Below are 143,249 nucleotides of genomic sequence, written 5' to 3' on the forward strand. Positions count from 1 at the left end.
TTAAATGATTATATATAAGTTTAAAAAGATATGAATATTTTTATAATAATATTTATCATTATTTAAAAACGTTTTTAAATATTTGATCAATATATAATTAAAACAATTTCTTTTAGTTTTTACTATTTTAAGATTTTTTTAACTAAACTAATATTCTATAAGAATATTATTTTAGAGACCGTCAAGATGCCAGAGGAGTGGAGAGAGTCTACGGTGATACCAATCTATAAGAATAAAGGAGATCCCCAACGTTGTGGTAACTACAGAGGTATTAAACTACTCAGTCATACCATGAAGCTATAGGAAAGGGTGATAGAGGCTAGGTTGAGACTGATTACTAGGGTTTCGGAAAACCAATTTGGCTTTATGTCAGGCAGATCTACGGAGGCGATTCATCTACTTCGACGGCTTATGGAGAAATATAGGGAAAAAAATAGAGATCTTCACATGCGTTCATTGATCTTGAGAAGGCGTATGATAGCGTTCCCCGCGATACGATCTGGAAGACCTTGGAAACGAGACGGATCCCAACTGCTTATATCCGGGTGATTCGTGATATGTACTGTAGATCTTCTACATACGTCAGTACTACAGTTGGCGACACCGAGACTTTCCCGGTGGAAATCGGACTCCACCAGGGGTCGGCTCTTAGCCCTTACATCTTCGCCTTGATTATGGACGACGTCTGTTGTGCGACTCCAGACGGTGTTCCATGGTGTATGCTTTTCGCTGACGACATTGTCCTAGTTGCTGAAACAAAAACTGAGCTGAATGGTAGGCTGGCTACCTGGAAGACTGCCTTGGAAGAAAAATGTCTAAGGATCAATATTGAAAAGACAGAGTATTTATGTTCAAACTTCAGTGGGAACCAAAACGATGATGATGTAGAAGTATGCATCGAAGGACACGTTCTCCCCTCAAAGGATTGTTTCAAGTATCTAGGGTCTATGATACATAAAGATGGGGGTGTAGATGATGACGTTATACACCGTATAAAGGCGGGATGGCTAAAGTGGAGGGCTGCAACTGGAGTTTTGTGTGACAAGAAGATGCCTCTAAAACTTAAGGGAAAATTTTTATAGAATGGCAATAAGACCAGCGCTGCTGTATGGATCAGAATGTTGGGTAATCAAGAATGATTACTTAAGGAGGATGGAGGCCGCAGAAATGAGAATGCTTCGATGGGTATGTGGTAGGACTCTGTGGGACATGACACCAAGCTCTGCAATTAGGAGGTCTTTGGGGGTGGTGCCTGTATCCGAAAAATTGAGGGAGGGAAGACTACGGTGGTTTGGGCATGTTCTTAGGCGACAACCGTCGGATGCGGTCAGGAGGGTAGAGTCGATAACAATCGACGGTGCCAGAAGGAGAGGACGACCAAGGAGGAAGTGGGTAGACTGCTTGAGATCTGATTTGAAGGATTTAGCCCTTACCGAGGACATAACCACCGATAGGAACGTATGGAGACTTAAGACCAGGGTAGCTGAGTAGTGTGGGCATCTCAGCCTTCTTTTTTTAATGCCTTTGTAGTAATTTCCATGAATTCTACTTTTTATATGTTTCTGTCATTGGAATTTATGTAGGCTTAGAATTATGGTGGCGGAGTAGTGTTACCTTAGTTTAGGTTTTAACCATTTTAACTTTATTCCTTATCGCAGCTTGCTATCGCTGACTTGTGATTATCCTTCTCTTCATGTTTCCTCTTTTAAATTTAGCCGGGACTTACATTTCTGTCTATAAGCAGAGATTTTCACGCAGGGATTTATTTGCAGGGATTACTTCAAATTACAGACGCGCATATGAAGACAGCATATGAAAATTGTTCAACTATTTCAACTATGTATTTATTGACTTATTTATCCATGCATTGTATTTTATCTTTATTTTTAATTTTCTTACTACCGGAGGTCTTCCACGGAAGTTGCTCTCAACCTGACATTGGGTGCAGCCTACTACCCCACCTCCCCTTATCTCATTGCATATGTGAATAGGATTTTGTTGTTGTTGTAATATTCTATAATCCATTCCCAAAATCCAATTAACATTTTAACAGAGAAGCCAGAGAAAATATATGAGAGGTAACAGAAATATTAAACAAACAAAGGGCTCCACTGCAAATATGGTTGAAAGAGTTTGTCACGAATTGTTGGAGGCAATCATAACCGTCCATTTCCTGACAGATGGAGATTTTCGACAACCAACTAAAACTGTCCTATCAAGTATCAACAACTGCTGCTCTCAAACTTACCCAAGAAACTTGATGCATCACTTTATCTCATCTCCTCCTCATTTCCACCACCACATATCCCCGACCCTCACTACTAACTAAAACCTCTCCGGCGCCGGCCAAACCAACCTTTATTCCCTCTTCTATACTTTAAAATGATTTCACTTACTCCGTATCTTTCTCTTCCCACCACCACTACCTTCACTTCGAAAGCGAATAAGCTCTCAATCTCTCCCAAACCAGCGGCGCCGGTCTGTCGTTCTTATTCGAGAAATGGATTGAAGTTGAAGGGTTGTTTTGAAATTACCAATAGTAATGGAGGAGGGTTGTTTGTTTTTGCCTGTTCAACGACGTCGTATGTCCGGAGAGTGGGGTCGCGGAGGCTTTCATTTGGGAATAACGCTGGTAGCGGGGCAACTCAAGTAGCAAAGAAGGTTGATATATCGCAGCTTCTGTCAGCAATGCTTCCTTTTGTCGTCGCTATTACTGCTGTTTCTGCCCTTGCTCAACCTTCCACTTTCACCTGGTAAACCTTTTTTGTTTTACATTCTAATAAGTTCTTAATTAAATTAAATTAAATAATATTCTTAATTCTTTCTGGGTTTTCGTTGTTTAGTATAGGCATTTGACTCTTTTTTTTTACTTTGTATTTTATAGTCGTATTTTTTTTGATCTCTTAGTTGGATTTAAAAAAAATGGAAATTGATTCTTTGCGGAAAACTAATCTATATGTATACTCGATGGATTAGCTTTTTATGAGAAATTGTATTTGCTTTATTTATATACGGCGGAGTGATGGTTATTTGTTGCAGTTTCTGTTTTTTTGTGAGTTTTAAATGTTCGTTCTTGTTGGCTTTTAGTTGAATGGTTTATGCTTTCTTCAAGCTTTGCAGTTTTACAGATTTTAACTTCTTTTCCTCTCTTTTTTCTTCCATTTTTTATTCTATATATTCCTACTTTCAAAGCTTAGTTTTTCTTGAACCAGAAGTGTCAGTTTGGTATGAATACAACGGTTTTATCTTCTTTTCCATTAGTTTTATTCAAGGAAGAAAAAAAGATATGAAACACAAATTTTCATGTAGGGTATCTAAGGAATTGTATGCTCCTGCTCTTGGCGGGATTATGTTGTCCATTGGAATTAGACTTTCATTTGATGATTTCACACTTGCAGTCAAAAGGTAAAAAAAATCATTTATTCAGTAATAATAATAAAAGAAGAAGAATCATTTCTCTCTTTGTATCATGTGTAGTTTGATATAGTTGTTAACGATGTGATTTTATTTTTCAATCCGAAACGTGCTCCTCAATTTGTATAACTTTGTTTCCTTGCAGACCTTTACCGCTATCTATCGGATTAATTGCACAGTATATGCTCAAACCAGCTCTTGGGGTTTTAGTTGCAAAGGCCTTTGGTATGCCCCCGATATTCTATGCAGGCTTTGTCCTCACATCTTGTGTGGCAGGAGCTCAGCTCTCTAGCTATGCCAGCTTTTTGAGCAAAGGAGATGTGGCACTCAGTGTACTTCTCACCAGCGTTACCACCATTGCGTCGGTGATAGTCACACCTGTTTTAACAGGCCTTCTCATAGGGTCTGTCGTTCCGGTTGATGCTGTTGCTATGTCGAAGTCGATTTTACAGGTAATGTGGTGACTGAACGTGTGCCAGTATTCTCTAATGAGCATTCTTGCTTCTTGGTGAAAAGTAAATGTTTTGTTTGGTTTTTCTTTTTAGGTTGTTTTTGTTCCAATCACTATCGGGCTTGTGCTTAATACCTATGCAAAACCAGTGATCAAAATCCTTCGACCTGTGATGCCCTTTGTTGCTATGATCTGTACTTCCCTGTGCATTGGTAGCCCTCTTGCGTTGAATAGGAGTCAAATTTTATCTAAAGAGGGTCTTCAGCTGGTTTTGCCTGTTTTGACATTTCATGCTGTGGGATTTGCTGTGGGATATTGGATTTCCAAAATTCCTGCTTTCAGGTAATCTAAAACCCGTGTATTACATTACGCTTTAAACAACCATTTGACCTGGTTTGCTTATGGAAGAGTAGGGGGACAATGTACCAATCAAGCAGAGATTTGTCATTCCAAATCTTTCTTTAATGTTCCCTGGATTTTCTTGAAGTTTCCCCAAATTGTTTGCCGGCTGAATCTCGTTGTATTGTCAAGCATTTGTTATTTCTTTAACTGCTGAAAAATCAGTTTGTTGAAATATTCTAATATCCTGAGCCGGAGCATAGAGAAAGATTGTTGCACTAATAAGTAGTCTGTGGCGGAATGGTTAAACCGAAGAGCAGTTTGCCCAAGAATTTTATATACAGAATGCTTTGATTCTATTTCCAGAGTCTATTTTTACTTGTTGATTTCATTCGGACCATCTGACACCATGTGGTTAACGTGCAGGCAAAGAGAAGAAGTTTGTCGGACAGTTTCATTATGCACCGGAATGCAAAGCTCCACCATGGCAGGCCTTCTTGCAACCCAGTTCCTCGGGGGAAGCAGTCAAGCAGTTCCACCCGCATGCTCTGTCGTTGCCATGGCTATTATGGGTCTTTGTCTTGCCTCTTTCTGGGGCAATGGTTTCCGTGTTAGACACCTACCTTCTCTACTCATCCCACAAACTAGTTCTGCTGTCCAGACTCAATAATGCAACACTTGGAACATCTTTGAGGAACGAAACAAGTTATTTTCAATGTTCACACACACACACACACAAAGAGAGAGAGTCGTGTCTTTAACCGGTCCTCGAATGAACATGATCCTCCCCTCAATAAATCAACAGCAGTGGTCGAGCACAAGCTGATCAAAAAGGAATATTATACAGTACCGATATCGGAGGCTGTTGAGAGTTACTGCACTCATATGTATGCACCAGTCCCAGACGTGCTTCCATGCATGCTCATGCATGATATAGTTGAGATGGTTCTAGAATTAATAAGTCTAGAAGCTAGTTGGTTATAACAAAATATTGTTAAGCGGTTTTTCAAGCTTGTAAAAGCTGTTATATAAGCTGAAAGAATGTGAGAATGTAATCATCTTTTTTCTGATTGAGTAAAGAAATTTTCACAAATTTTTGAAGGTTTTTCTGATTACTCAACATGGTATCAGAATGTAATCATCACGTAACTCCAGACGCATCCAAGGTGATGAACTCCTCTGAGTTTACTGGACCAGGTAAACTTTTAGTAGGTGATGGTGTTTTTCTAAGGGTAAACTCAGTTGGTTCTTCTATTTTAAATGCTTCTCCTCAGGCATTAATTTTGAGCGATATTTTACATGTACCAAGAATAACGAAGCATTTACTTTCTGTGTCCAAGCTTGCTAAGGATAACAAAGTCTTCATAGAGTTTCATGCTCATGAGTGCTTGGTTCGAGATGAGATGACTGGTGTTGTGGTGCTTCGAGGACAGCGACGTGAAGGGCTTTATACGTTTGCTATAGAACCTGCAGTTATTCCATGTAATAAAGCTGAAGTTCATAATGTTATTGCTTATAGTATGTTTGATCTTTGGCATAAGAGATTAGGACACCCTTCGTTTCAAACACTAAAATATATGTGTACTTCGCTCAATATCAATATTTCAAATTCTCTTAACTCAACTTGTGTTGTTTGTTGCATGGGAAAGAGCCACAAGATGCCCTTTGATTCCTCTGCTATAGTTTATATCGTCCATTTTCAACTAGTTTATACTGATCTTTGGGGTGCTGCACATGTTCCCTCTTATGGCTATCGGCATTACGTATCATTTGTAGATGCATGCACACGCCATACATGGGTCTACATGCTCAAAAATAAATCTCAAGCTCTTGATGCATTTCGATTATTTCAGGCAATGGTTGGAACTCAGTTTTCTTTGAACATTAAATCAGTTCAAAGTGATTGGAGAGGTGAGTATAGGCAGCTGTCATGTGAGTTGACTCGTGCAGGTATCTCCCATCGAGTCATATGCCCTCACACCTCTTAACAAAATGGCATTGTAGAACGGAAGCATTGCCATTTAATCGAACTGGCCATTGTACTACTTGCTCAGGTAGCCCTTCCATTCAGATTTTGGTCTTATGTTGTGGCCAATACAACACATTTGATAAACCGATTACCTACAAGGGTGTTAGGTAACATCTCACCATTTGAAAAATTATTTGGATCCAAACCTGACTACAAGTCACTACACGTGTTTGGTTGTCGTTGTTTTCCTCATTTGAGGCCTTTTCAACAGCATAAGCTAATATTTCGGTGTGCCCCATGTGTGTTCTTGGGTTATAGCTCACAACATAGAGGATTTCAATGTCTTGCTCAGGATGGTAGAGTGTATATTTCGAGACATGTCAAATTTGATGAAGATGTGTTTCCATTTTTAGAAAAACAACAATCTGGTTGTGTATCTGATGTTCGTGCGTGGCAATCAGCACCTTTACCGATTGTGTTAAGACAAGTACACGCAAGGGCTGTGGCTGAACCTTCACTACATTCTCACACGTCTTCGCATATGCATGAAGATTCTAGTAGTCAAAATGATGCAGGTTCTAGTGTTCAAGGTGTTGCTGATAATTTAGCTGAACAAGACAGCACAACCGAGCCTAGAGATACAGAACCCACCCAGTTCTCTCATACAGCGTCTGAACATCTATCTAATGACCACATGCAGTCTGCTCCTGAGCAAAATATGACCTTGACAAATCAGCATCCCATGCTAACAATGAGCAAGTGTGCGATCTTTAAGCCCAAGGCATTTGTCAGTTACTTGAATGACTCTCTTCCCACATCCATTGATGAAGCGATGAAGTCTAAAGAGTGGAGCGTAGCAGTTCATGCAGAACTTACTGCACTTCAGAGTAATAACAAGTGGACACTTGTGAAACTACCCGAAGGGCGAACCACTATAGGTTGCAAGTGGCTTTTTAAGATAAAGCATAATTCTGATGGGTCTGTGCAACGATACAAGGCACTACTGGTGGCTAAAGGGTACTCTCAGGTGCCCGGGGAAGATTTCAAGGAGACATTCGGTCTTGTTGTTTGATTTTCCACGCTGAATGTCATTCTTGCTCTTGCCGTGTCTGGAGGATGGTCATTGAGACAGGTGGATGTCAACAATGCATTTCTTCACGGTGATTTGCATGAAGATGTATAAATGCAACAGCCACCTGGCTTCGAGCAATTTACTCCCGATGGTGGTAAGTTAGTTTGTAAGCTCCAAAAATCTTTGTACGGTCTGCGCCAAGTACCACGGAACTGGCATGCTAAATTGAAGAACAATCTGTTTCATCTTGATTTCAAGGAGTCTAGAGCCGATGCTTCGTTGTTTGTTATAACGGAGGGAGGAGTGTCAACTTATGTCTTAGTTTACGTGGATGATATAATAGTCACATGACAGTCGACTGATGGAATTGAGAAAGTGGTGATGTTATTGAAAAACCGTTTTGCCTTAAAAGATTTAAGTGAGTTACATTATTTCTTAGGTATTAAAGTGAAACGGTGTGATCAATTACTGTTTCTTAGTCAAAAACAATACATCTTGGAGTTGCTTGAGAAGGCACAAATAGTCAAAGCTACATCCACAGCCACCCCCATGGTCACTTCGTTCAAGATGAATAAAGATGAAGGACATTTTCTTGATGATTCTCATGAATTTCACAGTTTGGTAGGGGGACTACTCTACGTGTGTCACACAAGACCCGATATTGCCTTCAGTGTGAACAAGGTGGCCCAGTATATGCATGCTCCTCGAGAGCAACACTTACTTACTGCTAAACGCATTCTGCGTTACCTGGAAGGGACACTGAACTATGGCCTTGCTTTTGTACCAGGAAGATTGCAAGTTTCAGCCTTCTCGGATGCTGACTGGGGAGGTTATGCTGACGACAGGCGATCAATGTTTGGTCACTGCGTCTTCATTGGAAACAATCTAGTGTCATGGAGTGCAAAGAAACAAAAGGTAATATCACGATCTACCATGGAAGCTGAGTATAGGAGTCTTGCAGATGCTGCAGCAGAGGTAGTATGTATGGATGCTTTGCTTGCTGACTTGAAGGTGCCACGAGATAAGTAGTCCACTATATGGTGTGACAACACGAGTGCAATTGCTCTAAGTGCTAATCTAGTATATCATTCACAGTCCAAATATGTGGACTTATATGTTCATTTTGTTCGAGAAAAAATTACAGCAAATCAGCTCTATGTGAGCTATGTTCCAGCAGCACATCAAACTACAGATGGTTTGACCAAGCCATTGTTAAAGTCAGCATTCATCAGCTTTCGTGATAAGCTAAAAGTTTGGTTGATTGTTGAAGACGAGAATAAGCAAGGAGAATGTTGAGAGTTATTGCACTCATATGTATGCAGCAGTCCCAGACGTGCTTCCATGCATGCTCATGCATGATATAGTTGAGATGGTTCTAGAATTAATAAGAGTCTAGAAGCTAGTTGGTTATAACAGAATATTGTTAAGCGGGTTTTCAAGCTTGTAAAAGCTGTTATATAAGCTGAAAGAATGTGAGAATGTAATCATCTTTTTTCTGATTGAGTAAAGAAATTTTCACAAATTCTTGAAGGTTTTTCTGATTACTCAACAGAGGCAGACATAGAGAGCAGAAAGATGACTGTAGCTAGGAAGTTAATGTAGTTTGAAAAGCACTTTCTCGAGCTTCACCTGAATGCCTGCAAACATGTGTATCCTGTAGATATAGATTACCAATAATTACTAAATATAATTAAGTGTGCGTTCTTACAGAAAATGATGACGTCTTTTAGTTGTTTAAATTTGGCCTTGTTTTTTCACGATAAGAACATATACATGAAAGAAATTGCAAACAATTGCAGTCAAAAGACCAAATTGAGTAAAATGCAAGGTTAATTGACTAAATAAAAAAAAGTACACCTACAATAAGGTTCACGGGAGGCGGCGACACTAGCCCTTAAGGCTGGTTGTTGGTCGCCGATTCTTTTCCTTCTTTTGTTATTTTACCTTTTAATAAGCTGTTTATTAGCAACAAGGATGGTGATGGAGGCGGCCAACGCCTCGCGATTGAGCGGTTCATGTTTTATCGACGTTGTTTTCGTCACCGTTGTTTCTTTTCTTCGTCTCCTAGTTTGAATGGAGTGTGTGGGTTTGTTCGTAAGATGTTGTCCTCTGGCTGCTTATGTGTTTGTGTTTTTCATTGTGTGCTTTTTTATGGAACTCCGGATGGTGGTGGAGTAATGATTTCAGCAGTGTTGGTGTTGAGATGTGTTCTTAGTTGCTGGAGGGTCTGATGCAGATGCTGGGTTTGAATTCCTGTTGTGGTATGTGATGGCTATCGGTAATAATATATTTCGACGTTCCCGTAGTGTCAATTATAGGGCCATTTAGTTCTGGTCTAGTTTTGCTGGCAGCTTTTGTAACTTGGGAGTTTGCTTCTCATGGAAGTTCAGCGTTGTTGAGAGGTTCGTGCTTTCTTTTATGGATCTTTGGTTGAGGGTGGAGCGTGGCATTTAGTCGCTGTGGTAATGGCGGATGGTTCGGGTTTCGTGGTAGCATGTGCAGTAGATTCTGGTCCCGAAAAAGGTTGTATGAGGGATGTGTAGTTCAAGGTGTTGAGTCAGTGGTATTTTATTGATAGTGGAATGTTGGCAACATATCGGTGCATGCGGATGTCTTAGTGGAGTTTATAGCAGTTGGAGTTGAGGGGTTTTTTGGAAGTCTCGCTTTTTCTATAGTTGGGCTTTTTTCAAGACTATTGTGGAAAGTTATGGGCAAATGGAGTTTTTTTTAGAGTTTCAAATTAGTGGTGGGTGCCCATTCTATTTCTTTATTCCAGGATGCAGGATGCATTTTTTGGAAGAGATGGCTTCTTTCCAATCATGTGAGGAGTGCTTCCAAGATAATTAATTTTTCAAAAGGAAGAAGTTGAATACTTAGGCCGGAGTGGGTTGTGTTATCCTAGAGGTTCGATGATAGATAGAGAAAACCGTGGTGGGGATATTTCCGGGTGTCGTTTTGGGTTGTATGTTTGAAGCTGAAGCAACTTTAGCATTTGGTGATGCTCTAGGTGTGGATTTTTCAGCTTTAAGAGAGAAATGTGTTTGAGAGATTGTTTTCAATCATTTCAGCAGTCGGCGTTTGTCGTTAGACGCCTTTCCAGTCCAGTGTCTTCCTGTTATCCTAGGCATGGGTTCGTTTCTGTTAATTGTGTTAGTTGAGAGACTTCAAACTCCTTCCAGGCCAGTTGATATGGAAGAAAGGGTGTTCTCGAGTTGCTATTGTCGGTTCGTCCAATTGTTGTTTCTTTGTATTGGTGTAGGCATGTGCGCTCTTGTAATTTAACGGTGTTGTTATTTCGGCAGACTAGATTTTCTTAAAAGCTTTGCTTCAGATAGGGTTATGGGCGCATTACTTGTGGCCGATGTTGATTCCAGTGGTGCCAGCTTCAGTTTAAGGGGGTTCTCGATAGCTACTGACTCTGATTTTAGAATCTCTTTGTTTGCTGCTCGGTCATGAAGCTCTTCACAGACTAATCTAGTTCTATTGCAAATTTCAGCACTGTTTTTATTGTTGCAATGAGTTAGCTAAATTCTTGTTGGCTGGTATGGTGCTTGTTTTGTGATTTCTACCACTACAGCAAAAGTGTTATGTAGCGGCGTTTGGAGAGTAAACGCCACAATATTTTGAAATATAGCAGCGCTTATAATTAAAACGTCGCCAAATGATAATATAGCGGCGTTTCTTCAAAAAACGCCGTAATATATTGGTAATTTAGCAGCGTTTATGGCACAAACGTCGGTATAGATTTATTTATAGTGGTGTTTTATCAAAAAACGCCGCAAAAGAGTAGTCATTAAGTGGCGTTTGTATAAAAACGTTGCTATTGAGTATTAATGGTGCGGTATTTTTTGATAAATACCGCAATATGTTTCTTTTTAGTGGCGTTTTATGTACAAGCGCTGCAATATAGTGGACATATAATGGCGTTTTAACAAGAAACGCCGCAATAGAGAAGAAATTTTACGGCGTTTTAGGCCAAACGCCACAATATAGCGGTAATTTAGCGGCATTTATACCTCAAACACCGCAATAATTAATACTTTCGCGTCGTTTTTAGATAAACGCCACAATAGTATTAATCAATAGTGGCGTTTTTTATAAACGCCGCAAAAGTATGTGATATAGTGGCATTTTTTTAAAAATGTCGCAAAATGTTAAATATATGGTCCTCCTTTTCTCCTACCTGTAAAATCATTTCAACTCTTCTTCCCTCAAACCTTCTTCTCTGGTACAACAACAGACTGAGCACGATTCCAAGTGACGTCGTCTTTTAAATGTCCTGGTGACCAAATCTGCCCTCTGATTGCATAGTTGAAACAGTTATGGGAAGGGGTAATTTATTTTGTTGTTAGGTTTTATTTTGCATAACTTGTGGGTTAATTAAAATGTATATTTGTTCATTAGATAAAGCTACATATATCAGTCAGTTTAGCTGATGTAGAGTAGAAATTAAATATGTAAAATCTTTTTTATCTAAATAAAGGTAATTAGGGGCGTTTGTTTACAAATGCCACTAAATTTAAAAATATAGCAGCGTTTTTTAATAAACGCTGCAACAGATTAGTACTTTAACGGCGTTTTGAGAAAAATGTCGTAATAGGGTTAACATATAGAGGCGTTTTGGTATCAAACGCACCAAATGATTTGGACTTTAGTGGCGTTTTGATAGAAAATGCCGTAAATGTTTTTTATTTAAACGTCATTAACTTTAGACATATAGCGGCGTTTTTTAATAAACACCATAATAGATTAGTACTTTTGCGGCGTTTTGATAACAAACGCCGCAAATGATTCGTACATTAGTGGCGTTTAGACAAAAAACGCAGCAAATGTTTTTTATTTAAACGTCATTAACTTTAGACATATAGCGTTGTTTTTTAATAAACGTCGTAATAAATTAGTGCTTTAGTGGTGTTTTGACAAAAATGTCATAATAGGGTTCACATAAAGCGGCATTTTGGTAACAAACGCCGTAAATGATTCGTACATTAGTGGCGTTTAGACAAAAAATGCTGCAAATGTATTTTATTTAAACGTCATTAACTTTAGACATATAGCGGCGTTTTTTACCGCAATAAATTAGTACTTTAGCAGCGTTTTGATAAAAATGCCGCAATAGGTTGCACATATAGCGGCGTTGTAGTAACAAACGCCGTAAATTAACGATATATTTATGGCGTTTTGACAAAAAACGCCGCAAATGTTTTTAACATTAGTTGCGTTTATAATTAAAAACACCGCAATTGGTTACCCTTCAGTGGCGTTTGTATTGTTAAACACCGCAAAGTCCGTTTTAATTCACCATTCGCCCTAGCCATTTTTCCATCACGATTTTCCTTTCCATCTCCTTCACTGCGCCCAGCATCCTTCGCCTCCAACGTCGTTGCTTCCAACAATCTTAGGTCGAGAACTAAAATCCAACCCAACATTTCTTAACCCTTCTTCCCTTGTTTCCCTTCGATTTCTCTCTGATTTCAGACTGGGGGGAAAATTACGCGAAGAAAATGAGAAGCTTTTCGCGAGACCCAGGTTAGGCTTTTTTTCTCTTAGTAGTTGATTCAACAAGAATATTGGGTTTTAGTTTCTCTTGCTGGCTCGACTCTAGTGACTTGTAATAAGCAATTTCCTAATGTTTTCATCTCATTTATTTGTAGTGTCTTCATCAAACAATTTCAGGGCAAGCATATTCCGAGAAGGATGTTGATGATGCTGCCAATACCACTTACAAATGACTTGAGAAGTGTCTGCTGAAACATATTCTCAAAAATTCCCAAGGTCTGATCATCAATTTCACCTTCGTCTTGATGTTACTGTCAGGGATTGCTCGATTTTTATTAGCAATAGCTTTTCAAGCAATTCAGTCCAAGTTATCAAAAAGACTGAGTCAAGGAATTCAAGATTGAAAAATGCTAAGATGGGTTTTACTTGCAAATATTAAACCAGTACTTTGTTGTGACAAACATGTTTTACACTAATGTAATAGCATAACTCATAGGGGAAACTTAAGTTTTGTCGATAACAAAGTTCTCTTAGTCTTAAACAACTAACCCTAAAATTACTAATACTACCAAGACAGTTTAGATCTCTCTTAAATTGCTAGCAACTTAGATGTCTCTAACCTTGTTAAGTCAACTATCGTTGTACACTTGGCTAAGTTTATGGTGTTAACGATTCTAGTGAAACTCTTAAAGAAGACCTCGCTTCTTTCGATAGATATGATCCAGTAAAATCACTAGAAGTAAAGCAATTTTTATTTCTCTATGACTGTTGTGAGAACTTTCGTTGCAACGCATACTGCTAACCCTAAGAATGTTCAATTATGGTACGTTATGCTTAATGAAGTGCTTTATCATGTTTTAAATACTTCAATTGTTACGTGGATGGTATGTTAAGCATGTTAGAATAGGTATATGATCATAATTTCCTAAAGTGATAAAATGGTTGCCTAAAAATGACTATTAGGACCAAATATGTAATTTTTATTTCTAAAGTATGCTTGTTTGTTGATTGAATATTATGAAGAGTGAATTGGTTGTGATTTGACATATTTTTAATATTTCAAGTATGTTTATATTTGATCCTTTACTATAAAAACAATTAGGAGTTGAATTGGTAGTTTAATTATGCATGATCAATATCAATTTTGTAAATTTTCAGAGGATTGATCGATCCCTTAGATATTGGAATGGAAAAGGCCGATTTTTCCGCACGAGCGATCGATTTTCTAAAAGAATGGATCTCTCGAGAAAGATGATAGATCTCTCTGAAATGGGTTCATAATTTTCTAAAGTTGATGTTACTGTCGCAGATTGCTCGATTTTTATTAGCAATAATGCCCTTACTATAGCTTTTCAATATTAAGTACTTGTTGCAATGCCCTTTGATCATCAATTTTTTTGTAAATCTTTTATAAATGGTTCATGAAATTAGTTTTTCTCAAGGATTAAGTACTTGTTGAATTTAATTTGATTGACTCTCTTTCTTCCAACAGCCGAACGCGCATCAGAACTCCTATCAAAGGGCATGCATGTAATGCATAGGTTGGTTGCAGTGACTAGTGAAAATTGATCCATTTTCACATGTTAATCACACTTTGACTTTATTCTAACCAATTAAGGGTTGTGAGACTCGATTATAGTTTTTTGGTTGTTGTAATGGTTTGTTTTGTTATCATTACGACAAATATCCTAACAATGTTTGAATTCATAACTCTTCCCAGAAACTGTGTTTTATGTTGTCCGGTTTGAATAAATTCTTTTCTTTCCCTATTCTTTAGCAGTATTTTCTTAGAATTTATATCAGGTATATCCAAAAATATGTACTACAAGAAAGACCACATTATGTAGGCCAAGAATAAAATCAAAACTCAAGGTGAGGTATAATGTAGGGATGAATATATGCTTTCTTCCTGAGACGGAAGATGTGGTTTGAAAGTCATGAGTATCATGATATTTTAGAATATGACATGTTGAAACCTGGTTCTAGGTTTAGGTTTTTCTGTTTCTTTCTTACATCATAATATTGCTCATATTATCCATAATGATATTGTAAATGAAATACTAATCCACCTAAAATAGATGCAATATGTTGCTCATATTATCCATTGTTACATTTCTTTTGTGAGTCTTTCTTGAGTTATTTTTTTATTAATAAAGTTTTGGAACTTGAAGTTTTACAGCAGTTTGCCTGAGTTAATAGCTTACTACATCCTGAATTCCTTATGGCAAATTTTGATCCTCTTAAACCTTCATCACTGAATCTTGCTTTCATTTCGAAAAGCCTGACTAAAAATATATACTTCAGGTAACAGTTTCTTACTTGCCTAGTCGTGTTGCAATTCTCATGGTAATCTGGTTTCTCTTGTTCCTGATGTTTATAAAATTTCTTTGATTTGGTGTAGTGCTTTGATTTCAATAACTATGTTGACATAAACTCTAGAAGACCATCCTGGCGCTGCCCACATTGCACTCAACATGTTATATGTGACTTGTGCAATTTTATATTAAAACAAGCAGGGGAGAAAGTATACACTAACTAACTATATACCAACTCTTAGTTTCAGAATCAGTTTATATAAACCTTGCTTGTCAGTGATTTTTTATTGTGGATGAAAGTTACTTATATTGAACTGATTTTTAATTAAAGCTGAAATGATTATAGCTCTTATTGCTGGTTGTTTGTATATAACTTTGCAAATGTTACTGAGGATGAAGCTCAAGCACGATCAAGAAAGAAACCGATTAAGATTCTGCGATATTTTCCTCTCATACCTAGGCTACAAAGATTGTTTATGTCCTCAAAGACTGCTGAGTCTATGAGGTGGCATCATGATGGCAGAACCGATGATGGATTATTACGGCATCCAGCGGATTCTTTAGCTTGGAAGTCATTTGACAACAAGTATCCAAGTTTTGCGAGAGATCCTCAAAATGTCAGGCTCGGTCTTGCAACTGATAGGTTTAATCCATTCAAAATCATGAGTACTTCGTAAAGTACTTGGCCTATTGTTCTTGTTCCATAGAATTTTCCTCCCTGGATTTGAATGAAACAATCATCTTTCATCTTATCCATGATAATCCCCGACGAGAAAGGCCCCGGAAATGATATTGATATTTACATGCAGCCACTAATTGCAGAGTTGAAACAGTTATGGGAAAGGGTCGAAACATACGATGTATTGACGAATGAGAACTTTAATTTACGCCCGACTTTATTATGGACAATTAATGATTTTCTTGCGTATGCAAATTTATCGGGTTGGAGTACCAAAGGTCGTTACGCTTGTCCTTGTTGTGCTGTAGAAACATGTTCGAAGTGGTTGGTTAATGGAAAAAAATTCTCTTATATGGGACATCGTCGGTGGCTACCTGATAATCATAGATTTAGAAGTCAAAAGAATATATTTGATGGTGATGAAGAGTTTCGAAATGCTCCTGACCAAACAACCGACTCTCAAATATTCAGAATATTGAAAAATATCAATTTTACTTATGGAAAGATGAATCAACCAAGTAGTGCACGATCAAAGAAAAAGGCAAAGCAAGTCAATGAAGAGGTTGAAGTTGACGAACAAACTGATGATGAGTCTGGTGAAGAGGATGATCCAAACGAGGTAGACTTGTGGAAAAAGAGGAGTATATTTTTCGAGTTGCCTTATTGGAAAAAGTATATTTTGAGACATAATCTTGATGTAATGCATATTGAGAAGAATGTTTGTGAGAATATTATCAGGACCATTCTGAATGATGGCAGAAAATCTAAAGATAATCTTAAGAGTCGACTTGACTTAGTGGACATGGGAATTCGACATGATCTTCATCCGCGATTACGTCCAAATGAAAGAAATTTCTTGCCACCTTCTATTTTTTCTCTTTCGAAGAAAGAAAAAGAAGTGTTTTGCACGGTGTTGAAGGATATAAAAGTCCCAGATGGGTATGCATCAAATATTTCTCGATGTGTCAGTGTTAAAGATCGAAGACTTTATGGTTTAAAGTCACATGATTATCACATATTAATGCAAGATTTACTGCCAGTAGCTGTTCGCGGTTGCATGTCGAATAAGGTGACGTCTTGTATCATTGAACTTTCTAATTTAATGAAAATCATCTGTGGGAAAGTTCTAATGGTTGAAGAACTTGATAAACTACAAGATCGAGTCGTCTTGACTTTATGCAACTTGGAGAAGATATTTTCACCTTCATTTTTCACAATTGTGGTGCATCTGCTAATTCATCTTCCTCACGAAGCAAGAATTGGTGGTCCAGTTTTATATCGATGGATGTACCCTATAAAGAGGTATTATTTGAATTACACGTTTCAAATTACTACTGATTATACCTCTCACTCAAATGTATTTACGTAGTATGTTGTTTTGTGTATAGGTTCTTGGGCAAGTTGAAGTCTTATTGTAGTAATAAGAATTATCCGAAAAGATCAATTGCTGAAGGGTATTTGGCAGAGGAATGTATGACATTTTGCTCTAGATATTTGGAATATGTTGAAACAAGATGGAATAAACCAAATCGAAATTATGTGTTAAGTATTGATGACTTACCTCAACATTATTTCTTTGGAAGTTATGGTCAACCATTAGGGAAAATTGAAATTGCACACTTAGATGACACGTCTTGGGTACAAGCACACCGATATGTTCTTTTCCATCACGATTCAATATATCCCTTTCGTACTTAAGTCTTTCGGACCCAATCCTAATGAAATCTCTTTATCTTTTATATTTATCAATTTTTAACGACATAATATTCTTTATAGTGAGTTTAAAGAAGTATTGAGATCTTGAGCACGCTCCCGAAGATTAAATCAGCGAGAGCTACATAAGTTATTCACATAAACTTTTCATGAATGGTTAGGCCAGACGGTAAGCAAATAAATCTTACGGAACACTTATAAATTATATATGTCTTGTTTTTTATATCGACGTCAATGCAAATTAATTCACCATTCATGTGTAATAGGTTTGGAGTGGGAGAGAAGTTAGTGAAGAAGTTAAATGGCTTTCTCAAGGTCCGAATAGAATAGTTAAAAGATATAATGCCTTCATCATTAATGGGTTCAGGTTCCACACGAAATCTCGTGAAAGATTAAGAAGGACACAAAATTGTGGAGTCGTAGTTACTTCGTCAACTACAAGTTATGCTACTGTAAGGGACAATAATCCGCATGAGGGAGAGATCGATTATTATGGAAATCTTACAGACATTATTGAGTTAGATTATTATGGAAAATGAAAGGTTGTGCTGTTTCGGTGTGACTGGGTTGATGTAAACAGATGTATAAAAAGAGATAAATTCGGGTTTACAATGGTGAATTTCTCTCGATTAATTCACACAGGTCAATGTTTGATGGATGAACCATATGTATTTTCTTCTTAAGTGAAACAAGTATTTTATTGTCATGATCCAATGGATGATGGTTGGTATGTTGTGCTTCGAAATACTCCAAGAGACTTGATAGACATCGGGGATGGAAGTAGAGATGACATTGAAACAAGATCAGAAAGTTTACCTCTACTACCACAAAACTTAGATGAAACTATCAGTAATACAACACAATTCCAATGGGTTCGGGAGGACGTTGATGAAGATATTTATGACAACTGACATTATATAAGACTTTTGTACGATTTTATATCTTCATTTATTTATTTATAATGTTATAACCTTGAACATGTTGTCTTTCAATATATTCATTAATTTATTTATTTTTTATTACTCATGTTTGTTTATTATAGATATCATACCGAGGAGAAAAATAAATAATTTGCGGGTTGTTCGAGCTTCTGAAGAACATGAAGAAAGAAATAACGAGGAATCGAATGAACCTGAGTCTTCCAAAGTTCCGAAAACTGTTGAAGAAGACGTAGAAATTCAAAGTAATCTTCGAAACATTATTTACTACTTTGTTCATTTTCAAAACTAGCATTTAATAATTTATTATATAGTTGAAAATACTAGAACGCGCAAGACTCGATAACGTACAACTTTGAAGGAATTATACCAACTTCCTCCTGGGCATCGTGTCAAAGTTTCAAGAAACGATGTCGGTAAACCTATTGGCCCAGAATCACGTCTTCTAGCAGGTTACTTAGGCATAGTTGGACGTAATGCGAATCTGTTACCGATCAATTACGAGTCATGGCGCGAAATGCCTAATAGTATCAAAAATCAAGCGTTGGATTTTGTTAAGGTAATAATTCCATTATAATACATACTCTATAGAAATTCAATACTAATTTATACTTACGGTGCACACTTATATGCTGTATAGGAGAAATTTTCTTTAGAGGTCTCTGACGATTATGTGAAGCAAACGTTAGGGAAGAGATAGAGGGATCACAAGAGCTCCTTAAAGAAGAAATACTTCAAGAATGATCTCAGCCTTGAAGAGAAGTTACAAACAACCCTACCAGGAATACTCAAGTACAAATGGGAAGATGCAGTCAGATTTTGGAGTTCACAAAAAGGACAGGTATGATGTATTTTTCAGAAATAATATTAACGAATTGTAAATCATCATTAAAAGTGGTTGGTTGACATTGTAGGATCGAGAGCATATTGGTGTTGCTAGCAGACAACAACAAAAGTTTACGCACACGGCTGGATCAAAGAGTTTTGCTTGTATAGCTCATGAGGAGGTATTATAGATTATTGAAATAGTTTTTTGTATTCCATGTACATACTAACTCATAGTAATTATATTATGGTACATTGTAGGAAAATACATTCGGTTCTAAAGTTGGTCGAATCCAACTCTTCGACATGACACATACAAAAAAGGATGGCACTCCTATGACTGCTGACGCTACAGAAATTATGGTACATTTTTTGGGTAGATATTTTAAATTTACCTGACTTTATTTATATTTATACCATGACATTTTTTATTTTAATTAATTATTCACTTTATTAGGAAAAATTAAGGGAGAAAAGGCGGAGTATCATGTTACTGCTTCGAGTCAAGGTATTGTTAATGATGATGACATTGAAAACCAAGCTATTAATGACGTTTTAGGTCCTGAAAGATATGGCCGGGTGCGCTGTCAAGGATCATTCGTTACTCCCACCAAATATTTTGGATCCAGTTCATCACAGTGCATGTCATCACAGTCTCGATCTTCCCACCAAGAAGTTTGTTGTTTAAAAGAAAAGTTGGTTGAAATGGATCAACAAATGGCTAACTTGAAAGCGGAAAATGAAGCAAGTGAAGCAGATAGAGCATCAGCAGAAGAAGCCAGAGCAGCAGCGGAAGCAGAGAAAGAAGTTGCGGCAGCACAAAGAAAAGTAGCATATCAGCAGAGATGTGAAGAATTTGAAAAATGACTCAATGATATGATGCTGATGATTCAGAAAACGCAACCTCAGAATCCACCATCGTAGTCTCATTTATGTTATAAGCATTCTACTGAACCTTGTGTAACTGAACTTATATTACGTTAATGAAAACTTTTATTTATTATATTGGATTTGATGTTGTTTGTTATAGATATAGAGTTTGATGTTATTATTGTTTTGTTTGTTGGATAATGGAATAGGTTGAAAAAATAGTTTTGGAGTAATCAAGCATAATTTTTAGGACTGTTAAATTCTGTGTTATTTAGTGGCATTTTTATCCTAGAAACGTCGCTATATACAGACCTTTACCGGCGTTTTTAGCAAAAACGTCGCAAAACATCAACACTTACTGCGGCGTTTGTGAGAAAAACGCCGCTAAAAATCATAACCTATTGCAGCGTTTTTATGACAAACACCGCTAAATATCAACACCTATTGCGGCGTTTGTCACACAAATGCCGCTAAATATCAATACCTATTGCGACGTTTTTTGTTAAAAAATGCCGCGAACTTTAGCGGCGCTATTTTCAACGGCGTTTGTCTTAACGCCGCATGTGTTTTTAGCGGCGCTTATAAACGCCGCTAAAGGTAAAAAAAACGCCGCAAAAAGCCAGTTTTGTTGTAGTATGCATTATTTTAAATTGGTGCATAAAGTTAGTTGATTTCAAGTGGAATTCTAGTTTGGGTGCTATGGTGCTCGTCATGTTGGTTGTTTTTTCAGTTGGTGACTTCATCAAATAACCAAGCTGGGGATAAGCTTAGTGGTGCAGTATCCAACCCTATTTCCTTCTTGTGTTCATTCAACTGTGGAGCTTTGTGAAGCTTCCATCCATAGTCTTCGCTCATTGGTCTTGGGTTATGGGGTTGTTGTAGGGTCTTGTTTCTATTTTGGATGTGTGATGTTTCGTGTATTTCCTTCAGGGGTAGGTTTAGCTACATTTTTGTTAGCTTGTTCTGGGTTGTTACTCTGATGTATTTTTCGGTTGTTTGGGTGATTGTATTTGGTGATTTTCATCCCTCTTTCCACCTCAAGGAGCACTCTTTTTCCTCTATCTAGGCTTAGAGAGGTTTTTTAATGAGGTCATTGGGTGGTGTACTTTGTGAAGTTTAATACAAAATACTCATTTTTCAACAAAAAAAAACATATACAGCTTAGGAACAAAGTTCAGACCTAATTAAAAAATGTCAAGAACTAAAGGGACTACAATTTATTATCTACACCTCAACTCGGTGGCCGTTTATTTATTGTTAGAATTTTGTAATTCAATTTTCATTTTAAAAATTTAAGGTGAACAAGTATTTAGTTGCATGTGATTAATTTTTATTCGTCTAATGATTTTTCAATAGATATTACGTAAGAATTAATGTTGACAGTAGTGATTTAATTGAAATTATCTAGGAATTGAAGTTGTAAAGGAATTGCGACAATGTTTTAATAAATATGACTTACATAATAATTGAAGTTGTTGAAGACTAAATGGTCAAGTCTGAAGTTAATGGATACGAGAAAGACTGTTACATATCAATTCAAATTCTAATTAATAAGTTAAATTTTATTATAATTCTAGTAGATAAAAATTATTTGATGTTTAAATTTATTTAAGGATTTTTATGGAGTAAGTATTATTGGTTATAAAATTTTGTTCTACTTTTAGAATTATGAGAGAAAATTATTTGGAATAAGCATAATCTATTACATAGATGAATTTTGTTCCAATATTGAAAGAGTTTTAAGATACATCGAATCAGGTTTGGGACAAATATCAAGTTATGAGATACAATAAATTTAATATATTTGTATTATGTGTAACATCTACATTGATAGTGAATTATTTGTTTCCCTCGTCCGTGAAGTTAGACAATATCAAATCATATTAAATATAATTTATGATATGAATTTTATTTCATGTTAATTGTATGTATTATTCACATTTTTATTTACAAATTCTTAATATTAATTAATCATTTTACCTCTATCAAAATAATTAAAAAAATATTTTTGTCACGTTCAGCCTCCAATATTACATTTGAAAACATAGGTTGAATTTAGATATGAAATTAGATCTTTCGAGGAACTACTAACAACTTGTTAATTTAGAGATCAAAGGGATGATTGTTACCGTTAGAAGTTTTGGGTTTGAGTACTATGACTACAGGGTATTTGATCTTTTATTGTCAAATGGTTGAGTGTTTAAAACAAATACTACCATTTATAATCACGTTAAATTAATAAAAAAAACAACCTATTAACTTAATAACAAGATATTTATATGGAGTGACATAAGAATTAGGGTTCAGTCCCGGTACGCTTAAAAAGAAAGCTTTGGAGGAATTCACTAGTCAATGCAAAGGGGGGAATCAATGGTGGACCCTGGCCCGGAATCAAATCCCAATTTCGTAGCGCGATTACGGGTGTTTGAGCTTGAAGCATTGTTTTCATCTAAAAAGACGAGAGTTGATTTAGTCATGGACATGGTCTTTGAGCTTGACATTCATCCTTGTTTCGTTTAACTTTATACGCGCGTTGCATGGACATGATTGTTAACAGCCTGTTGAAATATACCCTCCCATTTCTTGATTCATAAACACCAACCCCATCTTCTCTTCTAATTCCCATTTGTTTAACTTTACATCCCTTCACTTTTACCAAATAACCTCGCTACAAGGCTAAAGAAAACATCGCTATAGACATGTTCTGTCGTAGTGAACCTGTTTAGATGATTAGATAGCATCCATCTTCTTCCTCGGTTTTCTACTTTTGTTGATGTTTTTATCATCACCACCGTATCTCATATCAGAAACTAAGTTACCAATCTTGTAGTCCGGTAAGTTCTTCTTTCGCATTGCTTAATTTAAGCATGTTGCTGGTTTGTTAATTTATTTATTAATTAAATGTATAATACTGGGAAACAAATGTGATTAACCAAATTATAAATGCATATGGATATTATCCCTCAAAATTTATTAATCATAAACCAGAGGGTATACAATTGTTACCATTTTATCATTTTCTTTTAACTAAAATGATTATAGTTATTTAGAAGTTTGAATATTTTTATCTTTAAAATTTAAAATTATTTCATACACTGAAGATAAACTGTATTTAAATTGTATTAAAATCTGTTTGTCAATGTGTCATATTGTTATATATCATTTTTATGATAATATTCTTTCACTGTCGATAATTGTAATTACTTGTATCTATCATTTTTTTGTAGTTCTTTATTTTGTTAGATTTTTCATCGTTTTTTGTATGGTCCTATATTACTCTTTCTTTTTAGTTTGTGGACTCTAATAGTCCTAAGATAAATGATTAGTTGGAATCCATTGAGTTAACTTAATGGTTAAACGGTGTGTTGTTCTCTCTTGTGGTCCTAGATAAGGGGTGTGCAAACGGTTAACTCAGCCACCGATCGAACTGGATTTTCATTAACTGAATTAATCGAACTTTTTATTTTAACCATTAACAGAAATGGTTTTTTAATATTAATTGAACCAAACACTGGGTTAACCAAATTAACTGAATTTTTTCATTAGATTAATTGAATATAATTTTTTTTATTTGAGTTAAAATTTAACTAGATATTTTAATTTTTTAATTAGATTAATTTGAATATAATATATGTATTTTTTTATTTGAGTTAAAATTTAACTAGATATTGATAATTTAATGATTCTAGTGTGGTTAAAAACCAATTGGGTATTAACTCTTAATAGATTTGAGCTTAAAATATGTATTTACTATATATAATATTTAATAATTTCAGTGAATTTGGTTAATTAAATGATTTTAAACCGAATTAACCGTTAACCGAATATTAAAAAAAATATTAACCGTTAACCGAATATTGAACAAATATTAACTGTTACCCGGCTGAACTAATTCGGTGGCCAACCGAATTAACTAAACTAATATGGTTCAGTCGGTTAATTCAGTTAAAACTGAAAAGTGAACGCCCTTAGATTCAAGCAATTGTATGTTTGTCTCTGCACATACCACCTTACAATCATCTCAGACTATTCAAAGAAAAAAAATATCAGTTGATAGTATATTTTAGTTTTTGTATACCCCTCTTATAATATTGTTGTATTTCCTTATTATTCCATAAAATTACCTACTATTATTAATTAAAAGGTTTTAAATTATTTCAGAAATTATTAAACTATTTTTAATTTAATTTCATATATACCTAATGGAGCTCCCTTATCATACAAGCATAAACAGCCTAACCACTTCCCCCCCCCCCAATACTTTTAAGAATGTTATGTTGCCATGTCAATGTTTTTAGTGTTGAAATAATTTCACCTATCATTGATGTGCTAGTTGTCAAATACCTTAGAGTAACCCTAAGGAAATATTCAATTAATGCTAATTAATTTTGGCATAAATTCCCACCGGTTTCAAAGTTTGGTATATGTCATCAATACTTTTCTCTTAAGATTAAGTGCGTCATTATTTTGACATTCTTAATGTATTTTTTTAAACTTTTTAAAATATGACACTAGAATTTTAGTTTTTTCGAATATATTTTTTTATTAATTTGAGGTAAGTATAAGTGAGCATCTGGTAAAAGAACACTCTTAATTATCTGACAATGAACGCTCAAATTTTTTGACATTTTAGATACTCAAACTCGGGGACCTCAACGAATAACAATAATTATTTTACCACCGAAATCGTTTGATTTATGATTTAGAGTCCATTCTTTAAAGAATGTCATTAGAGTCCATTCTTTAAAGAGTTGAGTTTAAATTATCATTATCTAAAAATCTAGAGTGATAAATCCAATGAAGAACTCAATTCTCATAGATCCCAAGTTCGTCTTCCAAAAAAATATAGTAGGAAATTATGTTTGGTTTAATATATTTTTATAATTAATCTCCTTTTTTTAATATTATGATAAGAAAAACGTGTGGGTACTTTGAATTGAGTAGGATTTGAACAAATTTTATTATAACTTTATTTAAAATTTTATTTATCAATTAAAAATATTTGTGCTTATAAATGTAGTTTATGAAAAGAAAATCTAAAGTCTTACCTTAACCTGACTCAAACTATGAAAAACATTAACTTGATCATCAATGGAGCTTGTTTGTCAACATAGATAGGTTGAGTATTGATCATTACTATATTTATGCATTTATTCTAGAGAAAAAAAAAGTAGGAAAAAAGCTTTGTATATACTCTAAACTAAAAAAAATAGGAGGAAAAACTACGATGGAATTACTGGTTTCAAACCAACCGCAAAAGCAAAAATTTATAACTTTTTCATTTTAAACTTTACTTTTGGAATCAAATTATAATTTTAGTTTTATTAATGCATGAACTCCATTTAATTATGTGTTTACATTTTATTTTGATAATTTAATATCAACATCCTTAAAAAATAATTTATTATTATTTAATTAGTTAAAGTTAAATAAAATTCATGGGTCGTATATTAAAATATTAATAAGGAGTTATTATAAAATATGCTTTTATTGTAGTTATTTTTTATATATTCATTATAATTTAAGATGATATATTTTATATATCATAGTATTAATAAGTGTAAATATGATTTAAATTCTATATTTTTAATTTATAACATAATGTCTATATTGGACATTTTATCTTTTCAAACTCATTTTTTAACAACAATCTCAAACAGTTAAATTTTAAAGTATACTTTTAACAATTATTTTCTAATGTACTTTTAAAAGTCATTTTTCAAAAGTATTGCCAAAGCGGTAAATGAAGAATGAAAAAAAAAATTTCCGTAAAACTATTTATTTTTGAATATTTTTTTATTTTTCACACAAAATATCAAATAGCTGATCTCAATATTACAAAAAGATAAAATAACTAACATTACCTTAACATATCTATACTTTTCATTTAAATATTAACAAACATATTACTATATAATAGTAAGGCTGTGTAAAACTCAACTCGATTCAAAAAATTGATGTTATAAATTTGACTCGACTCGAATTTTTTTAACTTGAGTCCAATTATGAAATAGAACTCGAATAACTTAAAAATTTTAATAATTAGTATATTGATTTTCAAGCTTGAGTCGAGTCTCTCAACTATATGATAAATGTATATCACATATGAAGAAATATTTATGTATTGTGTATAGTTATAGAAATTTGTTTAAATTGAAATCAAATAGCATCATAATATTATAAAGTAAATTTAAACAGGAACTCGGATAATTCAACTCGACTAGACTCGAATTTTATAAAATCGACTCGAAAAAATTTCAAGTAAATATTGAGTTATAAATAGGACTAGCCAACTTGAATAACTCAAAAAAATTTTACTTAACTCAATCGAATGCTCACCCTTATATATATATATTAGAGAGAGAGAGAGAGAGGCTACTGGTTTTTTATTTATATTTCACGGATCATGTGTTTAGCAGAATCACTGAACCTTCTGAATTTCCCACAAAGAAATGATACATGCAGAAGATCCTTTGTGAGTGTGTGTGTGAGGGAAGGGAAGAAAACCTACACCACCTCACAGTTCTTTAAAGCAATAAATCTTAATAAGTATATATATATATATACACACTGACACACACATACACATAGACTTTGAACAAGTTTTGGGTAATACTGCAGCTGGTAAACGAAGGATTCGACCATGGAAGCTTTTTCTATAAACGTATTACTTCATTTTTATATCTATATGGCTGATAATAATTAGGGTTTAGAGTATGATTTTAAAACACACATGCCAACTGAAATATTCTATATATATAATCTGCAATAATTAAGTCGGAAATGAGAGCCTGCTATTTCATAAATATACATGCTATATAGACGTTAAAGCCCCCCATCATCATACAAAATAATAATGTTATCTATATATTTATATGTTCCTTTTAAAAAAGCTTATAGGCTACTTAAGTATATATGCGAACTTAAGACAATTGATTATGATTGACTATTTTGGCATTATCATTGGAAAAAAACATCCTGCTTTATTTATCGAGTTTTGGTATGTGTTTTAATTTTGTGTGGTTGATAATCTATCTAAAGATAGAATTAAACCTCATTTGTCTCACCTTAACACAAATATCTTGACGTATACTTCATGTCAAACTAATATAATTAAAAATATTTATTACTATTAAGGATAATTTATTAACCAAAAAGTTTGGAAACCCAAGAACAAGAAATTAAAACAAATTATATGTAAAATAGATTTATGTATATGAGAATAGAAATTACCAACATAACTATACAAACACTACTGTGTATGTAAATCATGACACAGATTTTGCAAGTTTATTCACTCAGGACTCATCACTTTCTGTCTAGAAACTATTTCACCTGGCTATATATATATGCTTTCTACAGAAAAAGAAATATTTCCCTTTTTAAAATTATGTTCTTCGGATTTATTATATATATGATGATGGTGATAAGAATATATATATATATATTACTCAAAAGGCTCAGAGAGAGTAGAAATCGGCAATTTTTTTCATCACCTGTACCTGGGTGGTAAGGCACTTAATGTAATGTGCTGTCTCGTCCAACAAGTTGCATAAATCCATGGCTTCACCACCTGGAACAAGCTCTCTTAGTTCACTTGCTTCGACACCGAACCCAACCCCATCTTCCCCTGTTGTTGTTGTTGTTTTCGTGTTCTTCATGACGGATTGTCGGAACTTAGTCTTCACTGGTCTTCTGCGATGTGATCGGCTCCGAAGCTTCCAAAGCATTGCCCTACTCCAAGTTTTCCTCGACCTAACGGAGTAGGCCATGGACTTGTCTGCAGCCACCTTGATCTTTCGGTATCGTCGGAAGATCTCGGTGGGAGAAGACGAGGATATAGGTTTTTGAGCACGGATTTTGGTCAGAGCCCTGAGGAACCTTGTGGTGAACCTGGATTTTAGAGACCTAGGGTTCATATGGTGAGGGTTATTCATGGTTTATGAGACGAGAAGTTAAAATAATAATTAGGGTTTTTTGGGGTAAGGGATTGGCCTTTTTTCTGTATGGATCAAAGGTAGGAATGGTGAAAATGGGTTGCACAAAAGCAGAAGTGATGGAGAAGACAAAAGCTGACTAATTCTCTGACACAGTATCTAAACAGACCAACCAGACATGAAGGAATGAGGGAGATGTGGTTACTGGTTAGGGGAACTTTTCAAGAACAAAAACATGTGACGAGTATAAGTAAAGGAGAATGAACAAGGGATTGGAAATGGGAGGTGTAAAGAGGAAGGACACTTGGGGAATCAACCCTTGATTTTGATATATACCCCCATTATTATCATTCTTAATAACCACATTTTATTAAATGATTCAATATTTTTAATTATCTGTTTTATTATTCTGGTTTAAAATTTAAATATCATTTACGACAGTGTAAATTGGAATTAGAAATGAATAAAAGGCGTTTGCTTTCGTTTTCAGATAGGGGTTGTAGAGGAGAGAAAGGGAGTTCTGTGGGGACTGAAATGGCCAACCACCACATGAGCGCACATGGTTCCATTTTCCCACTTGGATCGTGGGACCTCTCTTGTCTTCTCTCTTTGTTTATCCATCGTATGTTTGTAGTGTTTTATTATTATTATTTTAAGTTTTTGGAATAAAACATCAAAATTCCCTCACTACATTCTCCACCTTAAAGTTGAGTGCTTAGTTGAATTCGTTTAACTCCAGTAATTGCACCTCGTTTTTACTTTATGTTGGTCAAATTGGAAGGTGGTGGCGACCGGTGATGTCGGCAGCGAGGCCCAAAATCACAAACACAACGAAGAGATGGCGATAATCATAATCAGTTTGTTCACTACAACACTCGATGATATGATGACCCAAACTTGTCCTGATTTACTACAATCCAAATTTCAACCCACTATCAAGTTTATTTTCCATAAAGTGGTTTGACCATTCAATCAAAAGTATTATTTTTCAAGAGACAAAACAGCGTTGTTTTTGCTGTTACATACACTTCTTATGGTGCTCTTGTTATTCTTGTTGCTTTTTGATTGGGGAAGTGCCCCATTCATTCAAAAGGGTATGATTCTGTTATCTTGAAAAATCATTTTGATTTTGACTTTTAACTTTTTATATTATTCCAGTATTGCAAACTTATTGATAATTCGGGACTGACTTGTCTCTTCATCAGTCATGGAACTAAAATACTAAAAGCTTCTTGAGAGAAGTTTTGCACTCAGTATTTTTTATCCAATAGTAATTTAGGATCTTATAAATTTAAATATTGAAAAAGCTTAATAATATATATATTATAAGGAAAAAATATCAATAATAGATGAGTGTGAAGACGAAATAAGTATGATAAAGGAAGAGGCAACTTGAAATTATATATCCTTAAAGTACACTACTTTTTAAAACAATTATTGAAGATTCTGAAGGGCTGGAGAGAATATGGAAATTCTAAGCTTAACTAATAGTGTATAGCCATAGGCCCCCTCCCACCTTCCTCCACTCTATGCCATGTGTTTTCCTTTCTCTTCTTCTCCTTCCATTCATTCAATATTCTTTTAACACCACTTTAATAAGATACACGTACAACACTTCTGCTGATGATCAAGTCTGTCATGAAAAAAGAAACAGTTTAATCCCTGAACACCATGGAAGAGGATGAAGAAGAAGAATGTCAACTTTGTACATCGGTTATAGCAAGAATGTTGTGACTTAATATATCTGAAATCTTACTTCCATTAAATAAGAGAGAAAGTAGGGGGGGTGGGGGTTTCTCTTTCTGATGACAGAGTCATCAGTATGTAAAGAAATATTACTATATATTATCCATTAATGGTGGTTTTGGGTGGACCACAATCAAGTGGGGTGCGAGCATGGTGTGAGGAAAGTGACAATTTGCAAGCTTCACGACAACTTGGAACTGAGCGTAACCTTCCAGTTTGATTTCATCAACTTCCTTTGCTTTTATTATATCACTGTCTTCCCCTTTAAATTTCATATATATCGTTAACCTTACTCCAACACTACATTTAAAGGTGTGTACGTGTGAGAGTGACACATAACTCGGTCTTCATTCACCGTCACTTATGACGGAGGAGGGCCAGTGGCCGGTAGCTGGGTGCTTTTCTTTTGCTCTTTTTAGGGTTTGGTTCACCCCTTTGGTCTGCGTAGGCAATTGCTGGCTAGGATTCAAGTCACGGGCAAGAGGAAAAAGGAAGCACATTAACGATTTGATTTGATTTGATTCTTTTGTATAAAAATATCAAGCTATATATAGGTGGAGATACCGATAGAGATGTTTCATGTTGGCACTTATTTAGCTATATCTCTCCGTGTGTGGATGTTTTTTTTTTTTTCTCAGCAACGTGAATTTATATTAATCACTCATCGTGGAGAAGAAAAAACGAGTCCCCAATTTTGAGTCTCATTAAAAACCCCTCTAACACTATTTAGGGGAAAAGAGTGCTCGAAAAAGGGAAACAAATAAATGGAAAAACCAAATCAAACATAACAAAGACACACCTAATATCGAAGAATCCCACCCTTAACCAAAAGCCCCGTTACATAAACCGGAGCAGGGACTCTGTATGACAATCTGAAAAGATTACCCCCAGTTCCTGCTAACTCTCACAAGCTAACCATTCTAACTATTCCATTGTAAAAATAATAAAAACATTACAGACCCATACCAACTGGCTTTGAACATTTCTCTTCTCCTCGACCCCAGCTTGGCCAAGTAATCTGCCATACTGTTTGCTAACCTTGGCGTGTGCTTAAACTTAACCTCCCTAATCTTTAATGCTAAGCCATCAATCTGTTGAAAAGTTGAGCCCCACCTCCATGGCCAAGTAATCTCTCCGTGTGTGGATGTTACTTAGGTATGCTTGGTACTGTTTTTGTTTTGGCTTTAGGTTTTATTTTCATTTTCTTTTGGAAACCCGAAAATAATTTTATTTGTAAAAAAAATCGAAGACATAAATATAAATTATATCGCGATGACCCGATTATGTGTAAATTTTGTACATTTAATTATAAAAATATATGTTCAACTATTTAATCGATTAAAGGGACACAGAATATAAAATTAATTAGAAATAAAGAAGAAAAAGTGAGAGGCATGCAAGCATTTGGAAATGCTTTGGAGGGGAGACTTGAGATGGGAAAAGAAGAACATGGTGGGGTAAGATTTGCTTAGAGATTGATAAACATCAAGGCATTGGAATTAGATTCTTTAACCACCTCATAATTATGCTTTGCTTGAGATAAGCAGCTTCCACATGCATTGTTTCATTCTTTTTAATTAGGACCACCTTATTTTGTTTATGATTAGGTATCATTTTAATATTCAAGCTCCTAAGTTACTCTTTCCTATTTCTACTTTTTTTTAAAAAAAAATTGAAGTGAATATAAGATAATATCTGTTAACACGTTAATATAGTCTCGTTCAATTATCTTTAACTCTTGAATGATAATTTTTTATAAAGAATTTACTATGATATTAGTGACCACGCCTACTACATATTCAAATTAATTTAAATATTTTTTATATATCTTGATCATTTATCTATTATGTTTAATTTTTTTAGTTATATTTTGATCTATTTGTTATTAAAAAGATCGATTCATTAAAATAATAAATTATGATATTATCTTCACGTAATTATAACTCAACAACGTTTCAAACTACTTCCTAATTAAAATTTACATAAATAATATTTTTTTGCAGAAATAATATCACAAAAAAAATATTTTAAGAAATATTCTAAGATAGTATTCTAAAAAATTCCTACAAGAACATAAGCATGTCGAATTAGCACCTCTGGTTTGTTATTCCACTAAGCCGAGGGCCCAATACAAACAGATTTTTATATATAACATCAGGAAATTTTAAGTTATGGGTCCTTATACACCCAGCTTATTCACCCATAAATCAGAGAGTACTAGAGCGGTTAGAAGGGCAACTAATTTAAAATATTTTCAAATAAACAATAGGATAAATTACGTATTAATCACTTTCGTTTAATTTCTAAGTTTTTTTAATTTAAAAAATTATATACTTTGGGGTAAATTAGATATAAAATTATTGTTCAATGAACTATTTGATGTTTTAGTGACTAATTTGTTACTTTTGTAACTTTAGTGGGGGAAATGAAAACTTACTTAAACATTAATGACCGTTTGTGCAATTTATCTTTTAATTTTATAAATTCATTGTGTCGCACCTAGGGATGGGCATGGACTAGAACCCGACGGGTTCCGACCCGACCCGGCCCGATCGGGTCAAGTTTTCTTAAAAAAATAAGGTTCGGGTCGATTGGGTTCGGGTTTAGGGTGAAAAATACCCGACCTGAACCGAAAAATATATAATTTTACCTTATATATTTAGGCATAATTACAATAATACCCCTCTATATATTATTTTTTCAATTAAGTCACAGTTTTTATTAAATAAAAAATAGTATTATTATTATTATTATTTCGAGTCGGTTTGGTTCGGATCGGGTGAAATTTTGTTTTGGTCAAGTCGGGTTGGATCTCGGGTGGAGGGTTCCTTATTCTCAAGTCGGTTCGGGTGGACCCAATCCGACTCATACCCATCCCTAGTCACATCAGTAAATACGTTAAAGATCTAACGACAATTAATCCAAAATGACCATATTTTAATTAAATAAAAATGAAAGTAATCAAATATTATATTATTTTAATTCAATGAAAAAAATGTACAAAACCTAAACTAAAATGATCAATCCTATAATTTTCTCTGAAAAATATGGATCCAAAAATTAAGTTTAGAAATTTTATTAAAAAATAGGAAAAATATATTGGTGCAAAGCTCTCACGACCTTACACATTTAACTAGTTAGTCAACGGTTCTATAAAATGCCCAATGGGTATCAATGATATCATGTTAACCCATTGATATGAGGGTTGGCCTTTTTTATTTATTTATTTATTAGTGGCAGATTATGTCAATATAGTATATAAGGAATAAATAGGAAATTCATCAGAGCTTGACTATCTGAATAGTTTCGTTGATATAATATAAAAATTGTATTTTTTATTTAAAAATAAAGGTCACCGGTTAAATATTTACCCTGCTAAGTATTATGGGTTCACAAATCACAGGTCATATCCAAATTATTAAATATTCAGTCTCTATTAATTGATTTATTCGATTAAAATATGGAAAATTGATAATCAAATTAAATTAATCACTTAAAAAATGTATAAACACGTAGATTACCCTTTCTTTTATTATCCGAAGAACCAAATACCTGTATCTTACGAGGGGTTTACTGGTAAGCTGCTCTGTTTTTGTTTGTTTGTTAGCGGCGTAAGAATAAGATATTGTAAAAATCCAATACGACTGACAAAGAGGAAAGAAGAACACACCTGATTTGGATAAAATAAATAAATAAAAATAGATACTCTCGAATCTAATGTATGCATCGTTTCGAGGTCTGTTCTGCTGCAACACAAACATGAAATAGGACCAAACATAGTCCCTTCGGGACCAAAAACAAAAACAAGGTTATTTCATGTCAAGTCATTATGATGTCATCATTGTTTAAATCATGAATTAAAAACAAGATAAATGAATTCTCTGTTCAAAATTTCTATCAAGAACCAAAGGGTCAAAGCTTCGTTGTCGATTCGTTGGATAGTTGAATTATTTGGCATTTACCAATGGTGAAAAACAATTTTACGGAATGAAAGATATCAAAAATTACCATTAAAGGATAATAAAAAGCAAAAAAAAGGGGGGGTTAAAAGGGCAGAGGTTGTGTACACAGTTGCACATGTCCTTATCAATTGAACTGCTTCCCTGCAAAATAAAAAAAAAAAAGATAAAAAATTTATTCTTTCTCCCTGCAGCTTTGTCTTCTGCAAGTTTTCAACTTTAAAACACTGTTATCCCTTTCAGATCCATTAAGCACCCAAAGTTAAACTGTTGAGTGTTGACCCCCTCTACTGACTTCGTCGTCCTCTCTCTTTCCCCGTACGCAATGGGGGGTTTAAACCCTAAATCCAAAGGCCAATCCATAGTCTTTGCAGGCTAATCACAGTAAAAAAGAACTCCCACAAAAACCAAAGTGAAAAACATTGGAATATACACTTGATCAAAAGCACGCTAGCCCTGTTTTACTAATCTGTCTTTCATCTTTTCATTATCTTACCTTTCCCTCTTTGTCCTGGTGTCTCCTGCTGTGAAACTTCGTCATCTGGTCAGGGTTAATCTTTCTTTTTACCCAGATAAAAAAAAAAATTATTGCTTTGGATCCCACCTCCATACCTCTACTTTTTTACCCTACCTTTCCTTTCACTTCACCCTTTAAATTGCTATACTTCCCATCCTCGCACGAAGAAAGAAACTAGTGAAAGACGACACACAAATTTTCGACTCTCCTTTGAAAGGGCTTCTTTGAATGGATGTAAGTGAAGTCTACCTTTTTTTTTCCTTCTTTGTTTTCAAATTGAGTTTCATGTGTGTTCCGTTTTTGGTTTTGTACATTGTACTTTGCATTGCTGTTGGTTAGCATAGTGGGATTCTGTTTGTGTGTTTAGGATTATTACAGAAGGAACCATGTTCCGGCCTTTGGAAGCTGGGATTGGAACAACGACCTTCCTATTACTCAGTGTTTCGAATCGGCTCGACAAACCGGGTTGCTTCGTTACAGCTACACCGAGGATCGTGATTTATATGTCGCCGGTGATCTGTATGAGAACGATGTTGTTACTCCCGCCATGATTGTCGTTCCTCGTAAAAGGGTATGTAAACCAAGAACTAAACAAATCAAAGCCATGGTAAATGGGTTATTTTTAGTCTTAATGAATGGAAATTTGCAGACAAAAGTACGACAGTCGCACGTTAAAGAAGACAAAACGCAAAGCTGGGAGGCCGGTGACGTGAAACAACCGGCAGCGGCGGGAACAAGCGCAATTCCCACGGCCAAGCCAACCCCAAAACCCGTCGATGAAGACCTTTACAAAATCTCACCTGACCTGCTTTACGCAAAACCCAAAAAGGTAGGCTCCACTACTCCATTAATTTTAAAACTTAAAAAGCTTTTACAATCTCCAGTCTCCGCCATTGTTCCCCATGTGTGTAATAACTATGTTTTACCTTTTATACAATCATTACATCACACATTAATGTTCCATTTTTTTTCAATCTGTTTAATTAGATGAAGAAGAAAGGCTTGTGCTTGTTCTCCTGCTGCTTGGTGCTAAGTTGATTATTTTGAAGCCTCCATTGCCGCGCGTTGCTTACTGCATTCTATATATATGTTAGTATTACGTAAATATAGTTTTTGTTTAAGATGTTGAGAAATATTAAATGGACAATGCCATGGGGTCTACCTTTTTATCTTTCCCTTTCCTTTGTATACTAAAGGGGTTTATTTGGGTTAAGATGATGATTATTGTAGTGGTTATGGTTATATTAATTAATTATCATGTGAGGTTATTAATTACGAGCATAATATAATTAAAATCCTCTTTTTCTTATTTAAGACAATCTCTTGATGATTTCCATTGGAAATATGTAAATCTTTGTTGGACTACAAGGAAGGACAATGGAATTGAACTTTGCAAGTAGTAAATAAAGAAGAAAATTACATTGAAGGTCACTTTTATTTCATTTATAAAAAAATATCACACTAACATTATCTCTTATTACATTAATGATATCATAAGTTAATAAGAATGAAAAAAAAATCACTTTTTTTAATAAAAAAGTTGATACAAATGATTAAATTTTAATGTTACTACTTGTGTATTTAAATTTTGTTAACATATTACACCATCAATATAACAGAGCTAACATTTGAGTTATCATTTTGTGATAAACTAATAATGTAAGTGTTCAAAATGTAACTTTTGAATGTTGAATGATCAAAATCAGAAAAAAATGAAATAAAAGTGACTCCTAGTGTAGTTTATCCTAATTAAATATAATTAATTGATAAATTTAAACACAAAAAAATTAAAAAATATATATATTAGAAAGTGACTAAGTAAATTGTCACGCCCCCAGAACTTCGACGCCTCACACCGTCGGAATATCAGAGTCAAGGTCTGACGGGTCGTGCGGCCTTAGACGCTTTAGACGCTCCTCGGTCTTCTCGGCGACTAAGTAAGCCTTACCCAAGCTAAGTGAGTGTGCAAACTCACAAAGGTTGGAACCAAGCCCTCAAGGCTTTGGATTGCGGAAGCTTTAGAATGCCGACAAGGTCGGACTATCGTGTGGAAGTGCTAACACGAAGGTGGCTACTCCTGGCCACCGAGATAGGCAACAAGAATAAAGAAACTAAAGAACTCAGAAAGATAGAGCAAATGCCTCAGAGCTTTATTACTCTCTCACAAAGAGAAGAATGGAATTGGGTTTCTTGTTCTTCACAGTGAGCTTGTTTAAAGCCCGGTAGTCGATACACATTCGAAGGGAGCCATCATGCTTCTTCTGGAATAGCACCGGTGCACCAAAGGGTGCCTTCGACGGTCGGATATGTCCCGCATCTAGGAGCTCTTTCAACTGTCTGCGAAGCTCCTCTAACTCCGGTGGGGCCATACGGTACGGTGCCTTGGCGGGAGGCTCCGCATTCGGCACGAGCTCGATCCTGTGGTCCACCTCTCTCTTCGGTGGCAAACACTTTGGCAACTCTGTTGGCATTACATCCCTAAACTCTGCCAATACTTGTCCCACTTCAGTCGGGACTTCCTCGGTCATTGTGGGCTCAGTTCCCACCAATGAAGCCACAAAGGTGGGTTCCTCCCTGCGCACCCCCTTTGAGAACTGGATCGCGGATAGCATCTTGGCATCGGTTCCAGACTCTCGACTTACCGGAACAATGCATTGGTGCTTCGGATCACAAATTACTAGGCAATCGGCAAATGGCAAGGGAAACGCATTAATCCGATCAAGGAAACTAATCCCAATAACAAAGTCGAAATCATCGAGTGGGATTACCTTTATGGACTCCTTCCCGGTCCATCCTCCAATGCTAAGCTTGATTCCTCTTGCTTCCCCAACAATCGGAACCTCCTTGGTATTGACGGTTTTAATGAAGCCACTTGTCTTCTCTATACGAAGATCAAGTTTCTTGGCAGCTTGTTCGGACAAGAACAACTCTGAGGCACCCGTGTCCACTAGTGCACTCATCTTTTGGCCCGCCACGGTGATGTCTACGTACATCAGTCCCTTCTTCTTGCGACCCTTCTTGATCTCCATGGAACTAATGATGGAACCAAGCTTCAAGGTCTCCTTCTCTTCCCCATCATTCTCCTTGATGGCAGCAACTTTCATAAGCTGAGGACAATCCCTCTTCATGTGATTTCCTCCACAATTGAAGCACGATAATTCTCCCTTCTTCTCCCAAGGATTGGAAAGCTTTTTGGGTCGATCATTCTGCTTCCCATTACCCCCTGCTGGCTTGTTGGAGATTCCTCTGGCCTTCTCTCCCCCACCATTACCTTTGGGTTTTGGCTTTGGTTTGTGAGAGTCGGTCTTCTTTATTTCAAATGGGGCAATGGCCTCGGCTTCATCCAATGCCTTGGAGAGAGTTTTCACTCCCCTCATCTGGATCTCCAAGTTGGCCCACCGTTGTAGTCCATCCATGAATGCAAAGAACCCTTCTGACTCACCTAAGTCGGGAATTTGCATCTTGATCTCAGTGAAGTTCTTGACATACTCCAAGATTGTACGGTCATGCTTCAACTGTTTCAGTTTTGCTCGAGCCTCGAGCACAGCATTCTTCGGGTAGAAATGCTCTTTGAGTTCGCCCACGAACTCCTCCCATGTCCCGACCGGATCCGTCCTCTCGGAACACCTGTGTCGCCACCATAACATAGCAGCATCAGCAAGATAATTTGAAGCAACATTTACCTTGGTGGCATCATCCCCGATGCCCATGCCTCGGAAGAATTGCTCCATGCCCCAGATGAAATTCTCCACATCTTGGGCAGTTCGACTCCCCTTGAACTCCTTCGGCTTAGGGACGTCGATCCTGGGTCTTGGTGCTTGCGCCTCCCCAGTCACTCCATTCAACACTGCAGCCTTGTAGACAAGCAGCTCACTCTTGAGCTCATTCATCTCCCGCATCAGTTCGGCCCTCATGGCCAAGTACATGCTCTCGAGACCTCGGGTACGCTCATCCACCGTCTCTGTCATGTCGTTGATGAGTGTTTGGGTTTCTTCGCGAAGCACATCCTCCACAGACTCCAGTTTCTCCAAGCGAGATTCAACCGAGTCTTGAGTCTCCTGAACTTCGTTATATCGATCTTCCAATCTGCCAACCCTTTGCTCAAATGATGCCACGACATCCTTCGAGCTTCCACGCTTCTTCGCCGCAACAGCACGAGTCTCCATCACTTCACTGGCTGCTGGGACCTCGTCATTGTTGTGTTGTGCCATTTCTCGCAAAACTAGCTCTGGTACCACTTGTCACGCCCTTGGAACTTAAACACCTCGAACGTGCGACCTTAGTCGCCTTCTCTGTGATTGCGGCTAAGTCAGCCTGAAAACAACCCAAGCAAATATGCTTAGATTCCCAACGGAAGCAAAAACAAGAGAACTTAGCACAATAAGCAAGACAAGAGAACTTTGAGAGAATGCTCTGTGATTGTCGTGGGGAACGTCAATCCTCCATCTGCTAAAACTTTCATAATACTTTAGACGTAATCGCTTTTATTTTTTAAAATGATAATATTTCATATTGCAACGTGATTCTATAACTTAATTTATTTAAATCTATCACGTTATTTAAATCTATCGAGTCCCATGATGGATATTTTATAATTCTGACTGCCGGAGGTCTTATACGGAAGTTACTCTCAACCTGACGTTGGGAACAGCCTACTACCTTACCTCCCCTCACCCCATTACATATGAGAATAAGATTAGCTAATTTTATTACGCTATTTAAAACATGTTCTGTTATTCAGTCTCATTTTAGTCTGGTTCCAAGTTAAAATATTGTAGGTCGTACTTTTAACCTGTAACCTTTTCTACCGGTCACGCGGTTAATTAACCTTATTTTAGACTCCGCAGAATATAACCCTTCAAATCAATAAATAGTTCAAGAAGAAAGTGATTTCTCTTTCACGTTGGGTAGTGATGATTCTTTTTCTTTATTCCCAGGCCCACTGTAATGAAGAGTTCACCGAATGAGGGAGACGAATTGATGAAGGCGAGAAAGCATGCAATGGAGATGAATTCCAACGAGCCACACCGGTTCATTCTGGCGACACGTTCACCGAGCCACCTGCTGGCCAACAAGTTGAATTCCTAACCACATGGTGGTGGTGGAGGTGGTGGTCAGGATTCAGGATCCTATTAATCTGTCCAGGTTATGTACGGATTCTTCGACATTAAAACTGAAACCCATTACAGAACGAAGGCTGCCAGGTTATTAAACAATGCCCCCCCCCCTCTTATCTTCTTCTCTCAGGTTATCATCATTCGTTTCCAGGTTGTAAATAGCAGAAAGAAAAAAAGAAGAGTATGGACGATTCTGTGGTTCATAAATGAACTAAAATAACTCTTTTTGACTTTCATCATCGATTTTCCTTTGAGATTGCGTATTAAAGAGGGGGCATAAACTGAGATTTCATTGAGAGTGTACAGCCTGGGTCTTTTAGTGCTCCACTGCAGAGCCTTTTGAGTACTTTGATCGTAATAGTAATTTAAAAAAAAAAAAGGAAGAAAAGGCAAATTACACGAGTCATTAAAATTTTATTATTATTGAAGTTATGAGAATTATATAAAAATTATTAAATTTACTAAATATTATAAAATGGTCATTACATTACGTGTTAGAAAATGATAAATAAGTTTTAATAAATTTAAAGATAATAGTAATTTGGGTAAAGTATAGTAATGGTCACTGAACATTTCTAAAGCTTGCATTTAGGTCTCTCAACTTTTAAAACTTGCAATACAGTCCCCCAACATTTATTCCGTTTGCAATATGGTCCCCAACTTAAACCACCGTTAGAAATTAGGGTAAATTATATAAAAGGTTATTGAACTTTTCAGACACTTGAATTTAGGTCCCCCAACTTTTAAAACTTACAAAACAGTCCTCAATTTCATTCTAAACCCCAATTTCCAAAGTAATTCAATTTCATTCTAAACTTTAAATTCCAAAATAATTCAATTATGTCAGATTTATTATTATTTAATTTCATCTTATTTCATGTGATACGTATTTTTTATATAAATATAATAGTATAATTCTTATCTGTTGAAGAAATTTTTTAATTAAAAAAAGTAGTTAGGATATAAAAGAGGTTGAAAATAATTCGAATTTTAAATTTATAAAATGTTATTTTGACGTATAAATAAAAGTGTAAACTACTAGGTTGACAACTTAACTATCTAGCCCTTTTTACTTTTGTCATCGATCTTTTAAATTTATCAATCATACAACATAATTATTTAACTGTTTCAACTAAGCCACTAGTCGTTACCAATTGATACAAATGATGAAGTGGCAGTTAAAAGGAATTGACATTATTATACATTCAGTCTTTATTATTTATATAATCAATTTAGTCCTAAATTAAATAGAATTTAATAAATTAATCATTTAATTAGGATCTGACATGTGTTAGCACATGATCATGACACGTGTCATTGGTGACACATGTCACCACCTAATTATTTATATATGCTATCAATTTGGTCCTAAATTAAATAAAATTTAATAAATTAATCATTTAACCAGGATCTGACATGTGTTAACACATGATCATGATATATGTTATTGGTGACACATGTCACCACCTAATTAGAAGAAAATTAAGTTACAAAGAAGTAAAATTTGGGTCTTGGGCAAACTCAAACCTGAGTCACGCAAATGAAAGATATAGGGTGGAGCCATTAAGCTAACACCATCGTTTGTGTTAAGAGATATACAATAATACATATACTAATAGTATGACCAATGCAGAAAAAAAAAAGAATATAATGGAAAATGGAAATAATAAGATTTGAACTTCGGCAAAAAATTTGAAAGCAATAAATGATGGGAAAATATTATATTTTTTTACAATAAAAAATATTATATTTGATAAATTGTTTGATAGATTTAATATATTTTTTAAATATTAGTTGATACAATATTTTAAAAGAATAAATTTAAGATTTATATATTTTTAAACTAAATTTAATAATTATATTTTTCATATTTATAATTCATGATTATATATATAATCTTAAGTTGAGTATTTCTAATATAATTAATAATTTTAATTTCTTATTAAAAATAAAATATTCAAAAAATATAAATGATTCATACATTAATATATGAATATATTTTTTATTTATACATCTAAATATAAATATACATTTATATAAATATATTTTTATTCGTATATTGAAATATTTTGATTAAAACATGAACATATTTTAAATACTAGTTTATACAAGAAAAATAAAATATATCAAAAATATAAATGATTCATACATTTAAATATAAATTGAATCATTTATATTTTCTATACATCTATATTTAATAAGAAAATAAAATTATTGGGGGACTGTTTTGCAAGTTTTAAAAGTTGGGGACCTAAATTCAAGTGCCTGAAAAGTTCAATGACCGTTTATATAATTTACCCTAATTTTCTAACAGTGATTTAAGTTGGGGACCATATTGCAAACATAATAAATGTTGGGGGACTGTATTATAAGTTTTAAAAGTTAGAGGACCTAAATACAAGCTTCAGAAATGTTCAGTAACCATTACTATACTTTACCCTGATAATTTTTATGAATGGATGAATTCTGAGAAGACTATCAAATCAAGAGAAATTACTTTACAGTTTTGAGAGGCTTTCACTTCTTACATGGGGTACGGATGTTTGCTTATGTCGTGTTGATATTTGATTGGTTGATTACTACAACAATGTCGAGTCAACAATGTGATTGGAATCAACATTATAAGAATTTGTTTTTTAATTTAGAATTTTGTTTTTGCCATCCAAAGAAGGAAGGGGTTTAGGAGTAAAGGAGCTGCTGTCGTTTGAACAAGGTTTGTATGATGCGTAACTTTTGACAAATTCTATTTCAGGTGAATACTCTTTTGGGGTAGCTTGGGTGCAAGTTTATGTGTTGAAAGGGGATTGTGTTTGGCATGCGCGGGCTTCTCAAGGTGGAAGTTGGGATTGAAAAATGTTGAGACCAAACTTAGGTCCATTTAAGAATGTTTATGAAAGCGTTTTTAGCTCAAAATTTAGTTTGGAATATAATATTTTTTTCAGCCAACAATTCACGTTTAAAACGTGATTATTGACTTAAATTAAGAAATTGGAAAAATGGTACTTGGAGTATACATGCTACCACAGAGACGAGGGCGACATTTCCAACTCAATTTACTTTATTTGCAAATGCTAAGACTTGAACTCTTAACCTTACTTGAAATATCTAATATCGTATCTAGTTAAATCAACTGATTATTTTTTGTATAAACACCAATAACCGATCTATTGATCAATTAATCCGGATTATGTACTGCAGAGGTAAGGGAGATCCTCCCAATCCAATTTATTTTATTCGCAATCAACTGATTATTGATTATATTCAAATACACTTAATTCTAAGTGTTTATAAAATATCGATATTATTATAAATAACTAACATGTATTTCGCAGTTGACGTAAAAAATTGAGTTCATCTGTCGCTTGGACTCGGGCTTCTCCCTCCCGGAATAGTGGGCTTTAGATACCTGCCCTCTAGACTGGATCTTTCAACCAAGTAACTTATGTTCCTTTTGTTTTCAAAATTTTAAAAATACATTTTGGAAAATTAAAATTAAATTATGTGAATATAAAAGGGTCATTTACATTATTTTCATTAAAAATATTTTATAAATTTAGAAGGAAAAAAGTTTTTTTTTTCAACTTAATGAATTGATCAAAGTAACTATTTAGTGCACACAAATAAGCCAAAATATCTGCACAGAAAACCATTGTCTTTGATACACAATCAATAGGCTGGAAAAATAAGCCAGTAAAGAGTGTGCAAAAAACACAATTTTCACCCACAAGCAACAGCAGAAGAAAACCAGATCTTTACCAGTCGATAAAACAATCCCATTGCATTCAAGTACGAGTATGGAATCTGTGCTGGAATACAGTCGTGCTAATTTGGATTTTTGGAGGTCACGGTTCGTGCAGGTTATATGTACTAGACCAGAGGCCTATATAGCTCCATGAAAGCACTGACAGTAATATTTACTGCTTCTTTTGTTTTTTGCGCGTGTGAGAATGTATGTAGTGATCGCCAGAATATTCTCAAAACTGAGAAGGGCCCAATGCAATCAAGCATATAAATGTTGGTGGGGGCTTGCTTGTTTTCTCAGAAAAAATGGGGTCTCATCACCTTCTGGCTTTATTCTTTCTTTAATTTCTTTCGATCTCAGTTTCTGCCATTGTTGGTTTAGTTGAATAGGTTCAAAAGAAAAGTCACCCCATGTGAATTTTTTGTTTTAATATACTTTGAGACCACTGCCACATGCCAACTTGCAGTTGCAGTGACCCTCACTTCAAAAACCCTTGAAAACCCTAACACCATATCAAATATACTATATTTTCTCAAATACAATCATCTTCTTGTTTCGTTCCCAACACAAAGAAAAATGCACGGATAAAGCTTTCCCATTTTATAAATTTCCCCAGAATTTTATGTTCGATAACAAGACAAGGAGAACATTAAACCATATACTTTTAGCACAAAAGTTACACAGCATAATCATGACCTATGGCAAACGCATTTGTAGTGGTATGCACTATGGATTGGGTCGTTTCCTTCAACCGGGACTTGTTCCGCTCTGCATTTGTATTTGCATCCTCTACATTCGTTATAAGTGCAGGTAGGAGCCGTAGATCCAATCATCAATCTCCTCCAACTCCGTTTCGTCTTCCCTTCTTTACCGCCATGCGTTGCCTGAAAGAATGTTTTTGAGTTAGAAAATTCGTTTCCATAATCATAAAAGAAGTTCAATGCTTAAGAGTACCCTTTACCTGCAAATGCAATGGCGGATACTGATAGACCCCTTGTTGGAGAGGAAGTATAAATGGAGTTTGAAATCCTGCAAAACCAGAATGTATCATGAAAACAAGACGAATGCAACCGTTTTCAGCAAGGGAAAGGGAGAGGAAAATAACCTTGGAGGGAAAGGAGGAAGGAGAAGAGCAGCAAAAGTAAGAAGCATAGTTTAATGAATGCCATTTCTCCAGTTTGTGTTGGAAGTGAAGTGTAAGGAGGTGGATATATATGAGGTTGTAGGGCGGCATATAGGGAGGATAAATGGGCGAGAGAGATTTTTGTGGTCATGTAATGAGCGTAAGAGATAGACTGGCAAATCTTTCAGTGACTCAGAAGGGGCACGCTCACTGCACACCTATAAGGGGTCCCCCAAGGGTAAACCCCACAGACAGTTCGGGTTAAAGGGAGAAATTTCAGATGTCGAGGTGGAAATATGGAATCATCATGGTTTTCAGAACCGGACTGGTCATGCTATCGGTTCATTGGTTTAACCGATCGAACCAAATTTACCGGTTGAAAGATCCGGACGACTTCATAATTATTTAAAAAATTAAATAAAAATACCAAAAATATTTAATAAAAAATAAATTTTTATATTACAATTCATATTCAAAGCAAGTCATAACATATATAAGTTAAAAACCATAAAATCAAGTGAAACAAAATGATTCAAATTAACTACAACATAACATTTAAGGTAAAACATATTAAATAATAAATATAAGTATATAAGTATAATTAAAAAATAAATTTGGGGCTAAAAAAATCATAACAAAATGATATTGTTTGGTTTAATTTTTTTTTTTTAAAAACAATCCCACATGGCTAAGAAACATAGAAGATCATCCCAACTAACTTCTATAAATAATAGAGCTAATTTGACATTCAAAATCATGGAGCCTTTTGGTGAGCATTGAGTGAACTATTCTTTCACTTCAATCAAGCTCGAATTTTAGGCTTTAATTGAGCTTCTAATTTTTTTTTGAGTTCAAGCCTTTTCGAGTTCAAGCTTCAATATTATATTTCGAGTTCGAGTTGAACTTGATAATTTTTAGCTCGTGAGTTTGAGTCGAGTTGAGCTTACTTTTAAATTTTTCAAGTTCGAGTCGAGCTCAGCAATACTCGAGTTCGAATTGGCTCGTTTAACAAACGACGTCGTTTGGTTTAATTTTTTTAAAAAAATAATAATAAAATTGGTGGTTTTTCCCGGTTTTCAGTCGGTCTGGTTTGAATGGTTCAACGGTTTCGGTCGGTTCACTAATATCAATTCAACCGATCTAGATTAAACCGAATTAGACAACGATTATCGGTTGAACCGGCCGGTCCGGTCCGATTTTCAAAACACTGGGAATCATTAATGGTTGTTGGCCTACACTTGCATTTAGGAAAGCATTTCGTCACCCACCAAAATCAAACACGTTTGACTTCTTAGTTCGGTTATCAGTACCCAAACCCTAGTTTGAATCTGAAACCTCATCTAAATAAATATATCTATGTTCGATATATATATATATATATATATATATTGATGGAAGATTGGTGACAACCCGCTATTCACAATTCTCATTTTTTTAGTTTGAACGGAGAGTTGTAGTCGATTATTCATATATAAATCTTTACTATTTGTATACACCTAAGGCGATAATGAGTTTAGAGCAAATTAAACTCGAATGAATGTGATAAATCAGATATATAAAATTCTAAAAACCTATGTAGATGAAAGAATAACATCAAAAACATGATTTGCAAAAGAAAAATTAAAAAGAATACTCCAACAATATTCATAATATAATATCATCACAAAATTAAAATAATAATCCCTTTGTCCCATCAAAATTATCTGGTTTTAAAACTATCCCTTTAGATAAATCAATAACTATCACTAGATACATTTTTCTTTCAATTTTTTTTAGTTCCCAAACAAAATGAAATTGAACCTTTTTATGATAAATTTGTTATTCCTTAAATTAATTTCAATGTCCGTCCTAAGGATGTACCAATATATTTTCATTAACTTATACTAAATAGACTTTTTTCTTATTTCATGTGCGGTTGTAATCTTAATTATATCATCATATAGATTTCAGTGTACAAATATAATATCATTGTCTGATCATCTTTCCTCCGATGACAAACACATTTAGTATTTAATGAAAAGTGTGGTCAAAATCGTTTTTAGGTTTAAAATACATGTTTTGAGAATATGTATATATATTTTAATAAAATGAACTTTTTTTTATTAATAATCATCATTTAAGATATCGAAGACTTAACACGAATTAAGTGACTTCAGTGGTTAAATGAATTATTGTAATTTTTATAGATTCAGAGTTCAAGCACCAACAACTGTTGGGTATTGGAACATTCATTTTCAAATGATCGAGAGTCTTCAGAACATATATTATTACTTATAATCACTCTGGATTAGTAAACATCAAAGATTTATAATTTGTTTTAGATAAAATTTAAAATACTTTTTTGTAGAAAACATTTTTAGGAGGTTTGTTTTATAATCAGAGTATAAAAGAGATTCAAAAGTTATGAATTTGAATTTAGTTTAGTTTAAAATCCTTTGAATGTGTATAAATCTTATGAAAGATGTATTTCTATTACGAACAATTAAAGGAGAAAAATATAAATATTAATAATTAAATTTAACATTAAGCCTAAGGCAAATATTGATATCATTGTAAAATTAAACTAGCAAAAACATTCCTAAAAATTGGGGCAAGATTAGGGTATGGACTAAGCAATGGTTCTTGGAGTATAGGTAGAAACAAGTCCAATAGCTTTTAGGTAGTCCCTAACCAAATAGGGCTTGTGATTGGATCAAACTAACAAAATCTCTTAATTATTGATTGAGATCGTTTAGCTCGTGCTTAAATAATTTATTAATTATTAATTTTATGATAATTATATTTAATTATAACTATATCAATATAAATATATTAATTAAAATTAAGTTATTATTTTTACATTATATTAACTAAACTAATTGTTCCTATAAAAAATGTGCCTTGACAAAAAAGAAAATACTAATAAAGGAAAAATTATATGTTTAGTACTTAAACTATCAGTTTTGATTCATTTTAGTACTTAAACTTTTAATTTTTTTCAAAACCATACCTTAAGTTTAGTTTTTATTTTATTTTAGTACACTCATTCAAATTTTAACATTAAGTTTTGAAAATAAATTGAAAGTTTAGGCACTAAAACTGATAGTTTAGGTAATAAAATGAAACAAAAACTAAACGTTAGGTATAGTTATAAAAAAATTGAAAGTTTAGGTATTAAAACGGATCAAAACTGATAGTTTAGATACTAAATGCGTATTTTACCCAAGAATAAAAAGTAACTTCCGGAATTTCAGTTGAGGTATGGAAGTTCCCGCGGATACCCAACTTAAGAAGAATGCCTTAGCTTGCCGCCAACCCTTACCCTTCGTCGTCTTCCATACCCAGGAAAAAAGAAGAAAAAAACCATGTCAATCCACCCAAACAATCCCTTTTCTTTCCTTCCCTTCTCTTCCTTGTCAAGCAAAAACAACCCTCTTTCTCTCTCAATATATATCATCACCCTGCAAGCCATGCCGTCGCCAATCATCCATCATTTGCAAAACTTAGCTCCCTTCATTTTCCTTCCTGTTTCAGCTCTTTTTTTCCGTTCCCATTTCAAAACAGAAGATGGAGTCTCAAGAACCAAAGGCTACCGGCTCCACTTTGACGCCTTCGATGTACTCGAACCGGGTGATGTTGAAAACCGTGTTGGAAAGTTGTGATGGCGGCGATATGGGGTTGGTTAGTAAGACGGTGGTGGTTGGCGGGTGGGTTAAATCTTCCAAGGAGGTGAAGAACCACCCTGTTCCACTGCCTCCAGATGCTTCGCCGGAGCGTAAAGGACTGTCCTGTTTGGAGATTCTTGAGTCCCGAATCCCCTGTTTCAGGACCATTATCAGGATTCTGTGCGGTCCTGCTAGCTCCCCATCTGTTCGAGAAAAGCTCGAGTCTTTGATTCCTAAACCATCATCTTCTTCCACATTGTTTCTACTGATTAACGACGGCTCTTGCATTTCAACTCTCCAGGTATTCTTTTTTCCCTTTTTCTAAATAAAGAGATTACTTAGATTGATATGCAGATGTTTCTAATTGCTATGGAAATTTCTCGACCAGGTCTCGATAGATTCAACTAGAGCCCCAATGTCAGCAGGCCAAACTGGAACATGTATATTAGCCCAGGGCGTTCTGCAAAAAGCTTCATCAAATGGAAAACAAACGATTGAGCTTAAAGCAGAAAAAATTCTTCATGTTGGAACAGTTGAGCAGGATAAGTATCCTCTGTCCAGGAAAAGATTACCTCTTGACTCTTTAAGGGATTATCCTCATATTCGTCCTAGGACAACAACGGTATTCTCAGCATCCATTGCTACTTTGTGTCATAAAAAAACTACCTTGAAACTGAATCGAATATGTTCCTTTGTATATGCTTTGCATTACAGGTATCATCCGTCACTCGAATTCGAAGCGCCCTAGATTTTGCATCCCACACATTCTTTCGGGACCATGGTTTTTTACATGTGCAAATGCCAATCATCACAACTACTGATGCCGAAGGGTCCAGTGAAAAGTTTCAGGTTACAACTCTTCTGGGAAAAACAAACAAGAAAGAGGAGCCACTCGGTGTTAGTGATGCCGATACTGTTAGCCTTGAAAATGTTAAGGCTGCTATAAAGAAGAAATCGAGTGTAGTTGAACTACTCAAGCGAAGTGACAGCAATAAAGAAGCACTTGCTGTTGCTCTTCAGGATTTGCAGGAAACGAATGAATTAGCTCAGCAGATTGAAGCCAGAGAAAAATCGAAACCAGTAACTGCAGTGAAGCCCGGCTCGGTGAACTTCAATGAAGATTTCTTTGGTGGCCAGAATTATTTAACTGTTTCTGGTCGCCTTCACCTGGAGAGCTATGCATGTGCGATCGGACATGTTTACTCGTTCGGACCAAGATTTCGAGCCGATAAAACAGTGTCCCCCAGACATGTTGCTGAAATGTGGACTGTTGAGGTCGAAATGGCTTTTTCACAGTTAGAGGTAAGAATTTGCATTGGAGCTTCCATCTTGAATGAGTTTTCATAAATTAAGATTTCTGTTATATTATTTTCCATTGGAGCTTCCAGGACGCTATGAAATGTGCAGAGGACTATTTCAAATTCCTCTGCAGATGGATATTGGTTAACTGTTCAGAAGACATGAAGTTTGTCTCGAGAAGAATTGACCAAACTATTACTCACCGTCTCGAATACATGACGACAAGTTCTTACGACAAGATTTCCTATCGAGAAGCAGTGGAAATTTTGAGAAAGGTAAACCTGGACAACATATTCTTCCTACGTATTAGTCATATGTTACTCGGACTCGTCATTTTTCTTTAATTACTCACACAAATCCGGATAACATAGATTAGGCCATCAAACATTTCAACCATATCTACAGCAACTTTGATCTGACTGAACGTTTTAATTTCATTCTTTAACATTAGGTACCGGATAAGGCTTTTGAAGCACAACTTCAGTGGGGCGTCCCCCTAACAGCCGAGCATCTAAGGTATGTATTATGCAGATATTAACCAAATCATGCCAAATGCAAGAGCGTTAGACAGAAAAGACTTTTATTAGTTTGGTTCTTACTATCCATTTACTCTTATGGCAGCTACTTGGCTGATGATCACTATAAGAGGCCTGTAATTATTTACGATTATCCGAAAGCAGTTAAGCCATTTTATGTGCGCTTGAACGACGATGGAACAGCTGTTGCAGCCTTTGAGATGGTTGTACCCAAGGTAAGTCTAAATTTTATTAAGAGGCGAAGAAAATTCAAAACATATATCTTCAGGGACCAACACATGTCCTGGACCTCCTGGTTTAGAATGGTTATAAAGTTGGATAAATTGCATTTGCAGATTGGAACTGTGATAACAGGGAGCCAAAATGAAGAGCGCTTTGACATGCTAAGTACAAGGTAATGCCATCCTTGTTAGTCTACTGCAAATGTTAGGAACTTTTGCATTCAAAGATAAATCATCTTATTTTCGGAAACGGTTTTCTGACTTCAGGATCAAGGAATTTGACCTGTCGAGAGATCAGTATGATTGGTACCTAGATCTTCGCAGGCATGGAACGGTCAAGCACTCGGGATTCAGCCTGCAGTTCGACCTGATGGTTCTCCTTACCACTGGCCTCACTGACATCAGAGATGCAATTCCTTTTCCCAGAAGCCATGGCAAAACCAACAACTAACATCGAAGAGTACATGATATATAGTTCATTAAAATCGAGACCAGTTTCAGCTTCCTTGTATTCCAGACAAAGAAAAACTTGTGTAGACAGATATACTAAATACAGAATACAAGAAATATCTTAATTTATAGCTAAAGATCACTCTTATTTGATTCCAATTACACAGTTTATTCAATGAAAAGAAACTAATCCTTGAAGCAAACTGATTGATTTCAAAATCTAATGGCGAACTATGACCTTCGTTTTGCCAACTGAAGTGCCGTTGTTTGAATCTAGTGGGAAGAAAAATGGATAGAGCTCATACCGTACATAACAACTATCGTATACGACCCGACGACCTTTCTTGTTGTCACAAAAGTTTGGGAAATTTCGGATAGCAATTGCCAGGCATTGGGTACAATCTATCTACAGGTTTTACCTTTTCCGAGCCCTTCATTCTTCGGCATGACAGCTTCCGATATAATTTTACCTATCAGAGCTCCAAGCATGGATTTAAATAGCGTTCGCGGCCACGTTTTAGGTTGAGTCGCATTTATAGCAGTTGCGGACATAACTGATGTCATCGCAGTCACTGCGGGTGTCGCGTTCGTGATTTTTTTTAAAATTCACACAACTTATCCTAAAATATAATAATTATAGTTATAATTTTAAATAGTCATTATTATTTAAAGAAATAAGACTATCACCATAGAAAAAACTCTAAAAAAAATTAAAATGGATAAAAATAAATTACCCATTATGATTCATTTACGAAAATAACATATTATAACTTACTAAAATGAACATGTGTAAAATAAAAGATCCAAATCAGAAGATCAACAAAGTCTCAAAAAGTGACTAAATTGCAACACACATAAAATTGGAGACCAAATTAAAATACATAAAAGTCTTAATCAGGGGACTAAACTGAAACTGAAACAAAAGTATAAGCTTGAATCAAAAAGATGAAATTTTCATTTGATGATTAAAAGGAAAATTTGCAAATGGAAAAGGTCTCATCGAGCGATTTATCCATATGTCGAATTCATGAAACTCCCACCTCTAAAAACAACGTCGCACATATGGTTGTTTATAACCCAAAAGTTGGGTTTTGAAACCCATATTTCATTTATTCATTTTGCTCAAAGCCAAGGGAAATTTTAGAGCCCTCTCGGCCGTGTAGTCCATCGGTCATGGACACAGACGACGACCAAACACGGTGGCCGGGGATGATCCAAGAGTCTCAGAAGATTCATCTCGTTCCCCCAAACTCGAATCTAAAACCCTTTTTTCCTAAAACCAAACAACAAGTCCTAGATCTAAGAAATCACCTTTCAGTAATTTGGATTCCGGTGACCCTCAAGCTTTTCGGCTACCCGTTATGAAGGTGGGTTCTCCAATCTTTCTTTTTCTTCTTCTTTATTTTTAAAATTTTTGAATCACCCTTTTTTATTGTATTGGACTGATTTGGTGTAACGGGAATAGCGGGTCGTTATCGCCGCGATTGGCTGATACCCCTTAAGTTGCGGTCGCAATCGACCGCTATTGGTATGATTTCGCGTTCACATCGCTATTTCAGACAATATCGATTTAGGACGACAGTGCTATTTTGAAATAGCGACCGCTATTTGAAACACTATCTCCAAGTCCTTTGTTGAATCTTTGAGGGCCAGAGACATTTTCAACATTAGATAAAAATACGACAATCAAGGTCAGGGTTTCAAATAACGGAACAAAAAATGCTATAGTGGCCGCTATTTCGCGGTAGTGCCGCCGTCCGAAACTGATATTGCCCGAAATAGCGATATGAATGCGGAATCACACCAATAGCGTCCGATAGCGGCCGCAACTTAAAGGGTAACGATCGATCGCGACGATAATGGCCCGCTATTCTCGTTATTTTCCATTACACCAAATCAGTCGAATAAAAAAAAAACGGGGTGATTCGAAAACAAAAAGAACGAAAAAAGAAAGATAGGAGAACTCACCTTCATCGCTGGTAGTCGGAAAGCTTGAGGGCCACCGGAATCCAAATTACCGAAAGGTAATTTCTTAGATCTAAGGTTTGTTGTTTGGTTTTAGGAAAAAGGGGTTTCGATTCGAGTTTGGGGGAACGAGACGAGTCTTATGAGACTCTGGAACCATCCCTGGCCACCGTGGTTGGTCATTGTCGATGTCCATGACCGATGTACCACACGTACGAGGAGGGCTCTAAAATTTTCCTTGGTTTTGTGCAAAATGAAGAAATGAAATGTGGGTTTCAAAACCCAGCTTTTGGGTTATAAGCAACCATATGTGCGATGTCGTTTTTAGAGATGGGGTTCATGAATTCATCACATGGGTAAATCGCTCGACGAGACCCTTTCCATTTGTAAATTTTTCTTTTAGTCATCAAATGAAAATTTCATCATTTCGATTCAAGCTTATAATTTCAATTTCAATTTAGTCCCCTGATTGAGACTTTTATGTATTTTTAGTTTGGTCTCCAATTTTTATGTGTGTTGCAATTTAGTCACTTTTCGAGACTTTGTTGATCTTCTGATTTGGATCTTTTATTTTACACATGTTCATTTTAGTAAGTTATAATATGTTATTTACGTAAATGAATCATAATGGGTAATTTATTTTTATCCATTTTAATTTTTTTAGAGTTTTTTTTATAGGTTGATAGTCTTATTTCTTTAAATAATAATGACTCTCTAAAATTATAATTATAATTATTATATTTTAGGATAAGTTGTGCGAATTTAAAAAAAATCACGACCACGACACTAGTAGTAACCGCGATGGCATCCGTTATGTCCACAACCGCCATAAACGAGACGCGACCGAAAATACGGTCGCATATGCTATTTAAATCCCTTATCAAGGTGTCAACTTTTCCAACGAAATCGACTTGGCTGTACCATAGAAAGCAACAGTCTTTACGGCTAGCATCTCCTCTACATTGAGCAAGACCATAGAGCTTGTCAGAATCCTTTCCCGAGGATGTTGTGATATAACTGGTTAAGTCAGTTTTAGAGACCAGTTCGGTTAACAAGCGATCGATGTTTACAGATATCCGGCTACTGCTATCTATGTTAGTGCTTACGTTTTAAAAACTCCCCAAAGGATCAGCCCTGCAACTTCCTAGAAACAATGAAATAACAAGCACATATAACAAATTCATGATTTCTTTCCAGCAAACTTGATGCGACCCTAAGTGTTGAGCTCTCATTAATATTGCCCTTGGTAGTGGAGATGATGGACAAGTGGGAGATAAAGAAGCGAATATTCTTTGGCTCCTTGCATTTCTATCCCCACAAAAATTACTAGTGGGGAACATGGGCCAATGTTTCTAGAAAATCACATTGTACAAATTGGAGCTTCAATGGGATAAAAGGGAAACAATCATTTACCTCCTCATTGTACAAATTGGAATCTAATCATTTTCCACCTAAAATACATTGGAAAAGAACCATTTTCATCACTATATATACAACGTTTCAATTCCTAGTGTTAGCCAAATGATTGGACAAATGTTATTCCGGTCTTCAATTTCGCTGCACCATCAAACAGTCAACGAAAGCCTAATCAGTGCACATGATTTCACAGTTGCAGATTATTGGGTGTGAGCCCTACTATGTGGGAAACCCACTCACCCGTTGAACACAGTGAAATGGTTGATTGTCACATTTTTTATTGATTTCAACTTCTGCCATATTTACCCTTACTACTTGGATTTGACACAAATTCATTCCTTTTGCCTTGGGATTACGTGTGTGGGTACATTACATTAAAAAAAAATCAGATTTGAAGTGTAAAAAGAGGGTAAAGAGGGGAGTTCTGTTGTGAGATTCCTAAAACATGATTATTAAACCGTGTGATCGGTAAAAAAAGTAATAGGATAAACGTGGAATATAAAATGTTAAATGTGAAATCGGAAAAATTATTAATGTAGTAATATAATAGGTTGCAACTAAAATATTATAAACGATGAATGTTATGAATATTATTAAATTTTTATGGTGCACCTAAAATGATACAAGAGTTTAAGTTGATAGGGCCTTAGATATGCCCACGATAAGAAAATAAGTTAAAAACTGAAAATGTTAATGAATATATAGAAGAAATACAGTTGTGTTTAATAATATCATGGTTCACTAAGAAATAAGTTGCCGTATGAAATGTTAATATTTTTATTAATAAAATGAGTTCCGCCCAATAATATCATAGTTCACTAAAAAAATAGGTTACGATCTGAAATGTTAATATTTTTATTAAACCAAGAATGCATGGTTAACTAATAAGTAGATTATGATATGGATGATTAATATTTTTATTAATAAATGGGTTGTGCCCAAGAATATCGTGATTTACTAAAAAATAAGTTACGTGAAATGTTTACATTTTTATTATAAAAAATCAAAAGTATTGATACTTTCGAATTTAAAGAAAAACACGAAAAATGAAAAGGCTACAAAGTATCGATACTTTTCATAAATATCGATACTTTCGAATTAAAAAAAATAGAAAATGAGAATGATGCAAAATATCAATACTTTTTGACAAATATCGATACTTTCGAATTAAAAAAAATAGAAAATGAGAATGATGCAAAGTATCAATACTTTTTGACAAATATCGATACTTTCGAATTTAAAAAAAACATAGAAAATGAGAATATTGATAACATTCTTTGGCACAACGGGATTTATTATAGATATTCATAAAAAATTAACATTTCATATCACAACTTAATTTCTTAGTGAACTATTACATTATTGGGTGTAACTATATTCATTATAAATATTCATAACAATTTCAACTTTTAATTTATTTTGTTATCATGGGAAAATCTAAGATTTCATCAGCTTAAACTATAATAATATTTTATGCGAAACCTAAAATGTTGATAATATCAAAACATTTACTCACATTTCCGGTTGTGTCGGTTTTTAGCCTTATATTAGTTTGCATTTCATTAGACATCTCGTAAATAAAGGAGGATCGTTTGAGGAAGGAATTGAGGAGAAGAATATTTTAAAGCTTGGTGCAGCTTGGTGCAGGATTGATCAACTCTTGAATCAGAGATACATTTGTGGTTCGATTGAGCTGATTTTCGGACAACAACTAAGCGACTTGGTGTTTTTGAGTTTTACGATTTGATGTTTCATTCGAGTTCTATAACGCCTAGAATCATCAATTTACAGTAGCTGTGTTTTTGGTTATTTTCTCCCATTTTTCTCTCTTTTGCTAAAAATTACTAATTGTTAGCATTGTTGTAGGTTTGATTTTGTGATCTTATAGCTTAACATTTGAATATAGTGGAGTTTTTTATCTGACTTTAAAGTCTCGTGATTTTAGTTGAGATTTAAAGGGATTTTTCACGTAAAAATATCGGTGTCTTAATTTGTTACTTGTGGTTGGATTGGTTGATTAGTATTGTAAAAGAACACATTTTATGCTATTGTACTTGCCATAACTTTTTACAGGAGTTATTGAAAGAGAGAGAACACTGGTTGTGGTTCCGCTTGTATTTTGTTGTTTGATTTCTTCCCCCAACACGGACATTTTTGTTGATAACTAAGGCTCAGTTATAGCATCTGATTGGCTATAACGACGAGGGGAAAAAGGAACTGGTCTTGCCGGTATTTCAGATCACATGATATCATGTAGAAGATCATTATCAATTATTACAAAACATAAGTGAAATATAATCTAAATTAGAATAACCTTTAAACAGATATACTAAATGCAACATACAAGAAATAACCTAGTTTATGGCTAAATATCACTCTTATTTGATCCCAAATACACAGTTTATTTAATGAAAAGAAACTAAAAGCGAACTATGACCTTCGTTTGGCCAACTGAGGTTCCAGTGTTTGAATCTAGTGGGAAGAAAAATGGATAGAGCTCATACCGGACATAACAACTACTGTATAGGACCCGACAGCCTTTCCTGTTGTCACAAAAGTTGGGGAAATTTCCGACAGCAATTGCCAGGCATTGTGCACAATCTATCTGAGACAGGTCCCTTGTGCACTGCACCAATGCATAAAGGGTCACAAACGGCGACAATCCGGTCTTACCTTTTCCAAGCCCTTCGTTCTTCGGCACGACGGCTTCCGATCTGATTGTATCCATCAGAGCTCCAAGTTCTTTGTTGAAACTTTGAGGGTCCGAGACATTTTCAACATTGAAGTAAAATATGCCGAACGAGGTGTCAACTTTTCCCACGAAATCGTCTTGGCTGTACCTTAGAAAGCAATAGTCGTACCAAATCCTCGCATCGGCTTGATTCGGACAGCGTTGGCGTATCTCCTTTGCCGCATCTTGTATGCAACTCGAACAGTCTTTGCTGCTAACATCTCCTCTGCATTGAGCAAGACCGTAGACTTTATCAGAGCCCTTACCCGAGGAAGTTGTGACATAACCGGTTAAGGCGGTTTTCGAGACCACTTCGGCTAACACGCCATCGATGTTGACAGAAACCCGGCTACTGCTACTTATGTTGGTGTTTTGGTTGCAAAAATTCCCCAAAGGATCAGCAGCTCTGCAACTGCTTAGAAACAATGAAATAAGAAGTACATAATACAAATTCATGATTTCTTTCCAGCAAACTTGATGCCGTCCTTGGTGTTGGGCTCTCATTAATATTGCCATTTGTGGTGGAGATGATGGAGAAGTGGGAAATCAAGAAGCAGATATTCTTGACTCCTTGCATATCTAGGACTATCCCCACAAAAGTTTCTAGTGGAGAACATGGACCATTGTTTCTAGAAATTCTTTACCAGTTTATATTTAAAGTCCATTGACGAATTGCATGGTAATGAGTAGACCACCATTTATGCCATTTATATTTATTGAGGGGTCTTAATGATAAAAAAAATAATGTTTTTATTAGAGGATTTAGGTTCAAATCGATTAGATTGGTATTATCTTTTTCTTTTTATCGTCGACTTAAGATCGAATTTTCATCACCATTTATAAATTATAATAATGATTCTGGGGAACCAAACAGGGAATCTTCAGCCTTCATAAACTAAGAATCCGTTTAGGTGCTTCGTGGATAAAAAGAAGGTAACAACCATTTTCCTCCTCCTTGTATAGATTGGACTATAATCATTTTCCACTAAAATGACGTTGGAAAAGAACTATTTTCATAGCTATATTTCAACTCCTAGTGTCAGCCAAATGATTGGAAAAATGTTATTCCGGTCTTTGATTTCCCTTCACCATCGAACAACGACGACACATGATTGCACAGTTACAGCCCTTTTTGTTGAAAATTAAGGCTCACTTGCAGCATTTGATTGGGTATAATTATATAGGTCGAGATATAACATATAATATTTTTAAAAAAGGAAAATCTACTCGACATATAATATTGAATATGAAGCAAAGCTGCCTTAATAAATGAGAGAGGGAGGACTTTGCATTAAATTAAAACTCTCCAACTATAAACAGGAGACAGAAAACGAAAGGAATCGTGATGCCTTGCATGATATCTGTGTACTTAACCCAAAGCCCACATAACCCCCACTCTCTGTTCAAAAAGCCCACAAATCAGAACAAATATCGCCGCAATCTCCATCAAGACCCCGCCAATCACGCACCCTTGTCCGTGGCCACCATTTCCCTACTACTTCAATCCTTAAAAACCCACACTTTAACCATTCATATTCAGACAACCAACCCAGAGACAAAACCCATTCTTTTTTCATAGCAGAGACATGGGTGGGCATGAAGAAGAGGGAGGAGGCGAGGTGTACTTGTTCAAGATCGTGCTGATCGGCGACTCGGCCGTGGGAAAATCGAACCTCTTGTCGCGTTTCGCAAGGAACGAGTTCGACAACAACTCAAAGGCAACCATTGGAGTAGAGTTCCAGACCCAATGCGTGGAAATTGACGGCAAGGAAATTAAAGCACAGATCTGGGACACTGCTGGTCAAGAAAGGTTCAGAGCTGTTACTTCCGCGTACTATAGAGGAGCTGTTGGTGCTCTTATTGTTTATGATATCAGTAGGCGTAGTAGCTTCGACAGCATTAAACGTTGGCTTGATGAACTTTCCAGTAAGTCTTTCTTTCTTCATCTTCATCTTCTCTTCTTTTTTTTTTTTTTGGAATATTGATTTCATATGGAAAAGTGTTTGGTTTTTTTTAAGAGATGAATTTATAGTTTTATTATCGTTTTTGGCATAACAAGAATGTGGAATTGGATTCTCTGGAGACATTGTCGCTTTTAGCAATCATAGAGAAACTCTGCTGCTGTCGATAAAAAAACAGATTTTTTTTCTCTCTATGTCCGACAATGCAGATCCAACTGAGGATGAAAAAAAATCCAAATGTTCTTGATGCATACTCATTTTTTCTGGCATGTAGTTGCTAGGGTTTTAAGTTAAATTTTAAAATATTTCAATTTGATCATTCAATTTTTACATTATTTCCCTTTTTGTTACTTCGCCATTAATTATTTAATGGTATTACTGTGTCTATATTTTAAAATTTATAAAAGACCTAAGAATTTTATTTTAAAATTTTTGAAAATATCCCTGAAATCTCTCTTCCCTAATTTGTAACCCAAATTTTTGGATCTCCTTTAATATTTTGATACTGAAGCATCTTCCAAATCTCAATGGTAGAAAGGTGAATAAGAAGGAGACTAACAATATATCCTGATTTTATGATGATCAAACGATTAAAATTGTAGATTGAAATTGTTTTTTTAGACATTTAGTTAAAAATTTTACGAGTTTTAAAGAGATTTTGAATAATCTAAACTTATAGAACGGTGGAGGTTGATGGTCCGACTTTGATGGTGTCTAGAGTGGTCATAGAAAATACTGTTGAACGGCAAAGTTAATAACAGTGTGAGATGGATATAAAACTTTAAGAGTTTTCAAGGGTGAACTGAAAAAAATGAGGTTGCTTCTACGTCATAAGAAAACAACCCATGCCATATAAACACATGGCGCATGAGTAAGTACATTTGGTCAAACTGTTCATATTTGTTCCTTCAAATTCTCATAGGTTATTAGTTCTAGAGCCACTGAGATCACTTCTCTTCATTCGCCTTCCCTCGAGGTAAAATTAGGTTTAGATTTAGCGTTTGTGCAAGAAAAACATGGCTCATCATCTAAGTAGGATTAGATGCTTTTACTTTTCCTTTTATTGGGAAGGAAAACGTGTTATGGTCACCAAATCAGCATTATTTCTCCTTTTGAGAGTGTGAACCTTTGCATTTTGGTGGGGTATGTTCGTGCATCGACAAATGTCCCTTACTCGGACTTCAGCTTTTAACTGGATTAGTTCAAGCAGTCATCCTTAAACCGTGTAATTTAGGTTAGATCGTTTTTTTGGGGGGTTTTGAAATAACTCTTTTCCAGATTCTCTGCAAAAAGTTAGTACACCTTTCTCGGCTGCTGCCCCACTGGCCACTGCCCTTTGTCCTTCCTTGTATAGGACTATTAAGGGGCTTACCTTTTCTTCTTTGTTTTAGAGGGTTAATAGAAACTGGAAACTGTTTTTTTTCTAGTGAATTTGCCAAGTTTTCACCTTTTCTAGAGACATTCTTTTAACCACGTTTGCAATTTTTAATCTTGCAGCGCATTGTGATACTACCGTGACAAGAATGCTGGTAGGGAACAAATGTGATTTGGAGAACATTAGAGAAGTAAGCGTGGAGGAAGGCAAGAGCCTTGCTGAAGAAGAAGGCTTGTTCTTCATGGAGACATCGGCCCTCGAATCTACCAACGTTCAGACTGCTTTCGAGATCGTCATCAGGGAAATATACACCAATGTAAGCCGAAAAGCCCTCAACTCCGATGCGTATAAAGGCGAGTTGTCCGCGAATCGAGTCACACTCAAGGACGGGGCGAACCCATCCAAGGAGGGCTTCTCCTGTTGTGCAAGATGATCTACGCACTTGTCCCCTGCCTCCCAATTCCATTTCCATGCACTCTGCTCGTCCCGGTGAGTTCCACATGCTTAAGTCTTGAAGAAGATTTAGTTGTGTTACAGTCTGAATACACTTTTCACAGAAGGAATTGGTCACATAAACATGACCTAACCCTAGGGTGGCCATAAAGAGCAATTCAATGCGACCATCACATTTATTGAGTGAGCTGAACCACGTTATATTTATTTATACGGACCTGAGTACAAATTGAAGACCATATTACCAAACCGAGAGGGCACATCCATTTTGGAATGGTAAGGATTAATTGCACGGAGATCATCTTGACTTTCACATAGGGATGTTCGAAGAGTGTGTTAGCCAGAACTGTCACTAGTCGAACAGTCCCTATATGTTCCAAAAGAACTCAATACAATAGTAACAAAGGTATCGAAGTAACACTAAAATAAACATAAATATAAGGCTTAATTATAAAATAAATACACAAATTATATATTTTTTTAAATAGGTTTCCAAACTTTTTTTTAATTATTCAGATATCTAATGTCACAACATTACCGTTTTAGGTGTCCAGCTGTGATTGCCATTAAATGACATGTATCACATTCTAGTAATTTTAAACATTTTATTTAATATTAAAAAAAATACACAAAATTTTTTAAATACTTTAAAAAGCCTTGAAACTTTGAAAACCCTCATTTCAACCCATAAACTCACGCCAATTGTTGCCATTTGCCATCGACGAAGTTCCACCCGATCTTACCTACCCTTGACGATCAATAATCCTATTAAATCACCACTAATCAACGATCAATTGACAGTTATACCTAGCGAACCCTACACTAAAAATTACGATCCCACATGACCCAAATGACTAATCGACGACATATGACTAGGAAGATGGCAGGAACTACGTCGACGAAGGTAAAAATGTTATATGTAAAGATAAACAATAAAGGTATATGCAAAATGATTATATATCGAAATCTATCAAGAAAAGGAATGGATCAACATTTAGCGTCCAAATTTAAGTATGAAATTATGATTTTTTATTAAAAAAATTTCTTATTAATATCATTAATTTATGATGTAAAAAAATAAAATGAAAATTTTATATGAAAAATTAAATTTTATTTTATTGGGAAACTAAGAAAATAGTAAAAAAATATGCGTTTAGTAAAAGTTTTTGATTTTTTCAAATGAAAATTTTAAATGGGATAATTTTAAAACACAAAAATAACAAATTAAATGGGTAAAAGGGAGTTCAATTATAATATTACACATTTATTATTTATTCTTCCTCTCTCCACCTTTAAGCTCTCCTTCACATATAACTTGCATACTTTTTGCACTCTATCAACATTGAAAAATCTCACCCATATCTATATATTTTAAAGGTTATTGAATTGTTGATACCTGTGAATAGAGATGCACAGAAGTTGGATTTTAATTCGATCTGGATTGGATAAAAATTGATCCGGTTTTTTTCCCCAACCCAAAAACCAGATTTTAAAAAAATCGGATCGGATCCTAACCGGTTTGGAGGGCCGGATGGTGTAACCGGTTTTGGTTTACAAAAAAACCGGTTTTTTTAAAAAAATCTGGATTTTTTCAGATAAAAATCCGGTTTTTTTAAAAAACCGGATTTTTTTAGATAAAAAACCGATTTTTTATCCGGTTTGAAAAAAAACCGGTTTTTAATCCGGTAAAAAAACCGGTCGTTCAATTTTTTCCCAAACCGGTTATATTATAAGGTTTTTAAATATCCGATCCGGTTTTAAAAAAATCGATTTTTCCAAAATCCGGTTTCAGATATTTTTTAAGCAAAATCGGATATTCGGATTTTTTGTGCACCTCTACCTATGAACATCCTAACCATATTAATCTTATAAATATATATAGATGGTTATAGAGATAAATATATATATAATATAACTATTATAAATAATCTAAATATTTATGGATATTTTGTACATATACTACTAGGAATGTTTTAATAATAAATATATAGATAATTATTAAAAATTATCTAAAAAAGAATTTGAACAATATTTAATACGTTTATCCTCGACCGAAACCGTATAAAGATCTCATTTTTCAACTACGGTTAAAATGATCTTCACCTCTAAAATCAAAATAATTTTTTTTGAAAAATTTATTTAATTAAAAGGTAATAACTTTTGGAATACTAATTAATTCATATTCAAAAAGAAGAGTTATATTTAATTCACATTAATTAATTGCCATTTTAGTCTATAAATTTTATTCTCTTATAATTATTTAGAAGAAATACTATTTGATTGGGAAACGTACTGTCGGTCGACAAACCATGGGGTCTTGTGATACGCCCCCTTAACATTCAAAACAAGGTCTTCCTGATTAAATTAGGGTATATTCTCCTTACTCAACCCGACAAGTTATAGGTCAGACTCTGCCGTTCTAAGTATAAGATCAAGGATCTGGTGCCTGTTAACATCGCGCGCAATAACAACTCCTTTGTTTGGAAATCCCTGTCCAAAATTTGGGACTTCCGTTAAGAATAGTGTCTGATGGTCGACTGGAGATGGGGAAAACACTAATTCCTGGCCATACGCTTGGATTCCTGGGAAAGATTCTTTTCTAGATCGCACCTCTAGGAACTTTATATGGCTGATCCTCCGTGGGCGGATTATGACCAACGCTGAGCGGGCTAGACGAGGCCTTACGACGGAAGCTTACTGCCCAGCGTGCGGAAACAATGCTGAGACAATAACTCATGATCTCCGGGGCTGCCCCACGACACAAGTCATTCCGCAGAATCTGACAGGGAGTTTCTTTTCTCTTAACCTTGATTGGCTAAATTCTAATATGAAATCATCGGTAATGATGAAGGATGATGCTTATAGCTGGAGACATTTCTTTTGGAATCATGCTTTAGAGATTGTGGAAACAGCGATGCAGTCTTGTCTTCTAAGGTAAAATTTGGGCTATTATCTGATTCGTTAGGTCGTGGGCCCAATCCATCAAAACAAACCGCATGTCCAGACCCAATAACACCAACCAGAGGAATGGGAACCAAATATGGAAGTCTCCTGCTCATTGCATTATCAAACTCAATACTGACAGCTCTGTGAGTCAAAACACGCTAGAAGCAGGAGGATGTGGCATTCTTCGTAATTTCGATAGAGATTGGCTTGCTGGTTACTGTCGCAGCTTGGGGCGATGCTCCATTTTCCATGATGAACTCTGGGCTCTTGTTGATGGTTTAAAGGTCGCTTGGATTTATGGTTTCAGACGTATAGAAGTAGAGATGGACAACAAAGTTGCTATTCGGATTTTGTCCTCACCTTCCTCTCCTTGTGAACCAACTTTGGTCCGTCATATCTAGGATTTACTGCATCGCCCGTGGCAAATCACTTTCTAGCATATTCACCGCGAAGCTAACGGTGTTGCAGATGCATTAGCCCTCATTGGACGCACAGCCCACTTTGACCGATCAAAATTCGTTCATTCGTCATGTAACACCCCAATTTAGGGGCTAAATTTAAGAAATTATAAAGTGGTGAATTTAATTTGTATTTTTGGAAGAAATTGGGGATTAAATTGTAAAATCGTAAAGTTGACAGACCGTTTTATGAAGTGTAGAAAATTCAATGGCTAAACTATTAATTTAACTAATTTTCTATAGGAGAGAATTATAAACTCTACCCCGTCAGTTTCCAGAGACATTTTCCAGTTTTTCCTTCTCCAACAACCCTTCTTTCAACTTCAATGACCTCCGATCGATAAATCGAAACTACCATCGTGTTCATTTGTCAATCGAGGAATAAAACCCCTCAAACCTTTCGTCGTGAATTGTCGTCGTTCGTCATTAATTTTAGCCGGAAGTATCATCGGTAATAACTCGATTTCAATTGGTTTTTCGTCGATTCACGATGATCCGGTCATCCGTTTACGACACCTCCTGCACCATCGTGTTCCTTGCATCGTTCCGAGTCCACCGGTGTTCTCCGTTTCTCCATCATCGCCGGCGCGTGGAGCGATGAGACCGTCAAAGTTTCTGACGTTTCGGAATCGAGCTCTCTGCCGTTCAAAATTGTGAACCGAGCTTTATAAGAGCCTTAAAATCGCTTAAAATAATTTTTAAAAAATTTTCCGAGAATTTTCCGACACTGTATCACTGTTCACGCGCCCCACGCACCACCCCCGAGAGTGGGCATCGTCTGGTTGTAATTAATTTCTGTTTGGGTGTTATTTGTGTAAAATTCGGGTGTTAGTTTCGTAAATATTTGCAGAATGTGGCTAATTTTGTAATTAATTTCTGTTATGGTGATATTTGTGTAAAATGGTCGAATGTTGACTGTTAACCGGCGTTGACCGTTGACCGGCGTTGACCACAGTTGACCAGAACTTTGACCGGGCATTAAACGACCTTTGACTTTGACCGAGTATACCTACCATGATGTTTTTTGACGTTCTGAATCCGATTCCACAGTCCATTTTTCAAAATTCGGACCCGAAGGTCTCGAACTTGCCAGTTAAACCCGTTGACTTTGATTTTGATCGAAAATCCCAAATTTTTGAAAAGTCGTATTATATGTTTTTGACGTCTTGAATCTGAATCCGAAGTCTGTTTCGCCAAATTCGAACCAGGTAAGCTGTTTTTCACTAATTTATCATCCGATTCGATCCGTTTTTCAAAATTAAGCTCCGTTTTTTTATGTAATTTCTGTTGATATGGATCCGAGGAAATATTGGAAGTTGAATTAAAGATCAAAGGCGTTCAAATGGAATTTATATGGTCGATCAGTATGGCACAAAAATCGAGGTAATACTTTACTACTTCTTTATGCTTTATAGAACATGTTGATATTGGTAAATGTATGAATAAGATAACGTTGATCACTTTTGTGGACTTGAATAATTTATACACTCAATATGAATGTGGTAGAAATTCTGTAACTGAATACGGATCGAATGACTAATATAAGAGATTAATAAATTGTTAGAATTAAATTACAAGTTTGTGACTGGTGATAAAGGAATCAGCCCTGGATTTGTAACTTATATTTTATAACTTCAAAGGTTAAATGTTAAAGGTACTTGGATGGAAAATTATGATAATACTCCGGTAGGGTAAAATTACGAAAATACCCTTATGTTGTAGGATGACAAGAATTGTCCCTCGAAGTTGGTTAATAACTCTGAAAAGACATATTGATCCGATATAATTACAGATGTGCATAATAAATGCCAGTTTTGCTTGGAAAATTTGGATAACTGATTTTTAATGCCAAAAAGGGTTTACGCAAGATGCTAGAAGTTTGTTAAGGAATAATTTCAAGATCAGAGAATGTTCGGCAAAGCAATTGACCATAGGATCTTTAAATTATAATTATTTTCGTTAAGAGCTAATATCGAAATTATCTGGTTAGAAAATTACGAAAATGCCCCTAAGAGGTAAAATAGTCTGAGTTGACCCTGAATGAGAAATTACTTTGAGGATTTGTACTTAACTCGATTAAGTACGAATTTGATTGTTAAGATCCTGACTCAGTGCAGAAAATTCTTGATATTCCGTTGGTAAAAATCTGAGAAGGCACTTGACCCGAAAATATCCGAGTTACGAGTAAATACCTGAAGAACAATTTATCGGAGTGCTCTTTTATCAGAATTGTTCGAAGGGACTGAAATAAATGTTTAATTGGAAATAAATAATAAGACAAGATGAAAGAAAATGATTGAAATACATTGGATATATAGAATGACCATAATACCCCTGTATCCTAAGATTATCACCAAGCTCAGGAATGATTGGATATCCTCGAGCTCTGAAATGAATGGAATAAAACTGAACACCAAAATTACCAAAATAACCTTATGGCCTAAACTAAGTAAATGTCTTGGATTAATTAAGGAATCCAAATAAGCATAGGTGTTGGACTATCTTTAAAAGTAATGGAACATAATTTAAGTGAGTATATCAACCCTAAAGCTATGTCAATACCTGGATGGCATATATATTACTTGAATATGTGTTTGTCTTCTCAAGTTTGGCTCGATGATAAATTTTGGAAGTATTCAGCTCAACTCTAGATCGCATTCAGTACTAAAAATTAGACATTTGTTCGACAAATCAACCACGAAGACCAAATTGAATGTACAATATGCATCTAAAATTCAAGAACGTTTGAATTACTCTGGAAAATCCCGAAGTAACTGGAATGGACAAGATTGCTAAATGAACTAGGTAACCTCAATGACTGAGGATTTAGTAAGTGATTTGGATAAGTCTGGAAACTCTGATGAGTTTACATAGTGTACAATTACAATGAGTTATGAATAAAATAATCAAATACGCTAGTATTACATGATATTGTGGAAGTGTGGAAATGAAATAAAGACATTGGAAGATCTATTCAGCGATGATTTCAAAAAAATGATACATGGACAAGAATTTGTGGTATTAAAGAGTAAATACTCTGGAAGAACAATGAATTGACCAATCGACAAGCATTAGTTCTAAGAACTATTCATCTAAGAGTTGTCCGATAATCCGATCAATCGACATAAAATGTAAATGTCCTGAACCTTCCTTTCTTCCTTATCAGCTCAAGTCACATTCTGAATAACTGATGATCCTGTCAGTTATTGAACTCTTCCAATAGTGATTCTAAATTCCGATATTCTATCGGTATACTGAAGATCTGTGTTCCTCTACTTATTAAGATTGTCCAATATCTTTGAATACTATCTGTAAATTCTGATGTGTTCCCTACTCACATGAATATTTTACCTGATTTTTGATTTGATTTCTTATCTGATACTTGACATGGATTCTGATCTGATATCTGACATGGATTCTGATCTGATACTTGACTTGGATTCTGATATGATACTTGACCTAGATTTTGATATGATACTTGACGTGAATTATGATTTGATTTTTGATATATCCGTTTACAGATGGAATATGTTTTATTTGGGAGGTAATGTTGGAGGAAGAATACCTGGAGGCTCCTCGGCTGTGTGCTCAGCGTCTTACTTACCAGCTCCTCGGCTGTGTGCTCAGGGCCTTACTGGACTTGACGGTGGATGTATGGTTCTGGGGAACCTACACATTTTGGACTTGACGAATGGGGGTATATATATATATGTTTTAAAAAGATCTGAAAAGTTACATGATTTTTGGGAACACACTAGATAACCTATTCTGATATCCTGAACCTAGATATCTAAAATATTTCCATCTGACTGAATATTATCTGTTACTACCTGAAATATCAATGGGACCTCAGCTCAACCTAAAAAAAATTTATAGATATATGAACCAATAAGGAAATATATGTTTATCTGTATCTGCACGTTCTTCAGCATCATCTGGTAGTTCTATATTACTGAGCTTTCCGAAGCTCACTCTATTACTCACCATTGCAGGTTAAAAGGATTGAACCAGTGCATCTATCGACATCAGTAAAGGAATTCTTCCGGCGTTGTTTGCAGAGTATGGTACATGTGATTAGGGGGCATGTAATTGTAGTTTGTTTTATATTCGAGTCTGAAAATCTATTTTATTTTTGAATACTGATAAATATTTTATAAGTTTACGTTTTGATAAAAAGTTTTAAATTTTCTGCTATTTTTACAGTGGGTCGCTCCGGTGGCCCTAATGTGACACTCCAGATCGGATCGGATTACCTGTATCAGTATGAGGGTGTTACACGTCAGCCAATTTGCGTCGTCTTCTCCAGCTTGATTTGGACAAGTGGAGGAGGAGGACTCATAGTTGTTAATTCAACCCTTTCTTTATAAAAAAAAACAAATAAATTATATTTATAACTTACGCGTAATTCAATGACTATTGATAAAATTTAATCACTTTTAAAAGCAATGCCATTGCAAAAAGTTAAAAAGAAACGTAGTAGCTGGGTCAAAAGAATCTAGCTCCAACAATTATGTTTTTTTTATAAACTATGAGCTTAATATTTAAATTATTAGTTTTGGTTTATTTTAATATTTGAACTTGTAATTTTTTTTTAAAATTATGTCTAACGTTTAGTTTTTATTTTTCTAAGTACTCTTTAAAAATTTAATGTTAAGTTTTAAAAATTTAGGTATTAAAACAGACTTAAATTTATAGTTTAGGTACTAAATATATTAAGTTTTTAACAGTGAGATATTAAAATGAAACAAAATTAAACGTTAAGTATGATTTTAAAAAAAAATAAAAAATTAGATACTAAAATATGCCATATTAAACATGCAATTTACTTTTTTTTATTAGATAGAAAGCAATAAGTCTCATTTAAGGGGTTGTTTGTTTACTTCAGAATGATTAAGAGTTGAATGATTTAAATGCTAAATGATTCAGATGCTCTGTATGAATTAACTCTGAATATGACATGTTATTTGATAATAGTTCTGAATGATTCAGAATGTACTTTGATGCTAAATCATTCAACACTATTTTGTTGAATCAGTCAGCACTGAATCATTCAGAGGTGAGAAATAAACACGCTAAATACTGAACGGTTCAACATTCAACGTTAAACGATTCAACATTAAACTCTGAATGATTCTATTCAAAATTAAACAAACAGTTCCTAAGTCTATAAAAGATAAGTGCGAAACTGAACACAAACACTTACAATTGAGTCTTTGTGGTCTGCCATTGACATAGACACATAGTTGAACAACCAAATCTATATTTCTAGTTGAAACCGAACATTGAAAGTTCCATGTTTGGTTCGAGATGTACACTCACTGTCCCACCAACCCCCGTGAAATACCCTTCGCGAATCGTCTATAAAAAATCCAATTTCATTTTCACATAAATAATATGAACTCGAATAATTAATGTTCAAAATTATTTATTTATATTTTTCTAAATTTATAACAAATAACGATTTTAATAAATGAATCATCCTTTCCTTCATTCCAATTAAATGACCATTGACTACAAAGGACGGTTAATGATTATTTTATTTAGTACTCTCAAATAAATATCCAGTATAGTCTACACGTTAAGTTGGTCTAGTGGGATGAGATATTAGATTTTTTAAGTAAGGTTATGAGTTCAAATCCTGACAATTGCAAATAGAGTAAACTGGGGGAGATGATCGTTCTTATCTCTGTAATATTTAATTCGAATTAATTGATCAATAAATCGAATATCGATTATTATAAAAAAAATATGAAGCATGGTCTGATTGGTAGGTTTGAAGACATGTATAAAATTTCATCCCATGTGGATCGAAGTTTACCATATATTTAAAATATGTATGTTAAATTCAATTAAATATATAAATGTGATAACGTAAACTACAACTTTCCCGTACAAGTGGTGAAGGCTACCATGTGCAAACCTATTTTTTAATGAAGCAAATATTAATCTTTAAAAATTCGATAAAATAAAATATCGATGTTTGTGTCTATAGTTTAAACATTAAAAATTTCATGAGTATTAAAATATTCATACATCTTATTAACATATATAAATTAGTGATTTAAAAATAAAATAATTAAAAATTAATCAAATATTTCGAATAAATAATAGATACAAATATTATTATCGTAAACGGAGGATAAACACCATCAACACTAACATAAAATTGCACAATGATGTTTGTTAACAAGTCGATAGTATCATAACTTAATCTCGACTTTATTATCAGTGATTGCGAGCATTTATCGATATTATAAGGATTCAATTCAGAGATAAATTAATAATACAAACAGATAAACGTCATATAAATTTAAAGAAATGACATCAAATTCAACTCTTAAAAAAATGATACAATACGATTATCTCTTATTTTCATAAAAAAAAAAGAATAAAATAATTAAGGATAACTTAATTCATAAAAAAGAAAAAAAACTAATACGATTAGAGTAGCTGTTAAAAGTAAAAAAAAATGATAAAAATATATAATGACTAAGATTTTTTTTACAACAATCTCTAATTTATTAATTCAAATATCTTAAAAATCAATCAATAATATTTAAAGTATATGATTAAAAGTTATCGGTTGATACCGCTCTTCTCTCAAAAGTTATGAGTTCAATATCTATTAAACAAAATTACCTTATGTTCTTTTAGGTATGAATTGTTCATTAGATATATATCTTAAAACCTATAAACATGATAAATGTCATTTGTCTCACCATCAATTAACCTTCCATCTTAACAAAAAAACTCAATTAATATATTTAATTAGGCAAAAAAGTTGATAATTTAAAAAATTTTATAAAATATTCTTTAACTTATACACGATAATTTTTAATTTTATTTTATCAGGGAACAAGTATTTAATTTTTTGAAGCATAATCCAACAAATACCAAATTAATAATTAATTTGTATAAGTTTTTTTATAATGGTTGTCCCTTGTTCCCATATGTAATGAGATAAGGGGGAGGTAAGATAGTAGGTTGCCCCCCACACTAGGTTGAGAGCAGCTTCCGTAGGATACCTTCAAATTATGAAATGCCCTCCATGAGACTCGATCCCATGACCTCAAGGTTAAGAACCGTGTGCTCTATCAACTAAGCTGGATGGTCATTTATAAGTTTTAAATTTAATTTTAACTCTATTTAGAGAGGAGTGGGAGAAGATATTACAAGAAAAGGAAATTAAGTGATATTAAGTCTATAACTCGTAATATAAGAGAATATAATAAAAGATGAATATTTTAATTAACCGATTAAATTTATTTTAAGAAAAACACTTATAAAATAATTTTAAAGGTAGAGAAATCATTATAAAAATATAGTGACGCTGCTATGATGTAATATTAAATGTGCTTACCAATAAGATAGAAAAAGTAGTAATGAATAACATATTTATTTAGTCACCCTGGCATCATTATGACGTATGGACCCATTCATCATTTCATTTTACAGATAACGACTCTACTTTCATTTTGAATTTCCGTCGCGGGTTGCCCCCATCAATCAATACTTAGGTTAGGTCTTAGGTGCATCAATATTTATTACCCATTTCCCCCTTTTTATATATATATATATATATAAACAAGCTGATAGAATTAATTATCAGTTGATTTCAAAAGATGAAACAATAAATAGATTTAACTGAAGTAATAAAATTAAATTAAAAAGGTTAAACTGTATTAGTGACCACTTAATTATAGTCACTTTTCATTTTGATTATTATTTTTAATTCTTGTCAATCAGGTCACTTAACTATTTAAACGCATTCAATTTGGCCACTTACCTTAACAGTTAACGAAAGTACTGACGTGACAGTTAATAAATTAGTATGATTATATATTTAGTCACTCTTATTTTTATATTCTATCAATATGATCCTAATTTTAATAAATTAAAATAAAATTAACCATCTAATCAGATTGTGACACGTGTGACAATGTGAATGGAGGATATTTTTTAAAAATTTAATTATTTGACTGTTATTATACCAATTTTACTAACTGCAACGTTAGCACTCGCGTTAACTGTTAACGGCAAGTGGCCTGATTAAATGCATTTAAATAGTTGGATGGCTAAAAAATAGTGATCAAAATAAAAAGAGGCTATAGTTAGATAGTCACTGATATAGTTTACCCAATTAAAACAAACGCTAAACAACTAAAATAAAAAAATATAACTCGAATGTTTTTCAGTTAATCCTAATAAAAAATGTAGAATCAATTTATAAATTATAATACAAAGTTCAAAGTAAATTCTAGAAACCGAAATAATATATTTTGGTATGAGAAGGCATTATAAATCCAAAGAAGGTGCAAAAAAGATTCGACAGTAAATATAGAATAAGAATAAGAAACACGGCGTCGTTTCATAGTTATGCCAAGTGCAACTCAGTCGACTAACCTAGATTCGCGGTTACACCCTCGTAGTCCTCTGGGAAATTTTCAGTGAGAAATTTTGTTTCGTCGTCTTTGCTTAGTTGTACACGGAAATGGAATTCTCTTTCAGTCGTTTTCAATTTCCTAATGAAAAGCGCCGCGCCTTGTCAATTAAGTTCACATGCACGTCAACTCATCTTTACCAACGACATACATAATTACTAATCCAAAGGTCTCGCCTTTTTTTTTATTTAACGTTTTTATGTGCAAAGTGGAAGAGAATGCATTGTTACGCGGCCTATGTGTGGGTCAATAGTCATAATCAAATAACATATTTTTTTAATTTGTAAGGTTTAGTTAATCATCATTTAAAAAAAGGGTTGTGTTAATCATCCACTTTTGGCGACGTCAATGATCATCGCCATGACATTCACGACCGTCGGAACAAGTTTTTCTCAGAATTAATGCAAGTATTGATCCTTGGCGTCAAAATCACGTTGATTCGTCACGGATAGTGATAGAGGAGTTGGAATCTTAGGATTTATCTTCGCGTGAATTAAAAGAAAATGCATATTTCTGTTTTAATTAATATAAAAATAACACGAATCAAATTACCTTAGAGGTTAAAGGGATGGTTTTTGTTCCTAAAGATCCCGGGTTCAAGTTTCAACTTCTGTAAACAAAGATGTTCGAGTCTTTATTGTCAACTGATTTAGAATCTTTAAAACATAACTACCTTGTAATAGTGTATTCTATCTCGATGAATCGAGTATGCAATTAGTTATAGTTAAATGTGAAATTTCATGCTTTTTAAGTTACATTCGATCGGATGAACATGTAACGTTACATTTTAAGTTAAAATCGAATATGTTGTATTATAGTTGTGAAAAATGTTATATTAATTAAGTTTTGGATTTATTGGTATCAATAAAACTTTTTTTAAACGTATTTAAGCCCCAAGGACACTATCATTAGGGCCAAGAAGGTCATTGATCTTATCGAGACATGGACATTCCCTTGAAATTAAGGGAATCCCACAAACAAAGGTACACATACTGCCATACAAAACAATCTAGCAAAAAGCCAAAAACTAGTGGGGGAACAAATCCATGTAACAGTCCTATAATTATGGAATAGGAGTGGTTCCCCTGCCCTAAAAGCCACTTATTGTAGCCAAAACAACAAACTTTGAATTCAGAATTAGAATAAAGGGTTGGTGACTATAATTTTGTGGTTCAAACAAAAATCTAATCATTTCTGTTGTGACAATCCAACGGCAGAATCACACACGGAAAAATTACAGTACGATAGCAGAAATATCCAGGGGTATGCTACTATATATATTTATATATACCGATTCTCAACTGACAAGAACAAGAAGCGGAACCAAGCAAAATTATACAAGTGACTGAAAAACAAATATAAGTGATCCGGAAATAAATAGCATCGCAACATGAACAAGAATCAATTGCCATCGTTGTATCCATCATAGGGTTTGGTGGATTTCTGGGATCTTCTCTTAAAAACTACCGCCCAAGTAATGGCTTCCAAGAGCAAGGAAATCGCTCCCAAGGCAATGATCACGATCATGTAAGCTGTTTTCCATTTATGTTCAGGACTCAAGATGTTGAGACCCTTGAACACGTTGATGATGCCGAGGACGAGGATGGCGTACCCGAAGCTGTGGTGGTAAATGTTCCAGTATAATCGATACTTGTGATCCTTCTTTGGCCTTACGAACAAGGCGAAAATCTAACAAGGAGTCAAACAATGAGTTGCTAGATTCACATAATTGTGAAGAACCAGAATTTGACAAACTAAGAATCGATCCGAAGTTATGGAAATTTCCCTCGGATTATAGGAATTCAAGAAATATACCTGCACAGTAGCAAGAACAAAGAGGGCAATTCCAATGTTTCTATGAGTTGAATATGTAATCCCTGAGGATTCACTGCCAAGCTTAAGGCCAGTTGCCCAGCCAGCAACTCCTATGGCATAAGCTGATACTTGACAGAAGGCATGAAGATAAAACCAGGCTGGATCTGCAGATTCAAATGTTCTTATGTAGCGTGCAATCATTGCCCCGAGCGGAAACAAAATTCCCCAACTCACAGCATTTAGAACTCCATGAATCTGAAACCAGTATTTTTTTTGGGTCAAATTTCAACAAATTCATCAAAAACCCTAATCAATCTAAGCTTACAAGAAGCTCTAAAAGAAATCATAATAATTAATTGAAAAGGAAACTCACATTTTTCTTCTTAAGCTTGTCGTTTCCTCCGGAACCAGTGGTACTCTGTCCACCTTTCAAATCTAAGGTTCCTTTAGCTTGCAAATTAGCGGCGACGAAGTCGTGTTTCTCCAGCATGCCATCGGCTCCTACGCCGGGACCCACTTGCCAGACCTGATTAATCCTCCCACTGGCCGCTAAATCTGCCGGCACCTTAATTTTAGCAAAAATCGCCAAACTCCCGTCGCTTCTACTCTCCGCCTTCTTATCCCAAACCTCGAACGACAGATCCTTGGGCAAAATCGAACTGTACGAGGCGACGTCAAAGGTAAGGACCTGGGCGGCGCCGGTGGAAGTGTTTTTGTAGGCGACGATGGATTGTGAACCCGCCATGCCGGTGGCCTTCGGGTTTATGGCCCACGCGATCCACCCGCCTGATTTGGAAGGAGTGGCGACGAAGGCGACGGAGAGAGTGGTGTTGGTGGAATCGTAAGAGAAGTGGAGGTAAGATGACAGAGAAGGAAGGTCGAGGCAGTTAGGGTACACATGGTTTTGGGTGAACTTCTGGGAGGAGCATGTAAGAGACGCCGCCGGTGAAATTATCAGTGCCCAAAAGAATAGCCACATAACAGCCGGTGGCGGCAGCGAAGAAGACGGAACCATTTTTTTTCTTTACTTTCCTCTTCTTTTTTCTCGGACAAAAAAACACAAAAAGGAAAGAATAACGGCTAACCGGCGAAGTGAGGAGGGTTGAAAATTGGCGGAATAAATAGAGGCCATTAATTACTCAACTAATCATTTGTTAACACGTGTCTAATCTCTTTTTTATGGAGAGCACTCGCTATATAGAGGGAATTTACCAGAAAGATAATAAAATCAATAATTTTATGAAATTGTTTTTTCAGTTTTGACTGTTCAGTTGAAGACACTAAAATCCTATGACGCTAGCCATGTTTAATTTCGTGTCCTGGAAGCACCTTTTAAAATAATTAAACTATAATAATTGACAAATATACATATTTAATAATTCCAGCCAAATAAACATATTACTCATTAAATTGGAATTTAATTAGTCCAAAGTGGAACATTATATCTATCTTGCCTTTGCATTCAAGTTTCCCACACTTGTATGTATCATACACATACTGCTAGGATAAGGAATATATTGGCAAATGGAATTAATTTAAACTCTATAATGTTTGTTAGAAAAGGTACAATACAATGAACATGGCCTCAAAAGGTTTTTAAATTAATTTTATTTTCTAGTTTTTTAGCTATTTTTCTAAAACTTAACCAATATAGTTATAAAAGGATTTGATGCTTATCCTATTACTAATTTCATAATTAATATATTAGTTACATTTTTAGTAAATATATTTTAAATCTTCGATATTAATATTTAAATTTTTAATTAAGTGTGAATCAAGCGATCTTAATGAGTAAGACGCTTATTGTTATCATTTGATATCTTAAGTTCGAGCACCGCATATGTAAGATGTATGAACATTTATTGTTAAATGAATTAAAGTGTTCTTTGAACAAATATTACCGTGTATAAATGACTTGAGTGAAGATACATCAATGGCGTGCTTAATTTCCAAAGGAAGCCTAGTCAATGACTTGTGTGAAGGTACATCAATGGCGTTTTCCTTTTAGTGCGGGAGATATTTACCCTCCAAGTCAATGGTTAGTGCCTCAGTTATTGATCCATTAATTCTCAATTAAAAATTAATCCAAATTGGAAATGTTGTTGGCAATTCGGCCTCTCTTGGGGAAGACAAAGTGGCAAACTCCACAAGCCCACATCTCCCAAACTAACATCCTTTCTTGCTAGCAGCCAACACGTTTACATTTAATCTGTCTTTGTTCATACTCATCTATTATTCGGGTCGAATTAAAATATACCAATTAAAAATAAAGTAGTATTTTTTTTATAGGGGTGTTTAAAAAAATTTGTAACCATTAATCGGTATATTTGTTACATTTAATATATTAATTAATCGAATTGTTAATATTAAACGATTTCAGTTAATCGAACCGCTAAAAATTATGATTAACGGATTATGTTACGGTTATGAATTTTAATAAACGGTTAACCAACAGTTAACCATTAATAAATTAAATTTATAATTGTATTTCTAATTTGTTATGTTTTTACACAAATAGCTTAATACAATTTCTATTATTTCTAATTTTTATACATTTTAAATAAATTTTGTACCCAAATAACTTAATATATATATTTTATTATTTTTAATTTTTTTTTGAAAATATAACATACTTACACCAATATAATTATTTGTTTATTGTTGGCTATCAAGATGTTGGGAGATGTACATACTTACATTGATGTAAGTATGTGTTAAGTGCTACATTTTTTTATTTTATTCACTTATATACATTGGCTGATCCATAAATTTAAGAACATGGATCCAAAAATTTAGTTTTCTTTTTTTAAAAGTACTAGGTATGTAAAAAAAATCTTAAGACATTAAACTAAATTTAACAAATTTTCCAAAATAATGAGATGCACTTTACTCATATGAGAGCTTAGTGCATCCAACCCTACTTACATCGGTGTAAGTATGTGTAAAGTGCTATACATTTTTGTAGTATGAATTACGAAAAATCTCATAACCATTATAATGGTTAATCGATTGTTTAAACTAAACCGCACGGTTAGCCATCCATAAACAACTCTAATCATTTCATCATTAGACCACGAGATTGATTTGATTTTTTTTTTCGTTCATTTGAATGGTTTAAAATCACATCTTTAAATTAATATCCATATTCAAGGGTATCAAGAGCATGAATTGTTTTCCTTTTGGAAAATTAAATAACATGTCCCCCCCTTTAACGTGATGCTTAGAATATTATCCACTGTAAAGATAAAAGGGGGGAAATAAAGGTGGGGCTTGGGTTTTACGCTGCAGCTATAACCCTAAGTGCCCTACAGATGTTTTTGGCTTTACTTTTAGTTAGCACTACTTCATGTAAAAATGCAATTGTATGTTTCTTCCGGGCGGCGGGGGGGGGGGGGGGGGAACTACGTTAGGGTAAGTATGCCAATAGTCCCTAAATCATAATTTTCATATCGTCTAGGTCATTAAATTTTAAAAATAAAAAAGCATTAATTTTTCCAAATTATTATAAAATGATAACAGTGATGTTACAATAACTTTTGATAAATTTAAAGACCATTTTGACATAGTTTGACAAATTTAATGATCATTTTATTATTTTACAATGATAAATTTATAACAATTTCATAAATTTTAGGGTAAAGTATAGTAATGGTCACTAAACTTTTCTAAAGCTTTCAGTTAGGTCTCCCAATTTTTAAAACTTACAATAGAGTCCCCCAACATTTAGTCTGTTTGTAATATGGTATCCCAACAGTTACGTCTTTAATAAGAAATTAAATATCATATAATAAATTGTATGTAATTCAAAAATATATTTTAAAAATAATTAACGGGTAAATTTATTTAATTTTGCATGAATGTTCAAAATCAATCATATATTCTTAAATTGTAAAAACATAGCATTTAAATTTTATAATAATTTTATTCTAGGTCTCAAACCCAATTTTTCTTGTTTGACTTTTCAGTCTTGTAAATATCGTATTTATTCAATTATATATGTAAAAATAGGGAAGTTTCATTGGATTATATTTTATATAAATAAATAATTATACAAAAATATATATTTTACTTCTTCGATTTCAAGTCCTGATTTGTTCACGTAATTCGCAGTCAACCAGACAAGAGAATGCAGAAAAAAAAGAGTACTAAAGAACAAGAAAGTATGGTTCGTTCATGGTATCCACAAATGACAGACATATATTGATGATCAGATCATCCCGATCGAGAAAAGAAAAGCTTATTGCTGTTGTTGATTGGCACAGGAACCTTTTTAAGCAACCTTATGATTTATTCACTTTCTCTGGTGGTGGGGAAAAGAATACCCGGAAAACCGACGCAGCCAATATAGTTCCGATGAACGGACAGATCCAATAAACATAAAAATGATCCCATGTGGTGTGTTGGCTGTATACATATGCCCAACCAAAGGCCTGCAATATGATTCACATCTCCAAATGCATTTAGAATGTAAAACAATGTCTGCACTAATAACACACAGTTGCTTTCGAAAAGAAATGCAGGACATGACAGGTTAGGATTTACAAACTTACGAAACTTAAAGAATCGATGAGAGGTGAGGAATAAATGCATAATATGATGCATATTTACACTGGAGTATAACATTATTGACTAGGAAGTGTAATCAGGATTTCAAGGAGATGATGCAATAGGAAGACAAGGTAAATGATGAAATCTGAAGGAAGCAACACAAAGGACCCTCAATGGAAGGTCCAGTGTAAGCAGAGCCAAACGTTACTAATGTTACAACCACAAGATGCAATAGGAAGACAAGGTAAATGATGAAATCTGAAGGAAGCAACACAAAGGACCCTCAATGGAAGGTCCAGTGTAAGCAGAGCCAAACGTTACTAATGTTACAACCACAATGGAAATCAACCATGTCTTGAATATTGAACTCTGTGGGCCTCTAAGGATTATAAAAAGAACATCAAAGGCAATTAAAAATGTCAAGACCCCCTCAGCAATGGCTCCAGTGTGTGTATCTACTTTCAAAGATGGTCCCCCTATCAGGTGCTTGTATTGTTCCGGGATCGCCTCCATGATTGCCAGGGCACCACCCAAGGCACCAGCAGCCTGCCAGTGAAACACTCCATTTTCAGTAATGTACATCAACATTGTAGCTTTAGCTACTTGTTCAATTTCATTTTTAAACATCTTAAGATGACATATCTCTCTTGCTAGAAAGGAAAAGCAAGACAAGGATTTTAACATGAATGGTTCTTTGCAATTTAATTTTATCTCAAAACAACACAATCTTGACGGTTGACACACAACACGACATGAATACACAACTACACAAATTGAAAGGAAAAAAAGAAGACTAACAACAAATTGCTAGCAAGTAAAGATAATGAATATTTGAAAGTAACACAAAGAAAATAACTAAAGCTAGAGTGTTAACAGTTAAAAGATCAATATTATTTTTAGGGTAAAGTATAATAATGGTCACTGAACTTTTCTAAAGCTTTCATTTAGGTCCCCCAACTTTTAAAACTTGCAATACAATCTCCCAACATTTAGTCCGTTTGCAATATGGTCCCCCAACAGTTATGTCAGGGACCATATTGCAAAGAGACTAAATGTTGAGGGGCCATATTGCAAACGGACTAAATGTTGGGGGATTGTATTGCAAGTTTTAAAAGTTGGAAGACCTAAATGAAAGCTTTAGAAAAGTTAAGTGACAAAAAAAACATAATTTAGGGACAACTGGTGTGCTTCACCGGAAATGATTGAATTGTATGTAGCAAACGAAAACAAAATTTTTAGGGTAAATTATGCATTTATACCTAAACTATTAATTTTAGTATATTTTAATATCTAAACTTTACATTTTTTTTTCAAAATCATACCTCATGTTCAGTTTTTGTTTCGTTTTAGTGTCATGATAAAGGATGATTTGCACGTGGTACCTTTTTATGGGTAAATTACATCATTCACCACTCAACTATCTTCTCACTCCTATTTTATTTACTAAAGTATAATTTTTTTAATTTAATTACTTAACTTTTAAATTACTCCTAATTTAATCATTCAAACTTTCAAATATATATATTTTTTATTACTTATTAATAAAATAATAATAAAAATGTCATGCTACGAAAATTATGATTAAAATAAATTAGAGTGATTAAAATAGGAGCAATTTGAAATTTGAGTAGTTAAATTGAAGATTTTTAAACTTTAGTACCAAAATAGGTATGAGAAAATGGTTGTGTGATGAATGGTGTAATTTACCCATAAAAACACAGTGCCATTAAGTTTTTAACGATGAGGTACTAAAATGAAATAAAAACTAAATATTAGATATGATTTTGAAAGAATTAAAAGTATATATACTAAACCAGATTAAAACTAATATTTTATGTACTAAATCCATAAATTACCCAAACGTTTATCACGAGGGACGCTAATTTTGCAGTCTACCTACCCAAGTACTAATGGCTCATACACATTAGGATGAAAAACAAATGCCATTAATATTTCATGATAATTTATCCCCGAGAAAAATGATTACAGGGGAAAGATGAAATTAGATGTTTCGTGCTTTAAATCATTCATTATGTTTCCCATCTTTTATTTTTGAAAATAATTAAAATCACATCAAAATTATCAAGGAAATAAATCCCAAGATCCAAAATCCTGCATTCATTTCACTAGCCCAGTATCCCGAGTTGGAATTAGCAACAGCCTGCGCTGACGGTGAAGGAGATGAGGCAGCCGGACTCAGTTTCTCGACCAGCTGCAACTCCCCGACTGCAGCCAAATTGGCTTTAGCAAACTCATGTTTCATCGGGTGGCCATCGACGCCCCCCTGCCCAACTTGCCAAACCTGGTTCAACTTCTTCGCACTGGCCGCAACTTTCACGGAGCCATATATAACCATCTTCCCGTCTTTGTCGGACTCGGCTTCCAAATCCCAAACATCGAACGAAAGCTTCCCTTCCACGACGGAGCTGTAGGAGCTTATGTTGTAGGTCTTGACAACCATGGACCCATTAGCTTTGAAGGCCAACAGCGCTTGCGAACCCGCCATGCCGGTGGCTGTCGGGTTGACGGCCCAAGCGATCCAACCGTCGGGCTTCGGCGGAGGTACCGAGAAGGCGATGGAAAGAGACGAATTGGTGGCGTCGTAGGTGAAATGTAGAGTCGAGTTCAAGACCGGGAGCTCCGTACAATTGGCGTATTGTTTTTTGCCGCCGGTGAGTTTCAGCGACGAGCAATCGGTTGCATGTGTGGCTGAGATCAGAGAGATGCAAAGGAGCAAAAGTAGAGATAGCGAAGAATTAGACCGCATTTTCAAAAATTCCCCACAAAAATCTTCCTTTCTGGTATTGCTAATGGCCGATCGAATGATGCCGTTTAACCGGAATATATAAAGGACGGAAGAGACTAAAAGTGGAAATTTAATGCTGGTCAATAGATTGACGCCACGCTGGATTCCTGTTTCTGAATATTGGACGTGGCGGTTTATGATTCTCAACTCGTGAATACACTCGCTAGAACAGAGAAGGAAAATTTAATAAAGCAGATTATAAATATGGATTATGGCCTTATGGGTGGTGGTGGTGGGCATTACACGTGGGTTCAATGTTCAGAATAAATGGGGGAATGATAAGGCGTTCAAGCTGTCACCGATGTGAGTGCCAAGATGGTGACTTGCGTTTTGGGAATAGTCCTCCGGTGGATTTCTTCACCAATATTTTTTTTTATTTTAATATTTAATTTTTTATGTTATCTCATATAATTTATCATAATTAAATTATAACTTTAAAATCATTTATCTGAAAATTATATTAAAATATAATTTGATTTTCAGAAATTTATAAATTATATTTTCTTTATCTGCGTAATTATAGTTTTTTAGGGTATGGCAATGAAGTGACATGGATGAAAATGACAATCAAAGTTACTGCTTTACGACTAAAACTGACAGTCTTGCGCAACAATCTTTGATTATTTCTATTGAGTTTCTCCACTAAATACAAATTCCAACTCAATCATTTAAAAACAGATCTAAACGTGTAAGATTCAGATCCCTTCCTCCCAGCCATTCTTTCCCAAAATGTTCACTCACCGAGTTGCATACCGTTACCAGCACCGAGCTGATGAAGTACCCCATCGACGTCGAGCACCACGACAACGCCATGCTCATACTCCGCATGCTATCCGGAGCCTCGGAGTAGAAGAATTCGAGCATTCCCCCCAGCGTCAACATATCCGATATGCCGAGTAACAAGTACTGCCACATGTGCCAGAAAACGGATAAAGATGACACCGTTATTCGCTGCCTCGCGCCTCTGAACCTCGACTATAGCAGCAGCAGCAGCAGCCATCGACGCTGATGCCAGAGCCAGCCCGAGTCCGATCCGCCGCAGAGGTTGGTACCATTTGAGCATCCCCGGACGGTTGTTGTTCTTTAATCGTAACATGCAAATGAAATACTCATACAGCGGTATCGAGGAACACCGATAACGACTGAGTTGGGATGTTCAAATTGTTAAGTGATCTATCCATGATGTTCCCTTGTTGAACTAAGAAAGTCGCTCTCATAGATTGAAAATGAATAACACTAGAGGCGATAAAGGAACCTACATGGCAGAATTCTCAAGTGTTCTGAGAATCAGTATTTGGAATTTCCACATCCAGAACGTCATCTTCACCATTATTCAAAGACAAATCCGCCATGTTGTTTTCCATTGAAGGCACCAGGAAGAGGGGGAGAAGAAGACGACAAAAGGAAGAGACGTGCTACGAAGCAGAGGAATCGTGAGAACACTAGCTTTTTATAAAAGTGTGAAACATTTTTTCCCCTTCATTTTTAAACGTGAAAATAGAGCACATATACAGACCCACGCAAACGTATATATGCTCGGTTAAGCTAAGCAGAGACATTGTGTCTATAAATTTAAATTAATTTTAGTTCTAAATTTTTAATTTCGTGATGAATTAAAATAATGAATTATTAAATCTATAATAGTTAGACGATGCAATAGTTTAGAGTAGGGGTGAATAAAACTCAATTCAACTAGAAAAATTAATTTTTTTATATTACTCAACTCGAATTAACTTCTAGTTGTAATTTCATAAACTCGACTCGACTAAAAAAAAAATTCAAGTTCAAACCGAGTTATCAAATACAACTTGAATAACTCGAATAACTCAAAATTTTTAGTAATTAGTAGATTGATTTTCAAGTTTGAGTTGTCACTCGACTTTGTATCATAAATGTATATAACATATAAAAAATATAAATAAATACACATGTAATGTATATGGTTATAAAAACCATTTAAATTATAATCAAATAATATCATAATATTATAAATATTTATAATTAAATTTAACAAAAACTCAAAAATTCAACTCGACTCGACTCGTAAAAAAATTTAAGTCAACTTCAAATTGTAAAATAGGACACATCAACTCGAATAACTTGAATTTTTTTGACTTGACTCGATTGAACACTCACCCTAATTTGAAGTTGTTTGCATAGACATGGAAACTAAAAGGTATTTTATCATTTCATATTCTTTATAAAAATTAAAATGGTGGAAAGTCATCATTTTTCATATCTTTTACAATCATTCTAAATACTATTAAACTTATGTCATTATCGTTCACCATTTTATTAATTTTTTTCTAAACCTCTTTTAAATTTGTAAAATTAAACACAAAAATATACTATTTTAGAGGTTTGTTGTGTTTTTATTCGAAAGTCTAAACAATGATAAGTATTTTTTTGAGATGATGAATAACATACATTGTAACTATCCTCATCATACGATAATGAGAGGAGATTGGAGAATTAGAGTGTCAAATGCTTTGGTATTTATATTATTTCAAATAACAATTAGTGGTAGGTAGCGATTGAGCAACGACGATGGTTAGAAGAGTTGATGATTTTCTGCAAAGACCAAATTGATACATAAACTAAAGATCAATGTCTAAAATTAAAGCATGTTAAAATTTAGAGACAAAATTGATTAGCAAACTAAAGTTCACGCGAAAGAAATGACCACATCATCATGTCGTTAATGATTAACGGTTCAGTGACCTAGTTAAACTTGAAACTAAAATTCAGTCTAAAAATTGAAATATTTTAAAATTAAGTGTAAAAATTGTTACATAACTTAAAATTAAATGATATTAAACGTAGTTTGCCCATAAAACATACAAATACTTGATCGAAGTCTTGTAACTTAAAATTATGGGTAAATTACACGTTTGGTAATTAAACTTTACTCTCTCTCCTATTTCACTCATCGTACCTTCAATTTTTTCAATTGTTTCACTGAACTTTATAGATTGAATTTTTTTGTCGCTATGCCGTTAAGTAATTCTTATATCTATCTGTGATTTCACCCGTTTCTGTTAGAATTTTCTCTTAAAATTCATTTTTCTATTTGATTTGTTTAACATAGTTCACCTTTCGTGGTTGTGCTTTGATTTTTTCTAATTATTTTTTAATCAGGAAGAAATGGATGTCCCTCTGCTGTCCAAGAAGATTGTGAAGAAGCGTGTCAAGAAGTTCAAGAGGTCTCAAAGTGATCGCAAGGTTTTCTTTAAAATCTGCTTTCTAATGGGTTTAACTTGTGTTTACTCGATAGTTTCATTACTACGTATCATTTTTAGTTCCATTTACTGGAAGCTAAGAATTCTAATTGCGTAGGTTATTTATTGGACAAATGCTTTCTAATGGGTTTAACTTGTGTTTTCTCTTCCATGGAAATGCTTTGGTGAATTAATTGTTTGAAAGAGCAACAATGACCAATGCAGGAAGTGCTATTTCAATTTTTCGATTTAAGATTTAGCTATTAAGTATTAGTGTCTGTATGGGGGAACTTATTTCCGAGTGTCGGAACCGTCTTTCGGTTGGACCCCGGATTTAGGCTTCGACTTGAATGAATTGGGTTAGAGTCGCCACCGACAATTTTAAAACGAATTTAGGTGGGTCGGACACCATCTTACCTGATCTGCGTTGTACCAGAAACGTGTCGGGTTCGGGAGTCGGTTACGGTCAGTGAAGGATTAACACCCTTGAACCGCTCTTTCGGTACCAATTAATTTATCGGTTGTCTTTAATTGCGAAAATTAAAATTGAAATTTAAAAACCCGATTCAAATTATTTACCTTCGGTTGAAATTACTACCGAAGAAAAAATAAATAAAATGGTAGATGACAAAATAAAATATTGAATGCTAAACAAAAAGAAAAAAATGAATAATAAATAATAAATAATAAAACATATAAATAAAAAATAAAAAATAATGTATTATCATTTCCTAATTCCTATTTATTATGACAAATTAACATGAGAAACACCAACATGTGAAATAAGCACAACAAATATAGAACTCATCAATTTCAAAACAGTCAGCGTTGGTATTTTATAAAGCAGAAAAAAATAACAATTTGTCCATTGCATATCATGGGGTTATCCAGCTCATTGTTCAAAGGCATTTAATATCCATCTAGTTATAAAATTCCGCAAACAAACACGTTCCAAAACAACAAAAGCAATTAAAAAAACCTTTCGATCTGCAAATGGAAATTAAAGTATGTGTATTCAGCTCAGCTACAAATCCTTAGTGCTTCTTCTTGCTTGCTTTTGCACCACTGGTGTAACACCGGACTTGGATTTAAATGTCTTGGGATCGTGTAAAGCAGCAACACACTGGGTGTTTTGTGTTTCAGACTCTAGAATGTGGTCCCACGTTTTTCTCTGTGTCATTTCCTATTGATGCTTGAGTCTATTTATAGTCTAAAGAAACCTATTTTTAGCTCAGATTTAGAGTCCTACTTGGACTCAAATGCTTCGGTTTTAGTGTTTTAATATGATTCAAATACGTTGGTTTTAGTGTTTCAATAGAACTCAAATATGTTAATTTATTTTCTGAATCTCACTAAATCAGGGTTGTTGAGTATAAGGCCTGCAAAAATAATAAAAAATATTAATAATAATAATAAATATAATATAATATAATAAAATGTTTTTGTAGACCGAACAAAAACGGGTGTATACACCGAGGATTTTCGTGGAACTCATTAATGATTTTATTCCATTCTGGTTTATTTTAATTTGGACTGCTAGAAGTTTAGAAGTCCCACGTCGGCCTATGATAATGTTAACTATGATGCCTTACTAATTTAACAGCCGTGCATGTATTTTGGATTTTCGTGTTTTTTTTTTGTATTGATTGATAACTAGTCAGACACTGGACATGCGACCTTTTGAGAGCTTTAATTCTCTTGTCGGGAATAGGAAATTGGTAATTTTATTTTGCTAGAGTATTCCATGCTTCGTGTGGTCTAACAGTATTGCATTGAAGATTAGATTTAGATGCCGACTCCTTTGGTATACATGCTAATTTCATAATGCAACATCTGAAATCATGGTCTTGATGTGGGAGTCCGATTATATTTATGAAGCATTGTCATATATCCTCTAGATAAAGGTTTTCACAGCAGTGCCTAGTCTCGCATTATGTTAGCAATTTAACCAGGAATGCGTCTTGAACCTAAGCTTATGTTTGATCAACTTGCCACATTGTGTCTTGTTTCCAAATAGTAGAGTCATTTTATTCACCATCCCAGAGTCTTGAAACATGTATGTATATATCTGTATATGGCAACCTTTAATTCATCATGGCTGGTTTAGTTCTCATTTATATTAAAAAAGGGACAGTCCCACTTTCTATAGTTTTTACAAGGTTTTTGTGTTTTGGCAGGAAAACTGGCGAAGGCCCAAGGGTATCGACTCCGTGTTAGACGGAAGTTCAAGGGATGCACTCTGATGCCGAATATTGGTTATGGCTCAGACAAGAAGACTCGCCACTATCTACCCAATGGATTTAACAAGTTTGTCGTGCACAATGTCCAAGAGCTTGAGCTTCTCATGATGCACAACAGGTATGACATATAATTACATATCCCTTCTAACCACATTTTTGTTGATTAGCATTTTCTTGCCTCTTTTTCTTCTAATTATTGATGCAATATCAGGACATACTGTGCCGAGATAGCCCATGATGTTTCAACAAAGAAGGGGAAGGAAATTGTTGAGCGCGCTGCGCAGTTGGACGTTGTTGTAACCAACATATTGGCTAGGTTGCGCGGCCAAGAGGACGAGTAAAAGGGTTTACCCATTTTGGATGTTGGCTTGCTTTTTAGTATACTACATTTAATGGTTTAGTAAGTTTCCGAATTTTGGATCGATTTTTTTTTTGTTATTGCTTGTATTGCATGCTTTTATGTCAAGATTATATGATTAAATTTTATTATATTGATTAAACTTATAAGTTACAACCACAGTTACACTTGATGCATATTTAAATATAGGAAAACTGCTGTCAAATAATTTTAAAAACTGCACAAGTAGAGCTGAATGGATGATATTTGATATTAGGGTTTATAGTTTAGGGTTAGGGTTAATAGTTAAGAGGATTTGTATACGTTGAGATTTTTATTCAATGTAAGATTTTATTAATAGGTACACTCATAACTATTAAAGTAGGTAGGTTATAGTTTTATTAATAGGTACACATACATGGCATCAACCTCTGAATTCATTAGAGAATTAGGCTGTATGTCGCATTCATGATTTAAAGTGTTTATGTACCGTGGTAGTTAACCGTCGCATTTGCATTTAATTCAGTGACCACAATTCTTATTTCATTCTTTCTCCATTTCATCCCATCCCACACTTTTTTTTAAAAAATGTTCTTTATATTTCTGAAATGATATTTAATTTAAAATGCAAAAATGAGTCTTAAATAAGTTTTTATACTATTATTTTTCCTAAACGAGGTTTTATCAGTTTTCATGTAATGTTTTTTAAGTGAAATGCTAATTCGTGATAAAAATCTTATCTTTGTACGAATTATACCACTTCAAAGTCAAATATTTTTATTATTTGAAAACTTGTGGTTTGGGTAAGATAATTGAGGTTTAACAAGAATGGTGGTGGCTTTAATTTCTTTTCATGACACCCTTTGAAAGCAACCACCGCACCACATGAAATTCAAACAACAATAATTATAGCAGTATCTTTCTTTTCTATGTAACAAGTTTTGACTGATTTATTTTAATGTAATTAGGGGGAAATAAATGACTAAATTCTAAAAATAATAGTTAAATATTAAAAATTATTTTAAAAACAAAATGAAAATTGGTCTTAACTTCAATTTTTTTAAAAATAATTTCCCAATTGGGTTTATATCATCCAAGTAATGATATTGACTAAATCAAGAGTTATTGTTATAAATTAATTAGTTTGGTAACCATTGATTCCCAACCCATAGGTCCATGTGTGCTTAACTTATTTCCACAATAAAATATGAAATCACATGTTTAGGTTGCTCCTAGTCATAGATATTCATATGGCCAGTTTCTGATGGTAGTTGGTTGCCCCTAGTCATAGATATGGCCAGTTTCTAATGGTAGTTGGTTGCCCTTGCCACCTTACCGTAATGAATGTTATTTATATTTTTCAATTGATGAAAGATATAATGAAGCTAAATACTATAAGAGTAGGGTTAAAATCAGTAATAAAATGTGTTTACATTTAAATATAACAATAGTGATATGATTAAATATTACTTTCTCATATATCTATTTACATTTCAACAATCCTACCTTGTTTAGAGATAAATGTTCACCTTATTTATTTAATGTGGTACTTATATTTTAATAATATTATATATATACACACACTTTTAACGTTTAGCATTACATACTTAAATGATATGTTTTTATTACATGTCGAAAACTTCGTTTGATTGTTTTTTTTTCATTTTAGGACTTTGGTTTTACATAGCAAGCAGCTTGAATATAATGCCCCGTTTGTTCTTTATGTGTATTTTATGTAGACTATTTGGCCAACTGTAATTTATATTCTATAGGTCCTTGAATTCAAACGCAAGTTCTGATACCTCACCATGGGTGTTTGACCTATTAATGAAGGGAAAATTGTAAGGTTCTAGATGCTTAATTGCTGAGATCTAGAATTGAAGGACAAGGTGAGGTACGACCGGCCAGCCTGGTGTCTATTTGAATCTTGATTTTTTTTTAAAAGGACGTAATTACACATTATCACTATGTTATTGGAGCTGATTTTACAGCATAAAAGTGATGCAGTAATGATACCTCAACTTGACCACATCAAATATGTGTAACACATTCAATGATTCTCATAATTTTGCCCCTTTTTTTCCTTTTAAATCATGGAACAGTCGTCGACACACGGGTACACATCGCCATCCCACCCACCGTGGCTTCACTCGAGAATTATGACCACGCGCTGCATTACATGATACAAAGAAATTTTAAATATTAAATGCAAGTTTTACAGCAATATCTCTCATAGTTTTCCGGCAATCGAGATGCTTTCCTCGTCTCTAATGAATGATGATTTTTCGGGGGTGATCGTCGACTCGTATGTGTTCAGCTTGTGTGTTCCAATCAGCAGGAGGTGCCTTTCATTTATCTCCAATAGGAGTAGCTATTGGACGCAGTGGAGGTCGGACTAGAGGTGGCAATCGGTCATTTGGATCGCGGTCGGATCGGGTCATTTTAAGTATAGACCGTTCTGGCATTTTTCGGCTTAGGTTCGAGTCGAGTCAAATCGAATCTGGTTCTGGTTTAATTTGGGTCATTGAAAATTCAGTTCGGATATTGTCAAAGTCAATTTGTTTGATTTCGTGTTGGGTTAATATTGAATCGGTTGGTTTCGATTTGGGTCATCCATTAGACCATGTCGATTTCAAATTCGGGTCAAACTTTAGATTTTATGTCAATGGTTGTAATCTTTGTCGTCATAACTTTCGGTACTTTATTATTTATAATTTAAAAATTTTACATGAATATATATTGTTACATTACAAATTCAGAATTAGAAGTATAAGGATAACAGCTCAATTAATCTGCGACAAATGTTATATTGAACTATTAAACTATTACTAAAAGCGGTGGTTAACTAGAAACATAATATAAAATGAAAATAAAACATCATTTTACTATTTATCAATGCTAAAAATAGATAATAATAATAAGTAAATAATTCATTCATTCATTCACCTAGACTCGATTATCGATTTTCGGGTTAAAATCGTGTTGAAGTTCGATTCAATTAGGATACGTGTAAACTAAATTCGCGTTGCTTTTGATTTGAATTTTTCAGTTCGGATTATTTTCGGTTCAAGTTAATTTCCTTTCGGTTTATTTTTGGTCCAACAAATATTTTGATTGATTTTTGCTCTATTCAAGTTATTTCAAATTTTAGATCAAATTTAAATCATCTTATTTGAATCAATTTTAAATATCGATTCAAAATAAATTGATCTAAATAATCAGGCACGAATCAAATTTACAATAGGTCGGACCAGTGAAACTCAGCAGGGGTAGCTCCCATTTAACATTTATTTAACGTCTAAAAATGGCAAAGAGTCATTAAAGAAAAATAAAGTATTATTAAATTATATAAAAAAATTAATCACGGAATTTTTTAAAGTGATAATATAACCATCAACTGATTAATATATTATAAAATAGTATTTAAATTTATTAAGCTATTATAAAATAATATTCATAATTGTATATTTTAGTGATTATTTTTTAATCCTTTAAATAATAGTTTATAATATCATGATAATCATTTGGTGGTACATTACATGTTAACAAGGTTTGGTGCAACAATACTAAATTTTACGCGTGGAGACTTAAAAATAAACGTTAAACATTAAACACTCTTTACTCTTATTTATTCATTTAATTAAGCAACGTGACTTCAGCGATGACGTCACAGAAACCAAGCACCTAACATGGTATCGACATTTGATTCAGTCAATTAAACACGCGAGGGTTTTTGAAGACATAATGAACTTTTTTCTTCAAAATTTACTTTGAGAAAATAACTCATATATATATATATAATTTGATTCATATTTGATAAATAGAATTATGTTTATCTACAATAAAATTAAAAGAAGAAAATAATAATAAATGATGTAAAGTTAGAAGACAGAAAAATGATGATCTGCGGGGCGATGAAATTGGCCATTGTTTTTGTTTAATTTCTGAGAATCATCGGTGTTGGGATTCACATCATGTTTACCACCATCGCCGTTTGCCAATATTTCTTTGACAAATAGCTCCACGTCCGATCTCTTTATTCCATCCTTTTCCTCCACTGTAATCTCCTCCTCTGAATGTGCGGGAATATATGGTGGCCGTTGGATGCGCAGGATCAGATCCCAATCAATCCCCTTAAAATAATCGTGTCCCTTGATTCCTTCCAACGTGATCCTTTGCTTTGGATCTTTTTCCAGTAATTTCTTTATCAAGTGCCTCAACGGTGTCGGCTCGCCAACGAGTTCCGACGGTTTAGTTAAAATCCGGTAAAACGTTTCCTTCCTGGTTAAACCCCTAAACGGCGTCGTCCCGTATAGCATTTCGTGGAGGACGATGCCTAGCGACCACCAATCCACGGTAAAATCGTGACCTTCACCTGATACGATTTCTGGCGCCACGTACTCCTCTGTTCCCACGAACGAGTTTGACTTCTCCACATAGCTTGACTCAGTACGATCCTTACGGACGCTTGCTTGAGATGCCGCGTCGTCCGGAGCAATTCCAGAGTTACAGCACCTAACAAAAGGAAATAACTGCTTTTTCTTGACTGAGTCGGACGGACTCTTATTGACCGAGTTGGGAGGTATAGATTTCTCAGGCGATCTTGGAGAGAGTTTCGTGGAAAGATCGAAATCTACAAGCATGATATGACCGTTTTCTTGAATCAAAATATTTTCAGGCTTCAAATCTCGATAAACAACGCCTAAATTATGAAGATACTCCAGAGCCAGAACCAATTCCGCTGCATAAAATCTGTAAAAAAAAATAATATTAAAATTCAAACCAACAAATAAACTGAAATTTTAACATTACAAGTAATCATTTTTGTTTCATTTTTACCTTATCATATCGTCGGAGAACATTTTCTCAGTCTGTTTCTTCCTCAAAGAGTGAAGATCACGGCCGGGACAATAATCAATGGCGTAACCGACGACTTTATCGGTAGCCAAAACTCCTCGCAACGTCGGTAAAAGCGGATGGTTAAAAGTCCCCAATACTTCCTGTTCAAAACTAACTCTTCTATACTCGTTTTCATTAGTATTCTTCACATCTTTAGCATTCTTCTTTTCGATCGAATCTCGAGATATTACTTTCAAAGCTAAAATATCACCCTTCACTTTATCTCTGACAAGGAACACCACTCCTTTGGCTCCTCGTCCGAGAGCCGTGACGATTTCCAACCGATCTAAATCAAAGGTGGGAATTGAATGCTGTTGAGTTCGATCGAGTTGTTTCTGATCGTCTATCATGGCGGAGGGCGGAGGCTGGTGGATGACTGTGAGAAAATCAAATGGCTGTTTGTTTCCTGCCGCCTGGGGGTGTATTAGTTGGTGGCTGCAATTTATAAGGAATGAATGGTTTCAATTTATTTTTAAATTTTTAAATAAACAAAATTTCTTGCTGAGGAAGTTTTCAAAATTCAAAGAAGAGTGAGTTTCTGCGAGCCTGGATTTCGCCACGTGAGCAATTTCGGCGGTAAATATGTGACGTGGTGTTTTTTATTTATTTTATTTTCCCGAAAGTAGCATTGAATTAATATTTGTTCAAAACAATAGAAGATTAGAGGCGGGTGATTTAAATATTGGTGTTGGTGCTTCTAGAAAACGTGGAGATGTGGGGCAACAGAAATAGGGGTTTAACCGCTTGGTCCTCCAATTTTTCTTTTATCCACATCAGTCGTTGAACTTGAGTCTGTTTGATCAATCTGTAGTTATTTCATTGATGTTACACAGTCTCGAGCACTATATCGTCAAAAGGATTAAAATGAACAAATATCAAATTGAGAGATTAAATTAAATTTAGGGAGGGAAAGTTAATCTCTCCCTAATAGTAACAAAGTTGTTACGGTGTTGCCTCGAAATTCCGTCTTGGTCATAAAGTTTTCCTTTTTTACTAAGTGGAACAACTTTTTTCTGTAATGTACCCCATTTTGAAAATTCAGCATGTAACACGCCTCTCCCCTGTGATTTCCTGCTTGCAATAGAAAACAAAAATACAACTTCCCTTTTAGTTATTCCTATTTTTTTTTGGGTTGAAACGGGTACAAAGGGCTGTTTAGATGCCCGTTCTATCAGAAATCAGAAACTTCTCGGCTTCCTTGGGAGGGTTCTGCAGCAAAACTGAATCCCCTTGGTAACTCCATAATTGCCTGGTGATAACATCCGCTACTCGATTTGCCTCTCTAGGTATGTGCTTCAGTTCAACCATCCAACTATTAAAAGTTACAAAATAAATCTTTAACTATAGAGTGTTGCTTTGTTGAGTCTCTCGACTATTAGAAGTTGCAAAATGGTCATCCGACTATTCATTATGTTCCAAACTCGTCATTTTTCGTTAAAAATTTGAAAACAGTTTGAGTCAAACGTTAACATGTTGACTTTGATATGATAAACTTCGATCTTAGAATCTCAAGCGACTATCATATCTCAGTCATTATGTTAACGTCCAACTCATACGACAACCAAATTTTCAACGAAAAATGACGAGTTTAGAACATAATGAATAGTCAGATAATCATTATGTAACTTTTAATTGTCGAGAGGATCAACAAAACAACATTCTATAGTCGAAGAACCATATTGTAGCTTTTAGTAATCGAGAGACTTAATAAAGTAATATCTTATAGTCAAGGGATCATTTGTATATTTTACACTATTGTTAAATTCCTTTACGATTTATAAAATTAAAAGTTAGTGCATGGTAAAATGGCATCTTGGATTCCTTTAGGGGGTGTTTGGTTCAAGGATTGTGGGATTCACATTCCCATGTTTGGTTGGTCGGGAATCTCTTTCCCGGTAATGTTTTATTACCAATAGTAGATTTTTTGGGATATATTACCGGGAATGTCATTACATCCCTTCCCTTAGGTATTGTAATATTACCGACGTTTTGGACTAAAATGCCCTTAAATTTTTTTTCAAAAATATCATTCTTCTGTAATTGAATAATAAAAATTTTACGAATGTTAAATTACAAATTTATACTTAAATTATTTTAGATTTACAAAAAAAAATCTATAATTAAAATTTTATATGAAATTCAGGGGTTAAAAAAAATTTACCCTTTCATTAAACCTTTTTTATATTTTTAATTTTGTAAAAAAAATTATATAAATATTATGAATTTAATTTTTTAAAGAAAATATATAAATATTTTACAATTTGTAATATTATACAAATATATAATAAGGACAATTTAGTCAATTATACATTCCAATAATCTTTTATTCCTTTAACCAAACACGGTAATCTTACATTCCTGCTAAACCAACCAAACACAAAATACAACATTCCCAGCAATCATATTCTCTGATAATCTTTTATTCCCACTGGTAATCTTACATTCCGTGAACCAAACGCACCCTTAGTGATAAAATTATGATGTAATATTTTTAAATTTTATAAAAATATAAACTAGTACAATAAAATATTATATATTAACTTGTATAAAATTTTATATATCACGTTCAATCTTAAATAAAACTTTTGATTTCACTAATAAGTTGAGCTCTGGCCTCTTTTAAAGCATAGATTAAAGAAGTCTAGAATTTAATACTGTGGTAAGACAAAATGAATAAAGAAACCCTAAACGGAGCGTCAAGAACGACCGTTGTGTTCATTTCAGCAGCACAATTTGACCGAGAACGCCAAACTCTAATTCGTTATAGACACACACTGTGGGAATATTCAAATGCTTTCATCATTCTTATGGACGGGATGAAGCTCCGAGCAAGTACGCCTGCAAGACCTGGTCCAAGCGTGACTGAATTTCGATCCACTTTAATATCTGGGCCCTTTACGGGTCTATGTGCATTGGACAATGGCACTGCCTTCACCTTAAATTCAGGCCTTTGCAAGGATTGCTCAGGCACTTTGAGCCTCGTTATTCCCATCGGCTTTAAAGCGTCATCCTAATTTCAAAAGTACCTACTTTAAAATGATTCCCTGATTGAAAATGGTGGTTGGTATCACATCAAGAGACAAAATCACAACCATCATCGGCTATCAAACAACCAAATGACAGAAAATGAAATAAAATAAAATGCATGGTCGAATAATTGTTTGTGATTTTACTAATGGTCCAATAAAAAGACTATTCATCGTTGAAATTGCATGCATCTCCTCTCCTCTCGTTGTGATGTTTGGACATGTCCTATTGATCATTGGTTTTGTGGGTTGTCAATGAAAATAACCCGTCAGCTAATCTTTCATTAAAGGGACGCTCCCATGAATCAATTTATCACAGCTCATTTACCAGTGTCCTAATGCTTCCTTTTCCCCACCATGCCAAAGGACCGACGTTTTTCAACTTCATTTTGATTTGTGTGTCTCAAGTCCTGTCCGGGCGTTTCTCAACTATTTAATGTTTTCATGTTGTCTGTTATTTAGGCATAAAAAATGGTTAAATTCTTTTCAGCTCCAAACTTTCAAGATACATTCAATATAGGCTGACGGTTTTTCCTATTATGCCAGCTAAGATCAAATCGAATTACAAGTTCCGTATTTTACTGTTTCATAATTAGGTTGGTAAACGAACCGAACGTTCAACGAATCGTTCTTGGATCTTTATGCAATAAATCATTAATGGCAGCCTTAAACAGGCGATTTCAAGCTTCCTTAATACTCATATTTGTGTCGGTGAATAATATTTTACAATTCCACCCAAATGTTACTATAGATTGGCCGATGAATTTGACTAAAACCAAAAGCATGTTTTTTTATTTATAGAAAAGGCCTTCAAGATGATGTGAATTTAATCTAGGCTTTAGTGTAAATTTTTTGTTTGTTACATCAGGGATCCAATTGATATAATAATTATTTTTCAAAAGGAAAAGTAATTGAAGTTTTTATTATAAAGGATTAAAATAAAAAGTAAAGAAATTTAGGGGGTGGAATTTAACTTAAGAAAAGCCAATATGCCACTCCCAATTCACTCGTTTTCCTCCCTTTATTATTTTAGTAGGCCACTTTAATGGGTTCTTTTCAATACACGTGATTTTGTTTGTTATAATTATGGGGATATTTATATCCTCCATTTTAAGCTACAATATATATACCCAAATGCTTTTAATTTTCATATTAATTTCCAGAAAATTAACATAAAACCACGTGCACCAATTATATTTTGCTCAGTTCTATCTTATCCCGACCCATCGACGCCAATAATTCAACCTCCGAGGAAACTACACCTCTGATGTGACCTATTTTCTCATTTTAACGAGAAAAAAAAACATGAAGTAAGGTTCATTTGTTTCAAATTTACACGATTAATGAATGCCTTGATTTATATTTTTATGAGTAGAATTGTTGAAATGGTACTCCCTCACCAATCGACCCATGTGTAAGACCAGAGGCCATTACAGCATGGGGAAGACAAAGCATGCGCGTTTCACTTGGCAAGGTTACGAGCAAGCAGTCGACAGTGGCACATGGTTGACCCATCTTGGTGGTTTCAATTTGTTTGATTTAGCATACACCATTAACGACCTCTCCCCTACTTCCACCATCACCATGCATCCTGAAATGAACTCGAGACGTATTCAGGTCTGTCCATCTTCGGTTAAAAGGGCAATGGGTGTATATATCACTATCGGTTTTAATGGAACTCGATCTTCAAACACTCAATGAAGAGGAGACTACAAGAGGAAAATTGTGGCATTACCATTACATTTCGTAAGTATTGTAGGGGCAGTTACTGTTGCATTGAAGACTTTGGGGGCGGGACCGGCAGGGAAACAGGAATGGACCACAACACCAGAAATTACCAAACCATTCAATATGGACGCATTCTTCCCGTCTCATATTTAACCCTTTTTAGGGACCATTCGTTAAACTTTTAGTTAAAATTAATCACTCGTCCACAACCGCAATAGAAAAATCGGCTCTGTCCTCGTTCGTCCTCCGACGAATAGGGATATCGACGAAACTAAGGCAATGCAAAAGTTAGAAGATCAATTCCTTTAAGCATAAATTCAAGGATGAAGTGCAAGTAGAGAATTTAATGCATGACCGGGATTCGAATAAGAACATGTGTGGATGGATGCAAAGGAAAACAGGCTTAAAAAGAAAGACATTATTCTGTTACCTTTAAAATTTAAACAAAGAGAACATCCTATAAATATATAAGCTCACGCAAAGTGTTTATTAACAGTGGCTAACGGTTATACCTGAGATGAAATATCTGATGAGGGACAAGGATTTACAAAATTGGATTCGACGATAGGAGGCACGGTGATCGAGTGTTGGAAACAGAATCTACAAATGATGCACCCGGTGATGTTGTATTGAGTAGTGTCTTCATGCGGTATGAGTAATATTAATGGCCCTTCTCAGTCTCTCGAGAATGCCGTTAGCCTTTCTCTTGGCTCTAGATGTTCCGTCTTGAGCAAGCTTAGATATCGTTCCATAGGTAACCTCTTCTTCCTTTAGCACCTTCCACTTGGTTCGATCGTTAAGACAGACTGTGTGCAGGATTGAGATGCAATTTTCCTTGTTCCGCTCACAATTGCTCTCCCTGATAATATGAAGCAAGCAAGGAACAGCTCCAAGCTCTCCCATTTCTTCAACGGTCCTTTGATGAGTCGAAAGCATTGCAAGGATAGCCAATAATTCATCGACATGAACACCATCCATAATCTTTTTTTAAAATGACCCTTACTGCACCATCCCTGACCGCTCTTGCCTTATTTTCATGGAAAATGCATAGGTTAAAGATTGCAGAAGCAACATCTTTCATTGCTAACGGATGACCCTCATCTAAAAGATCAATGAGAGGCTTTATGACACCAGATTTACCAATTAGTGCCTTGTTCGAGTCAAGAGCGGATAGAGTGAAAAGGGCTGCAGCTGCATTGCTCCTTGTTTGAATAGTTCCAGATCTCAGCGCTTCCGTGAGAAGGGGAATGACCATTGGAGTTTCAGCAACGGGCTTCTTATTGTTGTCATGGATCGAAAGGTTCAAGAGTGTCGTGATCACATCTTCCTGGAGATCGGGCTGAACACTACTCTGAGATTTGCTTCCAGACAGTGGGGTGAGCAGTTGAGTTATGGCATCGACGGATTCGCCGAAAAGAGCCCGGAATGAAGGCATTTTTTTGGTCAAAAGCCGAAGCTCCTTTGCCGCTTCCTTCTGCTCGGGAAGCGCCGCAGACAACTTGTCGAGTAAAGAAAAGAAACGGTCACGTTCCGCTTCGGTAATGGCCTCCTCTCGACCGCACTGCACAAGGCTCGGTAACTCTATCCCCTGGCTCTTACACCACTGCAATATCATCGTCCTGATCAGGTAATTCGGGGTGAGAATCGTGTGAGAAAGAACTTGATGGGTTCTAGGGCAAGTCCTGTTGCCTGCATTCAGCCATTTCTGGATAAAGGGTCTATCATACGTCTGCAAATCCAAATGAAACCAAATCAAGAACCAATCCACAACTGGTGAACTTGAATCCATAAACATCAAACTAAAACAGTCTTATCATAAAAGAATTTTAAACTATTTATTTGCTAATTTAAGTTTACTTCCCCAAATCGTTCAAGTTTGTAAAACAGAATTTCAAACAATAACATCCGCTTTATCGAACGATTATAATGGTAAACATTACATATAAGAAGAGAAATCTTTTCAAATCATCAATTCCAAGTAATGAAGTTCATATCGAAACCGAAATGCAGGGGAAAAATCAGAATTTCGAGTTAAAAATCATATTCTTTATCACCGAACGATAAAACAAATTAACAGCCTTCAAGAAACCAATACAAAATTATAATCTCATTACCTGACCAGAAGCTAAAATAATGGGATCTCTCATAAGCTCTTTAGAAAGAGGACATTTAAACTCTTCAGGGCACGACACCGCTTCACGTAACTTCAACGTCGCCGTCGGTCGTTTAATGAGCCTGAGCTCTCTCAAAGCACAAAGAGCATCTTTAGCTTGATCGATGGCGTGGATGCTGCAATCATCGTCGTCGACGATAGTCCTAACAAGTCTCTGCAATTCTTTCTTCAACTCCACCGCTCTCGCTCTCACCGTCGGATCAGAACTCAACACCCCCGTTTTCGCCATCGGATTCCTTCCGACCCCAAACCACCCTATCAAAAAAGAATCAAACCCCTTCAAACTAATATCAACGGAGAAAACAACATCAGAGAATGAGAATACTCTGTTTCATTCTCTTGTTATTTATTTATTTATTTATTTCTGTATTCTGAATTTCACAGTACTGAACTGCGATACATATATGTATATTATAAACAAACAACGACAAGTTTATGCTTTCTGCTATCTTCTTCTTAGTTCTTCCCACCTCACTCAATATTTATCAGTATTATTTTATTTATTTATTTTTAATTTTGTGGGGAGGTTTGTTCACCGCTTTAATGCGTTTTCAGCCTGCGTTTTCAATTAATTGAGATCTCGCCACGTAAGAGTCAGCCTTTATTTCGCGGGATTTTCTTACTTTAATTTTTAGTTTTTTTCCTCCAAAATTAGGCATTAGTCGATTAATTACTGTTCCTTGTGCATGTACCAACACGTGTGAACCATCTAACTTTTTTCTACTCGTATTATATTTAATGAGTTTTATTTATGACAATCATAATTAGAATATCTCATTTCATAAATATAATATAATTATAATTTCTAAATTAAATTAAATTATTATTATTATTTATTTTTTGGTTTAATCACTAATGCTTATATTAAATATTACAAAAACTATTATTATGACAACGATCTTTCTGATTTAAAATTTTACTATAATTGACATTCAAGTTAGATTCTTAATTTTATTTAAATAATTTAGAATTTTATCTCATTAATTAATTAATTATTAGTATCTTTTTTAATACCTACAAAAATTAAAGTTATTTTTTAATGGATACTAAAATGTTATGTATAATTTTGAAATAAACTAAAACTAATAATTTAAATAGTAAACTCATAATTTACCCTATTTTTTATGAATAAGGTGGTAATATTGAGATCATTGGAAATTTAAAAAAAAAAGCTTAAACATTAAATAAGAAGCGAATTGATATTCATGTCTAGAGTGTACGGTTGACCTGTAGGCTGAGCTGGCATTTTCTCTTAATGAAGTAAAGATAAAAGGCCATAGGACACTCGTTTTAATAACCGCAGTAATTGATGCTTCTGTGTTGGATAGAGATGAAAAAAATTTGAAAAATGGATTTAAATTGTATAAATTATATTATATAAATATTTTTTCAAAAAAATGATGAGTCGAATAATCTTGTAGCTATGAAATTTGATTTAAATTTAATTAATCGTTTATAATACTTTTTTTTGGTATATTACATAGGAAGCATACCCCTTTTAGGTGTGAATGGTTTGATTATAGATTGTATTATTTCCGTGCATGTAGGATCAGGTCACATGTAGTAGTAAGCGGCGGAACTAGAAATTAAAAAATAGAGATCCAAAATTTTAATATCCTATTTTAAAAAGTTTTGGATATGTAAATTTTTTATTTTTTTTTCTATTCTTATTAATAAATTAAATTAAATTTAACATTTTTCTCAAAATAATGGATGTGCAATGACTCTCCTAAGAAGCCATGTACATCCGCCCCTAGTAGTAGCCTTACTACATAGTTGTCAAAATATGCCGGCAAAATCAACAAGATAATGCGTTGAATTTTTTTTTTCACGAGATAGTGCCCTCGCCAGATTAATTGGTCATATAGGGTGATCTCTACAGTCCCACGTCCCTGGGGTAGGTCGACATGCACTCCGGGCGACCTACCCTCGCTCGGTTGCCCTCGGATTCCCTCGCATAGCTCGCTCGGTTGCCCTCGGATGCCCTCGCATAGCTCGTTCGGATGGCCTCGGATGCTCTCGGATGGCCTCGGATGCTTTCGGATGGCCTCGGTCGAATGGCCTCGGATGCCCAACATGTTGGGACGTGCATGGCGACCTTTGGGGGCTGCATGGATTGCATGGCGACCTACCTAGGTTGTTGGGCGTGCATGGCGACCTGGTAGGTCGATGGGCGTGCATGGCGACCTGGTAGGTCGCTGGGCGTGCATGGTGACCTATATGAGGACTGTAGAGATCACCCCATCTGAGCAATTAATCTGGCGATGGCACTATCTCGTGAAAAAAAAAATTTAACGTATTATTTCGTTGATTTTGCCAAATATTTCATATATGTCTATTTAACCATTTTCTTTGGATTTAGCGTAAATACAATGTTTAGATTAATTATATTTTAAGGTTTAATCACGTATGCCGTACTTTGTATTAGAAACGCTTATTATTACCCGGAAAATTAATCAATTAAAATTCATGTAAGAGATCATAGGAAGGAGGAGCATGTGGGTCCAACTCGTAATGTAGGCAATCACGAAATCCACGGGCTTACACAGCTGGCAGACACGCTTCCTCCCTACTTATTCACTCACAAAGTATTATTTTTAAATACTGAAATAAACATCTGTTCCGAAGGCAGACATAAATATGATGTGACTAGTTGTGTTGGAAACGTGGCAAATACAGGTGTAAGATGGGGGGCGAGAGTTTCGGACATCTGTGCTGTACAATTAGATGAAATGAGCGCTTTACACGTGGCACACACTGGCAAGTGATGGCAGTACATGTTCGGCCAGGTAACAACCCTTGGGGGCGAGGAAGCTATAACATGATCTGAAAAACATTACTCGTATTTTAATTTTGTTGATTAAGTTGTTTAAATCATTTTAATTAAATTATTTATTACTAATATCTGATAGATAATTAGTAAAATTAATATAATTATAAATTTGATTTTCATTTTTTGTAGAAACTAAATGTGTAAAAATATTAATTATTAATCTTAGGATAAGTAAAATTTGAATCGACTCGAAAAATTAATTTCTTTTTCAAATTTCAGTTAATTGAGTCGAGTTGTTCTAGTCAACTTGAATTATCGATTCGGTTTCCAAGTTTGTGTCTAGTTAAAATTTAAAATTTTTGAGTCACTTTAAAAAAAATCAAAATTTTGGCATACTAATTTAATATTTTTGTGATTTAATCTCTGATTTCCTTATTCTTTTAATTCCTCATTCATTTTACGTCTATTTTCTTATACGAAATTTGAAACAAATGTTTCTGAACTATTGTAGAATACTTTTAGTTCATATTTTTTATAATAATTTTTTATTTTTCGATTTAGTTACTCAACTTTTCACGACTTTTCTTATTTTTATCAATTAATCATTCATTTTAAGTCAAATTTTAAACAAAATTGAACAACATGCTCCTATACCACTATAGATACTTATGTTGTAACATCCTCAATATCGGGTTAGTGACTAAATTGTAAAGTCTCAGAATTTGGTGGTTAAAATAAAATGAATGAATAATATAAAGATTTACATAGGATGGAATTGAAATGAAGAAAGAATGAAAGGACAATAGAGTAATTGCAAGGAAAAATAATTAAAGAAGAGATAAGTATGTATATAAGGATACACGTGGGTGGAAGGAGAGAAAACACCCAAGACTTCCAGAGTTCTCTTCTTCTTCTTTCTTCCTTGTGCGTGTGAACCAAAGCAAAGGTAAGATTTCTGATTATTGAGTTTCTTGTTAAATTTAATATTGGGTTTTGATTATTAGATGATAACTAAGCTCAAGGAAAGCTTAAGTTATCTTAACATCAAAGGATGATGGAGTTAGGAGAGGTTTAAGATTTGAAGTTCTTAAATGAAATCTTGGAATAGAGTTCATAACTAGAATTGAAAGTTAAATTTGACTTGTCATCAATCTAGTTAAGATATATGAAGTGTTAAAAGCGGAATTCAAACATGTTGATTTATTGATGTAATTCTTAAATTACATATGAATGATAGAATTTGGAGGTTTAAGATGAAATAAATGAGTATAAATTGGTTTAAGGATGTGTACTATAGTTAAGAATGAAAAAGAGGATTAAACATGAAGGATTTAATCCAAAATGAATGAATTTTCGGGTTCAAAAAGAGGATTCTGGGCAGAGTGCATCGATGCATATTCATAGTGCATCGATGCATCAAGGTTAAAACCCAGAAAGTGTTTGAAGGTGTATCGATGAACAAGTAGTGCATCGATGCACTCTTTTAAAATAAAAAGATCGAATGCCATTAGTGCATCGATGCATAAGGCATGCATCGATGTATCCCGTTAATAATAAAACATCGAATGCATTTCATGCACCGATGCACAAGTAGTGCATCAGTGCATACCTTCATTAAAAGAGAAAATTGACATTTATCTTAATCTAAAGAGTGAACCATTAGAGTATATTAGCTATAATACTGATATAGATCCATGTGTGATTATGTAGATACTAAAAGTAAGCTTATTCCGGAACGATCAAATGATTAGAATCGAATCAAAGAAAAGCTAAGGTGAGTGCATACTATATGTATAGTATAATGGAATAAGACTTGTGATAAGTCTAATTCCTATATTGATTTTTATAGTACAATAGTTGTGAACATGCATACATGATAATTATTGTAATACATGCATAAGGCATATATATGTTCATGTGATTGGATAAATGATGTATATATATATGAATAGATTCAAAAACACATGTGATATGATATGTGATATGAGAACATGACATGAGCTACATGATCACAAGAGAAATGACATGAGCTACATGATCACAAGAGAAATGACATGAGTACATGAACATATGGAATATAAGAATAATGCCCATAGTATACGATATGAGAGCTATAGGTGTAATTGGCATGCCAAGAGTCGAGGGTATAATAGTCATTCGGGACGTAGTCCTTCGGGATGTAGTGGTCCTACGGGACATATATGACAGTTCTTCGGGACGAATACTGAACTAAGGTTCGGTGCCCCATGAGGGAATTGATACGAGCTGTGGTGACAGCATTAGTGCACAACCTCTATGTACTCACATACCTCTATTCTCAATAATATACATGGGCAATTGAAATACAAAGTTAAGTGAAAATGGTACAAGAAGGTAAGTTTTGTACATGCATGATATGATTATATATGTTAGTAGTACATGCATGTTGAAATGTCATGAAGGAAATAGTAAGAATGCATATTCATGAAGATATTGTTGCATATTCATTTATTGCCTCACCAAGTCTATGACTTAGTGTGTAAGTGATTTACATGTAGGTACCGAGAAATAAGAAGATTCAGAATAGCTGTGGCACAGACAACAACATTACTAAGAAATCATATCAGAAGTAATTGACAAAGTAGGTATTTTGTTGTGTATAAAGTGTTGGTATGTAATAAGTGGTTAATTACGAATGCAATGATCGATTTTGTATTAAGTGGTCTCTTTTATGTAAATTAAAGTATTTTGTTTTAATGAAAGTTTTAAATTCCCGGGATTTTTCTTTAAGAATTAAAGATTGAAAAGTCAATGTGACATCTTGGACTTGTATTCGGGTCGAATATGAGTTACGGGTGTTACATATGTAACTTCAATTTTTATTTTTTACTAAAAATACACACTTTTTATTTAGTCCATTAAATTTGCATTTTACTAAATTTAGTATTTTGACTGCAATAGTTTGTAAATGTTTTCTTCCTATCAATTTATTGACTCGTATATACTCTCATCAATGTTTTACCTAGACCTGGCAAAGTTAACCCAAACCCGATTATCCGAACTGATTTACCAGACCCAATACCCGAACCGATTTACCAGACCCAATACCCGTTATTAACCTTAACATGATAATCAAATTTGATCTTATACCCGACCCATACCCGACTCGATTCATACCCGATCAAAAATTTAGCGAAACCGAAATCAACCAAAACCGAAACTAACCTGAATCGAAAGCAACTCAATCCAAAAAACAACCCGAACTGAATTTTAACCTGATCCGAAAGCAACCAGAATCGAATTTAACCCGAACCGAAAACAACACGAACATATAGTAATTGATCAAAGTTATTAAACAATAAAAGTTATTTTCAATAATAAATTAATTTAAATAAAATTGATAATTTATTAAAAATATTATATTTATACTAAAATAATAAAAAGTTTAAAAGGAATATAAAAGTAAGAATCTATTTGTAAAATTGAAAACAATAATAAATAAAGTTTACTTATCTTACTTGTTATAAAAATATTAGATTTATAATAAAAATAATAGAAAACAACTAAAACAAAGGAAATAATATTAAATTTATAATAAAAATAATATAAAGTTTACTTACGGACTAAAACTTAACAAATAAAGTTATGTATTAATTTTAAAAATTTAATAAAAATATTAAATTTATAATTGGAAAAAATTTTTTAAAAAAAATTAGTTTTTATCAAATAGTCTCATTATAAACTTTTCATACGAAATCAATATAAAATTTTGATAACAAATTCTAACACGTATTATAGGATCGTATTTGTGTTAACTTATCGATTTATCATCTCTAAATGATGATTTAATTCAAAATATTGAATAATTGAGAATTGAAATTAAACCTAAATGATAAAATTAACAAATAAGAAGACATATTTTTACTATATATCAATTATACTATATATACATGATTTTGATAAGACTCATAACTAATTCAACCCGAATTGACATGATCTAAAGGTTGACCTAAACCGAAAATAAATCGATCTGATATTGACTCGACCCGAAATCTAATCGATCCAATATTAATCCGACCCAAAAATCAACTAATATGGTATTGACTCGACCAGATATTGTCACGATCAAAAAAGCAATCGATTCGATAATGATCCGAACCGGAAAACAACCAATCCAATAATCACCAACCCGAAAATTGACCCGATCCGATTCACCGTACACCCGAACTAGATCCGACCCAATCATAACAAAATTAAACTGAATTTAATCTAGACCCGGAATGACCCGACCCAAACCCGATTCAAATGACCCGTTTGCTACCTCTAATTTTACATTCTAAATATCTTCTTTAAAATATAATATTGTAAATATATTTTATAATTTTAGATTGTATTTGATATATTAAATAATATTATAATATAAAAAAATAGGAAGAAATATATATATATATATATATATAATATATAATATATATATATATATATATATAACCACTAATTAATAATTCAATTAACATTATTTAAAAATTTGAGTGATTAATTAAAAAAATAAAAGATTAGTGGTCGGTTTAAACTTATATAATTAGTAGTTAAGGCCTTAAGGGTGTAGTTCATCCAAATTTTAATAATAATAATAATAATAGTAATAATAATAATAAATTGAGCGGAAGAATCTTGGGGGGCACTCAAGATAAAAAAGGTTAAATGTCATTTGTCATGATGTTAGGGTTACTTTATACCCTTAACTTACTAATTAAGTTGTGGGATAAAAGATCAGTGACTTTATTAAAGTAATCCAATCACTAGATAAATTATTATATACATCATTTTTATAATTTTATTTGAACAAATTAAGGTGATTACAATATAATACGTATGTTATCACATACATATTATTTTATTTTTATTTTGATTATCTAATTATTATTATTTTTTAAATCGTATCTATCATTATATATTATTTTTATTTTGGTTATTTACCGTAAAAGATTAACGAATATATTGATACTTTATAATCATTTATATTGTATTGGTTCAGAACCACTTCTTAGCATCGGTAAATTATATCATTGTTTGGTGTTTTGCTTTTAAGAATAGACAGTCGAGGACCCGTCCATTGGTACAGTGAGATGTATGGGACCTTTTGTTTGGTTTGGATGGAGAACAAGGTAGAATTGCTTTATACTATATTCATAGAGATAGAATAGATAGAAGAATTAATGAATGGATGGAATGAGTTGATGAGTTGTATAAACTTTGGATTTTAGCTTTTGGAATCTGATGTACGAATTCCTATATGTTTATCACAATGCTGCAGTCTTATAAGATTCTAGTGAAATGATTGAAGTATTCATAGCTTACAAATTGGTCCTTTAGATTCAAGTGAATGACTCGAACTCAGGGGTAAAGAACATGTTATTCTTAAATATATAGCTATAAGATCATATTAAAACTAGAAAATGAATGACCCAACTCTTATCTATGTTGAAGCCCAAAGATTTTGTTAAATTATGCATAGCTTAAACAAGAGCAAATTAGAAGCTCAATTGTGTCATGGACGTCAGCAACCCCTAAAAATTGCTGCAAACTTTACTGGTTTTTCTTACATTGCCTATATCGGTTCAAGGATGTAAAGGGTCTTTAACTTTTTTTTAAAGGGAAATGAATCAATTTGAACAGGCACATATTTTGTTTGTTTGTTTGCTTTTATCTTTATTATATGCACGATTCACGTTCGTTTAAAATTTTAAAATTATGCTCATGTTTGTTTATTTAAGATTATGTTCATGCTTGCTGTAAATGTTTGTTTATTTAAGTTTATTCTCGTGTTCGAATCATTTTTAATTATAGCTCATCTTTGCTTGTATTCGCATCTCCTCCGTTTGACGGCTTCCCATTGACTGCAACAAGCTCTGTTTCAAATATCAGTGTTGCTCCGCCTGTAAATTTGGCCAAACCACATATTTAGTCATATTGTTTTGGCAGCCAAAACCGATAATTTTGGAAGCAATTATGTATTGCTGCTTTGCTTGATAACATCAGTCATCCAATTATATAAGCAATGGACAGTTGATTAACATTAGCAACTTAAGATGTTGAAGTAGCTCCCTCCCACTAACAATAAAAGAAGAATCAATAGCCGCAAAAGAAATTACCTGGGATTTTAGGTGGTGAACCATGTTCGCCATAACCAAGCTTTGCAGGTATTTTCAACTTCCGCTTCTCACCGACGCACATTCCTAATAATCCTTGGTCCCATCCTGCAAAGAGCATTTCCCCCCCTTCAAGCATCAACCTACTCCATGCATAGAACAACCGGCAATCTAGTCATAAAGAGAGCGAACTTTCGGTTACTAGGGGGAACTTACCTTTGATTACTTGACCAATGCCAAGCTCAAACTCAATTGGGTCTCCCCTTTCGAAACTTGAATCGAAAACAGTTCCATCAGTGAGTTTCCCCTGCAAAAACGGATGACAATATATGTGATCAAAGGAAGTCATAGGTAGCATACAATTAACTGCAAGTTCCTAACCATAAAAGCTTTGATTGCATAAACCAAATTGAAGAAAAAAAATGGCAGAATCAAAAGGATTATTACAAACATCCATTAACGAAAATACATAATGCCGTCTATGAGCCTTTACTCTGAAATTTGAAATATAATGCAGAAAATTACCAAACCAAATTCCTGTTTTCAAAATCAAACAAAAGGAACCATGCCCGAGATGTTGAAACCAGTTGACATATAGTAATCTCAAATTATTTTAGCTCATTTATTAGCACCAAGAAAAAAAAATCAAAGATTGACCAAAATTGAAAATCAAGCTGAAGCAAACATACCCGATAGTGCACTTTGATTCTATCATCTTTATGAGCCCTAAATTTACATGATTTGGGCCTATGCTGTGAAAAAAATAATAAAAATAATTATTAAGATCACAAGCAACGAAAAAGGGGGAATAAAAAACGGAAAGTTTCTCTGATACAATGAAGTGATGAACCAACAAACAAGAATAGGTTAGGAACTAACACTACAGTTACCAAATTAAAAGGTAAAAACTAGTGACTCAACCTAAGAGTTTAAACTCTTCATTTGATGTGATTCTAAAGGTAAGTAACAGACTCCATGCTCTCAGATACTTAGGAATTAGCCAGGAGCAGTAAAGAAATAATGCTTGCTATGAAGAATTTATTTATATATATAAATAGAATGTAGACGATTTTAGGATCATTGGATGAGTGAAAACAAACCTCGGAGATTAACAATAGGAAGTGAGAAATATTTAGGAAAAAATAAGTAAATTATCCTTAATTTAAAAGTTTTAATCTCATGCATTAAGTTTAGTTAATCTAACTATCCAAAAATTATGTAAAACTCAAAAGTTTTACATATATATATATATATATATATATAGAGAGAGAGAGAGAGAGAGAGAGAGAGGGTGGGTTAGGATCCACTTCCACTGACGAAATTGAAATATATAGATTTATAGGATCATTAGATTGAGGAAAAAAAAGGTTGAGATTAACTTTTTTTTTTCCAGTCAATATCTTCTCATTTTCTAATGTTAATCTCAACCATTAACTTCAATGTAACTGGATCATGCCCCTCCCCCATACACACAAACACACACTGATTTACGACCATTAGATTTGTAAATTGATGGCTACCTCCTCTTCTACTTATTTGTTTCGTAAAAATCTACTCATTCTCAAATTTTAATTTCAGTCATCAATTTACATTCGCCCAATTACCATAAATCAGTGTAAAACTAAAATGTTTTACATTGTCTAATTGTATGCTACCTGAACACTTAACTAAGCAACCGCAAAATTCTCCATATCACAGTTATAGCTAATGAGAGACACGTTTCCAACTTTCTATTCACCTGAGTCTAAATCACTAAAGTAAAGCGGTAACAAAAAACTGTTTAAATATATTTAAAGAAATACCATGACCCCGATCTGTAGCTCAGTCACATCGCCTGACTTCTTGCCGTTCACTGAAGAATCGAAGTGAAGGTGGAAGAAAACAATAATCAAACGTCGGGAACGTGAATTGATTAAATCGAAACACAAAAGAAAGATTAAAAAAATTGACCAGATCTGAAGAAAACCGAGACGGTATAATTAATGAGAAAAAAACTTGTTTGGAACTGAAGAATTACCGAATGTGAAAACGATCGGCAGAAGAAGCAGAATCGGAGCTACCTTAAACGCGCTGCGGAAACTCATTTCTTTCTCTCTTCGCTCCTCAACTCTCTCGCAGAATTTTGGTACTTGTTTGAACATTTTTACTATTATTAAATAATAAATTGTTGGTTGCAGGTTTTTTATTGATTAAAATATGCCCCAATTATTATGCTCAAATGATATTTTAATATTTGATTTATATATTAAAATAAGGTAAATATGTCATAATTTTTTTCATAAAAATTAACATTAATCAATTATAATGGATGAAGATTAACCTTAATACAAACATATTAATGATAATATTTGAGTTATGACATTCATAAATTATTCAGTATTTATTATTATATTCTAGTTGTGGTGATTATAAATGATTTATTTTTTTTAGATTTGAATAAAGAGTGATACTTAGTGGTTTGTAGAGAAATAATATTCCCAAGATATGGTCGTTTGTGGCTTGAGGGGCTTATATATAGAATTTTTTAGTATTGGTGTCAAATTTAGGATCGTGATTGTTATTTATAGATTGGTAGTCCGAAAAAAATTTGACTGTCAAATAATACATTTTATTTTAATAGATCATATGGGTATATCAACAATCACATAACATAACTATTTGATGTCCAAAGAAGTGTTATCACATAGGTTTCGAATAATTCTAAAGGATATCTAATATGTTAAAAGCCTCAGCTCGATAAGTAGGAAAGTGACAACGAAAGTCTATCTAGAAGAGATCTTATAAGAGGTATAACAAAACCCACATAAATATTGCAGTCTTAAAAGTAAATGATTTTAAATTCTATAATTATTTTACCAACTAATAAAAAATATATAAAATATTGTTTTATTAAATTTTATCAAAAAATACATGACTGTGGACATATTCAAACAACTGTGGGCATGCTTTAGCAATGTTTACATGATTTACACAAATTCATCTCTAGCACCAACACTCGAAGAATGGTCCAATACATGAGGAATCGCTGTAATCAAACAAGCCTTGTTCCATGCTAGAAAATTTGGTTCCCCTTGACGGGAACTATGCTGTCAACGGTCCATCGCCGGGCAAACAAATTTGGGTACACCGTACACCTGCTAAACTCCTCTATGCCATGTTACGGACACCGTAACATCAAACCAGCGTCATGTGCTTACATGTGAAAGAGTCCAAGTCCCAGACCCCAAGCAAGCATTATCTGCTCTCTTTTTCCGACTCGCCATTTCCTCCCCCCCCCCCCGTTTTCGCCACGTTTCCTTGAAACTCTAGAGAAAACTAATGGTACTTATAGACCCTACCTGGCAAAATCTCGTTGATAGTGCGTTGAAATTTTTTTATTCGTTAAATAGTGGGATCGCCAGATTAATTGCTAAAGTAGTGTCCTCTACAGTACCGGGTAGGTCGCCATGCACCCCGCGACCAACCAGGTCGCCATGCACGCCCGGCGACCAACCAGGTCGCCATGCACGCCCGGCGACCAACCAGGTCGCCATGCACGCCCTGCGACCTACCCCACGACCTCCATGCACGCCCTACCGCCCACCCAACGACCTCCTGCATGCCCAGGCACTCCAACGACTCCATGCACGGCCATGCACGCCCAACGACCTCCATGCACGCCCAGCTCGCCAAAGGTCACCATGCAGTCCATGCTTGGACTGAACAACGTTGGGCCATGCAGGATAGGTAGCCATACACCTCTCCACTTGTAGCTGCTCAGGAGACCTATTCCTCCTGCTCCTCGCGTGATTCCTCTTACATCTGCTGTATTATTGCAGCATGATTTGAGCTGCAAAGTGTCATAGATTCGTGCCCTAGCTTCTAGCCATAGCTTGTCCCTCATGCCATAGCTTCGAGACTGTTCACTCTTGTTATCATAGCTTATTGGTGCAGCATAAAATCAGCTGTGTTGTATTATTGCAGCGTTCAACGGTTGAAAAATTTACAGCTTTCAACGTGAATTATACAGCTCAAATTGATTGCAACTTACCTACCAACGTTGAAATATCATTATATTGGATATGAGGGGTTTAGGGTAGAATCATAAGAAAGAAAGAAAATTTGGCGAGAGAAAGGAAATGAAAGGAAAATAAAAGAAGAGGAAATGGAGATAAGGCTCAAATATCGTTTGTGAGGTAATTTTTAATTGTTTAATTTAGTTTATTAATATGAAATTATGAAATAATTAGTTTGTTAGTTTAGGGTTTAGGATAAAACAGAAATTTAGTTAATTAGTTTGTTAGTATAAATTATTAGTTGTTAGTTTAAGTTATATTATATTAATTTGTTAGTTTAAGTTATATATTAGATTATATAAAAAATTAGTTAATTAGTTTCTTAGTTTAAGTTTTAAATGTAAAAATATTTAATTAATTTGTTAGTGTGTTTAAACGTATATTAAGTTGTTTGTTGAAGTTTAAGTTAAAATTTAAAAAAGTTAATTAGTGCTTAATTAGTTTGTTAGTTTGTTATTTTAACTAATTATATAATAAAGAAAAGTTTATTAGTTTAAGTTATATTATATATATTAGATTATATAAATTTAATTTTTTTAATTTATTGTTGTTTAAAGAAATAATTTTTTTACACGTACAGAGCATTATTCCACAACATTTTTCCACGTACATATTGATTCGAAGAAAGAAACAATAAAGGAAAGGAAAGGAAAGGAAGAGCAACAACTTTTTCACGATTGTCCATTATAATGGACAGATTATGGAAAATGAGATCGGAGTAGTTTTTCAGTCTGAAAAACCAATAATATGATGTTCAAAAAAGACATCACATTTATAGAAATGAAGCATAAGATAGAAAGAAAAATTCGAGTTGCAGTTGATGGTTTGAGGTATAGGTTTATGATATGCCCCAACCCAGTCAAATATGCTGCAGTTCCACTTGAAGAAGATGATGATATTGGAACCATGGTTCGATTACATGAGTTAACCAATATAGCAGTTATTGAGTTATTTGATGTGCATAACATATGTGATGTTCCTGGGTCATCAAGAGGTGTGGCTCAAAATCCATCTGAAATGACTTTATATAGTCAGTTTGAGGAGCCGACATACAGGTTCCCGAACAGTTTTATGGCACTATTGGAAAGTGTAAATGAAGTCGGGGGACATCTGCAACAGAAGAGTGTGACGAGAAACATACCGGAATTGGTTGTTGATATTGACGCTGAAAATCGATGGGGAGAAATTCATGATGATTCAAGCGAAGATGAAGAAACCGAAGAACCCGTTTTGGGCGGCGACGAAATATTTTTGGTGGAGGTGCAATTGATGAAGTTCCGGCACCGTATGAAGCTACTCCTCACATGTACGAGATAGACTATGATGCGATGAGGGCACCTGAATTCCCAGACATGCCACATTTACCTCCATACCAAATGACTGCATCATTCGATAATTCTGGTGAATTTTCAGTTGGGGTGCAATTCAGAGGAAAAATGAAGCTACCCTAGCGATTAAAGAGTACTGCATAAAATGCCATGTTGATATCCATGTTGCAGAGTCCAACCAGAAAACCCTATACGCGAAGTGTGTAAAATATGGCCTAGAGTGCAAGTGGAAGATCAGAGTGTCGAAAAATCAAAGGCACGATGTTTTGGGTCATCACGAGGTACAATGGTCCGCACACGTGTTTGCGAAACTTCATCGAACAAGACCACCGACTATTGGACTCCGATGTAATATGTGAATACGTGAAGGCGATGGTTGAAAAGGATCCAAGGATATCTTGTTCAGTGTTAGCTGCATCTATTCGAAGCCAATTTGGATATCAGTAAAATGGCAAGGTGTGGAATGCGAAGATGAAGGCAATGAAGCGACGTATGGAGATTGGGATACATCGTACAATGAGCTACCACATTTGCTACAAGCAATGAAGCGATTTATCCCAGGAACCATAGTGAAGTCTCAAACCATGCCCGCATATGACGAAGAAGGTCACTTCTGCCAGGGAAGAAAATTTCATAGACTATTTTTGGGCATTCAAGGCATGTATTGAAGGATTTCCATTTTGTAAACGTATGATCCAAGTAGATGGTACGTGGTTGTATGGTCAATATAGGCATGTACTTTTGATGGCAGTTGCTCAAGATGGTGAGCGAAATATCTTCCCAATTGCATTCGCCATTGTTGAGGGAGAGACAACAGAGGCTTGGGATTTCTTTCTGACCAATCTACGTCAATATGTCGTTCGTGAAGATGGAGTTTGCTTGATATCCGATAGAGGAACGGGTATTTTGGCGGCAATTGAACGACCAGGAAGTCGTTGGATACCTCCGTATGCATATCCGACATATTGTATCCGTCATATTGGCAAGAATAGTATCGACCAATTTCATAACGCACACATTCGTAGCGAGATAGTCAGCATGGGTAAGTTTTATTTTCAATATTTGTGCATTTTTTACATGGTTTTTTTAATTACGGTTTAACACAGTATATTATGAAACAGGATACGAACTACGTCGACCAAATTTTGATAAGAGATTGGAGAATTTGAAGGTATTTTACGATGATCAGCGTGTTTGGAAGTGGGCTTCAAAAATACCGCGGGAAAAATGGTCACAAGCATATGACGAAGGTCGGAGATACGGACATACCACAAACCTTGCTGAGGCCATTAATTCGGTACTAAAAGGTACACGCCATCTCCCAATTGCGAGTGTGATGAAAGAGACGTACTTTAGATTGGGTAAAGTTTGGTCGGACAAAGGCAAAGAAATAGAGAGTCTTATAAATAGAGGTAAAACTTGGGCTCCTACAGTGGTGGAATCAATGGAAGCAAATGAGCGATTGGCAACATCAATGGTTGTTCATAATTTCGACTGAGTTGGTCATACTTTTGTCGTGTCGTGCATACGCCGTAACGTCGGAGGAGAAGACCAAACATTTAGAGTTGATTTACGACATAAATAGTGTGATTGTGGTTGTTTTCAGGCATGGAAATATCCATGTGCTCATGCAGTCGCAGCATGTATGTATGCTGGTAAGCGCATACACTTATGTTGATGAGTGCTTTCACTTACGTAGGATATTAAATGTCTACAGCTATGAGTTCAGACAGATACCAAATGAATCATATTGGCTCAGAAAAGATCATGACGAATGGCTGCCAAATCCAATGCTTCGTAGAAGTCCAAAGGGTCGACCTGAGTCCACTCGTATTCATACCAGTATGGATTTCCATGCTACAGAGAGAGGTCAAACAAAGAGATGCGGATTATGTAGGGGTGAAGGCCATTCAAAAAACAATTGTCCTAATTACCAAGATATAGGCCTCATCATTAGTAATGAGATATTTCTATGAATTTCTATGTATTTATAAGATTTAGTAATGATTAGTAATGATGAAATTATTATTAATTTTTAATGATTTGATAGTAATGATTTAGTAATGATTAGTAATAATGAAATTATTATTAATTATGTATGATTTGATAGTAATGATTTAGTAATGATTAGTAATAATGAATTATTATTAATTTTAATGATTGATAGTAATGATTTAGTAATGATTAGTAATAATGAAATTATTATTAATTATGTATGATTTGTTAGTAATGATTTAGTAATGATTAGTAATAATGAAATTATTATTAATTTTAATGATTTGATAGTAATGATTTAGTAATGATTAGTAATAATGAAATTATTATAATTATGTATGATTTGATAGTAATGATTTAGTAATGATAGTAATAATGAAATTATTTTAATTTTTATGATAGTAATGATTTAGTAATGATTAGTAATAATGAAATTATTAATTATGTATGATTTGATAGTAATGGATTTAGTAATGATTAGTAATAATGAAATTATTATTAATTTTTAATGATTTGATAGTAATGATTTAGTAATGATTAGTAATAATGAAATTATTATTAATTATGTATGATTTGATAGTAATGATTTAAATGATTAGTATAATAAATGATTATTAATTTTTAATGATTTGATAGTAATGATTTAGTAATGATTAGTAATGAAATTATTATTAATTATGTATGATTTAATAGTAATGATTTAGTAATGATTAGTAATAATGAAATTATTATTAATTTTTAATGATTGATAGTAATGATTAGTAATAATAATTTATTATTAATATTAATGATTTGATATTATGATTTAGTAATGATTTGATAGTAATGATTTACGACTTGAACAATGAACAATGTTTGGTTCAATTAACCATAAAAAAAATTATCAAACTAATGATTTTTGGTTCAATGAACAATGAACAATGAACAATGATTTAGTAATAATCATTATAAAATGATTTAATAATGATTTAAATATTTAATGATTTGATGATTTAGTAATGATTTGATAATAATCATTATAGTAATGATTTAGTAATAATCATTATAAAAATGATTTTAATGATTTAAATATTTAATGATTTGATGATTTAGTAATGATTTGATAATAATCATTATAATAATGATTTTATAATAATTATTATGTTATTATTTAGTAATTATTTAATAATGATTTAATATTATTACTAATAATTATAGAATACTAACAAGTAGTGTACAAGTGTGGATTACTGAGTTTAAATTTATACATAGTCGAATTTATTAATGATTTTTAAATATTTAATGATTTGATACTAATGATTTACTAATTATTACTAATGATTTAATACTAATTATTTGATACTAGTAATTATTGATACTAAACATCATTGTTAAGGTTAAAAAAAGTAGTCTAATTTCAATAAATAATTTGTAATAATAGCAAACGAGTTTACAATTGTTGTCGATGTCGGGGTGTTGTTGAATGATAATGTCGGGCGGACGTGATACGTTGTGGCCGTTGTGGCTCAGGAGTATTGTACTCATCCCCCTCATTCATTGGGGGTATTTGAACTGTCATGTGTTCAAAGTCATACGTCGACGAAAACGTAGGAGAAGATGGGTGCCTCAGGCTGCACAAACTCTGGTATGTATGCCGGGCCAGTAGAGTCATCAACTGCGTGATGCAACGATTGTGGTGCGCTATTATCCACATCGGTCATTTCCGCTTCAGTTTGTAGAGATGAACTCCCACTCCCACTCGGTAGAGAGTATTCAGCTTTACCAAATCTTTTCTTAAACCTCAAAAATTGTCGCCTCTCTACTATTGTTGTGAGGAACGGCTTTCCATTATCCAAAAAATAAGCAAGGTAAGCCGAAGTCTCAAAATTAAGTCGTCGTCTTGAATGGCGTCAAGAGTTGGCATGAATGAAGCCCTATTGTTCCAAGCATTAATGGTTGCATGCTTCTCAACCCAATTAACGCTTTCTTTACGACGACCATCAAATCTGTGCAGGTCGTCATGCGTCTCAACCCAATTCACTGGACGACGACCATCTAAGTTTTGGAGGAGGTCATGATCCCATGGACTCCGCGGAATAGGTTGGTGGAAGTGGAATTGCCTCAGCACTCTATCCCCAAATTGGATCTCAACAAAAGCAAAATTGATCAATGGTGTAACACACCAATATTGAAACCCATCTAAAATCGTGCGGTATCAACGCAATAATTCTTCATTCATGTATGGTCTCCAATTAAACTGTAAATTACAAAAACAATAAAATTTATTTAAATTAGATAATATAGTTAATTAAAATAATAATTAAAAAATACAAATTAGCATACCTCCTTTTTGGCCTTAATGTCTATCTTCAACCTGAACTCTTTAATGTTGTTGTGCACCAACCCTGTGCCTTCAATTTTATGCCTCCATCTGTATATCAATCAAACAAAAAGAGACATTTTGTTCAATAATTTTAATCAAAATAAATTTTTTAATTAATATTTTATATTAAAATAGAGGATTCATATTACCGTCCGGCAAGTGGAAAGTCAACCGCAGTCCGACTAATCGGTGTCAGAAACGGAAGTCTATGCCAAGCCCATGATTGTAGACAACAGACATCCACCGATTCTACTGTATTATTATCATTCACGACTAATGACGCCTTGCACATCTCACGATACAAGAACGCCAATATCGCCGAACCCAGCTATATTGCCTACAATTCTCAAAATTTGTTAAAAAAAAGATACTGAGTGTGAACATAACTACCGGATTTATCAGGCATCAAAATTCCCCCAATCAATTGTAATATATATGCTCGTGTTGCATATATAATTTCGTGCTCCGTACTATTTGATTGAAGTTGAAATTCATTCTTCAACCATGACACCTCACCCGCCACCCTTTACACTCTGGTGGTACGGGCGCTTTCCCAAGAAACAAGTTGCAAAGTTGTTCCACCTTATTAAACTCATGTGACATTACCACCGGCATCCCATTAGTTTGGACCCCGAGTTGCATTGCCACATCCTCCAAAGTTATCGTGCATTCGCCACACGGCAAATGAAACGTGTGCGTTTCTGGTCTCCAGCGTTCAATCAACGCACTGATCAAACCTGGGACCAACTTGTAATCTCGCACAAATGTGACATACCAAAATCCAGCCTCTTGCAAATTTTCTTCTATTAGTGGGTGTGGCTTGGGCACTTTATGTAGTCGAAGACGAAGGACTCGCTGCTCGTCCTCCTACAATTAAATATTTCAAAAAAATTATCACAATCATAAAATAATATTCAAATATTTATTAATTATAATTCATTAAACAAATATTTTATTCACCATTATTCCCAAATGACTTGAAATATGTTCATTGTCAAGCCTCAACAGTGGAATTTGGTCAGCCATTGGAATGAATCTGTAAAAAAATTAAACAACAATATTTAAAAAATCATTTAATATAATCTAATATAAACTAACTAACTAATTTACAACACTAAACTTTAATATAATAACTTATAATATAATAAACTAATAAACTAACAAACTAAACTTTTTAAAATATAAACGTAAACACCAAACCCTTAAACAACTAATAAAATATTTTTATATAACTAAAACTAACTAATAAACTATTTTTTCATTATAATATACTACTAATAAACTTACTAACTAAAACTAACTAATAAACTAACTAATTTTTATATAATATATATTCAACAAACAAATATAACTTAACTATTTAACTAACAAAACTAATTAAATAATTTTTTTATATAACTAACTATTAACAAAAACAAACTATTAATTATTTTTAACTATATAACTATCAAACATATACTAATTAAATAATTTTTAATTTATGTATACTATAACTTAAACTAACAATCATATAACCCTAAACTAATAAACTAATTAACATTTATAATAATAAACTAATTTAAATATAAACAAATTTACCTTATCTCCCTTTCTTCTTCTTACTTTCCTTTCTTTCTCCCTTTCTTTCTTTCTCGGCTGAATCTCTTCTCCCTTTCTTTCTTTCTTTTATGTGTGATCTTTCTTCTTGCAATTTGCACACCCCATATATAACCGGCTGCCTCAATTATTTCACCAACAATGGTTCAATTATTGTTCAAGCATGGTCTCGTCTCGTGAGCTAGGATCACATGGCATGCTGTAGGCATGCAGCGGGGAGCAGGAGCACGTGAAGTTATCTTGGCATGCATGCAGGCATGCAGCGGGAGCAGGAGCACGTGAAGTTATTTGGCTGCATGTGCATGCATGGTCTCGGGAGGCAGTGGACGCCGGGGCGACCTACAAGGTCGCCGGGACTACATGGCGACCTACAAGGTCGCCGGGACTACATGGCGACCTACAAGGTCGCCCAGACTGCATGGCGACCTCTCTATTGGCTGGCTCGTTTGCATGGCGACCTCTCCGTTGGCTGGCTCGTCTGCATGGTGAGTATATGGCTTGCATGGCTCGTCTGCATGGGTATGGCTCGTCTGCATGGTGAGTATATGGCTTGTATGGCTCGTATATCACTCGTATGTCTCCCGTATGTCGCCTGGATTGCATGGCGTCCTACAAGGTCGCCTGGATTGCATGGCGTCCTACGAGTTCACTGTAGAATTCACCCCATACCAGCAATTAATCTGAAATGTGCATTATATCGTGAATAAAAAAAATCGAGAACATTATCTCGTGAATTCACCCACCCTACCTTCCATGGCTTATTTGCGATTTTCTATTCCCTTACACATTACTCCACCAATAAATAAGATTATCCCGTTCACCTAAGGGAATCCCCACTTCATCACTCATCACTTCCTTCTCTTTTATCCTTGGCTAAATTATACTAAAATGATAATTTTAATCTTTAAATGCTTCGGTTTTAGGTGACGCTCTTAAAAAAAATCATTTTGGTATATAATACTAGAGTTAATTGTATCACATGTCCTTAAAATATGACCTTTATTTTAAATTAGTCCCTAAATTTTTAAATATTTCAATTTCATTCCTAAACTATGACTACCATTCTAAATTAGTACTAAAAACTTTTGAACATTTCAATTTCATCTCAAAATTATGACCTTCATTCTAAATTGGTCCAATTTTTTTGAATATTTCAATTTTATCCCAAACTATACGCATATACTAATCACATCCCTTGTTAATAAAATCATTAGGCCAAGTTATGTTATTGCATTTTTGGAAAATAAAATTTAGGTTAAACTATGGTTGAAACTAATTACATATTTGATGAATTTGAAGATAAAACTAGAATATTAAAAAATTTGGGGACTAATTTAGAAAGAGAATCATAGTTTTTGGATGGAAATATAATGTTCAAAAGTGAAAAGACTAATTTAGAATGAGAGTCATGGTTTGGGGATGAAATTAAAATATTTAAAAGTTTAAGGATCAATTTATAATGAGAGATATAGTTTGGAGACATATGATGCAATTAACTCTATTATTCAAGTATTATTATGGAAAAATTGTTTTTGACATTATTTTATAATATTTCCACGTTCATTGCCTGGGGTTCATCTCTCTATAAATCACATGCTTATTGAGCAAGTATTAGCTTACTGATTAAAGGTCCAATCTTTCTTGTGCTGACCTTTCTTCTGCTCTGTTTCTGCATTGTCTTAACAGAGCATTGAATACGGGTCTTCTTCCTCTTACTTTTCCTTTCCGCCTCGAGTAAGCTCGATCGATTCTTAAACCCAGAAATAATAGTAGTCATTTTTGGTTGATGTCGGGATTGTTTAAAACTGATTTGATATTTTTGGTCTTTCAGGTAGGGAGAGCTCAAACTCCGTGGGAGTAAACTACGGTCAGCTTGGGAACAATCTGCCATCCGTGAAGCTAGTCCAGTCTCTCGGAGCCACACATATCAAAATCTACGATGCAAATCCAGACATCCTCGATGCTTTCAAAGACACGAACATTGAAGTCACGATGATGGTCCCAAACGAACTCATAATCAACATCTCCAACAGTCAAAAGCTAGCCGATTCTTGGGTCCAGTCCAACGTCGTCCCTTTTTACCCCAAAACCAAAATCCGATACCTCCTTGTCGGTAACGAAGTCATCAGCGGTTCCCCTAAAGAAATCTGGCCCAGAATCGTACCCGCCACGCGTAAAATCCAAAACTCGTTAAAAACACACAGACTCAACAGAATCAAAGTGTCTACCTCGATTGCAATAGATGTCTTGGAACCGTTATCACGACCTTCGAAAGGCACTTTCCGTTCTGACATTGCCGATCCGATTGTTAAACCACTGTTACAGTTTTTAAGCCGGACCAAATCTTTTTACATCTATGATGTTTAGCCTTATTTCGCTTGGGTAGCGGATCCCAAAAACAGTAACCTCGAATACGCTCTCTGAGTCCCGAAACGTAAAATACACCGACCCGGTTTCCAAATTAACCTACACTAATCTGTTTGACCAGATGGTTGACTCTGTTGTCTTCGCAATGAAAAGCCTCGGGTACCCGGATATTGGGATCTTTATACGGAAACGGGTTGGCCGATGGCGGTGATATCGATCAAATCGGAGCCAACATTTACAAACGCCGCTACTTACAACAGGCACGTTGTCAATAAACTAACAGCTAAGCCGGCGATCGGCACGCCGGCTCGACCCGGATGGTTTATGCCCTCTCTCATATTTGCTTTGTGTAACGAGAACCAGAATCCGGGTTACGAAATAAATATCAAGCTAGCTAACACAACATGACCAGACGGAGAAAACTCCAAGCTTGGCGCATTTGCCAGTCGGAAGACTTTTGACCCAACTTAGCCCATTCAAATGGACTGAGATCTGGCCCGGATTACGAATTTTGACAAAAGGAAAATGCTGTTTATCATATAATATTATGAATTCGATTTAATACTTATCCTCAATCTTATCGTTTCCACCGTCAGTCCACTGGCCCTTTCGAAATGACCGTCAGTGCAAATAAAAGAATAATCAAAAGTAGAGCTGCATAATCAAAGCCAACTTCATTAAGTTATGAATTAATAAAATGTCATCCAAGTTTTCAATTCGAACACCTTGACAATCAACATTGGATAGGAATATTTAATTAAAAAAAGCAGTCAATTAAGCTTGGATTGTACTTGACGCCTTAATCAAAGCAAAAATGAAATATCATTTTATTCTTAAAATGAGGTTTTTATACATCAATTTATAATAAGCACTGGTTTATATTTAAAATCTTACATTGCATGATATCATGTTAATAAATAATTTATTTTTTAAAAAAAGAATAGCAACCAGACACGGAGATAATGATATAAAAATAGATTGATAATTATTTATTGTAAGAATTAAACGGGGAAGAAGGCTAACAATGTAACAATCCAAGTCTAATTTCATTCGGCAAATAAATTATTGAAGCAATTCATAGAAAAATATTATTATTCTGACTGTATTCATTTTCCTTTACTCATACAAATTCAACATCTTCTAGAACATCACATCCAGACGCAAGCAATTGTGTCGATTTGGATTTGAATGAAAGTTTTCAAATATTTCGTGTGTTGATTACTTTACTATAAATTCAAAGTATCTGACGCCAAACTAGACCATCCGGTTACAGCGCCCGATCCTTATCCGGTTCTCTCTCTCTCTCTCTCTCTCTCTCTCTGATATTATTCTTAGATCTTTGCCTTCCGACGAACTTGAAGAAGATGGCTGTGAATCTGATGCGTGCTGTTCAGTACAGTAAATATGGTGGAGGAGTCGCCGATTTGAAGGTAATCTCAATTGATCCTTTGATTTTATTATTATTATTATTATTATTATTATTATTATTATTTCATTAGTGATTTTTTAGAGTTAGAAAGTTCGAATAAAAGGAAATATAGAGGGTTTTTTTTCATGATTTAAATGGAGATTTTAATTAAATTTTTGTTTTATTTAGTCCTTGTGTAGGCTTGTATGGATATAGAGAGGGGTGAAGGGAGTTAATTAAATTTGGACCGTAGACTTTAATTTTGAGCAAATAAGAATCAATTTTTGATTAGGCTAGGGTGATTACACGTGTCTGCCCTCAGGGCTCACCGTTGCGGTCATCGGTTACCGCTCTTCTCAGACTCGGGATAGAGATTCCGATCTATATATTTATTCCGTTATTTTCTTTATTGTTTTGTTTAGGATTTTGATTCCAAGTGAAATCTAGATGTGAATTTTTGTTGTCAATCGATTCCTTCACTGACGTGAAAAAAAAGAAACTAAAGTAATTTGAATATTCTTCAACTCATCGATTCCATTCGTACGGAAACAGATGATAGCTATTCGCATGGCCAGAGCTTTGAATTTGTTTCCCAGTTCTTGCAACAGCGTTAAACTTGACTTGAAACCGGTGAACTGTTTAACTGTTGTGAATTTGATGCCTGTTGCAGCATGTTGAAGTCCCGATTCCCAGTCCAAAGAAGGATGAAGTTTTGATCAAAGTAGAGGCGGCTAGCATTAACCCAATCGACTGGAAATTACAGAACGGGATAGCCCGCCCGTTTTTACCACGCAAATTCCCCCACATTCCTGGTACTGATGTTGCGGGAGAAATCGTACAGGTTGGAGCAGGAGTGAACAATTGCAATGCTGGGGATAAAGTAGTTGTCGTACTTGGTGTAAGTAGTCACTCTTATTCTTCTGTAATTTATTTATTTTACTTGTTCAAATTTTCATCCATCTTCCGGGTTTTCTTCTTCAATAAACACATTCATATCTTACTAATGTGAATGATTGTGTATTTTTGGATACAAATTGTACGCTAGCATGCCACTAACTTTTCGGTGAATAACTAGAAATGGGAGATTTCTGCTGCTTGGGGAAAGAGGTGGAAGAAACATGCTACCATAATTGATAAAATTTTGGATAATAGTTGATGGCATTTGTGTTTTAGGTCTCAGCTCAAGCAATTAATAGTCGATCGCCTTGCTTTCCTGTTTTAATGAATCGAATACATTGAAAGTTTTGTTGCTGACCTTGGGATGTTTTTTCTTCGAGATAGAATAACTTAACTTCTTAAATTGTGAGCCTATACGAGAATTGCATGTGGGAAACATATGTATGTTTGATGTTACACTGAACAGTTTCTTGGTTCAAGGTATACAACTTTAATATTATGAATGCATTTTGCAATAACAGACTGGAGGTGCACTAGCTGAATTCGCTGTGGCTCATAAGGATTCGACAGTTCTAAGGCCTCCAGAGGTATCCTCAGCTGATGCCGCGGCTTTGCCAACTGCTGGCCTCGCAGCTCACCAGTCACTCACCAAGCTTGCTGGCCTTAAACTCGATGGAAGCGGCCCTCCAGTGAATGTCCTGATTACTGCTGCTTCAGGCGGCGTTGGTACATATGCGGTTCAACTGGCAAAGCTTGCAAACGCACACGTGACAGCCACTTGTGGGGCTCGTAACATGGAATTAGTCAGGAGCCTGGGGGCTGATGAGGTTCTGGACTACAAGACTCCTGAAGGAAAGGCTCTGAAGAGCCCATCCGGTTGCAAATACGACATAATCATCCACTGTACAGCCAACATCCCTTGGTCTACCTTTGAGGCTAACCTCACTCCAAAAGGAAAGGTAGTAGATACCACTCCTGGTTTTGGGACTCTGATGAGTGTTGCTGCGAAAAAGATTACATTTGCGAAGAAGCAGCTGCTAACCCTGTTTACTGCAGTTAAGCAAGAGAACCTCGATTATCTTGTTAAGTTGATGCAAGCAGGAAAGCTTAAGTCGGTAATCGATTCAACTCATCCTTTAAGTAAGGCTGAAGAGGCTTATGCCAAGAGCATTGAGGGTCATGCCACCGGCAAGATTCTTGTGGAGCCCTAGATTATGATACACTAGCATGGTTAAGTTTTCTGTGTGTGGAGTTGCTAATGAACCATTTGTATATTCACAGGTACTCGGTGTTCTGAACAACATAAGTGTTGGTGTGTGATATTTTTTTTTCTTTAATCTTTCTTGTCTTTTGCATGTGAACAATGTTGTCTGAGATGTAATGCTGTTGAATACTTTGTTTTGTTACGAAATATATATGTATGTATTTAATTATCTTTCTGGTCTCTTGAAGAAAATGTATTGCAACATAGATTCTGTAAAGTGAACAAAAACAGGAGACGATAGAATATGAAAGCAAGATTGAAATGTGAACCAATACTAAGGGAAAAAAAAGAATTAAATGTGAATGTTTTGATATCAATCTTTTTGTAAGGGACTATTGTTGACAAATTCTATTGATTACCAATGATGGCTGAAAAGGTTTAGTGACTAAAATTGAATCTTTTTATAAGTTTAGTAGTAAAATTGATACATAACTAAAATTTAATGTTTAAAACGACTTTGTTTTAGGCATTAATACCCACATCAAAATGAGACCGTTTTGTCTTTGTCTTTACAATGATAGAAAGATTAGTCCATGTATTCGTGTCATTAAAATTTAACGGCTTAGTGAAATATTTGAAGTCAAAATTAAAATTTAGTGTCATAATTAAAATAATTAAAAGATAAATGAAATAAAATAATATCACATAAAGTTCAATGGTATTGACATAGTTTATCCTAAAAAATCATATACGTGGCATTATATTTCGATGGTAACATTGATTTGGATCCATCTACTCCCGTTCATACACACCAAGTATAATTTTCTTTAGCAGGAGCTTAAAAAAATGGCGATCCCAACGCAGCTGAAACTCTCCTTCGTCCTCCTCTTATCTCTCTCCATCGTCGCACTCGCCGTAAGTACCCCTCGAAAGTGCCGATAACTCCCTCCAAATCTCCATCTCTAACCCCTTTATCTGTTGCATGCAGGATGAAGAAGATTGCGTTTATTCGCTCTACATAAGAACTGGATCAATAATCAAAGGCGGGACCGACTCCATCATCAGTTTAAAACTCCAAGACGGCTTCGGCGAGTTCATCGAGATCAGCAACCTCGAAACCTGGGGCGGGTTAATGGGGCCAGAGCACAACTATTTCGAGAGGGGCAATCTGGACATCTTCTCGGGTAGGGGACGTTGCTTGCCTTCCCCTGTGTGTTCCATGAACTTAACCTCGGATGGGTCGGGTCCAGGCCATGGATGGTACTGTAACTACGTGGAGGTCACCGTCGCCGGCGTCCATTCCCCTTGTAGCCAGCAGCAGTTCACGGTGGAGCAATGGTTGGCGCTCGACACCTCACCCTACAACCTCACCGCCATCAGGAACAACTGTCCCTCGGAGCTTCCTGTTGTTGTCTAGCACTGCACTACCACGTGATGAGTCTTTATTATGTACGTTGGAAAACCTTTAAATGTATTTTCATGGTTGGATCGCTCATAAAAGATGATTGGTGAACTTATTTTTGAGTGATTTACTTTTCGATGTTTCTGAATAAAATATGTGTTACGGTAAAAGCCACTAGCGACGTTTAATGTACCGAAGGAGATAATTACGTTGTTGTAGCTCTGGAAATTACTTGGAAATTGCCTGCTCTCTTGTCAATGGAACATCGCCAAGATAAGAAAATAAATGTATAATATAAACGTCATCAGTTTCTCAAGGTAACAATAAATCCATTTTATTAAAAGTTATTTCCATCATATATCCTCAAAGTATGACCATCATTCTAAAATGGTCCCTATGCTTTTAAATATTCCAATTTCACCCTTTAACTATTATTATTGTTCTAGATTAGTCCTCAAACTTTGAACATTTCAATTTCATCCCCAAACTATAACTTTCATTCCAAATTTGTCCCCAATTTTTTTTTAATATTCCAATTTCATCCCAAACTATACGTATTTACTAATCACATCCATTGTTAATAAAATCGTTAGGCCAAGTTATATCATTATATGTTTAAAAAAATTAGATTAACCAAGGGTTGAAACTAATTACATATTTGGATGGATTTGGGGATGAAATTGAAAAATTCAAAAGTTTGAAGACCAGTTTAAAATGAGAGTCATAGTTTATGGATAGAATTAGTTTGTTTTAAAGTTTAAGGATTGAGTTAGAATGAAAGTCATAGTTAGGGGATAAAATTGGAATATTAAAAAATTTAAGGGACAATTTAAAATAAGGGTATAGTTTGGGGACATATTATGTGAATTAACTCTTTTATTAAATGTATAATACAAGATAAGAAAATGAAATGGAACAAATATCAATATTTTTTTATTAGGATATAATATATCTATTTTTTATATTATAAGCAGCTAATATTATTAAAAAGTGAAAATATTCGAAATTATAATAAGAGTTTACAACTATCATCATAGACTAAAAACATAATTTAGACTTTTCCTGTAACATTCCAACTAGTCACTTTAGATCATATAGGGATCATACTTCGAAAAGGTTAAAAACTCAACCAAAAGACTCAAACAAAAATATATACGAATAAATCTGATTGCATTGCCAAACAAACCACAAAAAAGAATTAAGCTATTAAAAGACAATAAAAAAAACTGCAAATCGAGTCAAACGTCGTGAAAAATTATCTACAAACGTAAAATCACACATCCAAATTCAATCTGAAGGTCTATAGCAGGGAAAATCAACAAGATTTCAAATAGGCGCCATCTTGATCAGTCGTGATATCATCAAATCTAACTATGAGAAAACATAAATAAAAGAACAGACAAACGATAGAAAAAAAATGTCACAATGATAAAGATAAACGTGTCAGGTCGAAATAAACGTGAAACACAAGTAAAAATTCGATGTTTTCCAGAACATCACCTTGGGTTCCATCCATACCAACGCGCTGTCAATTATTTGGTTCGGATTGACAGAGAGACAGATTCATTCATGTGTGGATTACTTTACTATAAATTCAAAGAATCTGACGCCAAAACAATACCATCCAATTCCATTTCTTAATTCTTCCCTCTTCTTTCTCAGATTCTATTGTTGATTTCGCATTGCCACCAACTTCAAAAACAGCTTCGCATTTCTTTTTCCCTTTGATTTTTTTTTTAAAAAATGGCTAACAATCTGATGCGTGCAGTTCAATACAGTAAATATGGCGGAGGAGTCGACGGTTTGAAGGTAATCTACTTGCTTCTTTCATTTTTTTCTTCTTTTACATTTACTAGATTTTTTATAAACTTTAGAAACCAATAGCTGGTGACCTGTTTTTCTAATGTCTGTGAATTTGATGCATGTTGAAGCTCCGATTCCCGGTCCGAAAAAGAATGAAGTTTTGATCAAAGTAGAGGCAGCTAGCATTAACCCCATCGACTGGAAAATACAGAACGGGATAGCCCGCCCATTTTTACCACGCAAATTCCCCCACATTCCTGGTACTGATGTTGCAGGAGAAATCGTACAGGTTGGATCAGAAGTCAAGCGTTTCAGAGCCGGCGATAAAGTCGTTGCCGTACTTGGTGTAAGCATGTATTCTTTTGGGTACAAATTGTATAGTAGAATGCCACTAATATTATTATATGAATGTATGACAGAACGGAGGTGCACTAGCTGAATTTGCTATGGCCAAGGAGGGTTCCACAGTTCCAAGGCCTACGGAGGTATCCGCCCTCGAAGCTGCAGCTCTGCATATTGCTGGCCTCGCAGCTCACCAGTCAATCACACAGCACGCCGGCCTCAAACTTGACAGAAGCGGCCCGCAAGTAAACTTCCTTGTTACCGCCGCTTCAGGCTGTGTAGGAACATATGCGGTTCAGCTCGCAAAGCTAGCAAACGCACATGTGACAGCCACTTGCCGGGCTCGTAACATGGATTTAATCAGGAGCCTGGGGGCCGACGAGGTTCTGGACTACAATACTCCAGAAGGAAAGGCCCTGAAGTGCCCATCCGGTCGAAAATACGACATAATCATCCACTTTACAACCAACATTCCCTGGTCTACCTTCGCGGCTAACCTGACTCCAAAAGGAAAGGTGGTAGATACTACTCCTGCTTTTGGTCCTCTGATGAGTGCTGCTGCCAAAAAGATTACATGCTCCAAGAAGCTGCTCCTTCTGGTGTTTACGGATCCTAAGAAAGAGAACCTGGATTATCTTGTGAAGTTGGTGAAAGCAGGAAAGCTTAAGCCGGTAATTGATTCAAAGTATCCTCTAAGTAAGGCTGGAGAAGCTTGGGGCAAGAGCATTGACGGCCATGCCACTGGCAAGATTCTTGTGGAGCTCTAGTTTATGAACATTGCTTCATAATTTACACTATTTCTTTTATACTTTTTTTTTTTAAAGTGATTTGGGTTGCTTGTGATGAGCCATTTGTATATGTCTCAAGTACTTTGTATTTGTACAGTGCAAATGTAGTGAGTTTTGTCTGTCTTTTCTTTTACATGTAATTTAAACATTGTTGGATGGGAGGTTCTGTTATTTGGTACTCTGTTTTCTTATGAAATTTATAATTTCTTGTTTAAATTCTAGATGATCTTATGGATAATTAGATTCTGTTGTCTTAATAACCTTGAGTTTATTCTCAATTATTGAATTTCTTTTATAATAATTACTATATGAATTCTCGATAAATTTAAATTAAATACTTTATTATCAAATTATATTTCAAATTCAATTTAATTTATATTTGTGTTTAAATTTAAATATTAATATTATTTAAAAAATTTAAAGACCCATTCCATTAAATCCGTACTTGAATTCATATATGATACCTGGAATTTTACATTTGCTAGACTCTTAAAATGGTCTCTTTTTGTCTCACAAAAGTCCGCTTATCAACCGCAGCGTGAGTAGCTGGAATGGCGAGTTGGCTTGGGTTATCCACTGCTTCAAGGGTAGATCACTCATCGTGCGAGTGCTTAAGCTAGCGTTGATTGGGTATGTGTACAGCATCTGGAAGGAAAGGAACAACAGATTGTTTGAAGGCAAGGCTAGGTCGATGGGCGACATGCTGGAGGATATCAGAGACTCCGTCCAGACTCGATTGACTGGCTGGTCTTTTAGCAGGATAGACTCAAGGAATGTTGGCCTTTGTGTAAGCTGGGGCATTTAGTAGCGTTGATGTACAAGTGGTTCTTGTTTTATAGCCTGATAGTATAGCTAAAGTCATTTGTATGGTTAATGTATAAACCGGTGATTTTGTAGCAGGTTTCTGTTTTCTTGGTTAATGAAATGGATTATCAAAAAAAAAAAAAAAGACTCCGCTTATCATTCACCTTAATCAAACTCTGCTGCTCAAAATTCATCAGTTCACAATTGTTGGGCATGGATCCACTGAATTGTAATCTCAATCTTATCCCTAACCACCCTTCTTCCCATGCGAAATTAGTCTTCGCATTCTTCCAGTTGGAACTTTCCTTGCAACCGCGAATCGGACACAAAGCTAATAAAAATATATATAATATATATTATTTTATTCAAAATTTCTATTTTTTATAGAAAACATTTCCCATTTAAATCATGATGTAATAAAATTTAATATTTATTAATCGAATATAGACAGTTTATCTTTTTTTTTTATTTGGACAAAGAATCGCAACATGTGTCAATGTTTTATCTTGGTTGTATCCCTTCTCTTATTTCCAGTTAAAATATTTTATAGCGATTCTTGAAAATTGTATTAAGCTTAAGATCATCACGAATAATATTTTTTAATAATGAAGAAATTTATAATTTATCTTTAAAAAATTATTAAACAAATATTATAAAAAATAATGTAATTAATATTTTATTCAAAATAATTTATGTTTAAATTTTTAATTAATTTATAATTATATGTTTAGTCTTTTAGAATTCTAAATTTTTATAAATTAAATTAATGATATTCAGCGGTACTCATCCTTAGCAGTACTCAACTATGATCGTCAAACATTATAAAATTTTCCTTAAAAATATTATATATCCTAAAAGAAATATTTAGATACAAAATTGGTAGGTAGAGAATCTTTGATGAAGTATAACAATAATGAATATTTTATGTTTGGATCGAGCAAAAATAATATAGATCTTAAGTTCACAATGTAATTACTGTTTTGGCAAAAAAGAAACATAGGTCTCTAAATTTTATATATATAAAAAATTAATATGAACCTCATCCTATTTTTTGGATCAATGTAGTCTTCCAACTAGAAATAAAAACTCGATGTGGTCATTTGACCAACGTTTTCATTATTGACCAACGATTCCGTTAATTCTTGCAGTTGTAAATTGAGTAAATTATATTATTCATCACCCAACTATATTCTTCTCTTCTATTTTGGTCACTAAACTCTAAAAATTTTCAGTTTCGAAACTTTAGAGACTTCAAGACTAAGGCTATAGTTAACTATTTTTTTAATGTAAACTACATAAATTGTCACTTTTATTTTAAAGATAAATTATTAATTATGGATATTTTTGTAAACTTAAAACAATTCAGAAATAAAATATTAATTTACCCCTTTTCTTTATATGTTCCCCCAAAGCCTATCTTCTCCACCGCGTTGCTTCCCCTGTTTCATCTCTAAACCTTTGACAACCTTGAGCCTCACCGCCCAAGATAGTGGCTGTCGCCCTCCAGTATAACAAGATATAGCATCAAAAAAAAAAAAAATAGAAACTTGGTAGTTCCAATATATACAAATGCTCCATCGTTCAGTTGTTTAAGACGCAATAGTGTGTGGTGAGCAACCATTTTTCAGACTCGTGAATATTTATAAATTTTATCCGTGTAGCTTTATACCTTCAGAATATGCATGCTGCTAAAGTGAAAACGAAACAGAATATTTTCAAATTCTAAATTCTTTTATTCTCCTTGAAACTAAGATATTAAAAAAGGAAAACTTTTGAATTCCCTTTTTAAGTTTTCGTAGCGACCATTTGAGGGTGAGGATTGTCTCCGGAGAACAATCACAAAATTGGATTCCAAATTGCTTTATCAGTTCATGGACATAATACTTTCAAAAAAATGATTCCCTGAAAGAAAATCAAAGCTTGTGATACTACTTGTAAAAAGATGATTCTCTAAGCTTCCTTTAGGCATGAACTCGTAGACCAAAAGACGGTTCTCTCCCTCCGAACAATATCCAATCAACTTAATTAGATTTGGGTGATGAAGTTGCTCGAGATAATCAACTTCAGTCTGAAAACATTTGAAAAATATATGGAAACAGGGGAAGCGGCGCGAAGGAGAAGATAGGATTGGGGAAGAAAATATATGAAAAAAAGGGGGTAAATTGATATTTTATCATTGTATTATTTTAGATTTACTAAAAGATCCATTCTTAGTAATTTATCCTTAAAACCAAAGTGACTATTTGTGTGGTTCATCTTTAAAATAAAGTAGATTAACTACAATCTTAGTCCCTAGAATCTGTAAAAAAAATTATATTAAAAAGTTTAATGATGAACAATGTAATTTATCAGTATGCGAACCAATTTGTCGGGTGCCTTTTTCTTTGATTCTAGGCGATAAGATTGAGTTTCATTTATATCTATCTATTCCTTAATTCATATAATAAATAGTACTCATTTTAGTTTTATGTCGCATCAGGAACCAATTTGAACAACCAAATTGACTTTTAATATATGAATTTCAAAAGAAACAGCCGTCATAGGTACGATAATCTTAATATAAGATTAAGAAAAGATGATATCAAAAATATTAATATTTTTTTAACATTTTTAGTAAAATGTTACTTAAAATATTATTATTTTTTCTACTGAAAATGTTAATATTGGACGCTACCTAAAATATTATTTTTTCTACCGAAAATTAGGTAGCGAAATTAACATTTATGGTAAAAAAATAATGTTTTAAGTATCACTTTACCATAAATATTAAAAAAATATTAATATTTCTAATAAGATTTTTTCTTAACCGTATATTAAAGCTACCGTACAATATAACTACTACCAACCGCCACACCTGGCATTGGCAATGTAGGTATAAAGAATTTTCTTTCGCTTCTTGGCCTCGAGAATAAATTGAAATCTGACTCAAATTATTTTAATAGGATAATTAATATTTTGTAATTTTAAAAATTATAATGATTCAGATTAAATGGAATATTGTTTTTTAGTTAAATTATATTTATTTTTATAATATAAAAATAAATATTTTATTAAATATTTTATATTTCAAATAATCATTCCAGAGTAATATCTGTTTAAAATCGTTTTTACTCACCGATAACATACATAACTTGAAAATATAACTATTCGAACTTAAAATTTCTAAAAAAAAATAATCACTTTTGATGATAAATTTAAAACTAATATAATACTCCATATTAAAATAAATTGTATAAAAAGTTAAAAGAAAATTCAAACTCAACCAAAGAGAATCAGATCGATGCCGTTCAGTACAGTAAATATGGCGGAGGAGTCGACGGTTTGAAGGTAGTCTACTTGTTCTTTTCAAATCATTTTTCCCCTCTTGTTTAAAGTAAATATTGTTGGTGAACTGTTTTTTCTAATGGCTGTGAATTTGATGCCTGTTGCAGCATGTTGAAGCTCCGATTCCCAGTCCGAAAAAGGATGAAGTTTTGATCAAAGTAGAGGCGGCTAGCATTAACCCCATCGACTGGAAGATCCAGAACGGGATAGCCCGCCCTTTTTTACCACGCAAATTCCCCCACATTCCTGGTACGGATGTTGCAGGTGAAATCGTACAGGTTGGATCAGAAGTCAAACGTTTCAAAGCCGGCGATAAAGTCGTTGCCGTACTTGGTGTAAGCGTACTCATTCTTTTGGATACAAATTGTATAGCAGCAACTAGCCAACTAGCAACCCACTAATCTTATTATATGATTGTATGACAGAACGGAGGTGCACTAGCTGAATTCGCCGTGGCCAAGGAGGGTTCCACTGTTCCAAGGCCTCCAGAGGTATCCGCCCTCGAAGCTGCAGCTCTGCCGATTGCCGGCCTCGCAGCTCACCAGTCAATCACACAGCACGCCGGCCTCAAACTCGACGGAAGCAGCCCGCAAGTAAACGTCCTTGTTACCGCAGCTTCAGGCGGTGTAGGAACATACGCAGTTCAGCTCGCAAAGCTAGCAAACGCACATGTGACAGCCACTTGCGGGGCTCGTAACATGGATTTAATCAGGAGTCTGGGGGCCGACGAGGTTCTTGACTACAAGACTACAGAAGGAAAGGCCCTGAAGAGCCCATCAGGTCGAAAATACGACATAATCATCCACTGTACAACCAACATTCCCTGGTCTACCTTCGCGGCTAACCTGACTCCAAAAGGAAAGGTAGTAGATACTACTCCTGCTTTTGGTACTATGATGAGTGCTGCTGCCAAAAAGATTACGTGCTCCAAGAAGCAGCTCATTCTGGTGTTTACGGATCCTAAGAAAGAGAACCTGGATTATCTTGTGAAGTTGGTGAAAGCAGGAAAGCTTAAGCCAGTAATTGATTCAAGGCATCCTCTGAGTAAGGCTGGAGAGGCTTGGGGCAAGAGCATGGATGGCCATGCCACTGGCAAGATTCTTGTGGAGCCCTAGTTTATGAATACTACTTTCATTATTTTGTAACTGATTTGGGTTGCTTATGAGTCCTTTGCATACTTCACAACTACCCAAAAGGTTGCCTTGGTGTGCAAGTTGTTTGTTTGTTTATATTTCTCGTCTTGCTTGTAATGTAAACAATGTTTTGTGAAATGTAATGTTAATGAGCACAATATTTGTTATAGAATTTTTAAAATTCGAATTACAGAGAATCCTATGGATATTTAAAATATGTTTGATGTTAAGAGGGTTAATTGATGAATTAATGATGTTAGAAAAATTAGAGAAATGAGGGTTGTGAAAAATTATTTAGGAAAACATGATGAATGAATAGTATTATATAAAGTGTCCAGAAACTTAGGGTGGTTTTACTTTCATTTTTTTATTACTTTAGGATCAAAATATAAGTAGATAGAAGTTTTGGAGACTAATATAGAATTTTTCATAAATCAGTCCTTTGTATTTGTGAGAATTAAATTCTGGTTTTGAATGTTGAAAGGACTTGACTTTGTGATTAAGCGTTTGATTGGGATAAATTTTTTTAGTCCACATAAATTATCAAGATCTATGTGTTGGTAAGAGATAACTTGTAACTATTTTCTTTCTGAAAAATATCCTTTTAACCTTTAACTTTAAATTTTTTATTCTTAATTTTAAATCTTAACTTTATTTTTTTTAGTTCATCAAGACTAAAAATTTAATTCTTTTATGAAATAAATACATCATTATTTGTTAGGATGTAATGCATGTAATATTATTAAAAAATTGAAATTTTTATCTTAGTTTATATAATTTAATTTTTCTTTTAATTTAATCCATATAGATTAACATAAAACTATAATCAAATCAAACTCGCCTAATAATTATCACTGACTTCAAATGGCATCCGTGGTAAAGAAATTGTTGTTATTTCTTAGGATCCTGGGTTTGAGCACCATAGATTTTAGGGGTATAAGTGATCAATGTCGAAAGGTTGAGAGTTTATTTTTGAACATATACTACATTGTACTGACATACATTATATTAAGCTATACATTCAATTTCATTTTACATTTTTCTAAATCCCTATAATTATAATTTAATTATTTTTTAAAATTTTATAATATAACTATAGTCTAAGTAACATTATTGGTCTAACATAAATTATTACCATTTTTATAATTTTTTAAAATGATAAAGTAACATTTTTAATTAAAATCTACATTAATATAACATAATATATTGTAACTAAAATTATTATAAATTATATAATATTTTAAAATAAATAAATAATAAAATTATCGATTATCCACACGGTTTGAATATAGCAATCCCCATCCCCATTTAAGTTCCAGGGATAAAACTTTTCCATCCTCCGTGGGTGAAGATTTCGGTTATTCTCCATCCCTATCGGTTTGGATCCCACGGTTTTCCATTTCCCCCACCTGATTGCTACCTCTATCAACAAAACAAAATCCTATAATCGAGATATTATTTTTATAATTTTTGGTAATCAAAGACTCAATAGAATAATATCTTATAATCATAACCGTAGACTCTACAATAACTTTAACATTCAATGAATTTAGACTAAGAACTAATTAGGGATGGCAACTCAACCCGAAACCGACAGGTTTCGACCCGACCCGATCGGATCGGATTTTTAAAAAAAAAAATCAGGGTATGGTCGGGGTTTTTATGCACTGTTCGGGTCGGGTCGGGTTTAGTATGGAAAAAATTCGACCCGACCCGAAAAATATATATATAATTTTACCCTATATATGTAGGGATAATTACAATAATACCCCTCTATATATAATTTTTTTCAATTAAGTCACTGTTTTTATTGAATAAAAATATTTTTTTTATTATTTTGGGTCGGGTCGGGTCGGATTTCTAAGTCATGTATTCGGATCGGATTAGGTGAAACCTTAATTTCGTCGGATCAGGTCACGGGTGGAGGACCCTTTCTTCTCGGGTCAGGTCGGGTGGCCCAAAAACCCGACCCGACCCATTGCCATCCCTATAACTAATCGATAATGAGAAATAAAAATTAATTATCTAGCTTTTTGTCGCATCAGGAACCAATTTGTATGGAAGAATAGAAAATTGAACCAATTTGTATGGAAGAATAGAAAATTGAACCAACTTGACTTTCCAATTTATTTAATAAAGAAATAGCTGCCAGACCGGGAAATGAAGATAATATATTCTCCTTTGCCGGCTGAATATATAATAAAGATTTAATTTTCCTTTCTTGTAATAATTAAATAAAAATCTAACAACAATTTAAGTCTAGTTAGACAATTAAAATTCAATGCTTCTGGAAGATCAATATCACTTCCACATTTTTTTAATGAAAACTACACTAATTTTGATAAATTAGATAAAAGATTGAAATATTACATTTATAAAACATTTTGAAAAAATGGTTACATGAATATTACATTGAATCAAATAAATCAAAATACCTTTATAGTTTAACATATATTCGTTTAGACCATTTATTCGTTAGTCTAGTGGAATGAGACACTAGATTTCTTAAACGAGGTCAATGGTTTGAATCTTAACGATTACGAATTGAAAAATATGGGTTTAAAGAGCTATTCTTGCTTTAACAATACTCGATCCGGATTAATTGATTAATAAATTAAATATCTAAAAAATATTGGTTTAGATTTTGGTTTTCTTGTATGGTGTTTTAGGGAGTTTTGGTTCAGAAAATGATCTTTAACCCCAAAAGTTTGAAACGTAATTTTTCAACTTTTTGAAGAAAAAAACGCTGAGGAATGGTCCTTGCAAGCAATCGAATATTTATTTATTTATTTACGTAAAGCAGTCAATTATTACTTTTAGGTGGGGAAGAATTCTGTACATCTCTATAAATTCAAAGTATCTGACGCCATTAGCAGCATCGGATCCTTTTTCCCTCATATTAATCTTGATTTTGTCTTCCCACAAACTTGAAAAAAGAGCTTCGGTTTTCATTTTCTATTGCAAAATTTTGAAATAATGGCCAGCAATCTGATGCGTGCCACTCAATACAGTAAATATGGCGGAGGAGTCGCCGATTTGAAGGTAATCTACTTCCTTCTTTTATTTTTTCTCTTCAGTTACTCGTGTTTTTTAGAAAGTAGAAAAATTCCCTGATTTCTTTAGGATTTTGATTGCTTGTAAATATGAAGTTCGTTTTCTTTTAGTTTCGAGTCAAAACTCATCGGTAACATGGAAGAAACTCAAATAATTTGGATATCAAATTTATTATTCTTCAATTCATCAGTTGATTCTATTCTATTCATCCAATTAGTTATAATTTTAAAGAAAACGAAAGCTAATGTTTGAAATTCATGGATATTGGGCAAGGCATCACATCTTTTTGATCAATCCCTTAGAATTTGTTTCCTTGTTCTTGCAGCCGTTTAAAACTTGATGGCTTCATTTTTTCAAACTTTTACTTCCGATGAATTTGCGTGCATTTTGGTGAGACATGGAAAACATTGATAACCACTGTGAATTTGATGCCCGTTGCAGGTTGTTGAAGTGCCGGTTCCCACCCCAGGAAAAGACGAAGTTTTGATCAAAGTAGAGGCAGCTAGTATTAACCCCATCGACTGGAGATTGCAGAGTGGATATGCGCGGCCATTTTTGCCTCGCAAGTTCCCCCACGTTCCTGGTACTTATACTTTGCTATTGAGCTTTGGCATTGCTTGTTGTTTTCATTCTTGGAATATTTGGCTTAAGAACTATTTGTTGGAGCAGGCATCGATGCAGCTGGAGAAATCGTGCAGGTTGGATCAGAGGTCAAGAGTTTCAAAGCTGGGGATAAAGTTGTCACCGCACTTGGTGTAAGTCTTCATTCTAGTTTTTAACTTGTTTTGTCCATGACAAGAGGCACCTTCCGTAATATTAAATGAATGTATTTTGCAAAATGACAGAACGGAGGTGCACTAGCTGAATTCGCCGTGGCTAAGGAGGCTTCCACAGTTTCAAGGCCTCCAGAGGTATCTGCCGCCGAAGCTGCAGCTTTGCCCATCGCTGGCCTCGCAGCTCACCAGTCACTCACCCAGAATGCAGGGCTCAAACTCGACGGAACCGACCCTAAAATAAACCTCCTGGTTACCGCAGCTTCAGGTGGTGTAGGTACATATGTAGTCCAATTAGCAAAGCTTGCAAATGCACACGTGACCGCCACCTGTGGGGCTCGTAACCTGGATTTAATCAAGAGTCTGGGAGCCGATGAGGTTATCGACTACAAGACCACCAATGGGAAGGTTGCGAAGAGCCCTTCCGGTCGTAAATACGACACGGTCATCCACTGTACGACCAGCACTCCTTGGTCTACCTTCCAGGATAGCTTGACTCCCAATGCTAAAGTAGTAGACACCACTCCTGGTCTTGGTATCATGATGAGTATTGCTCTGAAAAAGCTCACATTCTCGAAGCAGCAGATCTCAACCGTGTTTACCGCACCCAAGAAAGAGAACCTCGAGTTCCTTGTCAAGTTGGTGAAAGAAGGGAAGCTTAAGCCAGTTATTGATTCCAAGTATCCTCTGAGTAACGTAGGAGAGGCTTGGGCCAAGAGCAGTGATGGTCATGCCACTGGCAAGATTATTGTTGAGCCCTAATTTTATGAAGATCACTTACGCTAGTTTACACTTTTTACGAGTCATTTGTGTATTCACAAGTACTCCAATATTTGGAACCTTACAAATGCTGGTATTTGAGTTTTTTTCATCTTTCATTTTGATCCCTGTAACTTAAATTTCATTTCAATTGGGTCTCTATGATGTAAAATAAATTACAATCAAGGTCTACTATATCTCCATCAACAATGGTTTCCATCTTATTACACCCTACCAACAGACAAAAAAAACTTCAGTTTAAGCATGTTATGGTTCCCAAATTCAGAGACTCGTAGCATTTTCATGGTGGTCCAAGCAGAACGAGGAAGAAAACATGAGTACTTCTCTTATTTGAAATGGGATATTTTCACCATTCTAAAAGTTCAAACATCAGCCCCATCTTGTGATCTTGACTTCAACTTCATCAGGTACACGAGAGATGCTTCTTTTATGATGACCAACGGTAAAGTTCAAATCCGATGGACCGACATATCGACACCACTTGTCCTAATTGAACAACGCCACGTTAGGCAAAATTTATGAGCTATATCCTTAAATTATATATTTCCCAGAAGCCTTGGGCTTCAGAATTTTAAGAATGGCAGTGTACTCATTAGTCTGTTAAGCAATTTCCTCATGGAATAAAAATATTGATAGTTATACCTGCCCCGTGGAGGAATTTGAAGAGAAACCCTATGACATAAACCCTACCTCCCGACGATTCCCACCTTCCAAAGAAACATCGTGACGAGGTTCCCCCGGACGGCACGCTCTCTCTCTCCCCCTCTTCGGCGTCCATCCCTGATGGCGTTGTCCTGCAAAACCCTAACCCTCAAATTTCCTACAAGGACATGGTGATATGCACGATTCTGCAGGTCCTGATCAAGAACCCCTTATTCCCCTTGACGACGATGATTTCGACCTACTTGATGAAAATGAGAAAATGGACTACCAATCCATCAGGGTTGAATAACATCTAAACAAACTCCCTATAACTCAAAACTTAGCTAGAATCCATAGATTCCCACAAATCTTTCAAGACTCATTTTTTGTTCTATGCATAAAAACTAATGAAATGAAACTTAAAACAAAGCTTGAAGGATGAAGATCGATATTCTCACCTTAGTTTCACCACAAGAAATAAATTATGGAAGAACGAAGCAGAGCATTTGGTGTGAAGATAAGGGGGAGTGATCACGTAAAACATAATATATGGGAGAGTTTTCAGTTTCAAAATTAACAACAGGTAAACTATACTTTTAGTCCCCAAATTTTTAATTTACACAACATCCATAACCAGCCACCAAAACTCTTGGACCCTAACTCAAGCCCAAAAATAATAAACTTGATTCACTAATTTATAAGGTCATTTGGATTTATCTTTGGGTTTCGGATTGACTCGAACTACTAACTCGAGTTTCAGCGTGTTACATGCTCAACATTTTTTGTCTCTATTCCAGTCACATCGTTAACCAACAAAAAAACAAAGGTCTTTTTTCTCTCTTATTACGTCGACGGCTGTTATCCACACTATCAGCACTCGACTCAGGTTCTAGTCGGTCATTGATCTAGGGGTCTATTTAGGAGTTCTTGTTCGTCAGAAGGGAGCCAAAAGTGACATCTACAATTTTGTTATTGAAATTTTTTTGAAGAAGCTTGACAGCTGGTCATCTCGCATGCTCTCTATCGTCGGTTGTATTATTTTAACGAAGTCTACTCTTTTCAGTATTTCGACCTATCTCATGCAAACTTATCAACTCTCAACTGCTATATGTGATAAAATTGAGGCTATAATTCACTGATTTATTTAGGGCTCAAGCCCGATATCCCACCGTGTCTCCTTATTCAGTTGGGATAAACTTTGCCAACCTTATTCCTATTGAGAATTGGGTTTAAGGAATATCAGACATCAAAAAATTGCTTTTTTAAAGAAGATTTACAATTTTTTAGTCCAAATGTTGACTAAGCTTTGGACCACCATTCTTTAAGAAAAGTATCGTATGATCAAACCTTGTTCTTCCTCTATATCGTGGCCAAACTGCTCTCATTTTTTCTTTTTATCGTGAATGTTTGACCCCTATTTTATGAGAGATTGACTTGGTGCATCAATGATGGCAACACTATTAATTTCTAGTCGGATATTTGGGCTCTCGAGCTGGGCAACTTATCCATTGGGCGAATCCGAACATTACGGTTTACATAACTTTAATGATGAAGGATTTCTGTGATGCTGAGAATTATTGGGATTGGAATCTGCTCAATCACCTCCTTGCTCGAGAGGTCATTACTCTGCTACAAAGCACGCTTTCTCCTAATTATGCTCATGGCTCAGACAATTGCTATTGGAATGAAGAAAATAATCGCACTTTCTCTGTCAAGAACGCCTATAAGTCCCTTGCGAAAACTAATTGGTCAACAATGAACTCGATATGGAAACATATTTGGAAACTCGATGTTCCTGAGCGTGTTAAATGTTTTTTATGGCTTGCTATCCTGGATATACATCTTACAAATGAAAAATCGTTGCAAACGAGGCCTTAGTAATGATTCTTCTTGTCACATTTGCTCTAATTCGAATGAATCCATGTTGTACATCATCCGAGATTGTCCGATGGTTCGTAACCTCTAGAATTGGCTTCTCCAAGACAGCGCTCATCCTGATTTTTTAATTTTACTCTTGTGGATTGGCTCGAGATTAATCTCCATACAAAAAGTTTGTTTATTCCCCATGTTATCCCTTGGAACATTCTCTTCTCTTCCATCATTTGGCAAGCATGGAAAGGGAGAAATGAGGCTATTTTTGGGGGGTCTATATCTGATCATCACAGTTTGTTCCACCGTAGCTAGGGGTGGGCATGTCAATATGTAGCAGCAAAATCTCCGATCTTGGCACCCCCTCTTGTTCGAACTGTCCGAGTCCAATGGAAACCTCCTCATTAAAATTAGGTATGCCTTAATTCTGATGATGCGGTTTCACACTGATCTGGTTTGGCTTCCATTGGCGGGGTTTTTCCTGACCGCGATGGATCTTTCTTGCTGGCGTTCAACAAAATTATAGGCCAGTCCTCCGTGCTGAGCTATGGGTGTCTTTGAAGGTCTTTCCCTTGTCTGGTCAAATGGCTTCGAATGTGTTCTCGTTCAAATGAATAACATTGATGCTCACAGCCTTATTAAGAATGCCACGCGTAGCAGTCCATATTCCCTGGTTCGTGCCATTGATAAGCTTTGCCATCGAGCATGGTTTGTAATTCGCTGTGATCAACCGAGAATCAAATTATGTTGTTGATTTCATCGCCAAGCATGATGTTCCTCCTTATGGTGCTCTTGCAGTCTTTGACTCTCCACCAGATCAACTTGCTGGTATCATGGCTAGAGATTTTTTCGGCCCTCCTTATAGCCGTGTAAATACATCGCCAAGCATGATGTTCCTCCTTATGGTGCTCTTGCAGTCTTTGACTCTCCACCAGATCAACTTGCTGGTATCATGGCTAGAGATTTTTTCGGCCCTCCTTATAGCCGTGTAAATAAGTAATTTTCTGGCTTAGGACTCTTTATCATTCAAAAAAGTACTGAAAAATTAACTATAGGTCTAGATATCTAAATAGTTAATGTATAATTTGTTTAAATGGTTCAACCTTATTTCATTATTACATTAAGAAAGTTTTTGGGTATTAAGCTATTAAAGTATAAAACGAGTAAGATTGTGCATCATTTAAAAATGAACGCTCAACTACTCTTATTGTAGTCGTTGTTGTTCGAATCCAGGTCCTATAAGAATAACAATCATTCATTTAACCACTAAAGTAATTTAGTTCGTATTGTATGGGCGGGTGTTTAAATCCAAAGAAATTACGTTCTTTAAATATTCATGTTCAAGCTATGGTATGCTTGGTTATTGTTAATGTGTCACATTAACATTTTGTCATCTTCAGTAACGGATGTTAACATCGAGTAATTGATATGTTATAAATTGATGATGTTAATGACTAAAACGTTAGTTTTAAAACATCAATGAGGAAAAGAAAAGCTTACTCAAACAT

General features: G+C 34.6%; 17 protein-coding genes and 3 pseudogenes across 17 annotated transcripts; 10 read left to right on the forward strand and 10 right to left on the reverse strand.

Moving 5' to 3' along the window:
- Window positions 1-2,314: 2,314 nt before the first annotated feature.
- On the forward strand, window positions 2,315-5,068 carry LOC120153184 (probable sodium/metabolite cotransporter BASS3, chloroplastic). Its single transcript, XM_039165186.1, has 5 exons — window positions 2,315-2,753; window positions 3,310-3,405; window positions 3,560-3,866; window positions 3,960-4,207; window positions 4,631-5,068. The coding sequence occupies exons 1-5, from the start codon at window positions 2,383-2,385 to the stop codon at window positions 4,872-4,874; spliced, it is 1,266 nt and encodes a 421-aa protein (XP_039021117.1). The 5' UTR covers window positions 2,315-2,382; the 3' UTR covers window positions 4,875-5,068.
- A 22,377-nt stretch (window positions 5,069-27,445) lies between these two features.
- On the reverse strand, window positions 27,446-28,323 carry LOC120153173 (transcription factor IBH1-like). The gene has a single exon (XM_039165175.1). It carries the CDS (start codon window positions 28,019-28,021, stop codon window positions 27,545-27,547), a length of 477 nt encoding a protein of 158 aa, XP_039021106.1. The 5' UTR covers window positions 28,022-28,323; the 3' UTR covers window positions 27,446-27,544.
- Window positions 28,324-33,975: 5,652 nt separating this feature from the next.
- LOC120153238 lies at window positions 33,976-35,422 on the forward strand. The gene is made up of 4 exons (XM_039165231.1): window positions 33,976-34,477; window positions 34,611-34,814; window positions 34,893-35,072; window positions 35,231-35,422. Exons 1-4 carry the CDS (start codon window positions 34,472-34,474, stop codon window positions 35,279-35,281), a joined length of 441 nt encoding a protein of 146 aa, XP_039021162.1. The 5' UTR covers window positions 33,976-34,471; the 3' UTR covers window positions 35,282-35,422.
- A 288-nt stretch (window positions 35,423-35,710) lies between these two features.
- LOC120153338 lies at window positions 35,711-38,454 on the reverse strand. The gene is made up of 2 exons (XM_039165316.1): window positions 36,409-38,454; window positions 35,711-35,716 (listed from the first exon to the last, which is right to left on the reverse strand). Exons 1-2 carry the CDS (start codon window positions 38,452-38,454, stop codon window positions 35,711-35,713), a joined length of 2,052 nt encoding a protein of 683 aa, XP_039021247.1.
- Window positions 38,455-43,787: 5,333 nt separating this feature from the next.
- Window positions 43,788-44,392, reverse strand: LOC120153261 (EPIDERMAL PATTERNING FACTOR-like protein 9). The gene is made up of 3 exons (XM_039165250.1): window positions 44,208-44,392; window positions 44,064-44,131; window positions 43,788-43,986 (listed from the first exon to the last, which is right to left on the reverse strand). Exons 1-3 carry the CDS (start codon window positions 44,374-44,376, stop codon window positions 43,792-43,794), a joined length of 432 nt encoding a protein of 143 aa, XP_039021181.1. The 5' UTR covers window positions 44,377-44,392; the 3' UTR covers window positions 43,788-43,791.
- A 3,292-nt stretch (window positions 44,393-47,684) lies between these two features.
- LOC120153258 (asparagine--tRNA ligase, cytoplasmic 2-like) lies at window positions 47,685-50,518 on the forward strand. Its single transcript, XM_039165247.1, has 8 exons — window positions 47,685-48,170; window positions 48,258-48,491; window positions 48,584-49,171; window positions 49,258-49,443; window positions 49,620-49,684; window positions 49,790-49,919; window positions 50,040-50,098; window positions 50,193-50,518. The coding sequence occupies exons 1-8, from the start codon at window positions 47,772-47,774 to the stop codon at window positions 50,374-50,376; spliced, it is 1,845 nt and encodes a 614-aa protein (XP_039021178.1). The 5' UTR covers window positions 47,685-47,771; the 3' UTR covers window positions 50,377-50,518.
- Window positions 50,519-50,584: 66 nt separating this feature from the next.
- On the reverse strand, window positions 50,585-57,037 carry LOC120153259 (cysteine-rich repeat secretory protein 55-like). Its single transcript, XM_039165248.1, has 2 exons — window positions 56,194-57,037; window positions 50,585-50,613 (listed from the first exon to the last, which is right to left on the reverse strand). Exons 1-2 carry the CDS (start codon window positions 57,001-57,003, stop codon window positions 50,596-50,598), a joined length of 828 nt encoding a protein of 275 aa, XP_039021179.1. The 5' UTR covers window positions 57,004-57,037; the 3' UTR covers window positions 50,585-50,595.
- Window positions 57,038-57,982: 945 nt separating this feature from the next.
- LOC120153291 (ras-related protein RABA5c-like) lies at window positions 57,983-60,274 on the forward strand. The gene is made up of 2 exons (XM_039165280.1): window positions 57,983-58,413; window positions 59,946-60,274. The coding sequence occupies exons 1-2, from the start codon at window positions 58,074-58,076 to the stop codon at window positions 60,254-60,256; spliced, it is 651 nt and encodes a 216-aa protein (XP_039021211.1). The 5' UTR covers window positions 57,983-58,073; the 3' UTR covers window positions 60,257-60,274.
- Window positions 60,275-73,385: 13,111 nt separating this feature from the next.
- Window positions 73,386-75,017, reverse strand: LOC120153289 (cytochrome b561 and DOMON domain-containing protein At3g25290-like). The gene is made up of 3 exons (XM_039165277.1): window positions 74,310-75,017; window positions 73,937-74,191; window positions 73,386-73,810 (listed from the first exon to the last, which is right to left on the reverse strand). Exons 1-3 carry the CDS (start codon window positions 74,949-74,951, stop codon window positions 73,523-73,525), a joined length of 1,185 nt encoding a protein of 394 aa, XP_039021208.1. The 5' UTR covers window positions 74,952-75,017; the 3' UTR covers window positions 73,386-73,522.
- Window positions 75,018-78,176: 3,159 nt separating this feature from the next.
- Window positions 78,177-79,211, reverse strand: LOC120153292 (aquaporin SIP1-1-like). Its single transcript, XM_039165281.1, has 2 exons — window positions 78,759-79,211; window positions 78,177-78,366 (listed from the first exon to the last, which is right to left on the reverse strand). The coding sequence occupies exons 1-2, from the start codon at window positions 79,166-79,168 to the stop codon at window positions 78,228-78,230; spliced, it is 549 nt and encodes a 182-aa protein (XP_039021212.1). The 5' UTR covers window positions 79,169-79,211; the 3' UTR covers window positions 78,177-78,227.
- A 1,287-nt stretch (window positions 79,212-80,498) lies between these two features.
- Window positions 80,499-81,448, reverse strand: LOC120153290 (auxin-induced in root cultures protein 12-like). The gene has a single exon (XM_039165278.1). The coding sequence runs from the start codon at window positions 81,249-81,251 to the stop codon at window positions 80,553-80,555; it is 699 nt and encodes a 232-aa protein (XP_039021209.1). The 5' UTR covers window positions 81,252-81,448; the 3' UTR covers window positions 80,499-80,552.
- A 2,986-nt stretch (window positions 81,449-84,434) lies between these two features.
- Window positions 84,435-87,089, forward strand: LOC120153240 (annotated as a pseudogene).
- Window positions 87,090-90,951: 3,862 nt separating this feature from the next.
- LOC120153263 (serine/threonine-protein kinase OXI1-like) lies at window positions 90,952-92,407 on the reverse strand. The gene is made up of 2 exons (XM_039165251.1): window positions 91,925-92,407; window positions 90,952-91,837 (listed from the first exon to the last, which is right to left on the reverse strand). Exons 1-2 carry the CDS (start codon window positions 92,332-92,334, stop codon window positions 90,967-90,969), a joined length of 1,281 nt encoding a protein of 426 aa, XP_039021182.1. The 5' UTR covers window positions 92,335-92,407; the 3' UTR covers window positions 90,952-90,966.
- A 4,812-nt stretch (window positions 92,408-97,219) lies between these two features.
- LOC120153215 lies at window positions 97,220-99,347 on the reverse strand (annotated as a pseudogene).
- An 8,149-nt stretch (window positions 99,348-107,496) lies between these two features.
- LOC120153213 (peptidyl-prolyl cis-trans isomerase FKBP15-1-like) lies at window positions 107,497-109,941 on the reverse strand. The gene is made up of 6 exons (XM_039165214.1): window positions 109,833-109,941; window positions 109,618-109,667; window positions 108,505-108,567; window positions 108,032-108,122; window positions 107,819-107,923; window positions 107,497-107,602 (listed from the first exon to the last, which is right to left on the reverse strand). Exons 1-6 carry the CDS (start codon window positions 109,897-109,899, stop codon window positions 107,508-107,510), a joined length of 471 nt encoding a protein of 156 aa, XP_039021145.1. The 5' UTR covers window positions 109,900-109,941; the 3' UTR covers window positions 107,497-107,507.
- Window positions 109,942-119,569: 9,628 nt separating this feature from the next.
- Window positions 119,570-122,374, forward strand: LOC120153339 (annotated as a pseudogene).
- A 293-nt stretch (window positions 122,375-122,667) lies between these two features.
- LOC120153243 (chloroplast envelope quinone oxidoreductase homolog) lies at window positions 122,668-125,234 on the forward strand. The gene is made up of 3 exons (XM_039165234.1): window positions 122,668-122,948; window positions 123,597-123,824; window positions 124,345-125,234. Exons 1-3 carry the CDS (start codon window positions 122,883-122,885, stop codon window positions 125,032-125,034), a joined length of 984 nt encoding a protein of 327 aa, XP_039021165.1. The 5' UTR covers window positions 122,668-122,882; the 3' UTR covers window positions 125,035-125,234.
- Window positions 125,235-125,836: 602 nt separating this feature from the next.
- On the forward strand, window positions 125,837-126,561 carry LOC120153245 (PLAT domain-containing protein 2-like). The gene is made up of 2 exons (XM_039165237.1): window positions 125,837-125,942; window positions 126,016-126,561. Exons 1-2 carry the CDS (start codon window positions 125,874-125,876, stop codon window positions 126,442-126,444), a joined length of 498 nt encoding a protein of 165 aa, XP_039021168.1. The 5' UTR covers window positions 125,837-125,873; the 3' UTR covers window positions 126,445-126,561.
- Window positions 126,562-128,123: 1,562 nt separating this feature from the next.
- LOC120153242 (chloroplast envelope quinone oxidoreductase homolog) lies at window positions 128,124-134,778 on the forward strand. The gene is made up of 3 exons (XM_039165233.1): window positions 128,124-128,238; window positions 133,598-133,825; window positions 133,916-134,778. The coding sequence occupies exons 1-3, from the start codon at window positions 128,173-128,175 to the stop codon at window positions 134,603-134,605; spliced, it is 984 nt and encodes a 327-aa protein (XP_039021164.1). The 5' UTR covers window positions 128,124-128,172; the 3' UTR covers window positions 134,606-134,778.
- Window positions 134,779-137,529: 2,751 nt separating this feature from the next.
- Window positions 137,530-139,328, forward strand: LOC120153244 (chloroplast envelope quinone oxidoreductase homolog). Its single transcript, XM_039165235.1, has 4 exons — window positions 137,530-137,665; window positions 138,119-138,260; window positions 138,347-138,432; window positions 138,523-139,328. The coding sequence occupies exons 1-4, from the start codon at window positions 137,600-137,602 to the stop codon at window positions 139,210-139,212; spliced, it is 984 nt and encodes a 327-aa protein (XP_039021166.1). The 5' UTR covers window positions 137,530-137,599; the 3' UTR covers window positions 139,213-139,328.
- The last annotated feature ends 3,921 nt before the right edge of the window (window positions 139,329-143,249 follow it).

This window comes from Hibiscus syriacus, unplaced genomic scaffold, assembly GCF_006381635.1.
Source record: "Hibiscus syriacus cultivar Baekdansim isolate YM2019G1 unplaced genomic scaffold, ASM638163v2 tig00111099_pilon, whole genome shotgun sequence".
Classification (NCBI taxonomy): domain Eukaryota; kingdom Viridiplantae; phylum Streptophyta; class Magnoliopsida; order Malvales; family Malvaceae; genus Hibiscus; species Hibiscus syriacus.

Coding starts and splice junctions, on each gene's coding strand:
- LOC120153184 (XM_039165186.1), top strand. CDS start 2,383: ATGATTTCACTTACTCCGTATCTTTCTCTTCCCACCACCACTACCTTC. Junction 3,406..3,559: donor TTCACACTTGCAGTCAAAAG/GTAAAAAAAATC, acceptor GTTTCCTTGCAG/ACCTTTACCGCTATCTATCG. Junction 3,867..3,959: donor TGTCGAAGTCGATTTTACAG/GTAATGTGGTGA, acceptor TTTTCTTTTTAG/GTTGTTTTTGTTCCAATCAC.
- LOC120153173 (XM_039165175.1), bottom strand. CDS start 28,021: ATGAATAACCCTCACCATATGAACCCTAGGTCTCTAAAATCCAGGTTC.
- LOC120153238 (XM_039165231.1), top strand. Junction 34,815..34,892: donor TTGTCGTTCCTCGTAAAAGG/GTATGTAAACCA, acceptor GGAAATTTGCAG/ACAAAAGTACGACAGTCGCA. Junction 35,073..35,230: donor TTTACGCAAAACCCAAAAAG/GTAGGCTCCACT, acceptor CTGTTTAATTAG/ATGAAGAAGAAAGGCTTGTG.
- LOC120153338 (XM_039165316.1), bottom strand. CDS start 38,454: ATGGCACAACACAACAATGACGAGGTCCCAGCAGCCAGTGAAGTGATG.
- LOC120153261 (XM_039165250.1), bottom strand. CDS start 44,376: ATGACCACAAAAATCTCTCTCGCCCATTTATCCTCCCTATATGCCGCC. Junction 44,132..44,207: donor CTTCCTCCTTTCCCTCCAAG/GTTATTTTCCTC, acceptor CTGGTTTTGCAG/GATTTCAAACTCCATTTATA. Junction 43,987..44,063: donor ATCCGCCATTGCATTTGCAG/GTAAAGGGTACT, acceptor ACATTCTTTCAG/GCAACGCATGGCGGTAAAGA.
- LOC120153258 (XM_039165247.1), top strand. CDS start 47,772: ATGGAGTCTCAAGAACCAAAGGCTACCGGCTCCACTTTGACGCCTTCG. Junction 49,685..49,789: donor CTAACAGCCGAGCATCTAAG/GTATGTATTATG, acceptor CTCTTATGGCAG/CTACTTGGCTGATGATCACT. Junction 50,099..50,192: donor TTTGACATGCTAAGTACAAG/GTAATGCCATCC, acceptor TTCTGACTTCAG/GATCAAGGAATTTGACCTGT.
- LOC120153259 (XM_039165248.1), bottom strand. CDS start 57,003: ATGGCAATATTAATGAGAGCCCAACACCAAGGACGGCATCAAGTTTGC.
- LOC120153291 (XM_039165280.1), top strand. CDS start 58,074: ATGGGTGGGCATGAAGAAGAGGGAGGAGGCGAGGTGTACTTGTTCAAG. Junction 58,414..59,945: donor TTGGCTTGATGAACTTTCCA/GTAAGTCTTTCT, acceptor TTAATCTTGCAG/CGCATTGTGATACTACCGTG.
- LOC120153289 (XM_039165277.1), bottom strand. CDS start 74,951: ATGGTTCCGTCTTCTTCGCTGCCGCCACCGGCTGTTATGTGGCTATTC. Junction 74,192..74,309: donor ACAAGCTTAAGAAGAAAAAT/GTGAGTTTCCTT, acceptor TACTGGTTTCAG/ATTCATGGAGTTCTAAATGC. Junction 73,811..73,936: donor TTGTTCTTGCTACTGTGCAG/GTATATTTCTTG, acceptor ACTCCTTGTTAG/ATTTTCGCCTTGTTCGTAAG.
- LOC120153292 (XM_039165281.1), bottom strand. CDS start 79,168: ATGTTAAAATCCTTGTCTTGCTTTTCCTTTCTAGCAAGAGAGATATGT. Junction 78,367..78,758: donor CCTTCCATTGAGGGTCCTTT/GTGTTGCTTCCT, acceptor ATCATATTGCAG/GCCTTTGGTTGGGCATATGT.
- LOC120153290 (XM_039165278.1), bottom strand. CDS start 81,251: ATGCGGTCTAATTCTTCGCTATCTCTACTTTTGCTCCTTTGCATCTCT.
- LOC120153263 (XM_039165251.1), bottom strand. CDS start 92,334: ATGATAGACGATCAGAAACAACTCGATCGAACTCAACAGCATTCAATT. Junction 91,838..91,924: donor TTCTCCGACGATATGATAAG/GTAAAAATGAAA, acceptor TTTTTTTTACAG/ATTTTATGCAGCGGAATTGG.
- LOC120153213 (XM_039165214.1), bottom strand. CDS start 109,899: ATGAGTTTCCGCAGCGCGTTTAAGGTAGCTCCGATTCTGCTTCTTCTG. Junction 107,924..108,031: donor CATTGGTCAAGTAATCAAAG/GTAAGTTCCCCC, acceptor TGCTCTTTGCAG/GATGGGACCAAGGATTATTA. Junction 107,603..107,818: donor TTCACCACCTAAAATCCCAG/GTAATTTCTTTT, acceptor CCAAATTTACAG/GCGGAGCAACACTGATATTT.
- LOC120153243 (XM_039165234.1), top strand. CDS start 122,883: ATGGCTGTGAATCTGATGCGTGCTGTTCAGTACAGTAAATATGGTGGA. Junction 122,949..123,596: donor GAGGAGTCGCCGATTTGAAG/GTAATCTCAATT, acceptor TGCCTGTTGCAG/CATGTTGAAGTCCCGATTCC. Junction 123,825..124,344: donor AAGTAGTTGTCGTACTTGGT/GTAAGTAGTCAC, acceptor TTGCAATAACAG/ACTGGAGGTGCACTAGCTGA.
- LOC120153245 (XM_039165237.1), top strand. CDS start 125,874: ATGGCGATCCCAACGCAGCTGAAACTCTCCTTCGTCCTCCTCTTATCT. Junction 125,943..126,015: donor TCTCCATCGTCGCACTCGCC/GTAAGTACCCCT, acceptor TGTTGCATGCAG/GATGAAGAAGATTGCGTTTA.
- LOC120153242 (XM_039165233.1), top strand. CDS start 128,173: ATGGCTAACAATCTGATGCGTGCAGTTCAATACAGTAAATATGGCGGA. Junction 128,239..133,597: donor GAGGAGTCGACGGTTTGAAG/GTAATCTACTTG, acceptor TGCCTGTTGCAG/CATGTTGAAGCTCCGATTCC. Junction 133,826..133,915: donor AAGTCGTTGCCGTACTTGGT/GTAAGCGTACTC, acceptor ATTGTATGACAG/AACGGAGGTGCACTAGCTGA.
- LOC120153244 (XM_039165235.1), top strand. CDS start 137,600: ATGGCCAGCAATCTGATGCGTGCCACTCAATACAGTAAATATGGCGGA. Junction 138,261..138,346: donor CAAGTTCCCCCACGTTCCTG/GTACTTATACTT, acceptor TTGTTGGAGCAG/GCATCGATGCAGCTGGAGAA. Junction 138,433..138,522: donor AAGTTGTCACCGCACTTGGT/GTAAGTCTTCAT, acceptor GCAAAATGACAG/AACGGAGGTGCACTAGCTGA.